At 42.8% G+C, this 144179-nt stretch overlaps 1 protein-coding gene across 4 annotated transcripts; it reads right to left on the minus strand.

The window, feature by feature from the left end:
• Window positions 1-16888: 16888 nt before the first annotated feature.
• ccdc71 (coiled-coil domain containing 71) lies at window positions 16889-107263 on the minus strand. Of its 4 annotated transcripts, XM_061940688.2 has the most exons (3): window positions 65140-65449; window positions 64881-65063; window positions 16889-18471 (listed from the first exon to the last, which is right to left on the minus strand). In XM_061940688.2, the coding sequence occupies exons 2-3, from the start codon at window positions 64985-64987 to the stop codon at window positions 17385-17387; spliced, it is 1194 nt and encodes a 397-aa protein (XP_061796672.2). In that variant the 5' UTR covers window positions 64988-65063; window positions 65140-65449; the 3' UTR covers window positions 16889-17384. The 4 variants fall into 4 exon arrangements, with proteins under 4 accessions (XP_061796672.2, XP_061796680.1, XP_061796664.1 ...); XM_061940696.2 differs by lacking the exons at window positions 64881-65063; window positions 65140-65449 and adding an exon at window positions 107220-107263; XM_061940680.2 differs by lacking the exons at window positions 64881-65063; window positions 65140-65449 and adding an exon at window positions 68797-69023.
• Between the last annotated feature and the right edge of the window lie 36916 nt (window positions 107264-144179).

Consider the following 144179-nt stretch of genomic DNA (forward strand, 5'->3'; position numbering starts at 1 on the left):
CTAATTTTGTGACACACGGAATTTTGGATTTTCATTTGTTGCCACTTCAAATCATCAAAATTAAATGAAATAAACATTTGAATGCATCAGTCTGTGTGCAATGAATAAATATAATGTACAAGTTACACCTTTTGAATGCAATTACTGAAATAAATCAAGTTTTTCAAAATATTCTAATTTACTGGCTTTTACCTGTATATATATTAGGGATGTCCCTAATATATATATATATATGTACCGTATTTTCCGCACTATAAGGCGCACCTAAAAACCACAAATTTTCTCAAAAGCTGACAGTGCGCCTTATAATCCGGTGCGCCTTATATATGGGTTAATATTAATATTAATTTTCATAAAGTTTAGGTCTCGCAACTACGGTAAACAGCCGCCATCTTTTTTCCCCGTAGAAGAAGAAGAAGCGCGCGGTGCATGCTGGGATATGTGACGTTTCATTTCCATTTGTGTGTTTATGTAAAGACCCCAAAATGGCTCCTATTAAGTGTGTTGTCTGTCTAATTATAAATAATGCAGACGAGGCGTGTTAACTGAGTTCTCAACGTTTACTCACAGCGTGCTCATAACCACATTCTAACTGCCAGCATACAACAACACTTCTCAGGGCTACCGCGCATGCTCGTCACTATCGTTGCATGCTGGGTAGTGTAGTTGTTATATTTGCTAGCTCATAACATCACATTAAGAGACACGCTTACGCGCTTAATTCAATACTCGCCGTCATTCCGGGTGGATTGACAAAAGACCTCCAGCCGCTAGATATTGGTGTCAACAGGGCATTCGAAGCTAGACTGCTAACTGCGTGGGAACAGTGGATGACCGAAGGCGAACACACCTTCACTAAGACAGGGAGACAGCGCCGGACGACATACGCCAACATCTGCCAGTGGATCGTAAATGCCTGGGCTGATTCAGTCTCATCTGTGGTCCGAGCTTTCAGGAAGGCAGGAATTGTCACTGAACTAATAAACGGCAACGACACTGACTCCATTAATGACGACTTCGACGAGACGGAGCCGGCCATGTTGGATGCCGTATTCGCTCAACTGTTTAATTCGGACACTGAAGAAGAAGAATTCGAGGGATTTGTGAATGAGCTATAACTTCATAAAGTGAGCTTTACATTTTTATTTAGTGTGTTGTGTTGTGTGACATTAACGTTTGAGCAACGTTGAGTTATTGATATATTGTTATTGCTCTGCACTATTTCACGTGTTACTATATTGTGATTGCATGTTTGATTTACGTAACACGAGTAAATCAGCTGTTTATTCATTTTGGGAGTGAACGGAGTTGTCAGAACGCTGGTTTGTTATCTATTAATAAAGTTTGACTGACCTATCTGACTGTTTTGTTGACATAGGTGCGCATTATAATCCGGTGCGCCTTATATATGAACAAAGTTTTTGAAATATGCCATTCATTGAGGGTGCGCCTTATAATCCGATGCGCCTTATAGTGCGGAAAATACGGTATATGTATATATATATTAGGGATGTCCCTAATATATATATATATGTATATATATATATATATATGTACCGTATTTTCCGCACCATAAGGCGCCCTGGGTTATAAGCCGCGCCTTCAATGAACGGCATATTTCAAAACTTTGTCCACCTATAAGCCGCCCCGTGTTGTAAGCCGCATCTAACTGCGCTAAAGGAATGTCAAAAAAACAGTCAGATAGGTCAGTCAAACTTTAATAATATATTAAAAACCAGCGTTCTACAACTCTGTTCACTCCCAAAATGTACGCAAATGTGCAATCACAAACATAGTAAAATGCAAAATAGTGCAGAGCAATAGCAACATAATGTTGCTCGAACGTTAACGTCACAACACACAAAATAAACATAACGCTCACTTTCTGAAGTTATTCTTCATTCATAAATCCCTCGAATTATTCTCCTTCGGTGTCCGAATTGAAAAGTTGGGCGAATGTGGGATCCAAAATGGCCGGCTCCGTCTCGTCGAAGTAATCGGAGTCAGTGTCGCTGTTGTCCAGCAGTTCTGTGAATCCTGCCTTCCGGAAAGCTCGGACCACAGTTGTGACCGAAATATCAGCCCAGGCATTTACGATCCACTGGCAGATGTTGGCGTATGTCGTCCGGCGCTGTCTCCCTGTCTTGGTGAACGTCACGTGTGTTCGCCTTCGGTCATCCATTGTTCCCACGCAGTTAGCACTCTAGCTTCGAATGCCCTGTTGACACCAATATCTAGCGGCTGGAGGTCTTTTGTCAATCCACCCGGAATGACGGCGAGTATTGAATTAAGCGCGTAAGCGTGTCTCTTAATGTGATGTTATGAGCTAGCAAATATAACAACTACACTACCCAGCATGCAACGATAGTGACGAGCATGCGCGGTAGCCCTGAGAAGTGTTGTTGTATGCTGGCAGTTAGAATGTGGTTATGAGCACGCTGTGAGTAAACGTTGAGAACTCAGTTAACACGCCTCGTCTGCATTATTTATAATTAGACAGACAACACACTTAATAGGAGCCATTTTGGGGTCTTTACATAAACACACAAATGAAACGTCACATATCCCAGCATGCACCGCGCGCTTCTTCTTCTTCTACGGGGAAAAAAGATGGCGGCTGTTTACCGTAGTTGCGAGACGAGAAACTTTATGAAAATTAATATTAATATTAACCCATATATAAGGCGCACCGGATTATAAGGCGCACTGTCAGCTTTTGAGAAAATTTGTGGTTTTTAGGTGCGCCTTATAGTGCGGAAAATACGGTATATATATGTATATATATGTATATATATTAGGGATGTCCGATAATGGCTTTTTGCCGATATTCCGATATTGTCCAACTCTTTAATTACCGATACCGACATCAACCGATGCCGATATCAACCGATATATACAGTCATGGAATTAACACATTATTATGCCTAATTTGGACAACCAGGTTGTTGAAGATAAGGTACTTTTAAATAAAATAAGATATATAAATTAAAAACATTTTCTTGAATAAAAAAGAAAGTAAAACAATATAAAAACAGTTACATAAAAAATAGTAATTAATGAAAATGAGTAAAATTAAGTGTTAAAGGTTAGTACTATTAGTGGACCAGCAACACGCACAATCATGTGTGCTTACGGACTGTATCCCTTGCAGACTGTATTGATATATATTGATATATAATGTAGGAACCACAATATTAATAACAGAAAGAAACAACCCTTTTGTGTGAATGAGTGTAAATGGGGGAGAGAGGTTTTTTGGGTTGGTGCACTAATTGTAAGTGTATCTTGAGTTTTTTATGTTGATTTAATTTAAAAAAAAATAAAAATAAAAAATCCGATACCGATAATAAAAAAAACGATACCGAGAATTTCCAATATTACATTTTAACGCATTTATCGGCCGATAAATGTGTGTGTGTGTGTGTGTGGGTGTATATATATATATATATATATATATATATATATATATCTCCTCTCTGAGCTGCCACCTTACCGTGGTAGAGGAGTTTGCGTGTCCCAATGATCATAGGAGCTATGTTGTCCGGGGGTTTCTATGCCCCCTGGTAGGGTCTCCCAAGGCAAACTGGTCCTAGGTGAGGGATCAGACAAAGAGCAGCTCGAAGACCTCGATGAAGAACACAAACCAAGGACCCAGATTTCCCTCGCCCGGACGCGGGTCACCGGGGCCCCCCTCTGGAGCCAGGCCCGGAGGTGGGGCACGATGGCGAGCGCCTGGTGGCCGGGCCTGTCCCCATGGGGCCCGGCCGGGCACAGCCCGAAGAGGCAACGTGGGTCCCCCCTCCAATGGGCTCACCACCCATAGCAGGGGCCATAGAGGTCGGGTGCAGTGTGAGCTGGGCGGCAGCCGAGGGCAGGGCACTTGGCGGTCCGATCCTCGGCTACATAAGCTGGCTCTTGGGACGTGGAACGTCACTTCGCTGGGGGAAAAGGAGCCTGAGCTAGTGCGCGAAGTGGAGAAGTTCCGGCTAGATATAGTCGGACTCACTTCGACGCACAGCAAGGGCTCTGGAACCACTTCTCTTGAGAGGGGCTGGACTCTCTTCCACTCTGGCGTTGCCGGCAGTGAGAGGCGACGGGCTGGGGTGGCAATTCTTGTTGCCCCTCGGCTCGGCTCGGTCCTGACTGTTGTTTGCGTTTACGCGCCAAACAGCAGCTCAGAGTACCCACCCTTTTTGGATTCACTCGAGGGAGTACTTGAGAGTGCTCCCCCGGGTGATTCCCTCGTTCTACTGGGGGACTTCAACGCTCATGTTTGCAGCGACAGTGAAACCTGGAGAGGTGTGATTGGGAAGAATGGCCGCCCGGACCTGAACCCGAGTGGTGTTCTGTTATTGGACTTTTGTGCTCGTCACAGATTGTCGATAACAAACACCATGTTCAAACATAAGGGTGTCCATATGTGCACTTGGCACCAGGACACCCTAGGCCGCAGTTCCATGATCGACTTTGTAGTTGTGTCATCGGATTTGCGGCCTCATGTTTTGGACACTCGGGTGAAGAGAGGGGCGGAGCTTTCTACCGATCACCACCTGGTGGTGAGTTGGCTGCGACGGTGGGGGAGGATGCCGGACAGACCTGGCAGGCCCAAACGCATTGTGAGGGTTTGCTGGGAACGTCTGGCAGAGTCTCCTGTCAGAGAGAGTTTCAATTCCCACCTCCGGAAGAACTTTGAACATGTTACGAGGGAGGTGCTGGACATTGAGTCTGAATGGACCATGTTCCGCGCCTCTATTGTAAGGCGGCTGATTGGAGCTGTGGCCGCAAGGTGGTTGGTGCCTGTCGTGGCGGTAATCCTAGAACCCGTTGGTGGACGCCGGCGGTGAGGGATGCCGTCAGGCTGAAGAAGGAGTCCTATCGGGTTCTTTTGGCTCATGGGACTCCTGAGGCAGCAGACAGGTACCGACAGGCCAAGCGGTGTGCGGCTTCAGCGGTCGCGGAGGCAAAAACTCGGACATGGGAGGAGTTCGGGGAGGCCATGGAAAAAGACTTCCGGACGGCTTCGAAGCAATTCTGGACCACCATCCGCCGCCTCAGGAAGGGGAAGCAGTGCAGTGTCAACACCGTGTATGGTGGGGATGGTGCTCTCCTGACCTCGACTGCGGATGTTGTGGATCGGTGGAGGGAATACTTCGAAGACCTCCTCAATCCTACCAGCACGTCTTCCTATAAGGAAGCAGGGCCTGGGGCATCTGTGGTGGGCTCTCCTATTTCTGGGGCTGAGGTTGCCGAGGTAGTTAAAAAGCTCCTCGGTGGCAAGGCCCCGGGGGTGGATGAGACCCGCCCGGAGTTCCTTAAGGCTCTGGATGTTGTGGGGCTGTCTTGGTTGACAAGACTCTGCAACATCGCGTGGACATCGGGGGCGGTACCTCTGGATTGGCAGACCGGGGTGGTGGTTCCTCTCTTTAAGAAGGGGAACCGGAGGGTGTGTTCCAACTATCGTGGGATCACACTCCTCAGCCTTCCCGGTAAGGTCTATTCAGGTGTACTGGAGAGGAGGCTACGCCGGATAGTCGAACCTCGGATTCAGGAGGAACAGTGTGGTTTTCGTCCTGGTCGTGGAACTGTGGACCAGCTCTATACTCTCGGCAGGGTCCTTGAGGGTGCATGGGAGTTTGCCCAACCAGTCTACATATGCTTTGTGGACTTGGAGAAGGCATTCGACCGTGTACCCCGGGAAGTCCTGTGGGGAGTGCTCAGAGAGTATGGGGTAACGGACTGTCTTATTGTGGCAGTTCGCTCCCTGTATAATCAGTGTCAGAGCTTGGTCCGCATTGCCGGCAGTAAGTCGGACACGTTTCCAGTGAGGGTTGGACTCCGCCAAGGCTGCCTTTTGTCACCGATTCTGTTCATAACCTTTATGGACAGAATTTCTAGGCGCAGTCAGGGCGTTGAGGGGATCTGGTTTGGTGGCTGCAGGATTAGGTCACTGCTATTTGCAGATGATGTGGTCCTGATGGCTTCCTCCGGCCAAGATCTTCAGCTCTCACTGGATCGGTTCGCAGCCGAGTGTGAAGCGACTGGGATGGGAATCAGCACCTCCAAGTCCGAGTCCATGGTTCTCTCCCGGAAAAGGGTGGAGTGCCATCTCAGGGTTGAGGAGGAGATCTTGCCCCAAGTGGAGGACTTCAAGTACCTCGGAGTCTTGTTCACGAGTGGGGGAAGAGTGGATCGTGAGATCGACAGGCGGATCGGTGCGGCGTCTTCAGTAATGCGGACGCTGTATCGATCCGTTGTGGTGAAGAAGGAGCTGAGCCGGAAGGCAAAGCTCTCGATTTACCGGTCGATCTACGTTCCCATCCTCACCTATGGTCATGAGCTTTGGGTCATGACCGAAAGGACAAGATCACGGGTACAAGCGGCTGAAATGAGTTTCCTCCGCCGAGTGGCGGGGCTCTCCCTTAGAGATAGGGTGAGAAGCTCTGTCATTCGGGGGGAGCTCAAAGTAAAGCCGCTGCTCCTCCACATCAAGAGGAGCCAGATGAGGTGGTTCGGGCATCTGGTCAGGATGCCACCCGAACGCCTCCCTAGGAAGGTGTTTCGGGCACGTCCGACCGGTAGGAGGCCACGGGGAAGACCCAGGACACGCTGGGAAGACTATCTCTCCCGGCTGGCCTGGGAACGCCTCGGGATCCCCCGGGAGGAGCTGGACGAAGTGGCTGGGGAGAGGGAAGTCTGGGCTTCCCTGCTTAAGCTGCTGCCCCCGCGACCCGACCTCGGATAAGCGGAAGAAGATGGATGAATGGATGGATGGATGGATGGATGGATGGATATATATATATATATATATATATATATACACACACACATAAATATATGTATATATATATATATGTATGTGTATATATATATATATATATATATATATATATATATATTATCGGACATCTCTTATATACATATACAGGTAAAAGCCAGTAAATTAGAATATTTTGAAAAACTTGATTTATTTCAGTAATTGCATTCAAAAGGTGTAACTTGTACATTATATTTATTCATTGCACACAGACTGATGCATTCAAATGTTTATTTCATTTAATTTTGATGATTTGAAGTGGCAACAAATGAAAATCCAAAATTCCGTGTGTCACAAAATTAGAATTTTGCTTAAGGCTAATACAAAAAACGGATTTTTAGAAATGTAGGCCAACTGAAAAGTATGAAAATGAAAAATATGAGCATGTACAATACTCAATACTTGGTTGGAGCTCCTTTTGCCTCAATTACTGCGCTAATGCGGCGTGGCATGGAGTCGATGAGTTTCTGGCACTGCTCAGGTGTTATGAGAGCCCAGGTTGCTCTGATAGTGGCCTTCAACTCTTCTGCGTTTTTGGGTCTGGCATTCTGCATCTTCCTTTTCACAATACCCCACAGATTTTCTATGGGGCTAAGGTCAGGGGAGTTGGCGGGCCAATTTAGAACAGAAATACCATGGTCCGTAAACCAGGCACGGGTAGATTTTGCGCTGTGTGCAGGCGCCAAGTCCTGTTGGAACTTGAAATCTCCATCTCCATAGAGCAGGTCAGCAGCAGGAAGCATGAAGTGCTCTAAAACTTGCTGGTAGACGGCTGCGTTGACCCTGGATCTCAGGAAACAGAGTGGACAGACACCAGCAGATGACATGGCACCCCAAACCATCACCCAACCATGCAAATTTTGCATTTCCTTTGGAAATCGAGGTCCCAGAGTCTGGAGGAAGACAGGAGAGGCACAGGATCCACGTTGCCTGAAGTCTAGTGTAAAGTTTCCACCATCAGTGATGGTTTGGGGTGCCATGTCATCTGCTGGTGTCGGTCCACTCTGTTTCCTGAGATCCAGGGTCAACGCAGCAGTCTACCAGCAAGTTTTAGAGCACTTCATGCTTCCTGCTGCTGACCTGCTCTATGGAGATGGAGATTTCAAGTTCCAACAGGACTTGGCACCTGCACACAGCGCAAAATCTACCCGTGCCTGGTTTACGAACCATGGTATTTCTGTTCTAAATTGGCCCGCCAACTCCCCTGACCTTAGCCCCATAGAAAATCTGTGGGGTATTGTGAAAAGGAAGATGCAGAATGCCAGACCCAAAAACGCAGAAGAGTTGAAGGCCACTATCAGAGCAACCTGGGCTCTCATAACACCTGAGCAGTGCCAGAAACTCATCGACTCCATGCCACGCCGTATTAACGCAGTAATTGAGGCAAAAGGAGCTCCAACCAAGTATTGAGTATTGTACATGCTCATATTTTTCATTTTCATACTTTTCAGTTGGCCAACATTTCTAAAAATCCCTTTTTTGTATTAGCCTTAAGTAATATTCTAATTTTGTGACACACGGAATTTTGGATTTTCATTTGTTGCCACTTCAAATCATCAAAATTAAATGAAATAAACATTTGAATGCATCAGTCTGTGTGCAATGAATACATATAATGTACAAGTTACACCTTTTGAATGCAATTACTGAAATAAATCAAGTTTTTCAAAATATTCTAATTTACTGGCTTTTACCTGTACATTGTACTAGTATTTCTTAATGCCTTTTCTTTATTTTCATGACTCTATATATATATATATATATATATATATATACATATATATATACACATGGATCTAACATGTATGTATGTATGTATATATACATACATACATACATGTGTGTATGTATGTATGTATATACATACATACGTACATACATGTGTGTATGTATATACATACTTACATACATGTGTGTATGTATGTATATACATACATATATACATACATACATGTGTGTATGTATGTATATACATACATACATACATACATGTGTGTATGTATGTATGTATATATACATACATGCACACATGTATGTATGTATGTATATACATACATGCATACATGTGTGTATGTATGTATATACATACATACATGTGTGTATGTATGTATATACATACATACATACATACGTGTATATGTATATACATACATACATACGTGTATATGTATATACATACATACATACATGTGTGTATATGCATATACATACATACATACATACATGTGTGTATGTATGTATATACATACATACATACATGTGTGTATGTATGTATATACATACATACATACATGTGTGTATATGTATATACATACATACATACATGTGTGTATATGTATATACATACATACATACATGTGTGTATATGTATATACATACATACATACATACATACATGTGTGTATATGTATATACATACATACATACATGTGTGTATATGTATATACATACAAACATACATACATGTGTGTATATGTATATACATACATACATACATACACGTGTGTATGTATGTATATACATACACACATGTATGTATGTATATACATACATACATACATACACACGTGTGTATGTATGTATATACATACATACACACGTGGGTATGTATGTATATACATACGTGTGTGTATGTATGTATATACATACATGTGTGTATGTATGTATATACATACATGTGTGTATGTATGTATATACATGTGTGTATGTATCTATATACATACATGTGTGTATGTATGTATATACATACATGTGTGTATGTATGTATATACATACATGTGTGTATGTATATACATACATACACGCATGTATGTATATACATACATACACACATGTATGTATATACATACATACACACATGTATGTATGTATGTATATACATACATGTATGTATGTATATACATACATGTGTGTATGTATATACATACATACATGTGTGTATGTATATACATACATGCATGTGTGTATGTATGTATGTATATATGTACATACATACATACATGCATGTGTGTATGTATATACATACATACATACATGTGTGTATGTATGTATGTATATATACATACATGCACACATGTATGTATGTATGTATATACATACATGCATACATGTGTGTATGTATGTATATACATACATACATACATACATGTGTGTATGTATATACATACATACATACGTGTATATGTATATACATACATACATGTGTATATGTATATACATACATACATACATACATGTGTGTATATGTATATACATACATACATGTGTGTATATGCATATACATACATACATACATACATGTGTGTATGTATGTATATACATACATACACACATGTGTGTATGTATGTATATACATACATACATGTGTGTATATGTATATACATACATACATGTGTGTATATGTATATACATACATACATACATATGTGTATATGTATATACATACATACATGTGTGTATATGTATATACATACATACATGTGTGTATATGCATATACATACATACATACATACATGTGTGTATGTATGTATATACATACATACACACATGTGTGTATGTATGTATATACATACATACATGTGTGTATATGTATATACATGCATACATGTGTGTATATGTATATACATACATACATACATGTGTGTATATGTATATACATACATACATTTGTGTATATGTATATACATACATACATGTGTGTATATGTATATACATACAAACATACATACATGTGTGTATATGTATATACATACATACATACATACATACATACATGTGTGTATGTATGTATATACATACACACATGTATGGATATACATACACACATGTATGTGTGTGTGTATATACATACATACATACATACACACGTGTGTATGTATGTATATACATGCATGTGTGTATGTATGTATATACATACATGTGTGTATGTATGTATATACATGTGTGTATGTATCTATATACATACATGTGTGTATGTATGTATATACATACATACACACATGTATGTATATACATACATGTGTGTATGTATGTATATACATACATACACACATGTATGTATATACATACATGTATGTATGTATATACATACATGTGTATGTATATACATACATACATGTGTGTATGTATATACATACATGCATGTGTGTATGTATGTATGTACATACATACATGCATGTGTGTACATACATACATGCATGTGTGTATGTATATACATACATACATACATGTGTGTATGTATGTATATACATACATACATGTGTGTATGTATGTATGTACATACATGTGTGTATGTATGTATATACATACATACATACATACGTGTATGTATGTATGTATGTATGTATATACATACATACATGTGTATGTATGTATATACATACATACATACATGTATGTATATACATACATGTATGTATATACATACACACACACGTGTATGTATATACATACACACACACGTATGTATATACATACACACACACATGTATGTATATATATACATACATACACACATGTATGTATATACATACATACTCAAATGTATATACATACACACACACACGTATGTATATACATACATACACACACGTATGTATATACATACATACACACACACACATGTATGTATATACATACATACACACACACACACGTATGTATATACATACATACACACACACACACAATGTATGTATATACATACACACACACACATGTATGTATATACACACACACACACACGTATGTATGTATATACATACATACACACATGTATGTATGTAAATACATGTATGTATATACATACATACATACACACGTTTGTCTGTATATACATACATACACACGTTTGTATGTATATACATACATACACACGTATGTATGTATATACATACATACACACGTATGTATGTATATACATACATACGTATGTTTTGTATATACATACATACACACGTATGTTTTGTATATACATACAAATGTATGTATGTATATACATACATACACACATGTATGTATATACAAACATACACACACACACACATGTATATACATGCATACATACACACGTTTGTATGTATATACATACATACACACGTATGTATATACATACATACACACGTATGTATATACATACATACAAACGTATGTATATACATACATACACACGTGTATGTATGTATATATATATATATATATATACACGTGTATGTATATACATACATACACACATGTATGTATGTATATACATACATACACACATGTATGTATGTATATACAAACATACACACATGTATGTATATACATACATACACACATGTATGTATATACATACATACATACATGTATGTATATACATACATACATACATGTATGTATATACATACATACATACACACATGTATGTATATATATACATACATACGTATGTATGTATATACATACATACGTATGTATGTATATACATACATACATACGTGTGTATGTATGTATATACATACGTACGTATGTATGTATATACATACATACGTGTGTATGTATGTATATACATACACACGTATGTATGTATGTATGTATATACATACATACATGTGTGTATGTATGTATATACATGAGTGTTGATGCACTCACTGGGAAGTCTACAAGAGCATCATAAGACTGAGTACCATATTTTTCGGAGTATAAGTCGCACCTGCCGAAAATGCATAATAAAGAAGGAAAAAAACATAAGTTGCACTGAAGCCCGGCCAAACTATGAAAAAAAACTGCGACTTATAGTCCGAAAAATACGGTACTTTCACACATCGGGACCAACCATTAAATGGTGGGGACCAAATGGTAAATGGGTTCTACTTGTATAGCGCTTTTCTACCTTCAAGGTACTCAAACGCTTTGACACTATTTCCACATTCACACACACATTCACACACTGATGGCGGGAGCTGCCATGCAAGGCCCTAACCAGCATCCATCAGGAGCAAGGGTGAAGTGTCTTGCTCAAGGACACAATGGACGTGACGAGGTTGGTAGAAGGTGGGGATCGAACCAGGAACCCTCAGGTTGCTGGCACGGCCACTCTCCCAACCGCGCCACACCGTCTCCAAATGGTTAACACGTGTGAGTCTAAAGAAAAGCACGTCTCTGGTCAGGAGCCTTGAGGGACACAACTTGGGGCACCAGACCGTAAACGTACCATTTTTTGTTGTTGAACCTTTGTAATATTTGTGATGAACTAGAACACATCAATAATTCTGGAATCTGACTCTTGCTCCTGCATGAAAACAATGTTTCTATTTTACCAGTGTAAAATAAATTTAAAAAACACTACTTTTCAGATCAGTTTATTGAACAAAAACTTTTTCAAAGCTCTTATAGGAAATTGTTACAAGTGTTTCACCAGTGAAATGAACAAGATATATAAAAATAAAAAAGGAAAACAGAATTTGGGGCGGCTTTGCGGTGCTAAAAGACAGGCACAGACTCAAGACTCTTACGGAACAAAACCTAACCAAAGCTTCGACAAAAACTCACAATTTGGGAAATGTTAAAGTCATACCAAATGTCATTGGTAATAAATTAGTGTTGGGGTTTCAAAACTTTGTTTTTGCTACTTGGATCTTCATAAAGTCACCAGCATGTTTAGAGCTTTCAGTAAATCAGCTTTCAATGAGACGTTGGCAAACACTAAATCAAGGAATTCTATGTGCATCATACAGTCCTGGTCAAAAGTTGACATCCACTTGTAAAGAACATAATGTCATGGCTGTCTTGAGTTTACAATCATTATTATTTTTTGCGATAGAGTGATTGGAGCACATACTTGTTGGTCACAAAAAACATTCATGAAGTTTGCTTCTTTTATGAATTTATTATGGGTCTACTGAAAATGTGAGGGTCAAAAGTATACATACAGCAATGTTAATATTTGCTTACATGTCCCTTGGCAAGTTTACCTGCAATAAGGCGCTTTTGGTAGCCATCCTCAAGCTTCTGCTTGAATTTTTGACCACTTCTCTTGAAAATTGTGATAGCTTGCGTTTTCTTCCTGATCGTGGCAGTGACAAAACTGTGCCATGCACTTTATACTTACGAACAATTGTCTGCACAGTTGCTCTTGGGACCTTAAGCTGCTTTGAAATGGCTCCAAGTGACTTTCCTGACTTGTTCGAGTCATCCATCCATCCATCCATCCATCTTCTTCCGCTTTTCCGAGGTCGGGTCGCGGGGGCAGCAGCTTAAGCAGGGAAGCCCAGACTTCCCTCTCCCCAGCCACTTCGTCCAGCTCCTCCCGGGGGATCCCGAGGCGTTCCCAGTCCAGCCGGGAGAGATAGTCTTCCCAGCGTGTCCTGGGTCTTCCCCGTGGCCTCCTACCGGTCGGACGTGCCCGAAACACCTTCCTAGGGAGGCGTTCGGGTGGCATCCTGACCAGATGCCCGAACCACCTCATCTGGCTCCTCTCGATGTGGAGGAGCAGCGGCTTTACTTTGAGCTCCCCCCGAATGACAGAGCTTCTCACCCTATCTCTAAGGGAGAGCCCCGCCACTCGGCGGAGGAAACTCATTTCAGCCGCTTGTACCCGTGATCTTGTCCTTTCGGTCATGACCCAAAACTCATGACCATAGGTGAGGATGGGAACGTAGATCGACCGGTAAATCGAGAGCTTTGCCTTCCGGCTCAGCTCCTTCTTCACCACAACGAATCGATGCAGTGTCCGCATTACTGAAGACGCCGCACTGATCCGCCTGTCGATCTCACGATCCACTCTTCCCCCACTCGTGAACAAGACTCCGAGGTACTTGAACTCCTCCACTTGGGACAAGATCTCCTCCCCAACCCGGAGATGGCACTCCACCCTTTTCCGGGAGAGAACCATGGACTCGGACTTGGGAGGTGCTGATTCCCATCCCAGTCGCTTCACACTCGGCTGCGAACCGATCCAGTGAGAGCTGAAGATCTTGGCCGGAGGAAGCCATCAGGACCACATCATCTGCAAATAGCAGAGACCTAATCCTGCAGCCACCAAACCAGATACCCTCAACGCCCTGACTGCACCTAGAAATTCTGTCCATAAAGGTTATGAACAGAATCGGTGACAAAGGGCAGCCTTGGCGGAGTCCAACCCTCACTGGAAACGTGTCCGACTTACTGCCGGCAATGCGGACCAAGCTCTGACACTGATCATACAGGGAGCGAACTGCCACAATAAGACAGTCCGATACCCCATACTCTCTGAGCACTCCCCACAGGACTTCCCGGGGTACACGGTCGAATGCCTTCTCCAAGTCCACAAAGCACATGTAGACTGGTTGGGCAAACTCCCACTGTTCGAGTCAATGATTAGTTTTTTCAGATCTGTGCCGAGTAGGGTTGGGTATCGTTTGAATTCGAACGATTTCGATTCTTTGTTTCGATTCCGATTCCTGACGATTCTCGATTCCGATTCTTCTTGTACCATGCCGGGATCAATGTGTTTGACAGGTAGTCCCTGGAAGGTGGTATGTATTTTGGGTTGAGTGTTTTCACCATATCCCTGCAAACATAAACAAACATGTAATGTTGCTGTTACTGTTTAGCCCAGTATCAATTAGCTTAGCTCTAACGTTATTGCTTAACTAACCTAAATGTTGGAGATTCTACCTCTGAAAAGGGATGCAGTCTTTTGACTATGTGTGCAGTGACCTTTCTGCGGAGTACGCTGAGCACATCGCGGAGCCTGGCTAGCAGGTTGTAAATTGTCTATGAAAAAATACGCGGGCTAATTTGTTAGCTGCCTCAACGTTGGCGCAAAACACATTATTTATTGCATATATATTGTTTTACTTACCGGATTCGGACTGCAGTGCAGTCACCGAGGTGCCAGGCTGGGGTTCGGAGCCAGAGGAAGAGGCAGAGGAGGACGGTCAGCGCAGCACGAAACAGTCCTGTCGCACGTGTTACATTTCGCCGATATTTCATTTTTTTTTAGTAAAATAAAGCCACACTTTAGACCGCCGACGCCCGCTATCCATGCTTGACTGACTCGCTCGGCTACATAGGCTCGGCTAACACTTCCGGCGGTGGGCGCTTCTTCGTTGGTGTTCAGCGGCTTCGTCTTACGGTCTGCGAACTGGGTATCGAAACTAGGAATCGAAATTTAAACTTTTGAACGATTCCGGGAGAATCGGAAAGTTAGTCCCGGTTCCAATCGATACTCGATACCCAACCCTAGTGCCGAGTTCCTTTGACTTTCCCGTTGTCGCGTTTGCAACCCAGTCTAATGACTGCATCACATGAGCACTATTTAAATGACCTCAGAGAAGTCAATCACAATCACTCACATGAAGTTAAGAGGCCTTGCCTTGAAGCTCATTTGATTTGATTGTAACTTTTCTACATCACCAAAATTGATAATGTATGTTGCTGTATGTATACTTTTGACCCAGCACATTTTCAGTAGAGCCATAATAAATTCATAAAAGAAGCAAACTTCATGAATGTTTTTTGTGACCAACAAGTATGTGCTCCAATCACTCTATCACAAAAAAATAAGAGACAGCCATGACATGATGTTCTTTACAAGTGTATGTCAATTTTTGTACCAGTCTTGATTTCATCTTAGAATAACTTGGGAAGCAGACTTTCTAACGTTTGGTTTGCCATAAATATCGTTTTTCACTCTCGGATACTCCACACCACATTACTCCCAACCTGCGGGGGGCAGCGGCACTTTCTGTCCGACGGAGAGGCCAACAGGAAGTTTACAAATGTTTAATTTCTGAAGCCTTAGATTGAGCACCAAGTTTGAAAAGTAAGCACCTGCAGTTGAGTTCAAACAGATACACTGAACAGTTGAGTAGTCGTGCGTGGTAACAACGGGCAACTGGAAGATTTCAAACAAATTGAAGGAAGCCGTTAGCAAAACTTGAAAGAATTTAAGTCAGAATCTGACGGCACACTTTGGCCTTGCTCATCCACAGCTATCATCAGTCCAAAATACTACGTTTGCTTACAAGAACAAGGACTTAAGGACTATACACTTCCCCTGCCTTTTCTCACGGTGAAACCAAAAAAAGGAAGACAAACTCATTCTCTCCCACAATTTAGGATCTTTGTTTATTGGAGACCAAGTCTTTCGGAAGCACGCCGGCCTCACCGCTGCAAGACATTACACAAAAAATACTTTCATTCTTAAACCAAAATGGTGCTATTCTTCCATGGAATTTGAAATACTAATGAAATAACGGTGCTCCACGCAAAAATAATGGCATAACATTAAGACCATTCAAGTGAAAAACGGAAGAGGAAACATTGGCCGACATCTTAACTGAAAGCAGAATGCCGGATTTGTGTGGCGTAGAAAAGTACCAGCATTCTGTGGAAAATCATTTCCCAGCCAGCTAGGAAAATACATTTCCAACTTCTTAAGCCTTTCATGTGACCAACATGAAGAAAAAAAAACAAAAAACGTTCAGGACCTACCTGGGCTTCCTCTGCAGACATTTCAAAAACCATGAAAGAAGTCTGGTATCCAGGTAGAAACTCAAGGATGTAAGACACTAACTAATGAAAGAAGGTATGCTTGAAGGAGCATCAGTTCTTCTGGTATCTGAAGTCTCTGAGAACATGGTTGAGAGGATGGATCTGGATGACTGGAGACAGGTTAACCTGTAAAATGTTTTGAGCTTTCCATCGGGCTTCATCCACTGAGCGAGAGTCATCCACCTTTATGACTTTAGATCGTAAACGTCGCTTATCTTTCCAGCGGTTTCTTTGCCTGGTGGGGTTCGTCAGTTCTTTTGGGCCCAGTCCATTTTGGTGGAGGCCAATGCCCCTCCAGCCGTTGCTGCTCAGCTCCGTATGTGTCTGTGGGAAAGCTCGGCCGTTAGCATAGAACACTGGCGCAGAATCTCCGATGAGGGCCCCGTCCAGGCGGACGGGACAGGACAGGTTCTTCTGGCTGAACAAGGCCACGGCTCGAGTGGAGGCCCCACCACCATTCTGGGAAGGCTGCAAAGGTATTCCTGAAAGTGCTGGAGGGGGCTGCTTCTGCAAAAAGACAACCGGGGGTGTCTTACAGGGTAAGTCCCATGTAGTTTGGATCTGGAGCCTAGCCGTGTGACAGCCAGACAGACCTTTGATATTAGTTAGTCTGAGGCACGACTGCATGGGGGGCGGCTCGGAAATCTCTGACATCCGAACAGGCGGCCTGTTGTAGACAACAGCACGATGGTCCGTCAGTAGCTCAGGGGGTGGAATCCCCTGGATTCGGGGGTTACGTCTTTCAAAGATGTTCCATGAAGGGTGAACCTCTCTTTTCTTGACTCTAACCCTTCGCCTCTTTTTGGCTGTAGGTCTGACAATCCGGTTGGGTTGCTTAAGCATGTCTTCAGTCAGAAGCTGGTTAGTGGAGGAGCGGTAGCCGTACACATCCTTGCTCCGCAGCACAGTGGGCTTGTGGCCCTCCTCGCTCAGCTCTTGCAAGAAGGTGACTAATTCTTCGGTGCTTGAGAGGTCTCGTGACATGGGGCTGAGGATCTTCAGAGCATCCAGGACGACATTGTGACCGGCAGACGCAATCCTGGACCAGGAGTGAACCGCCCTCTGCTCTTCTTTGGCAAATTCCAACGGCCGGCCAATCGTAGGCCCTCGCGCTGCAGCAGCCATGTTAGCACTCCTCCTAAACAAAGATAAGGTGAAATTAAACAAAATACTTTGGTTTAAAGTAGGGCTGGGCGATATGGCCTTTTATTAATATCTCGATATTTTCAGGCCATGTCACGATACACCATATATATATAGCTCCATATTTTGCCTTAGCCTTGAATGAACACTTGATGCATATAATCACAGCAGTATGATGATTCTATGTGTCTACATTAAAACATTCTTCTTCATACTGCATTAATATATGTTACTTTTAAACTTTCATGCAAAGAGGGAAATCACAATTAAGTCAATTTAGCAAAAGTGTATTCATTAAACAGTTATTAAGCAGTGGCACAAACATTCATGCCATTTCAAAACAAAGTGCAAGATTGTCAGAGACTAGGGATGGCATTTATCGGCCGATAATATCGGCAGCCCGATAATATCGGCCGATAAATGCTTTAAAATGTAATATCGGAAATTATCGGTATCGGTTTCATAATTATCGGGATCTAAAAGTAAAATGTATGACATTTTAAAACGCCGCTGTGTACACGGACGTAGGGAGAGGTACGGAGTGCCAATAAACCTTAAAGGCATTGCCTTTGCGTGCCGGCCGTCTGAGTCACATAATATCTACCGGCTGTTCTCATCACGAATTAATGCAAGGCATACTTGATCAACAGCCATACAGGTCACACTGAGGGTGGCCGTGAAAATATGCGCCACACTGTGAACCCACACCAAACAAGAATGACAAACACATTTCGGGAGAACATCTGCACCGTAACACAACAGAACAAATACCCAGAATCCCTAGCAGTACTAACTCTTCCGTGACGCTACAATATAAACCCCCCCGCTTCATACGGTGTTTATCTAGAAATGGTTGCTTCGGCATTTTGTGGGTGTGGCACCGAACGGAGATGTTGACATGCAGAGTTTCAAGCACTCTTCCTTATCTAGCAGGTGACTTTTCAAATGATGCTATAAATTAGCGGTAACGCTACTTTTTGTAGCAACGCTTTTGCCCCACACTTGACAAATGACGGTTGTCTGTTCAACATCTTCCCGCTGTGCTGTTTTTCTTGGGAATTAATTCTTCCTTCATTTGTTACCAGATTTGCACCTTCTTTCTCTCGTATTACCACTCGCACCACAGCTACCGTTACTCATGCCGCTACCTCTCTGCTCCGCGAGGGCGTATGACGTTGCACGCGCGACAGTATGTGACGTATGTAAGGAGGTGCGCTTGTTTTACGTCTCTGTGAGAAGGAGAGACAAGAAAGAGTGGGAAGAGCCTGTAGTGTAATGCCCGCAGCTAAAAGCAACTGCGTGAGAACGTATACTCGAATATCACGATATAGTCATTTTCTATATCGCACAGAGACAAACCCGTGGTATATCGAGTATATTCCATATATCGCCCAGCCCTAATTTCAAATCAAATGTTCAATAAACTTCCTGTACATATTAGTCTTTGCGTGAGTCCGCCATTGTATTTAATGTTTGAGCTTTTGTAGTGCAAATGACAAAATGCCCATGGTACGACATGAAGACCAGAAATGCTCAGTTTTAACCAGCACAAGTCACTACACGAACTTTCCCCCTAATCTGATGTAAGAAAGTGCAGTCTCTCTTCGCAACGAGTCCTGCTTCAGCGACCAGCGCCAGTATGATGATGGATTTTCCGATAAACTACTCGGTTACTGCTACTTATGGCCACGGAGGAGACAATCAAACCAGCAGTAATAATTGTAAGTTAGAAATGTGTTAAATATACTGAAGCTATTTCAGCTGGATTTGTTCTGTAGCTAGCTTAGCCTTATAATGTAAGACAACTGCATCACAGTCTACCAGCAAAATAAAGAATGATTTTCCTAAAAACTACTTAATTGGATCAGTGCCTTCTGTGTTTGGCAATGGACGAGTAAATAATATGGAATCCTTTAATATGTTTGCGATGTCTAGCTAATATTCTAGTTTAGCGTCAGCGGCAACCCAGGCCTCAGAGCTATTATTGGTCAGCTTTTGCAGAGTACAGAAAAGCCGATGTGTTTGAAATGCACATATCATTGTATGAGAAGGAGCTAGCGCTTCCCCTTCTTGAAAGACCTCCAGCTGGCAATGCCCTATTGTAGTTCCACTTTGCACGTTTTGCAGATCACTGTCCGCGCGAGTCTATCTTGAATATGTTGCCTACATTCCAGACAGTCAGGTGCTTATTGCCAAAGTTATCACAACATCCTGTTTCGGTGATCAAAGTCTTTTGGCCGATACACAAGACTTTGCAAGTCTGAGCATGCGTCTGAGGAGCAAGCATTTCGCCTTCCCAACATCCTGGTTGTTGTTACAAGGATCACTTTTGACCGGGTTATGTTGCATCTTTAATGTGTGGACAGAATTTAATAGTTAAAGTAGTGTCGGTTTTAATTGTGTACAATTAAATCATTGCTACTTTTGGTAGTAATGCGGAAGTTAATTAGGGTTCCTATTTGGACTGGAGCCTGCAGTGCCTCAGACTGGAAGTCTCTGCAGAGTGGTGAGGACGGCAGAAAAGATCATCCTATCAAGGAGATCGCAAAAAGCCGCTGCCTGACCAGGGCTCAGAAAACCTGCGGAGACTCCTCCCACCCCCACCAAGCACTGTTTTCAGTGCTGGACTCTAGAAAGAGGTTCCGCAGCCTCCGTAGCAGAACCTCCAGGTTCTGTAACAGCTTCTTCCCTCAGGCCGTAAGACTCTTGAAACGCATCAAAATAATCCCCTCAATTCCTCCCAAAAATGGATTAACTAGCTGGAATATAAAGACAATATAACATACATCCATAAACGTGGATGCATATGCAAAAGTGCAATATATTTATCTGTACAGTAATCTATTTATTTATATCTGCACCTTATTGCTCTTTTATCCTGCACTACCATGAGCTACTGCAATGAAATTCCGTTCTTATCTGTACTGTAAAGTTCAAATTTGAATGACAATAAAAAGAAGTCTAAGTCTATTTGCTTCATGTAAACACACCATTCAGAATAATCTGACCCGATCACACACGTGTGTGACATAATTTAATTACAATCGAAACGGGTGGTTTATGCCGACAGTCATTCAAATTGGAGCGCATGAAAACACTTCTTCCGATTCGGGTAAAAAGTATCCTTACTGCGCATGCCTTTGACGTCAGTTATACTTAAAGGGGAACATTATCACCAGACCTATGCAAGCGTCAAAATATATACCTTGATGTTGCAGAAAAAAGACCATGTATTTTTTTAACCGATTTCCAAACTCTAAATGGGTGAATTTTGGCGAATTAAACACCTTTCTAATATTCGCTCTCGGAGCGATGACGTCACAAGAAGCAATCCGCCATTTTCTCAAACATCGAGTCAAATCAGCTCGGTTATTTTCCGTTTTTTCGACTGTTTTCCGTACCTCGTCGGTGTGTTGTCGGAGGGTGTAACAACACGAACAGGGACGGATTCAAGTTGCACCAGTGGCCCAAAGATGCGAAAGTGGCAAGAAATTGGACGTTTGTTCCGCACACTTTACCGACGAAAGCTATGCTACGACAGAGATGGCAAGAATGTGTGGATATCCTGTGAGACTCAAAGCAGATGCATTTCCAACGATAACGTCAAAGAAATCTGCCGCCAGACCCCCATTGAATCTGCCGGAGTGTGTGAGCAATTCAGGGACAAAGGCCCTCGGTAGCACGGCAAGCAATGGCGGCAGTTTGTTCCCGCAGACCAGCGAGCTAAACCCCCTGGATGTCTTGTCTTACACACCGTCTCTTATGCAACCGAAGATGATCAAGAGAAGAATATCGACCCTAACTTCCCTGGCCGGCTGACATGAGGGTATGTCTACAGAATATATTAATTGATGAAAATTGGGCTGTCTGCACTCTCAAAGTGCATGTTGTTGCCAAATGTATTTCATATGCTGTAAACCTAGTTCATAGTTGTTAGTTTCCTTTAATGCCAAACAAACACATACCAATCGTTGGTTAGAAGGCGATCGCCGAATTCGTCCTCGCTTTCTCCCGTGTCGCTGGCTGTCGTGTCGTTTTCGTCGGTTTCGCTTGCATACGGTTCAAACAGATATGGCTCAATAGCTTCAGTTTCTTCTTCAATTTCGTTTTCGCTACCTGCCTCCCCACTACAACCATCCGTTTCAATACATTCGTAATCTGTTGAATCGCTTAAGCCGCTGAAATCCGAGTCTGAATCCGAGCTAATGTCGCTATAGCTTGCTGTTCTTTCCGCCATGTTTGTTTGTATTCACTATGTGACGTCACAGGAAAATGGACGGGTGTTTATAACGATGGTTAAAATCAGGCACTTTGAAGCTTTTTTTAGGGAGATTGCGTGACGGGTAAAATTTTGAAAAAAACTTCGAAAAATATAATAAGCCACTGGGAACTGAATTTTAATGGTTTTAACCATTCTGAAATTGTGATAATGTTCCCCTTTAAGTGGTGGAGGGGTAACTCAATTTATCAGTCTAGAAATGAAGCGGTTTTCTTGTTGCTGTCGTCTCCCATTCAACGTGTACATAAATAGCGTTGTATAATGTTGAGTTTGTTGCTCTAAAACCAAGACTAGCAAAAACAGAAGTATGGTCTGGAGTGTCATACGTCGATGTAACAATAAAAGAAGGGATCAAGTTGTCTCAATGAGCGGTTTTATTCACGATCTTACAGCTCCCCTAAGTGCTAACTAGCCTCAGGCACATGCGCAGAATGTCGTAACATGAAGACGCCCAGCGACCCGTACATATCACAACATGGCATACTTGCCAACCTTGAGACCTCCGATTTGGGGAAGTGGGGGGTGGGGGCAGGGGCGTGGTTGGGGGCGTGGTTAAGATATATATATATAATATATATATATATATATATATATAAGAAATACTTGACTTTCAGTGAATTCTAGCTATATATATATATATATATATATATATATATATATATATATATATATATAAATAAAATAAATACTTGAATTTCAGTGTTCATTTACAAACTACAACTCACAAACACTTTAGAGTTAGGCTCCACCATCAGAATGTGTACTTGGATATTATTCAGTGAGTTGATTCACCAAAACTAACCTGTTATACAGGAGGAAAAAGCACACAGGACGTTTCAATTGTTCACAGACTGGTCGCGCTCATCAGAATGACAAGACACCTCCGGTCTGCAGGTGATAGCATTAAATTGGGAAGAAACGCCCTACTGCCGCCTACTGACCAATGTGAATACTGATAAATGTGTAATGACAGCTCCAAAAACGAATTCAAACCACAAAATAAAATAAATAAATCAACACAAAAATGTGACACATTATGGGTGGGTCACATATGCATGTACAGTAGATGGCAGTATTGTCCTGTTTAAAAGTGTCACAACATTGCTGTTTACGGCAGACGAACTGCTTTACGGTAGACACTGTTGTTGTGTGTTGTCAACACGTCACTCAGGTCCGCCTGAATTTCGGGAGTTTTTCGGGAGAAAATTTGTCCCGGGAGATTTTCGGGAGAGGCGCTGAATTTCGGGAGTCTCCCGGAAAATCTGGGAGGGTTGGCAAGTATGCAACATGGAGGGAGAACAGCTCCATTTCAAAAAGAGACACAAGACAAAAGTAGCGAAGGGAAAGAAAATTGATAATGTGACAACATCGGATCTTTTTTTTCCAGGGTCTGATTTGAATGATGGTCTGATTAAATACATTTTGCTTTACATGTGGCTCATGATGAAAAATATTTACTTTCTAGTATCAACACAAGAACGACAATCAATCAATTTTGGATGGTTTGACTTCAACTGCAAATGATATGCAATCAGTTGTGAAAAGTCTGCAATCAAACATAGAAATTCTGAAATCACAGAATGACACCCTGAAAAGGAAAATGTGTGTCAACATAAGGAATGAAATGAGGATGTTTAGAGAGGAAAACAAAGCACTGCACCAGGATGTGGAAGTCCTGCAAAAAAGACGTTGCTTAGAAGAATACCATCAAGAATACACAAAATATTAATGTAATTGTGACAGGGTTGCGTATTACTCCCAGATCTTATGCCAGAGCAGTTGACAACAAAGGAAAACCAGATGAAAAAAGTAGTTAACTTTCTGCGATTAAATGACGTTTGTTGATATTAACACCATTGACACGTTCATTCCACTGAATGGAATAAACAACAATACCACAACAGGGTTTCACCCAGGGTCGTGGCTGAGGTTGTGGTGAGGAAGTGGTTATCATGACGTTGGCGTATAACTTGCCTAATCTGCTATGGCTAAAAATAAGGTATATACACACATTTAAAAACAAATCTATTTCATTACTTAGTATTAACATATACCGTATTTTTCGGACTATAAGTCGCTCCGGAGTATAAGTCGCACCGACCGAAAATGCATATTAAAGAAGGGAAAACATATATAAGTCGCATTTTTGGGGGAAATGTATTTGATAAAAGCCTACAGCAAGAATAGACATTTGAAAGGCAATTTAAAAGAAATAAAGAATAGTGAACAACAGGCTGAATAAGTGTACGTTATATGAGGCATAAATAACCAACTGGTATGTTAACGTAACATATTATGGTAAGAGTCATTCAAATAACTATAACATATAGAACAGTGGTTCTTAACCTTGTTGGAGGTAGAGAACCCCAGCAGTTTCATATGCTCATTCACCGAACCCTTCTTTAGTGAAAAATAAAATGCTTGTTTTTATTTCAAATTCAAGACAAAGTTATATGCTTTTGGTAACACTTTAGTATGGGGAACATATTCTAAACAACAAAGACTTAATTTAGAGTGATTTGGTTAGGGTTAGGGCTATAATAAGGTCATGCAGAATAAGCATTAATAAGTACTTAATAATGACTAGTTAAGAGGCAATATGTTACTAATTTGCATGTTAATAAGCAACTATTTAATGGTGAATATGTTCCCCATACTATAGTGTTACCATGTTTTTTTTTACTGGTGCACAAAATGAAGCGTGCATGAACATCACCTTGTTCAAAGAACAAAACCAACACAGTGCATAAACTCTCAACAAATTACACACCTGCAAATCAGTCAGCTGTTGCCGTATCCGTAATACGCCGATAGAGAGAAGTTTGTATTTACACGATGAGTCGTGTGTTTTGACCTCCGCCAAACCCCTGAGGCCGACTCACCGAACCCCTAGGGTTCCATCGAACCCAGGTTAAAGGGGAACATTATCACAATTTCAGAATGGTTAAAACCAATAAAAATCAGTTCCCAGTGGCTTATTATATTTTTCAAAGTTTTTTTCAAAATTGTACCCATCACGCAATATCCCTAAAAAAAGCTTCAAAGTGCCTGATTTTAACCATCGTTATATACACCTGTCCATTTTCCTGTGACGTCACATAGTAAAGCCAATACAAACAAACATGGCGGAAAGAACAGCAAGCTATAGCGACATTATCTCGGATTCAGACTCGGATTTCAGCGGCTTAAGCGATTCAACAGATTACGCATGTATTGAAACGGATGGTTGTAGTGTGGAGGCAGGTAGCGAAAACGAAATTGAAGAAGAAACTGAAGCTATTGAGCCATATCGGTTTGAACCGTATGCAAGCGAAACCGACGAAAACGAGCGACACGGGAGAAAGCGAGGACGAATTCGGCGATCGCCTTCTAACCAACGATTGGTATGTGTTTGTTTGGCATTAAAGGAAACTAACAACTATGAACTAGGTTTACAGCATATGAAATACATTTGGCAACAACATGCACTTTGAGAGTGCAGACAGCCCAATTTTCATCAATTAATATATTCTGTAGACATACCCTCATGTCAGCAGGCCAGGGAAGCTAGGGTCGATATTCTTCTCTTGATCATCTTCGGTTGCATAAGGGACGGTGTGTAAGACAAGACATCCAGGGGGTTTAGCTCGCTCGTCTGCGGGAACAAACTGCCGCCATTGCTTGCCATGCTACCGAGGGCCTTTGTCCCTGAATTGCTCACACACTCCGGCAGATTCAATGGGGGTCTGGCGGCAGATTTCTTTGACTTTATCGTTGGAAATGCATCTGCTTTGAGTGTCGCAGGATATCCACACATTCTTGCCATCTCTGTCGTAGCATAGCTTTCGTCGGTAAAGTGTGCGGAACAAACGTCCAATTTCTTGCCACTTTCGCATCTTTGGGCCACTGGTGCAACTTGAATCCGCCCCTGTTCGTGTTGTTACACCCTCCGACAACACACCGACGAGGCATGATGTCTACAAACTACGGAAAACAGTCGAAAAAACGGAAAATAACAGAGCTGATTTGACTCGGTGTTTGAGAAAATGGCGGATTGCTTCCCGATGTGACGTCACGTTGTGACGTCATCGCTCCGAGAGCGAATAATAGAAAGGCGTTTAATTCGCCAAAATTCACCCATTTAGAGTTCGGAAATCTGTTAAAAAAATATATGGTCTTTTTTCTGCAACATCAAGGTATATATTGACGCTTACATAGGTCTGGTGATAATGTTCCCCTTTAAGAACCACTGATATAGAACATGCTATACGTTTACCAAACAATCTGTCACTCCTAATTGCTAAATCCCATGAAATCTTATACGTCTAGTCTCTTACGTGAATGAGATAAATAATAATTTTTGATATTTTACGATAATGTGTTAATAATTTCACACATAAGTCGCTCCCGAGTATAAGTCGCACCCCCGGCCAAACTATGAAAAAAAAAACTGCGACTTATAGTCCGAAAAACACGGTATATAATTTTACATTAAATCGTTTTGCTCTATTTTTCAAGTGTTGCTGTTAATTGTACAACGCACTTTGTCAAGTTTCTAGAGCCTTTTTTTTTTTATCCATTAATACTGTAACGACCTGTTGGGGTTAAATGTTTATACTTGGGTGTGATTGATGTGAAGTGAAGGGGGATTGGTAGAGAGAATTTTTTTGTGTCTAAGAGTGAAGGACAGAGAATATGTGTTGAACTTGTTAGCATAAGATTGGCAAGACAAGTTAAAAATAGCGTCAGACTTGGTGTGACTTCTTCTGGAGGTTACAATACACTATATTACTTTGTTTTCACCTAAAAAAAAACACTAATTTTTAAGATGTGGCGCTTCTCATTTTGCCGTGGCAATAACTGAAAATCCTGCACACTTGTGACCGTTGTGAGGATTGCCAACAGGAAATAAAAAAATTGCACTATTGAAACAAGGAAAGAAGCTGAACAGCACCAATGTGTACAGGAAGGAGCGCCTCACAAAACGCAAAGTTGACGTATCCAAAAGAGCACACAACTTGATGAGGCAGGGATCCGTTCAGGGTACTGGACGGCAACTGCAAAATCCACGTCATGCTGAATGGAGGACCAGCAGCAAGAGTACTTGTTGACAAAGACAAAAATCTGGACGAATATTAAAGTCCACAACACTTTGACAACAATGATAATGGAGTCTGAGGAAAAACATACATCTACATTCAACAACAGCACTACTATGTGTCAAGGGATTACTGAACAAGAAGTTCTGGATTTTGGAGCACATTAATCAACACTTACGGACAATCATAAAGCAACAAACCATTGCTGAACAGGAAGATATGTAACTGAAATCATTTTGCAGAAAAGACAAAGGTCTAGAATTGTATGGTATACTGTAGGGATGTCCCGATCCAGATTTTTGCACTTCCGAACCGATACCGATATTGTTTTTGCACTTCCGATCCGATACTGACCGATACCGATACTGGCCTATCCGAGCATGTATTAAAGTTTAAAGTTATTTAGCCTACTTAGTTGTCAGAATCATGTTGAAAAGGGTTTTAGTACTCTTGGTAACAACTAGCCAGCTGAATTAGGGGAGTTTGAATAATACACAATGGTTGGTAACAAGAAACTGACCTGTTTATTCAAGGATAAACACAAAATAGACAAAATTATACATGACAAACAGAAATGGCATCATTGAACTAGGGCTGGGCGATATGGCCTTTTTTTAATATTGCGATATTTTAAGGCCATATTGCGATACACAATATATATCTCCATATTTTGCCTTAGCCTTGAATGAACACTTGATGCATATAATCACAGCAGTATGATGATTCTATGTGTTTTGATTGATTGATTGAGACTTTTATTAGTACCGTATTTTCCGCACTATAAGGCGCACCTAAAAACCACAATTTTTCTCAAAAGCTGACAGTGCGCCTAATAACCCGGTGCGCTTTATTACGATTCATTTTCATAAAGTTTCGGTCTCGCAACTTCGGTAAACAGCCGCCATCTTTTTTCCCGGTAGAACAGGAAGCGCTTCTTCTTCTACGCAAGCAACCGCCAAGGAAAGCACCCGCCCCCATAGAACAGGAAGCGCTTCACCCGCCCCCGGAAGAAGAAGAAAAAACGCGCGGATATCACCGTACGTTTCATTTCCTGTTTACATCTGTAAAGACCACAAAATGGCTCCTACAAATGACAAGGATCCGGTTCATAAAAAGACGCAATCTCTCCATCCGCACACGGATTACTACCGTATTTCACAGCAACTGATATTCCTGTGAACTGCACTGTGGAACGGGAGCACGTACGGTGAATATTCGCACCACAGAGAATGAGAAGTCATCCTTCACTGTGGTTCTAGCTTGCCATGCTAACTTCCACCCATGGTGATATTCAAAAGGAAGACCTTGCCAAAAGAGACCTTTCCAGCCGGCGTCATCATAAAAGCTAACTCGAAGGGATGGATGGATGAAGAAAAGATGAGCGAGTGGTTAAGGGAAGTTTACGCGAAGAGGCCGGGTGGCTTTTTTCACACAGCTCCGAAGGCGAACACACCTTCACTAAGACGGGCAGATAGCGCCGGTCGACATACGCCAACATCTGCCAGTGGATCGTAAATGCCTGGGCAGATAGTTTCGGTCACAACTGTGGTCCGAGCTTTCCGGAAGGCAGGATTCACAGAACTGCTGCACAACAACAGCGACACTGAATCCGATGACTTCGACGAGGCGGAGCCGGCCATTTTTGGATCCCACGCTTGCGCAACTTTTCAATTCGGACACCGAAGACGAAGAATTCGAAGGATTTACGAATGAAGAATAACTTCAGAAGGTGAGCGCTATGTTTATTTTGTGTGTTGTGACATTAACGTTCGAGCAACATTATGTTGCTATTTATTGCTCTACACCATTTTGAATTTTACTATGTTTGTGATTGCACATTTGCGTACATTTTGGGACAGAGTTGTTAGAACGCTGGTTTTCAATATATTATTAAAGTTTGACTGAACTATCTGACTGTTTTTTTGACATTCACTTTAGCGCAGCGTTTTTTTGACATTCACTTTAGCGCAGCGTAGGCGCGGCTTATAGTCCGGGGCGGCTTATTGGTGGACAAAATTATGAAATATGTAATTCATAGAAGGTGCGGCTAATAATCCGGTGCGCCTTATAGTGCAGAAAATACGGTAGGTTGCACAGTGAAGTACATATTCCGTACAATTGACCACTAAATAGTAACACCCCAATAAGTTTTTCAACTTGTTTAAGTCGGGGTCCACTTAAATTGATTCATGATACAGATATATACAATCATCATAATACAGTCATCACACAAGATAATCACATTGAATTATTTACATTATTTATAATCCAGGGTGTGGAGGGGGGCGCCGGATGTAAGTGTCAAAAAAACAGCCAAAAGAGTTTGATATGAGAATAAATCTAAAGTTAAAATATAGGGTAGAAATGCACCCATTTGCAGGAAATGTAGTCTTGATTTTCAAAATTTTCTTTCAAGGCTTGCATGTCTACATTAAAACATTCTTCTTCATACTGCATTAATATGTGCTACTTTTAAACTTTCATGCAGAGCAGGAAATCACAACTAAAAAAATCACTAATTTTTTCATACGGTGTTGATGTGGAAATTTTTGCCTCGGCATTTTGATGGTGTGGATGTGTGGCACCGAACGGAGATAAGCGTCTCGACAGACGTCCCAATATTTGAACAATGATGACGAAAACTGTTTTCTCTGTCGTGTCCGTGTGTCGAAAATTGTTATGCGCTTATTTTTTTATTTGATTTTGTGCGTGGCATAGATTTTCTATGCGCAGAGGACGCTTAAACAGTGCGCAATTGCACAGGCGAGCACCTTAGAGGGAGCGTTGCTGCGCTAGCATCACAGCTAACGTTAGCCATGCTGCTACCTCTCTGCTCGGGGAGGACGTATACGTATGTGACGTATGACGTGACAGTACCGTATTTTCCGCACCTAAAAACCACAAATTTACTCAAAAGCTGACAGTGCGGCTTTTAACCCGGTGCGCTTCATATATGGATTAATATTACGATTCATTTTCATAAAGTTTCGATCTCGCAACTTCGGTAAACAGCCGCCATCTTTTTTCCCGGTAGAACAGGAAGCGCTTCTTCTTCTACGCAAGCAACCGCCAAGGTAAGCACCCGCCCCCATAGAACAGGAAGCGCTTCTTCTTCTACTGTAAGCAACCACCCGCCCGCGTAGAAGAAGAAAAAGCGCGCGGATATACCGTACGTTTCATTTCCTTTGTGTGTTTACATCTGTAAAGACCACAAAATGGCTCCTACTAAGCGTCAGGGATCCGGTTCATGAAAAGACGCAATCTCTCCATCCGCACACGGATTACTATTTCACAGCAACTGATATTCCTGTGAACCGCACTGTGGATATAACGGGAGCACGTACGGTGAATATTCGCACCACAGGGAATGAGAAGTCATCCTTCACTGTGGTTCTAGCTTGCCATGCTAATGGCCAGAAACTTCCACCCATGGTGATATTCAAAAGGAAGACCTTGCCAAAAGAGACCTTTCCAGCCGGCGTCATCATGAAAGCTAACTCGAAAGGATGGATGAAGAAAAGATGAGCGAGTGGTTAAGGTAAGTTTAAGTTTACGCGAAGAGGGCGGGTGGCTTTTTTCACGCAGCTCTGTCCATGTTGATATACGTATGTTTGTGATTGCACATTTGCGTACATTTTGGGAGTGAACAGAGTTGTTAGAACGCTGGTTTTTAATATATTATTAAAGTTTGACTGACCTATCTGACTGTTTTTTTGACATTCCTTTAGCGCAGTTAGATGCGGCTTACAACACCGGGCGGCTTATAGGTGGACAAAGTTTTGAAATATGCCGTTCATTGAAGGCGCGGCTTTTAACCCAGGGCGCCTTATGGTGCGGAAAATACGGTATGTGATGTATGACGTGACAGTATGTGACGTGTGTAAGAAGGTGCACTTGCTGTCTGTGAGAGGGAGACACAGGAAAGAGTGAGAAGAGCCTGTCGTGCAATGCCAGCAGCTAAAAGCAACTGCGTGAGAATTCAGACCTGTGGATGTGTTGAAGGTGTGCTGGAAAATGCTGAACGGAAATAAGGAGCAGCAGAAAAGTGGAATGTATTATTTAAATCGGTGCGTTGGAAAACACGGACCGGAGTTTTTTAAAAAACTGGATCTGGATCGGCATTTTCCCATGCCTTGCCGATACGCAATTTTTGGCAAATATCGGCAGCCGATCCGATCCAAATATCGGATCGGGACATCCCTAGTATACTGTAGAACCAAATAAATAAAAATCTCTCGCATCAGGAATAATTGTTTTTATTATAGAGAGAACAATACAATAGTGTCATTAAATCAGACAAACTGTCATTCATCTCAACAATGGAAGCTTGTATGCAAAATACAACAACATAAAGCATTTTTGGAACAATACAGCAAACCCTTCAAAGTGATCGCTATCTCAAAAACATGGATTGATGCCAAGAAAGGAATATATTTTGATATGGAAGGATACAAAAGTAATCACGTCAACAAGAGTGGAGGAGTAGCACTGTAGGTGGAGAAGGACCTGAACTACAACATTTTGAAAAACGGACATTTTAGAATGTATAACCGTTGAAATATGGCATGAAAAGAGCAAAATTATATTAATTAGTTGTATAGAGAACACTTGAATCAAGTATTGAAATGTTGAGGACTGGATTAAGGCAACTTTCAATGCTATCAGTCAAAAAGTTATTTTCTTATCAATGGATTATACTTGTACAGCGCTTTTCTACCTTCAAGGTACTCAAAGCGCTTTGACTATATTTTCACATTCACCCATTCACACACACACTGATGGCGGGAGCTGCCACGCAAGGCCCTAACCATGACCCATCAGGCGAAAGGGTGAAGTGTCTTGCCCAAGGAGACAACGGACGTAAGAAGGATGGCAGGAGCTGGGATCGAACCTTGAACCCTCAAGTTGCTGGCACGGCTACTCTACCAACCGAGTCACGCCGTCCCCGTTATGTGGAACATCAATATTGACATTTTCAACCTCTATGAGCAAAACACCATAGATGCATAGCATGAGTTTATAGCCTAGAAATACAAGACCAAGCAGAATTACAGGCCACCGTGCCACAGTCATTGACAGATTGCACAAATTCATAAATAAAAGTGGAAGGTTTGCGGAGAACCAATACAGATAGAGCCAACATCTCAACACAAATGGCATTAATCGAAATAAAAGAGCAAATTACTAATACCGTAGATAGTAAAAAGTGTGCAGCTGCGGTGTTTATGGAGTCAACATAAGCATACTTTTCAGAGGCTGTATAGTACTGGATAAGATTCATTAGTATTGCGGTTCTATACTAATACCGGTATACAACCTAATTGCAAATGGATTATCAACTTTTAAATATCCAAGTTAAATAAATCAAATAATAATAATTCAATGTTTAACAATCAATGTTTACTTATATAGCCCTAAATCACGAGTGTCTCAAAGGGCTGCACAAGCCGCAACGACATCCTCGGCTCAGATCCCACATCAGGGCAAGAAAAAACTCAACCCAAATGGGATAACAATGAGAAACCTTGGAGGGGACTGCAGATGTGGGGGGTGGGGGGGTGACCCTGCCTGCTGACAGCCAAGGACGGACATCGAGTACCTCAACGCAGACAAAGCAGAGACTGGGCGAAATCACGAGTGTCAGCACATTTCCATTCTGAATAACCATGTATTGTGTCTACTGGGGCTGCTTGCATTACCCCTCTCTTCAGAAGCAGCCTCAGTGATGTGAACTGGGGACCTCCCGAATAAATAGAGTCCAGTCCATAGTGGCTCTAACATAATAGTGAGAGTCCAGTCCATAGTGGATCTAACATAATAGTGTGAGAGTCCAGTCCATAGTGGATCTAACATAATAGTGTGAGAGTCCAGTCCATAGTGGATCAAATATAATAGTGTGAGTCCAGTCCATAGTGGATCTAACATAATAGTGTGAGAGTCTAGTCCATAGTGGATCTAACATAATGGTGTGAGAGTCCAGTCCATAGTGGATCTAACATAATAGTGTGAGAGTCCAGTCCATAGTGGATCTAACATAATAGTGTGAGAGTCCAGTCCATAGTGGAACTAACATAATAGTGTGAGAGTCCAGTCCATAGTGGATCTAACATAATAGTGTGAGAGTCCAGTCCATAGTGGATCTAACATAATAGTGAGAGTCCAGTCCATAGTGGATCTAACATAATAGTGTAAGAGTCCAGTCCATAGCGGATCTAACATAATAGTGTGAGAGTCCAGTCCATAGTGGATCTAACATAATAGTGAGAGTCCAGTCCATGGTGGATCTAACATAATAGTGAGAGTCCAGTTCATAGTGGATCAAACATAATAGTGTGAGAGTCCAGTCCATAGTGGATCTAACATAATAGTGTGAGAGTCCAGTCCATAGTGGATCTAACATAATAGTGTGAGAGTCCAGTCCATAGTGGATCTAACATAATGGTGTGAGAGTTCAGTCCATAGTGGATCTAACATAATAGTATGAGAGTCCAGTCCATAGTGGATCTAACATAATTGTGAGAGTCCAGTCCATAGTGGATCTAACATAATAGTGTGAGAGTCCAGTCCATAGTGGATCTAACATAATAGTGAGAGAGTCCAGTCCATAGTGGATCTAACATAATAGTGTGACAGTCCAGTCCATAGTGGATCTAACATAATAGTGTGAGAGTCCAGTCCATAGTGGATCTAACATAATAGTATGAGAGTCCAGTCCATAGTGGATCTAACATAATAGTGATTAAAACTTTTTTTTTTTAAATATATACTCTGTTTTTTTTGCACTTAAATAAAAATCACAACCAAAAGTAATAAATTCAGGTTGTCTCTCTATTAAGAAGGGGGGACAAAGGCCATATCGCTCAGCCCTAACGCCAATGTGTTACTACGATAGAAAAAGAGTTCCTCAGTGTTTGCTCTTACAATAACAATGTCGTTACAGATTAGTTATTATACAGGTTACGGAACATAAATGAAGTATTGTTGATGGTTTTTGAATGCATTTTTAAAAAAGTGATTTAGAGGTAGAATTGATTGGTCCCATTAGCTGCATTGCTAGCCACATAGAACGAGCCGATGTTTATATGTTAGAAAGCAAAAACAATAATTGTCTTCTTTCCTCATAATGATTGTGAACGAAAGGCAAAATTCCCCAAAAAAGTGCAGTTCCCCTTTAAAGTTGGTATTATTTGCAGACGATACGGCCACAATTTCCTCAGGAGAGAACACATAGGTGCTAATACAAAAAGAAGAAATAAATACATTCAATGGTTTGGCAAAAAAGGTTATCTTTGAATCTCAAAAAATTTAATTCGGTAACAAAAGCAAAGAAATTCAAACAAATACAAACAGATGAAGTAGACATTGACAGGCTAAAATTAATCAAATGTATAACTGTAACAATAAATGAAACTAACTTGAAATCTCGTAACAAAAACAACAGAAAGTAGCGAGCAGGGGACGGGTTGCAAAATTTCGGGAATATTCAAAGTTGGAAACTTTCCATGGGAATTAACGGGAATTAATGGGAAATTAATGGGAATAAACATTGAATGCAACATGCTAGATCTTGCAGCATGATTATTAGCTAAAACAACCTGATTTAATGCAAATTCAGTAGAATTTCAACCCTGCAGTGTGCATTCCTCCATCACATGTGAAGTGCATTCTTCCATCACATGCCCAGATAATTCCCAGCATGCTCCACACTACAGCAGGGCTATTGAGGCCACACTAGTATTTGAGCCCAAGGACTTCATCCAGTCAGGTAAGTGTTGATGATATTGCTGGGGTAAATATATTTGATCTATGGTATTTAAGTTGAATAGAGGTGTAATTGCTTGTGACTGTATGACTGTAGACTACTCCAGCAGACTTCCACTCAAGCTAGCTAGGTGTTCCTGTACTTGTTCAATGATTTTGAGGCCAATACCAAAGACTATAAAAATGGGAGCCGTTACCTCCCTGCTTGGCACTCAGCATCAAGTGTTGGAATTGGGGGTTAAATCACCAAAAATTATTCCCGGGCGCGGCACCGCTGCTGCTCACTGCTCCCCTCACCTTCCAGGGGGTGAACAAGGGGATGGGTCAAATGCAGAGGACAAATTTGTGTGTGACAATCATTGGTACTTTAACTTTAATATCTCTAGCTAGCTAGGTTTATGTACCACCAGTCTCATAATGAACCGAAAATATTTCTCCGTTAGCCGTGATGCTAATTTTCTCTGTTAAATCCCATTCATTTATGCCAACAGTGTTAGCGATCCAAATTTACCTTTTTTGTGATCTGTAAAGTTCAACTAGCAAATACTAAATCAAAACGTGTAGTTTCCTCTGTCTTCTGTTCTGCTAGCCATTCTGTTGTCATTAGGGGTGTAACGGTACACAAAAATTTCGGTTCGGTACGTACCTCGGTTTAGAGGTCACGGTTTGGTTAATTTTCGGTACAGTAAGAAAACAAAATATACATTTTTTGGTTATTTATTTACCAAATTTGTAAACAATGGCTTTATCCTTTTAACATTGGGAACACTATAATAATTCTGCCCACGTTAATCAACATTAAACTGCCTCAAGTTGTTGCTCAGATTAAATAAAATGACAAAACTTTTCTTCTACATATAAAAAGTGCAACATTAAACAGTTTCAAGTCAACTCATCATGCTTAATTTATTACAGCATTTGGGAAGCTTGTAGTTGATTTTTATTATGTAAATGTTATATTTTTACCAACATGTGATAGCAGGGACCCTGCCATTCAAAACTAGGCTGCTGCATTACTAATGATTAATGTAACTATAGCTGAAAAAAATAGTACAATAGCAATAGGAGAGACTATTCATTCCTGAACACCATGGAGTTCATGTAGGCTTTATGATGCACTTACATTATTATATCAACTATCAGACAGAAACTCTTCATTTAACATAGTCCTTTTTTGCTGCTTCAACACAGAAAAAAGTAAAGTGAAATAAGACAGGGCTTTGCTGTCCGTAACACACACACACGCACACGCACACACACACGCGCACACACACACACACACACACACACACACACACACACACACACCGCAAAATGAGCTAACGTTACACTAAAAGCTAATTAGCCTTCACCTCAAGCCAGGACTGCGAGCGAGCTGAGCTGCAGTTTAAGTTTCTAGAAGGTCAACGGGCTCATAGTGATGTTACTAGTAGTTGACTGGGAGGTGTTTATTATCATTTGGGGAGAGTCTGCTGCCTTATGCTCACCTGCTAAACACATATCTGCTCGACGCTGAAGCATTGACTACATGCGCTCTGAATACGCACTGCTGATTGGCTGTTACCGCTCTGTATGTAACCAATCAGATGGTTGTGTGGGTGGGACAATGCTGGGTGCTGAGACAGAGGCAGAAGAAGCAAAGCAGCTTGTTAAGACTTTAGCTTAGAAACTCGTTGGGTACACCCCCGTACCGAACCGGTTCAATACAAATACATATATCGTTACACCCCTAATATACACACATACATATATATATCAAGTTAAAGTTAAAGTCCTAATGATTGTCACACACACACTAGGTGTGGTGAAATTTGTCCTCTGCATTTGACCCATCCCCTTGATCACCCCCTGGGAGGTGAGGGGAGCAGTGGGCAGCAGCGGTGCTGCGCCCGGGAATCATTTTTGGTGATTTAACCCCCAATTCCAACCCTTGATGCTGAGTGCCAAGCAGGGACGTAATGGGTCCCATTTTTATAGTCTTTGGTATGACTCGGCCGGGGTTTGAACTCACAACCTACCGATCTCAGGGCGGACACTCTAACCACTAGGCCACTATATATATATATAAACACACACACACACACACACACACACACACACACATATGTGTGTGTATGGGAATATGTGTGTGTGTATATATATATATATATATATATATATATATATATATATATATATATACACACACACACACACACACACACACACACACACACACACACACACACACACACACACACACACACACACACACACACATATATATATATCAGTGTTTCCCACACATTCATTTATTTGTGGCGGCCCGCCACGAAAGAATTACGTCCGCCACAAATGGATTTTTCGGCTTTTGACTCGCTCGACCGCTCATAAAAGCAATGGGACTCTGTATGTGAATGGAGCTTGTAGTTACAACTCCGGTGCAGTAGGTGGCGGTAGCCTACTATGCATTGTAACTCCGCCAATAGCACTTAATTCACCTGGTGGGCCAGAAGAAGAAGAAGAAGAAGAAGACGACGGAGTAAAAGAACGGGCCGACCGGATCAAAATACGAGGGTAATATAGGTTATAGGTAGATAGGTTATAACTGCATCGCTCGCGGCTCGTCATATATTTAACGTTAATCCGCGATTTCACCGAGCGTTTCACTGGCGGTGAGCAGCCTGACGCTGCCTCATTAACACCGCCGCTGTTTGACTCGGGGGCCGGGGCAGACGCACGTAGTAACAGTCACCTGTTTTCATACCGACGAGCTAACGTGTCCAGGTTATAACCCTGTTGTCAATAAACACACGTGGAGACGGTGCTTCAGATACTGCATTAATAATTAAGCTAAATTGACCACTGTCTACTGCAGCATGTGAATGCAATGAAAAGAATAAAATCTGAGCCAACCAGCTGTTGAAATGTTGTCCAGGTTAATGTTTTGGCCATTAAAGGCCCTTCATTTCAAGATTTCAACTGTGATCGGGCTTTAAACAGGTGGCTGACCTGTTCAGATGGGTGTAACTCAGGGGTGCTCACACTTTTTCTGCAGGCGAGCTACTTTTCAATTGATCAAGTCGTGGGGCTCTACCTCATTCATATATATAATTTATATTTACTTATTTAAGAAATATATGTTTTTGTTAACAAGTTAAAGGTGTTTACTGATAAGGCAAGCATGTTTAACACATATAGTTAATATTGTTAATAAATTAAAGGTGTTTAAAGATAATACAAGCATGTTTAACACATATAGTTAATATTTTTAACAAGTTTAAGGTGTTTAAAGATAATACAAGCATGTTTAACACATATAGTTAATATTGTTAACAAGTTAAAGGTGTTTAAAGATAATACAAGCATGTTTAACACATATAGTTAATATTGTTAACAAGTTAAAGGTGTTTAAAGATAATACAAGCAGGTTTAACACATATAGATTCCTTTCTTTCATGAAGACAAGAATATAAGTTGGTGTATTACCTGATTCTGATGACTTGCATTGATTGGAATCAGACAGTGGTGCTGATAACGTCCGCATTTTCAAATGGAGGAGAAAAAAAGTCCTCCTTTCTGTCCAATACCACATGAAAGTGGTTGGTTTTTGGCATCTTATTTGTCCATCTTCTGTACTCCTTTGTATACACTTTACAAGAAATACATTGTCGGCAAACTCCGTAGCTTGCTAGCTTGTGCACGCCAGCTTTCTGAGACTCTTATTTTGGTAGCGCAACTGTGCAGTCGGTCTTTGGAGTTTTGACGACAGGTACGGCGCCAGAGTCTGTTGAAATAAAGTGTTTCTCGCCTTCCTGTCGGTAATTCTAATGAGCTAAATATGTACATAAAGTGTTGTACTTATATTCCAACTCCGCGTTCTTCTTGGTCATCGCCGCTGCCACCCCCCGCCCCCACCACCACAAATAGATGCCTGTCCTGTGGGAAACACTGTGTATATATATATATATATATATATATATATATATATATATATATGGGTGTGTGTGTGTGTGTGTGCCTATATTAGGGCTGCAACTAACAACTAATTTGATAATCGATTAATCTGTCGATTATTACTTCGATTAATAATCGGATAAAAGAGACGAACTACATTTCTATTCTTTCCAGTATTTTATTGAAAAAAACCAGCATACTGGCACCATACTTGTTTTGATTATTGTTTCTCAGCTGTTTGTGAATGTTGCAGTTTATAAATAAATTTATATAAAAAATAAAATAAAAAGTAGCCTCTGCGCATAGCATAGAACCAACGAATCAATGATTAAATTAATCGGCAACTATTTTTATAACCGATTTTAATCGATTTAATCGATTAGTTGTTGCAGCCCTAGTGTGTATATATATATATATATATATATATATATATATATACACACACACACACACACACACACCTATATATATATATATATATATATATATATATATATATATATATATATATATATATACACACAGGTAAAAGCAGTGGGTTAAGCTTCTCTGTTCATCCCCAGTGGCCTCGGTCAGGACAAATAATATTTAATCGCAATAGTTTTGCCTCTATAGTCCTACACCCTTGCTTCAAGTTGTTTCATATGTTTTTGGCGTTTCGCATGTACTTCCAAAGCCTTGAAACCTCGTGATCCATAGTCAATATTATCATGACACCACGTGCACAAAACCTTTCCGGGACGATCGATTTTCCGAATAAAATCACCAAACAAAGTCGTAACTTCCTTCTTCCCAACAGTATCAGTGATTTCCCTTACCATCCAGTCCCATCGAAACTTATTTTTGACATGTTTATCAATTTCTTTTACTCGTAAAGCGTCCTTTCATCGTTTACATATGGAAAATGGCAGTAATAACCATTATGAATGATGACGTTATTAACGTCATCATTCATAACAGATGTCCTGATTGGTCACAAGGAACATATCGACCAATCAACTACGGCGTAATATAAACTACGTCTCGAATCTTGATTTAGGGTCGGAAAAAAAAACGGAAAAACGGGAGATAATTTTTTTCCCCCCCGAGATTAAAAAAGACGGAATTCCGACTTTAGACGGAAAAATCACATGCCTGAAATATGGATATTGAAACAGGATGTTAGAGTAGAAGCAAGTTTGTGTGATTGAGAGCAATGGAAAAACTCAAACTAGTTTTATTGCAGGCACACACGAAGAGGATAGGCAATAGTGTATGCCACATAAGAGGCTGCAGAGAAGCAAAGCAGTTAGTCGTGCGAGATTTGTATCCCTGAAATACTTTGTATATGGCACAATATTTATGTGTGGGTGTGTGTGTGTATGTGTAGGCTGCCTAATAATGCATCAAACAAAATGCGAATTATGAACATGCCTTGATAAAGATGTTAGTAATAGGCCCTTTTTTACTGCATTAACTTTTTCAGGAACTTTCCCATTTACCCAGGTAAATAAAGTTCCCCCTGTTCCACCAAAAACAACAACCTGGAAATGTTAGTTCTTCAGGAACTATTTTTAGTTTCTGTCAGCTGAGCGAGACTTTTGGAATGTTCCTGGAACTTTCGAGGGGGAGAGCTGTGCTGTCACCTGCTGATTGGTTGAACACAAACTTATTTTTTGAACACACGACCTTCATTACAGAGTATGCAAGGACGACTTGTTTATTTCTAATTTCTTGTGTTTTTCTATTACAACAAACCTGACAACGAAAAGAAAGAACAACAAAAGGAACTTTTGATTTGCTCGAACTTTTGTGTGGCATCCGTGTGCTAAAGATCAAGGGAACTATCTTGCAGTGTTTTTACTCAGTCAAAAAATGTAAGCTATATGCAGTTGAATTTGTTTTATTTATTTTTTTACAAACATTTTAGAAGTGGACAGTATCTTTTAAAAGTATTTACAGAGGAGTATGAAGTATTCGGCCGGACTCGAATCGTAGACCTCAGCTGCTTACCATGAGACTTTGCTGAATAAATGTGAAAAAAATAAGGCAGTGGAACAAAGTTCAATCACACAAAACATTCACTTTATATTTTGTTACATGTTGTAAAAGTAGCTGAAAGCTAACGCTAAATTTGATGCATTTTTGATGTTGGCATCAGATGAACACTGACATTTATTATTTATATATTGTTATTTACAGCACAAATGGACTATAAGGAATCGCCTGACCCTCATGAATGCATCATTTACTAAGATGACGACTTTCTGACTGTTGGACACTGACTACAAAAGCCTGACTTTTTATGAACAATTCGGTACACTTTGTTTTTAAATCATAGTGTTTTGTATGTTGTTGCTTTGTATTTCATTTACTCACACTTTAGTAAAAGAAATATGACCTAATATTGTCTGTTTATTTACATGGTATTAATGTAGCAATATTAAGGCTGAAACGACGCGTCGACGTAGTCGACGTCATCGGTTACGTAAATATGTCGACGCCGTTTTTGTGCGTCGATGCGTCGCATATTTACGTCACACTACTGTCATGGCGGAGCGCAAAGCAGACGATGCGAGCGGTGCGAGCGAGGGGAAAAAAGCACGCCAAAAGTCGTCAAAAGTGTGGGAGTATTTCAATAAACGGCCTAATAACGTTGTTGTATGCACACTGTGTCGAGCGGAAATGGCCTATCATAGCAGCGCAACGGCTATGAACGAACATTTGAAAAGAAAACACCGACAGCGTTCTTGCCATCACCATCAACTAGTCAATCGTCCGCGTGAGTATACGTTGTCATCATTACACAAAAACATGACTGTGTCATTTGTATCTGCGTTGTAAATTCATAAACTAAAGCACCGTTTCGCTCTGAGAGGCGCGTTTGGCGTGCCTGTTCAGTGTTTACAAAGACGCGTTCCTCTTTAACGCTGTGGAGAGGCGGGGCCGGTGAGCGAGCGGCGAGGCGGGGCGCGCCGGGAGCGACGCCGCAATCATCCAATCTCCTCTCGCTGAAGAAAAGGGGAGCAGCAGAGAGAGAGGGAAGAGAGACTGGAAGGAGCCAAAGTGAAGCTGACGTGGAGCGAGAGAGGAGGAGAGCCAGAGACAGAGGACGACGAGCGAGCGAGGAAGAGGAGCCAAAAAGCGAGGAAAGAAAGAGAAAAGAGTTGGAAGAGAAAATACTTTGTGTAAAATTAAAAGATTGTAAACCTGGCAAAGCCGTCTGGCGTTCAGTCTGTCGGTCCTGAAAGAACCCCACGAAACAAGACGTGTCACAAACGCTAACGTTAATTAGTTGTGCAAATACCTTTTACAACATTAACAGTTACATATACTATGTACAAACCAACAATTAACTTTCACTTTAATCATACTATCATTGTTGTGTTATTAAGCAAAATAAGCAATACTTTTACTTTTGTTGAAATGTTTACTGTTACAGAATATTTCGTTTTGCACTTTTTTGTATTGGATGTTTATCTTTATTTTTGCACATTTTAGCAAATAAGCAACACTTTTACTTTTGTTGAAATGTTTACACTGTTGCTACAGAATATTTCCATTTTGCACTTTTTTGTATTGGATGTTTATCTTTATTTTTGCACATTTTAAAGCAAAATAAGCAATACTTTTACTTTTGAAATGCTTATACTATTGCAGAATATTAAAATTTGCACTGGATGTTTACTTTTATATTTGCACATTAAAAAGCAAATAAGCTACTTTTAATTTTGTTAAATGTTAAAAGTTTTAAATGTTTACATTGTTACAGAATATTTTGTCATGTTGTTGTCAATGTTGACTGAGTGGCCATACTTTTTTTTTTTGTAAAGAAAAGCCATGCCTTTTGAAAAAACTGGCCTACATGTATTTTTTTATCTTCATTTTAAATAAAAAAAATAATCGGTAAAAGGAAAAATATTCTATAGATTAATCGAAAAAATAATCTATAGATTAACCGGTTAATCGAAAAAATAATCGATAGAAAAATAATCGTTAGCTGCAGCCTTAAGCAATATACTAAACCACTCCACCATACGTATTCAGCCTCATGTGAAAAAAATACCCTGAACTGTGAAATGCGGTGGAAACACAAAGCAGACTTTTTTAAGAACCTTTAGCTCCAGGAACTAGAGGTTCCAGGAACTTAAGAGTTCTTGAACTTTTGGTGGAAAAAAGCCTAATGTAACCTATGATATTTCTAACTGAAATAATGCTTATGATGTACTTCACATCGCTACATGACAATGTCCTAAAGGGGAACATTATCACAATTTCAGAAGGGTTAAAACCATTAAAAATCAGTTCCCAGTGGCTTATTATATTTTTCGAAGTTTTTTTCAAAATTGTACCCATCACGCAATATCCCTAAAAAAAGCTTCAAAGTGCCTGATTTTAACCATCGTTAATATACACCCGTCCATTTTCCTGTGACGTCACACAGTGATGCCAACACAAACAAACATGGCGCATAGAACAGCAAGGTATAGCAACATTAGCTCGGATTCAGACTCGGATTTCAGCGGTTTAAGCGATTCAACAGATTACGCATGTATTGAAACGGATGGTTGTAGTGTGGAGGCAGGTAGCGAAAATGAAATTGAAGAAGAAACTGAAGCTATTGAGCCATATCGGTTTGAACTGTATGCAAGCGAAACCGACGAAAACGACACGACAGCCAGCGACACGGGAGAAAGCGAGGACAAATTCGGCGATCGCCTTCTAACCAACGATTGGTATGTTTGTTTGGCATTAAAGGAAACTAACAACTATGAACTAGGTTTACAGCATATAAAATACATTTGGCAACAACATGCACTTTGAGAGTGCAGACAGCCCAGTTTTCATCAATTAATATATTCTGTAGACATACCCTCATCCGCTCTCTTTTCTTGAAAGCTGATCTGTCAAGTCCAGTTGGAAATGCATCTGCTTTGAGTGTCGCAGGATATCCACACATTCTTGCCATCTCTGTTGTAGCATAGCTTTCGTCGGTAAAGTGTGCGGAACAAACGTCCAATTTCTTGCCACTTTCGCATCTTTGGGCCACTGGTGCAACTTGAATCCGTCCCTGTTCGTGTTGTTACACCCTCCGACAACACACCGACGAGGCATGATGTCTCCAAGGTACGGAAAACAGTCGAAAAAACGGATAATAACAGAGCTGATTTGACTCGGTGTTTGTAATGTGTTTGAGAAAATGGCGGATTGCTTCCCGATGTGACGTCACGAATAATAGAAAGGCGTTTAATTCGCCAAAATTCACCCATTTAGCGTTCAGAAATCGGTTAAAAAAATATATGGTCTTTTTTCTGCAACATCAAGGTATATATTGACGCTTACCGTATTTTCCGCACTATAAGGCGCACCTAAAAACCACAATTTTTCTCAAAAGCTGACAGTGCGCCTTATAACCCGGTGCGCTTTATTACGATTCATTTTCATAAAGTTTCGATCTCGCAACTTCGGTAAACAGCCGCCATCTTTTTTCCCGGTAGAACAGGAAGCGCTTCTTCTTCTACGCAAGCAACCACCAAGGAAAGCACCCGCCCCCATAGAACAGGAAGCGCTTCTTCTTCTACTGTAAGCAACCACCCGCCCCCGGAAGAAGAAGAAAAAACGCGCGGATATCACCGTACGTTTCATTTCCTGTTTACATCTGTAAAGACCACAAAATGGCTCCTACTAAGCGACAAGGATCCGGTTCATAAAAAGACGCAATCTCTCCATCCGCACACGGATTACTACCGTATTTCACAGCAACTGATATTCCTGTGAACCGCACTGTGGAACGGGAGCACGTACGGTGAATATTCGCACCACAGGGAATGAGAAGTCATCCTTCACTGTGGTTCTAGCTTGCCATGCTAACTTCCACCCATGGTGATATTCAAAAGGAAGACCTTGCCAAAAGAGACCTTTCCAGCCGGCGTCATCATAAAAGCTAACTCGAAGGGATGGATGGATGAAGAAAAGATGAGCGAGTGGTTAAGGGAAGTTTACGCGAAGAGGCCGGGTGGCTTTTTTCACACAGCTCCGAAGGCGAACACACCTTCACTAAGACGGGCAGACAGCGCCGGACGACATACGCCAACATTTGCCAGTGGATCGTAAATGCCTGGGCAGATATTTCGGTCACAACTGTGGTCCGAGCTTTCCGGAAGGCAGGATTCACAGAACTGCTACACAACAACAGCGACGCTGAATCCGATGACTTCGACGAGACGGAGCCGGCCATTTTTGGATCCCACGCTTGCGCAACTTTTCAATTCGGACACCGAAGACGAAGAATTCGAAGGATTTACGAATGAAGAATAACTTCAGAAGGTGAGCGCTATGTTTATTTTGTGTGTTGTGACACTAACGTTCGAGCAACATTATGTTGCTATTGCTCTACACCATTTTGAATTTTACTATGTTTGTGATTGCACATTTGCGTACATTTTGGGACAGAGTTGTTAGAACGCTGGTTTTCAATATATTATTAAAGTTTGACTGAACTATCTGACTGTTTTTTTGACATTCCCTTTAGCGCAGCGTAGGCGCGGCTTATAATCCGGGGCGGCTTATTGGTGGACAAAGTTATGAAATATGTAATTCATTGAAGGTGCGGCTAATAATCCGGTGCGCCTTATAGTGCGGAAAATACGGTACATAGGTCTGGTGATAATGTTCCCCTTTAATAAACATTTTCAATTTTGAAATAAAGTATAATATTTGTCATTATCAACACTTGTGAATTTGGAATCATTCCATCAATCACAGTTGACAAATGTAAGGGATTCAAATTATTTTTGCCTGTCTGTGTGACAGGGATACAAACTATTTCAAGTATACAATACTTCAGGAAGCTATTAATTTATTAAATTTTTTTTTTACTCTATAAGAGATTCTACTGTGCCAAAGAACTCTGCAGTTTTTGTTTGTTTTTAAATAAACATGCTTCAGATATCTAAACAAAGTGTTGGGAGTTTCTAATAATTTTATTCTAAATTTGTACACCAATTTGTCACTCTTACTGTAAGTTAATATCGGTTATCTGCCTAGGTCACTACTAATAATCGGCATCGGCTATGAAAAAAAACATATCAGTCCATCTCTAGTAAACACTTGAGAGTGTGCAATGACATGTGCACCTGTATTTAGTTGAAAGACCCATTCCGTTTACATTCCAAAATCTTTTGGTAAAGTGAATGACTACATAAAAACATCGGATTTAACAAATTTGTCTCACACAGGGATTTTAGATGAGCAAAAATAAAAAAAAATTCCCCAAAATACAATTTTCTTTTAACAAAAATTAATCAGGCTAAACATAATGTATCTTGCCAAATATATAGCACGGGTACTCGACAGTACATTCATGCACATGCAGACAAGTCAAAAGGAAAGTCAATCAATTATTGTCATCAATCCTCACACAAGCTGATGAATGATAGTCAGCGATTCAACGTGGAGAACCACTGCCTCTAACTCGCCTTTGTCGGCAAGGCTCGCCAAGAAGACAAAGGAGGAAGTGTCGACTGTTATGTGACAATGCAGCGCCACTCCTTAGTAGCACAGTGTGTTTCTGACACCGCTCGTTCGGCAAAATCTTAAAAAATCATTGTGATTTATAAATTAGATTGCATGTTGGTGTGAATCGAAATCGCAATTTGTGTCGTCGAGACTTGCATCAACAGATTAGATTGCTCTGCGTTTGCCATGCTGAAGCGCCATGAACAGATTTGCCATAAGCTGATAGCAAAGTAATCCTTGGATGGTAGGAACATATGCCACCTAGGGGTGGTAAGTAGTATAGACTGTTTTCAATCACATGACGTCATCCGGACACTCACAACAGCAGTCATACTGGATGGGTGTAGTTGTCGCACAGCAACAACAAATACGATTCAACATTGACAAATTATGGCTAATAAGTCTTTGTTAAAGGGGAACATTATCACCAGACCTATGTAAGCGTCAATATATATCTTGATGTTGCAGAAAAGAGACCATATATTTTTTTAACCGATTTCCGAACTCTAAATGGGTGAATTTTGGCGAATTAAACGCCTTTCTAATATTCGCTCTTGGAGCAATGACGTCACAACGTGGCGTCACATCGGGAAGCAATCCGCCATTTTCTCAATCACCGAGTCAAATCAGCTCTGTTATTTTCCGTTTTTTTCGACTGTTTTCCGTACCTTGGAGACATCATGCCTCGTCGGTGTGTTGTCGGAGGGTGTAACAACACGAACAGGGACGGATTCAAGTTGCACCAGTGGCCCAAAGATGCGAAAGTGGCAAGAAATTGGACGTTTGTTCCGCACACTTTACCGACGAAAGCTATGCTACGACAGAGATGGCAAGAATGTGTGGATATCCTGCGACACTCAAAGCAGATGCATTTCCAACGATAAAGTCAAAGAAATCTGCCGCCAGACCCCATTGAATCTGCCAGAGTGTGTGAGCAATTCAGGGACAAAGGACCTCGCTAGCACGGCAAGCAGTTTGTTCCCGCAGACGAGCGAGCTAAACCCCCTGGATGTCTTGGCTCACACCGTCCCTTATGCAACCGAAGATGATCAAGAGAAGAATATCGACCCTAGCTTCCCTGGCCTGCTGACATGAGGGTATGTCTACAGAATATATTAATTGATGAAAATTGGGCTGTCTGCACTCTCAAAGTGCATGTTGTTGCCAAATGTATTTCATATGCTGTAAACCTAGTTCATAGTTTTTAGTTTCCTTTAATGCCAAACAAACACATACCAATCGTTGGTTAGAAGGCGATCGCCGAATTCGTCCTCGCTTTCTCCCGTGTCGCTGGCTGTCGTGTCGTTTTCGCTTGCATACGGTTCAAACCGATATGGCTCAATAGCTTCAGTTTCTTCTTCAATTTCGTTTTCGCTACCTGCCTCCACACTACAACCATCCATTTCAATACATTCGTAATCTGTTGAATCGCTTAAGCCACTGAAATCCGAGTTTGAATCCGAGCTAATGTCGCTATAACTTGCTGTTCTTTCCGCCATGTTTGTTTGTGTTGGCTTCACATGTGACGTCACAGGAAAATGGACGGGTGTCAAAGCGCTTTGAGTACCTTGAAGGTAGAAAAGCGCTATACAAGTACAACCCATTTATCATTTATAACGATGGTTAAAATCAGGCACTTTGAAGCTTTTTTTAGGGATATTGCGTAATGGGTAACATTTTGAAAAAAACTTGGAAAAATAAAATAAGCCACTGGGAACTGATTTTTAATGGTTTTGACCCTTCTGAAATTGTGATAATGTTCCCCTTTAAGCAACTGGAGAAGATTCGATGCGATTTCGGTAAAGCGGTATGATGATAAATGTGGGATGAGTGACAATATAGACCCCTACGTCGGTCACAAAAAAGAAATAAAGCAACGAAATTTAAACTCTAGGCATCAGTTACCTACCCAGACATCATTACATATTTTCTCTCGTCGATCTTCCTGGCAATAATGGTAATGATAGTGGTCACTTGTACTGGAAGCTTACTAGAAATACCAAAATGAATTTCAGCCCATATTATATTAACAAGCATGGTATGTTGATACCTGCACCAACATCATACATGCAATAGGCCTTACAAATGACAAAAAACAAACAAAAACAAATTATGCCACATTTATATGCGCCCTAGCCAGCAAACAACGCTAAATGTCCCTTAAATAAAACACTCAACTTTAACCTATACCAGGGGTCGGCAACCTTTACCAGTCAAAGAGCCATTTTGACCAGTTTCACAAATTAAAGCAAACAATGGGAGCCACAAAAATCTTTTTGAAATTTAAAATGAAATAACACTGCATACAAAGTTTTTTTTTTGCTTTGTGCTATGTATAAACCAAGGGTCTCAGATACGCGGCCCACACCTTAATATGATAATTGAATGTTAGTGCGGCCTAATGTTGTGTCGTTCGCGAACGATTCGTTCGAACGAACGAACTGAACCGAATCACTTCATGAACTGATTCGTTCCTTTCTCAGTTCAGTTGAGCTCCGCCGCGACCATGCCGGTATGAGTGGAACTGGCGCATTCTGTGACTCACTGAACCCTCGACGTCGGCAAACGACGCAGCCAGCTACTCATCATGGGGGCGGGGGGAGGGACTGAGCGAACGATTCGTTCACCGCGGATTAACGACATGAATCACTCAGTGAACGACAGAATCAGGACTCGCGAACCTACTGACACAGAGAACTGACTGTGTCGCGGAGGAGGACGTCACATTGAGGCTCTCGTTCAGTCACTGTGCGCCCAATGCGACAAAAAACAAACAAAAACAAATTATGCCACATTTATATGCGCCCTAGCCAGCAAACAACGGGTGCTGAGGGCTTGAGTCGTTCGCGAACTGACACACACCGAGATCTGCCGCTGGGGAAGCTGTTACTGACTGACTCATGATTCGCCGACCTGCACACAGAACTGCTGCTGCAGAAGTGATTCAGGTTCACGTACTGAACTGTGCTGACTGTGGCGCTGTGTCAGTCACTCACTGCCTGGTGTACTGCATGCCCAGAGCTGTGTAGGGACCCGCGTTCACCCTATTTGCTGCTTCTCCCGCGAATGTCTGCACTGTACTGTACGACGCACGCCCCCCCCCCCTCCTATTTTTTTGGGGGGGGGGGGGGGGGGGGGGGTTCGGTGAAAAAAATTTTTAACGACTCAATTTAAGGAACTGATTCTAGTGATTCAGTACAGTCAAAAGAACTGCCGATCCCATCACTAATGTATATACCAAGGGTCTCAGACACACGGCCCACACCTTAGTATGAAAATGTAATGTTAGTGCGGCCCGCGGGTTTTAAATGAATGGCGCTTGGCAGCGTCATACTTTTCAATCCTCCCGATTTTTCCGGCAGACTACAAATTTCGGGGCAACTACTCTTTCGAACGTGCCGTGATGGTATAGCATTTAACGCCCACTACAATAAGCGTGCCGGCCCAACCACACGCTGTATGAGGCTTCTGCTTGCTCACGGAAGTGACAGCAAGGCATACTTGGTCAACAACCACACAGGTTACACTGACGGTGGCGGTATAAAACACTTTAACACTCTTACTAATAATGCACCACACAGTGAATCCACACCAAACAAGAATGACAAACACATTTCAGGAGAACATCTGCACCTTAACACAACATAAACACAACAGAACAAATACCCAGAATCCCATGCAGCCTTAACTCTTCCGGGCTACATTATACACCCCCGCTACCAAACCCCGCCCACCTCAACTGACGCACAGAGGGGGTGGGGCGTGGGGGTTGATGTGTGAGGGAGCAGGGTTGGGGTGGGGGCGAGGTTTGGTGGTTGCAGGGGTGTATAATGTAGCCCGGAAGCGTCAGGGCGGCATGGGATTCTGGGTATTTGTTCTGTAGTGTTTATGTTGTGTTAAGGTGCAGATGTTCTCCCAAAATGGGTTTGTCATTCTTGTTTGGTTTTGGTTCAAAGTGTGGCGCATAATTAGTAAGAGTGTTAAAGTTGTTTTATATGGCCACCGTCAGTGTAACCTGTGTGGCTGTTGAGCAAGTATGCCTTGCTGTCACTTGCGTGTGCAAGCAGAAGATGCATATAACAAGAGGCTGAACGGGCACGCTGTTCATACAGATTGTAGAGGGCGCTAAATGCTGTACCATCATGGCGCGCCCTTATTATTATTGTAAGGGTGAAAATCGGGAATAATGAAAATCGGATAATATTATTCCCGGAAGTTTTCGGCGAGAGGCACTGAAATCCGAAGTCTCCCGGGAAATTCAGGGGGGTCGGCAAGTATGCAGCTGAGCCGCATCAGAGTGATCAAAGAGCCGCATGCGGCTCCGGAGCCGCGGGTTGCCGACCCCTGACCTATACCTACTATTAACAAAATGCTCAAGAGCACATTCTGACAGAGGAATACATTTGCTATTAGATCGGCTCTACTGATACGAGACAGCCACAGTTTTAGTCAACAGTTGCTCCGTTTTCTCGCATTGGTTCTTGATGACAGCTTGAAGCCAAAAGAACAATGCCGTACACCGCCCACTTTCGTGGGATAAACCAACAATATGGGAGTGAATCCCCATTTGCCAATGGTTTTAAACTTAAATGCATATTTGTCACGCTGTTTACTTCACCCAAAATGTGGCAACCACCTTCAAAATCCAAAGTTCTATGACGTCACACGAACAGGGTCTGTTGGTTGGATACAAAAGGACGTCACGTCCGGCTGATTGAATACGCATGGTGGTCAAGCCAATCTGTTCTCAATAGGTACAAGGGACCATTTAGCCTTTCTTGAAGAACAATGCCCTATGCTTGCGTTGTTTTTCCCTGTACAAACAGTTTAAATCGCAAAAAGGATAAACCTTTATTCAGAGTTCCTTGAAAGGCAATCAAGAATGGCGGAAGAGTTATGAAAGACGACAACAAAAGTACAAGGGAACCGAAGAATACACAAGCTTGCAGTGATAACTTTGTTAAAGGTTTGTTTGATTTACAAACCCCCTTTCCATATGAGTTGGGAAATTGTGTTAGATGTAAATATAAACGGAATACAATGATTTGCAAATCATTTTCAACCCATATTCAATTGAATGCACTACAAAGACAAGATATTTGATGTTCAAACTCATAAACTTTATTTTTTTGTGCAAATAATAATTAACTTAGAATTTCATGGCTGCAACACGTGCCAAAGTATTTGGGAAAGGGCATGTTCACCACTGTGTTACATGGCCTTTCTTTTTAACAATACTCAGTAAACGTTTGGGAACTGAGAAGACACATATTTTAAGCTTCTCAGGTGGAATTCTTTCCCATTCTTGCTTGATGTACAGCTTAAGTTGTTCAACAGTCCGGGGGTCTCCGTTGTGGTATTTTAGGCTTCATAATGCGCCACACATTTTCAATGGGAGACAGGTCTGGACTACAGGCAGGCCAGTCTAGCACCCGCACTCTTTTACTATGAAGCCACGTTGATGTAACACGTGGCTTGGCATTGTCTTATAAATGATAAATGGGTTATACTTGTATAGCGCTTTTCTACCTTCAAGGTACTCAAAGCGCTTTGACAGTATTACCACATTCACCCATTCACACACACATTCACACACTGATGGCGGGAGCTGCCATGCAAGGCGCTAACCAGCAGCCATCAGGAGCAAGGGGTGAAGTGTCTTGCCCAATCTTGCTGAAATAAGCAGGGGCGTCCATGGTAACGTTGCTTGGATGGGAACATATGTTGCTCCAAAACCTGTATGTACCTTTCAGCATTAATGGTGCCTTCACAGATGTGTAAGTTACCCATGTCTTGGGCTCTAATACACCCACATACCATCACGGATGCTGGCTTTTCAACTTTGCGCCTATAACAATCCGGATGGTTCTTTTCCTCTTTGGTCCGGAGGACACGACGTCCACAGTTTCCAAAAACAATTTGAAATGTGGACTCGTCAGACCACAGAACACTTTTACACTTTGTATCAGTCCATCTTAGATGAGCTCAGGCCCAGCAAAGCCGACGGCGTTTCTGGGTGTTGTTGATAAACAGTTTTCGCCTTGCAAAGGAGTTTTAACTTGCACTTACAGATGTAGCGACCAACTGTAGTTACTGACAGTGGGTTTCTGAAGTGTTCCTGAGCCCATGTGGTGATATCCTTTACACACCGATGTCGTTTGTTGATGCAGTACAGCCTGAGGGATCAAAGGTCACGGGCTTAGCTGCTTACGTGCAGTGATTTCTCCAGATTCTCTGAACCCTTTGATGATATTACGGACCATAGATGGTGAAATCCCTAAATTCCTTGCAATAGCTGGTTGAGAAAGGTTTTTCTTAAACTGTTCAACAATTTGCTCACGCATTTGTTGACAAAGTGGTGACCCTCGCCTCATCCTTGTTTGTGAATGACTGAGCATTTCATGGAATCTACTTTTATACCCAATCATGGCACCCACCTGTTCCCAATGTGCCTGTTCACCTGTGGGATGTTCCAAATAAGTGTTTGATGAGCATTCCTCAACTTTATCAGTATTTATTGCCACCTTTCCCAACTTCTTCAACTTCTTTGTCATGTGTTGCTGGCATCAAATTCTAAAGTTAATGATTATTTGCAAAAAAAAATGTTTATCAGTTTGAACATCAAATATGTTGTCTTTGTAGCATATTCAACTGAATATGGGTTGAAAAGGATTTGCAAATCATTGTATTCCGTTTATATTTACATCTAACACAATTTCCCAACTCATATGGAAACGGGGTTTGTACTTTTAACGTTTAGTGTTTCTCATTTAAGTATTAACTCGATATTATTTGTATTTCTTAAAACGCATTTTTGCTACAAGAGTTCCGTAAAGCACCACCTTGGCCTGTCTAAATAAAAGAATGGCAAAGGCAACGATCACAAATGAAGCTTTCAGCACATACAGGTAAAAGCCAGTAAATTAGAATATTTTGAAAAACTTGATTTATTTCAGTAATTGCATTCAAAAGGTGTAACTTGTACATTATATTTATTCATTGCACACAGACTGATGCATTCAAATGTTTATTTCATTTAATTTTGATGATTTGAAGTGGCAACAAATGAAAATCCAAAATTCCGTGTGTCACAAAATTAGAATATTACTTAAGGCTAATACAAAAAAGGGAGTTTTAGAAATGTTGGCCAACTGAAAAGTATGAAAATGAAAAATATGAGCATGTACAATACTCAATACTTGGTTGGAGCTCCTTTTGCCTCAATTACTGCGTTAATGCGGCGTGGCATGGAGTCGATGAGTTTCTGGCACTGCTCAGGTGTTATGAGAGCCCAGGTTGCTCTGATAGTGGCCTTCAACTCTTCTGCGTTTTTGGGTCTGGCATTCTGCATCTTCCTTTTCACAATACCCCACAGATTTTCTATGGGGCTAAGGTCAGGGGAGTTGGCGGGCCAATTTAGAACAGAAATACCATGGTCCGTAAACCAGGCACGGGTAGATTTTGCGCTGTGTGCAGGCGCCAAGTCCTGTTGGAACTTGAAATCTCCATCTCCATAGAGCAGGTCAGCAGCAGGAAGCATGAAGTGCTCTAAAACTTGCTGGTAGACGGCTGCGTTGACCCTGGATCACAGGAAACAGAGTGGACCGACACCAGCAGATGACATGGCACCCCAAACCATCACCCAACCATGCAAATTTTGCATTTCCTTTGGAAATCGAGGTCCCAGAGTCTGGAGGAAGACAGGAGAGGCACAGGATCCACGTTGCCTGAAGTCTAGTGTAAAGTTTCCACCATCAGTGATGGTTTGGGGTGCCATGTCATCTGCTGGTGTCGGTCCACTCTGTTTCCTGAGATCCAGGGTCAAACTCATCGACTCCATGCCACGCCGCATTAACGCAGTAATTGAGGCAAAAGGAGCTTCAACCAAGTATTGAGTATTGTACATGCTCATATTTTTCATTTTCATACTTTTCAGTTGGAAACATTTCTAAAAATCCCTTTTTTGTATTAGCCTTAAGTAATACCGTATTTTCCGCACTATAAGGCGCACCTAAAAACCACAAATTTTCTCAAAAGCTAACAGTGCGCCTTATAACCCGGTGCGCTTTATTACGATTAATTTTCATAAAGTTTCGATCTCGCAACTTCGGTAAACAGCCGCCATCTTTTTTCCCGGTAGAACAGGAAGCGCTTCTTCTTCTACGCAAGCAACCGCCAAGGAAAGCACCCGCCCCCATAGAACAGGAAGCGCTTCACCCGCCCCCATAGAACAGGAAGCGCTTCACCCGCCCCCGGAAGAAGAAGAAAAAACGCGCGGATATCACCGTACGTTTCATTTCCTGTTTACATCTGTAAAGACCACAAAATGGCTCCTACTAAACGATCCGGTTCATAAAAAGACGCAATCTCTCCATCCGCACACGGATTACTACCGTATTTCACAGCAACTGAACCGCACTGTGGAACGGGAGCACGTACGGTGAATATTCGCTCCACAGGGAATGAGAAGTCATCCTTCACTGTGGTTCTAGCTTGCCATGCTAACTTCCACTCATGGTGATATTCAAAAGGAAGACCTTGCCAAAAGAGACCTTTCCAGCCGGCGTCATCATAAAAGCTAACTCGAAGGGATGGATGGATGAAGAAAAGATGAGCGAGTGGTTAAGGGAAGTTTACGCGAAGAGGCCGGGTGGCTTTTTTCACACAGCTCCGAAGGCGAACACACCTTCACTAAGACGGGCAGACAGCCTCGGACGACATACGCCAACATTTGCCAGTGGATCGTAAATGCTTGGGCAGATATTTCGGTCACAACTGTGGTCCGAGCTTTCCGGAAGGCAGGATTCACAGAACAACAGCGACACTGACTCCCGATGACTTCTACGAGACGGAACCGGCCATTTTGGATACCACGCTTGCGCAACTTTTCAATTCGGACACCGAAGACGAAGAATTCGAAGGATTTACGAATGAAGAATAACTTCAGAAGGTGAGCGCTATGTTTATTTTGTGTGTTGTGACATTAACGTTCGAGCAACATTATGTTACTATTGCTCTACACCATTTTGAATTTTACTATGTTTGTGATTGCACATTTGCGTACATTTTGGGACAGAGTTGTTAGAACGCTGGTTTTCAATATATTATTAAAGTTTGACTGAACTATCTGACTGTTTTTTTGACATTCACTTTAGCGCAGCGTTTTTTTGACATTCACTTTAGCGCAGCGTAGGCGCGGCTTATAGTCCGGGGCGGCTTATTGGTGGACAAAATTATGAAATATGTAATTCATAGAAGGTGCGGCTAATAATCCGGTGCGCCTTATAGTGCGGAAAATACGGTATTCTAATTTTGTGACACACGGAATTTTGGATTTTCATTTGTTGCCACTTCAAATCATCAAAATTAAATGAAATAAACATTTGAATGCATCAGTCTGTGTGCAATGAATAAATATAATGTACAAGTTACACCTTTTGAATGCAATTACTGAAATAAATCAAGTTTTTCAAAATATTCTAATTTACAGGCTTTTACCTGTACACAATGTTGACATCTATAGTAAAACACGCCTACTCGTGAATGGTGCATGCAACAGCAGTGCAGGCAACAAAACATGGTAGTAGACACAAAGGTAAATCATGAAATGCAACCTTACCCAAGCAAAAACAATGCCTATTAATCCGGGAGTCTTGATACCAATGCCCTTGATCGAGCCACACAAAAAGAAGTCGTAGACCTCTATGGTTTTACAAGTTTTCATCTGTTTTGTCGTGTAGTACGATGTCTAGAGCAGTGTTTTTCAACCTTTTTTGAGCCAAGGCCCTTTTTTTGCGTTGAAAAAATCCGGAGGCACACCACCAGCAGAAATCGTTAAAAAACGACAACAAAGTTGTTGTCGCAATTGTCGGATATGAATTCAAACCATAACCATAACCAAGCATGCATCAATATAGCACTAGTCTCAAAGTAGGTGTACTGTCACCACCTGTCACATCACGCCGTGACTTATTTTGAGTTGTTCTGTGTTTTCCTGTGTGTGGTGTTTTAGTTCTTGTCTTGCGCTCCTATTTTGGTGTTGATTGTCATGTCATGTACAGATGTACTTTGTGAACGCCATCTGCTCCACACGCTGTAAGTCTTTGCTGTCGTCCAGCATTCTGTTTTTGTTTACTTTGTAGCCAGTTCAGTTTTAGTTTCGCTCTGCATAGTTTTCCCTAAGCTTCAATGCCTTTTCTTAGGGGCACTCACCTTTTGTTTATTTTTGGTTTAAGCATTAGACACCTTTTTACCTGCACGCTGCCTCCCGCTGTTTCCGACATCTACAAAGCAATTAGCTACCGGCTGCCACCTACTGATATGGAAGAGTATTACACGGTTACTCCGCTGAGCTCTAGACAGCACCGACACTCAACAACAACACATCGTTTGCAGACTATAATTACTGGTTTGCAAAAAAAATTTTTAACCCAAATAGGTGAAATGAGATAATCTCCCACGGCACACCAGACTGTATCTCACGGCACACTAGTGTGCCGTGGCACAGTGGTTGAAAAACACTGGTCTAGAGTACACGATAGTTCGCTAAGTTTGGGCACTCCACCAACGAATAATCCTTTATCACTCGACAAATCTTTTTTTTAGGATTTTATTCCATTGCATAGTTGGATTTTTAGCTCACATCTGCTTTTAGCAGGAATATATAGGCCCAGATAGTGCGCACGCTGCTTGCTGGACAACAGCCATCTTGGCTTGGTTGTGTGCGACAGCCATCTTGGTTGGCTTGGTTGACCACCACTGGTTTTCACTTCCGGGAAGAAATCCCTTGTCGGAATACACGCAATAGAGATGACATCAAAACAATCTGATTGGACGATTCCATCAACCATTTTTCTTACAGAAAAACAACAATTACATGTTCATGTTAAAGTACCAATGATTGTCACACACACACACACACTAGGTGTGGAGAAATTATTCTCTGCATTTGACCCATCACCCTTGATCACCACCTGGTAGGTGAAGGGAGCAGTGAGCAGCAGAGGTGGCTGCACCCGGGAATGATTTTTGGTGATTTAACCCCCAATTCCAAGCCTTGATGCTGAGTGCCAAGCAGGGAGGTAATGGCTCCCATTTTTATAGTCTTTGGTATGAACTCACAACCTACCCATCTCAGGGCGGACACTCTAACCACTAGGCCACTGAGTAGGTGGCCTAGTTGTCCTGTGACTGACTCCATCAGTTAAAGGGGTCATATCATGATTTTTTTTTTCAACATTTAAAATACCTCCTTGCAACATGCAATAGTGGTTCTTAGGTGGAAAAATCTGCAAAGATTTTGTTTTTCGGATTTATTTTCTAACCACTTTTTTCTCTCTTTCAAAACAGCTCGTTTTGAGAGGCGGAGTTATTATATGCAAATTAACTTCTCCTCACCCTGAGTTGGGCAACATAACCAATAACAGCATGTTTTTCTTTGAGTCGTAACCTGGCCATTTTGTCGTCTAAACCAGTGTTTTTCAACCTTTTTTGAGCCAAGGCACATTTTTTGCGTTGAAAAAATGCGGACGCACACCACCAGCAGAAATCATTAAAATACGTAACTCAGTTTAAAGTGAAGAGTAGTTGTCGCAATTGTTGGATATGACTTTAAAGCATGCATCACTATAGCTCTTGTCTCAAAGTAGGTGTACTGTCACCACCTGTCACATCACGCCGTGACTTATTTTGAGTTTTTTGCTGTTTTCCTGTGTGTAGTGTTTTAGTTCTTGTCTTGCGCTCCTATTTTGGTTGCTTTTTCTCTTTTTTTGGTATTTTCCTGTAGCAGTTTCATGTCTTCCTTTGAGCGATATTTCCCGCATCTACTTTGTTTTAGCAATCTAGAATATTTCAGTTGTTTTTATCCTTCTTAGTGGGGACATTGTTGATTGTCATGTCATGTTCGGATGTGCATTGTGTTTGCTCCACAGTAAGTCTTTGCTGTCGTCCAGCATTCTGTTTTTGTTTACTTTGTAGCCAGTTCAGCTTTAGTTTTGTTCTGCATAGCCTTTCCTAAGCTTCAATGTCTTTTCTTAGGGGCAATCACCTTTTGTTTATTTTTAGTTTAAGCATTAGACACCTTTTTTACCTGCACGCTGCCTCCCGCTGTTTCCAACATCTACAAAGCAATTAGCTACCGGCTGCGACCTACTGATATGGAAGAGTATTACACGGTTACTCTGCCGAGCTCTAGACAGCACCGACACTCAACAACAACACATCATTTTCAGACTATAATTACTGGTTTACAAAAAATACTTTTAACCCAAATAGGTGAAAAGTAGCAGACACACACTCCAGGCCAAGAAGACTGAGTCAAAGAACGCAGAAGTTTGCAGTGATCACTTTGCTAAAGGTTTGTTTGATATACTTTTTAACGTTTAGTATTTCCCATTTAAGTATTATACTGACATTATTTGTATTTTATCTTGTTTTGGAGTTCCTAAAAGCGGAACTGCATTTTGGGGGGAATTTTGCCTATCATTCACAATCATTACCGTATTTTGACGATTTTAATCACAGACTTTTTCAGCACATTGATTTCCATAGCAGCGCACTTCCAACTTCTGGCAACAACTGTGTGTCTTACTTCCATAAACCAAGGTGTGTGTGTGTCTTCTAACCATGACAGATTCAGTAACAAACAACAAAGACAACTATTTTTGGACAAATGAGGATTCACAACCATATATTTTTGAAGCTAAATATACTGAGGATGAACTACTGCTTCTAGAAGCCAGCACAAAGTAAGAGTGAAGTGAAAGGGACCTCAAAATTGCAAAATGTGGAACTTGAAGCCATGCTTTTTCCGACATAAATGGAGCGCTTACCCAAATAAACCGGAAAAAACATACATAAGGCTGAAACGACGCGTCGACTTAGTCGACGTCATCGGTTACGTAAATACGTCGACGCCGTTTTTGTGCGTCGGCGCGTCGCATATTTACGTCACACTACTTTACTGTCATGGCAGAGCGCAAAGCAGACAATGCGAGCGAGGGGAAAAAAGCACGCCAAAAGTCGTCAAAAGTGTGGGAGTATTTCAATAAATGGCCTAATAATGTTGTTGTATGCACACTGTGTCGAGCGGAAATGGCCTATCATAGCAGCACAACGGCTATGAACGAACATTTGAAAAGAAAACCCCCGACAGCGTTCTTGCCATCACCATCAACAAGTCAATCGTCTGCGTGCGTATACGTTGTCATTATTACACAAAAACATGAATGTGTCATTTGTATCTGCGTTGTAAATTCATAAACTAAAGCACTCTGAGAGGCGCGTTTGGCGTGCCTGTTCAGTGTTTACAAAGACGCGCTCCTCTTTAACGCTGTGGAGAGGCGGCGGCGAGCGAGTGGCGAGGCGGGGCGCGCCGGGAGCGACGCCGCAATCGTGCCCAGGTGCGCGATCCGCGCAGTTGGAAGAGAAAAGACTTTGTGTAAAATTAAAAGATTGTAAACCTGGCAAAGCCGTCTGGCGTTCAGTCTGTCGGTCCTGAAAGAACCCCACGGCACAAGACGTGTCACAAACGCTAACGTTAATTAGTTGTGCAAATACCTTTTACAACATTAACAGTTACATATACTATGTACAAACGAACAATTAACTTTCACTTTAATCATACTATCATTGTTGTGTTATTAAGCAAAATAAGCAATACTTTTACTTTTGTTGAAATGTTTACACTGTACACTTTTTTGTATTGAATGTTTAGCTTTATTTTTGCACATTTTAGCAAATAAGCAATACTTTTACTTTTGTTGAAATGTTTACACTTGTTACAGAATATTTCCGTTTTGCACTTTTTTGTATTGGATGTTTATCTTTATTTTTGCACATTTTAAAGCAAAATAAGCAATACTTTTACTTTTGAAATGCTTATACTATTCCAGAATATTAAGATTTGCACTGGATGTTTACTTTTATATTTGCACATTAAAAATCAAATAAGCTACTTTTAATTTTGTTAAATGTTAAAAGTTTTAAATGTTTACATTGTTAAAGAATATTTTGTCATGTTGTTGTCAATGTTGACTGACTAGTGGCCATACTTTTTTTTTTGTAAATAAAAGCCATGCCTTTTGAAAAAACTGGCCTACATTTATTTTTTCCTCTTCATTTTAAATAAAATAAAAAATCGGTAAAAGGAAAAATAATCTATAGATTAATCGAAAAAATAATCTATAGATTAACCGATTAACCGAAAAAATAATCTATAGATAAAAAAATAATCGTTAGCTGCAGCCCTATACATAACCCAGCTGGACCAAACGCACAACTGTCCATTGAGTGAGTCACACTTTATATTGATTATGATACACGCAGCACGCCATGCGTGTATCATGAAAGACATATGGCTAGCTGTGTACAAACAAAACACAAAATGTGGACTAATACTTAACAGATACTGTAATATGATTGTTCATGTTTGTCTTTCAGTACAGATTGGTGTCTTATCGCATTGTGTTGTGCATTACAAACTCAAACCTGTTTCGTGTTGACGTAGAAGCTAGCTTATCTCTTTCTGGCTAATGCCAAAGCATGCCGATTGATTGAAACTTTTATTAGTAGATTGCACAGTACAGTACATATTCCGTACAATTGACCACTAAATGGTAACACCCCAATAAGTTTTTCAACTTGTGTAGGTCGGGGTCCACGTAAATCATTTCATGGTACAAATATATACTACCAGCATAATACTGTCATCACACAAGTTAATCATCAGAGTAAATACATTGAATTATTTACATTATTTACAATACGGGGGATGGGATGAGGAGGGTTTGGTTGATATCAGCACTTCAGTCAACAACAATTGCATCATCAGAGAAATGGACATTGAAACAGTGTAGGTCTGACTTGGTAGGATATGTACAGCGAGCAGAGAACAGTGAGTTCAGAAAGCATAAGAACACGTATATACCGTATTTTTCGGACTATAAGTCGCAGTTTTTTTTAATAGTTTGGCCGGGGGTGCGACTTATACTCAGGAGCAACTTATGTGTGAAATGATTAACACATTAGCGTAAAATATCAAATAATATTATTTATCTCATTCACGTAAGAGTCTAGACGTATAAGATTTCATGGGATTTAGCGATTAGGAGTGACAGATTGTTTGGTAAACGTATAGCATGTTCTATATGTTATAGTTATTTGAATGACTCTTACCATAATATGTTACGTTAACATACCAGTTGGTTATTTATGCCTCATATAACGTACACTTATTCAGCCTGTTGTTCACTATTCTTTATTTATTTTAAATTGCCTTTCAAATGTCTATTCTTGCTGTTGGCTTTTATCAAATACATTTCCCAAAAAAATGCGACTTGTACTCCGGAGCGACTTATAGTCCGAAAAATATGGTAGATTTGATTATTTACCATCAGGGGAGGTGGGATGTGGTGGGGGGAGGGTGTTAGTCAAGGGTTGAAGGTGACTGGAGGTGTTTTTTTAGTGCGGTTTTGAAGGAGGATAGAGATGCCCTTTCTTTTACACCTGTTGGGAGTGCATTCCATATTGATGTGGCATAGAAGGAGAATGAGTTAAGACCTTTGTTAGATCGGAATCTGGGTTTAACGTGGTTAGTGGAGCTCCCCCTGGTGTTGTGGTTATGGCGGTCATTTACGTTAAGGAAGTAGTTTGACGTGTACTTCGGTATCAGGGAGGTGTAGCGGATTTTATAGACTAGGCTCAGTGCAAGTTGTTTTACTCTGTCCTCCACCCTGAGCCAGCCCACTTTGGAGAAGTGGGTAGGAGTGAGGTGTGATCTGGGGTGGAGGTCCACAAGTAATCTGACTAGCTTGTTCTGGGATGTTTGGAGTCTAGATTCGAGGGTTTTGGAGGTGCTGGGGTACCAGGAGGTGCCAGCGTAATCGAAAAAGGGTTGAACAAGAGTTCCCGCTAGAATCTTCAAGGTGCTTTTGTTGACCAGAGAGGAGATTCTGTAGAGAAATCTCGTTCGTTGGTTGACCTGATTACCTTGGTTGCCATTTTATCACAGGAAAGATTAGCCTCTAGAATGGAACCTAGGTAGGTGACGTCATCTTTTCTGGTGATAACAATGTCACCCACTTTTATATTGAAGTTACTGCCTTTTTTTAGATTGATTTGGGACCCAAATAGGATGGATTCCGTTTTACCTAAGTGTATGGATAGTTTATTGTCAGCGAGCTGGTATGTACGTACGCTAGAAAGAGTTCCTCAGTGTTCGCTTTTACAATTACAATGTCGCCACAGCTTGGTTATTATACTGGTTGCAGAACGTAAATGAAGTATTGACAATTTTTTGAATGCATTTTAAAGTGATTTAGAGGTAGAATTAATTGCTCCCATTAGCTGCACCGCTAGACACCCAGAGCAAGACTATTTTTGTTTGTTAGAATGCAAAAACAACTTTTGTCTTCTTGTCTCTCATAATAGATGTGGAAGATAGGCAAAATGTTTTTGAAAAAGTGCAGTTCCACATTTAAAGGGGAACATTATCACAATTTCAGAAGGGTTAAAACCATTAAAAATCAGTTCCCAGTGGCTTATTATATTTTTCGAAGTTTTTTTCAAAATTTTACCCATCACGCAATATCCCTAAAAAAAGCTTCAAAGTGCCTGATTTTAACCATCGTTATATACACCCGTCCATTTTCCTGTGACGTCACACAGTGAAGCTAATACAAACAAACATGGCGGATAGAACAGCAAGATATAGCGACATAAGCTCGGATTCAGACTCGGATTTCAGCGGCTTAAGCGATTCAACAGATTACGCGTGTATTGAAACGGATGGTTGTAGTGTGGAGGCAGGTAGCGAAAACGAAATTGAAGAAGAAACTGAAGCTATTGAGCCATATCGATTTGAACCGTATGCAAGCGAAACCGACGAAAACGACACGACAGCCAGCGACACGGGAGAAAGCGAGGACGAATTCGCCGATCGCCTTCTAACCAACGATTGGTATGTGTTTGTTTGGCATTAAAGGAAACTAACAACTATGAACTAGGTTTACAGCATATGAAATACATTTGGCAACAACATGCACTTTGAGAGTGCAGACAGCCCAGTTTTCATCAATTAATATATTCTGTAGACATACCCTCATCCGCTCTCTTTTCCTGAAAGCTGATCTGTCCAGTCCAGTTGGAAATGCATCTGCTTTGAGTGCCGCGGGATATCCACACATTCTTGCCATCTCTGTCGTAGCATAGCTTTCGTCGGTAAAGTGTGCGGAACAAACGTCCAATTTCTTGCCACTTTCGCATCTTTGGGCCACTGGTGCAACTTGAATCCGTCCCTGTTCGTGTTGTTACACCCTCCGACAACACACCGACGAGGCATGATGTCTCCAAGGTACGGAAAACAGTCGAAAAAACGGAAAATAACAGAGCTGATTTGACTCGGTGTTTGTAATGTGTTTGAGAAAATGGCGGATTGCTTCCCGTTGTGACGTCATCGCTTCGAGAGCGAATAATAGAAAGGCGTTTAATTCGCCAAAATTCACCCATTTAGAGTTCGGAAATCGGTTAAAAAAATATATGGTCTTTTTTCTGCAACATCAAGGTATATATTGACGCTTACATAGGTCTGGTAATAATGTTCCCCTTTAAACACAATTTTGCTACAAGTATTTAACCAAATCGGCGAGTTAAAATAAAGTCAAATGTGAGCAAAACCTAAAAGAGTCAAGCTTTTACCAAAAGCAGCAATCATAAATGAAGCTTTTAGCAAATACACAACGTTGAGATCTACGGTTGTATTTTGATAAAGACGGGGGAAAACATGGCGCGTGCAATAACAATAAGGCAACAAACATGGCTGTAGACGCAAAGTTAAATCATGAAATGCAAACTTACCCGAGCAAAAACGATGCATATTTATCCGGGAGAATCTCGATATCAATTTCCTTGATCCAGCCACGCACAAAGAAGTTGTAGACCTGTGTGCTTTTCCATGTTTTCATCTGTTTTGTCGTGTAAAATGATGTCTGGATCACCAGATAGTTCCAACATGTCTGGGAATGCGGCCAACGGATAATCCTTGAGATCACGCGACAAATATTTTTGATAACATACGGGGGTAGATTCCATTGCAGTTTGCATTTTTTGCTCCTACCTGATTTTAGTGGTCAGATCTAGGCCCCTTGCTGCACAGTAGCCATGTTGGTTTGGTGGCCCAAACACTCCGTTCACTTCCGTTCAAAAGTCACGTGACTGAATACAACCTATTGTTGACGTCACCAATTGTGCCCATTCCATACGGACAGTTTGGAGGAAGTAGATGAGAAGGTATAATTATTTTATAAATATCTCCACGTTTTGATTTTAAATGTTCGGGACTAATGCAGATCCCAAATGCACAACAGCAGGTACAAATAGGTAAGAGAAGTTGGTTTTATTCATGATAGGGCTCCTTTAAGTGGATAGTGTAGCGCAGACCTGGGCAAAATACGGCCCGCGGGCCACATGCGGCCCATTAAGATTTTCAATCCGGCCCGCCAGACGTTCTATGTACTTTTGTTACACCTTTAACATCAAAACTGTAGCCGCCATTATGGTGTGCAGTGCTGTTTTTAAATGACCGTAAATCTTGAACTAAGTACTTCAATGGTTGAAATTTGCGCTTTTTGAGTGTTACACAAGTTATTACGCTAATCTACATCACAGCAGCTCAGACGAGGAACAAAGCGGGGTTGTTTTCAGAGCAGCCAGCCCCAAACGCATGTGTCAGGAACAGATTCGGAAGCAAAGTTTTACTACAACATTTCTGCATAAAAGTGATAAAATAGTTTGCTGTTTGTTACATTTTTGTTGTGTTTAGCTTGATTGTAAAATATGTCAATCGAGGAGCTGGTCTGCGAAAAAAAAGAGGAGCGATTTCCATACGTTGATATTCAGTGTTTTACTGCTCATAGTTAATATGGTAAATCCCACTTTCTTTATTTTAATGGACATGTTGGGTGTCCCGTTCAGTAAAAAAACTTTTTTTAGGTAGTCTGTCATAACTTTTTTCGAATTCTACCGGACATTGTGACTTTTGGTGTTAAAAAAGGGACCCAAACAAACATACTGTACAGCAGGTTTTTACAGCTAAATGTGTATATATATCATTTAAACACACATACACATTGGGCCCCCTACAGACATTTTTTCTCTCAATTTGGCCCCCGGAGTCAAAATATTTGGTATAGCATAATAAAAAAACAGCTTTGAAACACAGAGAGTATTAATTCAACTAGAGTATTGATGTGTTTTTTATATCCAATAACTGCAGTGTGCGCTTTTCAAACAAACAAACACCAAGGCTAGCTAGTTGCTATTTAAAGTGCTCTCGGGGAGAGCTTTCGCTATTTTTTTATACATATCTCTGCGTTTTAATTTTAAATGTTCGGGACTAATGCAGATCCCAAATGCACAACATCAGGTACAAATAGGTAAGAGAAGTTGGTTATACATGATAGGGCCCCTTTAAGTGGATAGTGTAGCGCAGACCTGAGCAAAATACGGCCCGCGGGCCACATGTGGCCCATTAAGATTTTCAATCCGGCCCGCCAGACGTTCTACGTACTTTTTTTACACCTTTAACATCAAAATCGTAGCCGCCATTATGATGTGCAGTGCTGTTTTTAAATGACCGTAAATCTTGAACTAAGTACTTCAATGGTTGAAATTTGCGCTTTTTGAGTGTTACACAAGTTATTACGCTAATCTACATCACAGCAGCTCAGACGAGGTACAAAGCGGGTTTGTGTTCAGAGCAGCCAGCCCCAAACGCATGTGCCAGGAACAGATTCGGAAGCACATTTTTACAACAAAATTTCTGCATAAAAGTGATAAAATATTTTGCTGTTTGTTACATTTTTGTTGTGTTTTGCTTGATTGTAAAATATGTCAATCGAGGAGCTGGTCTGAGAAGTAAAAGAGGAGCGATGTTCATATGTTGTTGATATTCAGTGTTTTACTGCTCATAGTTAATATGGTAAATCCCACTTTCTTTATGTTAATGGACATGTTGGGTGTCCCGTTCAGTAAAAAAAAACTTTTTTTAGGTAGTCTGTCATAACTGTTTTCGAATTCTTACGGACATTGTGACTTTTGGTATTAAAAAAGGGACCCAAACATACTGTACAGCAGGTTTTTACAGCTAAATGTGTATATATCATATATACACACATACACATTGGGCCCCTTACACACTTTTTTTCTGTCAATTTGGCCCCCGGAGTCAAAATATTTGGTATAGCATAATAAAAAAACAGCTTTGAAACACAAAGAGTATTTAATTCAACTAGAATATTGATGTTTTTTTATATCCAATAACTGCAGTGTGCGCTTTCCAAAAAACAAACACAAAGGCTAGCTAGTTGCTATTTAAAGTGCTCTCAGGGAGAGCCTTCGCTATTTTTTTATACATATCTCTGCGTTTTAATTTTAAATGTTCGGGACTAATGCAGATCCCAAATGCACAACAGCAGGTACAAATAGGTAAGAGAAGTTGGTTATACATGATAGGGCCCCTTTAAGTGGATAGTGTAGCGCAGACCTGAGCAAAATACGGCCCGCGGGCCACATGTGGCCCATTAAGATTTTCAATCCGGCCCGCCAGACGTTCTACGTACTTTTTTTACACCTTTAACATCAAAACCGTAGCCGCCATTATGATGTGCAGTGCTGTTTTTAAATGACCGTAAATCTTGAACTAAGTACTTCAATGGTTGAAATTTGCGCTTTTTGAGTGTTACACAAGTTATTACGCTAATCTACATCACAGCAGCTCAGACGAGGTACAAAGCGGGTTTGTTTTCAGAGCAGCCAGCCCCAAACGCATGTGCCAGGAACAGATTCGGAAGCACATTTTTACAACAAAATTTCTGCATAAAAGTGATAAAATATTTTGCTGTTTGTTACATTTTTGTTGTGTTTTGCTTGATTGTAAAATATGTCAATCGAGGAGCTGGTCTGAGAAGTAAAAGAGGAGCGATGTTCATATGTTGTTGATATTCAGTGTTTTACTGCTCATAGTTAATATGGTAAATCCCACTTTCTTTATGTTAATGGAGATGTTGGGTGTCCCGTTCAGTAAAAAAACCTTTTTTTAGGTAGTCTGTCATAACTGTTTTCGAATTCTAACGGACATTGTGACTTTTGGTATTAAAAAAGGGACCCAAACAAACATACTGTACAGCAGGTTTTTACAGCTAAATGTGTATATATATATCATTTAAACACACATACATATTGGGCCCCCTACACACATTTTTTCTCTCAATTTGGCCCCCGAGTCAAAACATTTGGTATAGCATAATAAAAAAAAACAGCTTTGAAACACAGAGTATTAATTCAACTAGAGTATTAATGTTGTTTTATATCCAATAACTGCAGTGTGCGCTTTACAATAAACAAACACAAAGGCTAGCTAGTTGCTATTTAAAGTGCTCTCGGGGGCCCCCTTTCGGGGGCGCCAACGAGCCTTCACTATTATTTTTCAAGGTCCGCCATTAAAGTAGAGAATAATATAAACGCAGACACGCCACTGTGACATCCCCAATTCCAACTTTGAACGACTTGCCGATGGGCGTCGCGTTTCTCCGGACTTGTACGCTGGCTCGGTAATATTTGCTCCGTCTGAGCGGTCAATGTTAGCCGAGACGGCCGCTGTAGCTCCGGCCAGCCCGTCCTTCCGCTCGCCGCTCCTCGTACCGCCGAGGCGGCGGACGGGCGGCGCGTCGGGTCGACCGAACAAGCAAAAGCAGACGGCCGGTGGCACAATTACCTCTTAAGTGCTGTCTCGGCGTCCTCCGGCGCGCAGACGTTCCTCGGTAAAATGGCTGCGACGAGAGCCGAGTGGCTGACTGAACGGGCGGGAGAGGCGGAGCCAGCCGGGGAGAAAGGAGAAGGGGCGGGGCATGAGGCGGCCAAGGGGTGGGGGTGGGGAGCCGGCGCGAGAGCGAAAATATACGTGGAAATGCTACCAAATCCTCCCATGGAACCATAAAAGCAAATACTGTGGAAAAAACCTAGCAAACTTAGGTGAACGTTAACCATGAAAAAGCTACAAAAATAACAACAAAGTTAGAAACCTGACACCAAAGTCGGCGTGACTAACGTGTGGTGGGCGGGGCTTATGACTATTTTCGTACGAAGCTAACATCCTTCCTGACAACCACCATTAAAATATTTTATTTACTTTTTACTCTAATGCAGGCCTGGGCAATTATTTTGACTCGGGGCCACATTTAGAGAAAAAAATGTTTCTGGGGGCCGGTATATCTATTTTTAGGAACACTAATACAAAACCTCACGATTATTAAATGCTAAAAACTAGAGATGTCCGATAATATCGGCCCGATAAATGCGTTAAAATGTAATATCGGAAAATATCGGTATCGGTTTTTTTTTTTTATCGGTATTTTTTTTATATTTTTATTTTTTAATTAAATCAACATAAAAAAAACACAAGATACACTTACAATTAGTGCACCAACCCAAAAAAAACTCCCTCCCCCATTCACACTCATTCACACAAAAGGGTTGTTTCTTTCTGTTATTAATATTCTGGTTCCTACATTATATATCAATATATATCAATACAGCCTGCAAGGGATACAGTCCGTAAGCACACATGATTGTGCGTGCTGCTGGTCCACTAATAGTACTAACCTTAAACACTTAATTTTACTCATTTTCAATAATTACTAGTTTCTATGTAACTGTTTTTATATTGTTTTACTTTCTTTTTTATTCAAGAAAATGTTTTAAATTTATTTATCTTATTTTATTTTATTAATTTTTTTTTTTTTAAGTACCTTATCTTCACCATACCTGGTTGTCCAAATTATGCATAATAATGTTTCAATACCACGACTATATATATCGGTTGATATCGGTACGGTAATTAAAGAGTTGGACAATATCGGAATATCGGATATCGGCAAAAAGCCATTATCGGACATCCCTACTAAAAACGTTATGACAGACCGCCTTAAAAAACGTAATGGAATTTTACATTTTTCTATGAAGGATAAAACACTGAATATTAGGGGTGTGGGGAAAAAATTTATTCGAATTCGAATCGCGATTCTCACATTGTGCGATTCAGAATCGATTCTCATTTTTTAAAAATCGAGTTTTATTTTTAATTAATTTATTTCATTTTTTTTAAATTTTTTTTTTATTAATCAATCCAACAAAACAATACACAGCAATACCATAACATCCATCCATCCATTTTCTACCGCTTATTCCCTTTGGGGTCACGGGGGGGCGCTGGAGCCTATCTCAGCTACAATCGGGCGGAAGGCGGGGTACACCCTGGACAAGTCGCCACCTCATTGCAGGGCCAACACAGATAAACAGACAATGCAATCCAATTCCAAAACCAAACCCGACCCAGCAACACTCAGAACTGCAATAAACAGAGCAATTGAGAGGAGACACAAACACGACACAGAACAAACCAAAAGTAGTGAAACAAAAATGAATAATATCAACAACAGTATCAATGTTAGTTACAATTTCAACATAGCAGTGATTAAAAATCCCTCATTGACATTATCATTAGGCATTTATAAAAAAAAAAAAAAGAACAATAGTGTCACAGTGGCTAACACTTGCATCACATCTCATAAGCTTGACAACACACTGTGTCCAATATTTTCACAAAGATAAAATAAGTCATATTTTTGGTTCATTTAATAGTTAAAACAAATTTACATTATTGCAAACAGTTGATAAAACATTGTCCTTTACAATTATAAAAGCCTTTTACAAAAATCTACTACTCTGCTTGCATGTCAGCAGACTGGGGTAGATCCTGCTGAAATCCTATGTATTGAATGAATAGACAATCCTTTTGAATCGGGAATATATCGTTTTTGAATCGAGAATGGCGTTGAATCGAAAAAAATCGATTTTGAATCAAATCGTGACCCCAAAAATCGATATTGAATCGAATCGACGGGACACCCAAAGATTCACAGCCCTACTGAATATTGACAAAATATGAACATCACACCCCCTTTCAATCGACATATTTTACAATCAAGTGAAACGCAACAAAAATGCAACAAACAGTGAAAGATGAACGCGAAGGGTACAAAATAAACCCACCTACAATCTGATATATCTGATATATCACTAAGCTTTAGAACTTTGTTGTGAAAATCTCCTTCCGCGTCTGTGGAAACGCTTCTCGCTGTCATGACTTGGTCCTTGGTGTTTGCTTTTCCGGAAGGCAACGGAAAGTTGGCTCGGCCGACACGGTAATGTGAGTACATATTTTATTTTTACAATAACAAAAGGAACAAACTAAAGGTGCGCACAATGGCGGAGAACAAACTATGAAACCAAAAAGACTATAGCACAAAGGCAATTAACTAAGAACACGAAACAAAACACTTACTGTGGCATGGGACTGTGAACATGGCTTGAAAAGATAAAGAGTGTGCAGAGCATAAATGCGATGTCGCCAGGCTGACCAACAGAAAAAGAAAAGCTTAAATAACACAGACATGATTAACGAAAACAGGTGCGTGACTCAAAACGTGAAACAGGTGCGTGATGTTACAGGTGAAAACTAATGGGTTGCTATGGAAACAAAACAAGGGAGTGAACAACCAAAAACTAAAGAGTCCAATAACTAAACAAAACAAAACATGACTAAAACAAAACATGATTACACAGACATGACACTCGCCCACACTGCTTGGTGCCTCGTCTGAGCTGCTGTGACTTAGATGACCATAGTAACTAATTAGATGACCATAGTAACTAATTAGATGACCATAGTAACTAATTAGATTACCATAGTAACAAATTAGATGACCATAGTAACAAATTAGATGACCATAGTAACTGGTATATCATCCATAAGCGCAGATTCCAACCATTGAAAGACTTAGTATAGTTCAAGACTTGCGGTCATTAGAAAATGGCAGCTAGTTTCCATCTTAAAGATCTAAAAAAATTTGGGGGGAATGTCCAGCGGGCCAGATTGAAAAGCTTAACGGGCCGCATGTGGCCCCCGGGCCTTAATTTGCCCAGGTCTGCTCTAATAGTTGACTTAGAGTGCATCTCTAGCCTCCTTCAAAACCGCACTAAAAGAACACCTCCGGGCAACTTCAACCCTTGACTAACACCCTCCCCCCTCCACATCCCACCTCCCCGGATTGTAAATAACCAAATGTAAATAATCAAATGTATTTCTAATGTATATACTTGTTCTTATGCTATCTGAACTCACTATGTTCTCTGCTCGCTGTACATATCCTACCAAGTCAGACCTACACTGTTTCAATGTCCATTTCTCTGATGATGCAATTGTTGATGACTGAAGTGCTGATATCAACCAAACCCTCCTCATCCCACACCCCGGATTGTAAATAATGTAAATAATTCAATGTATATACTCTGATGATTAACTTGTGTGATGACTGTATTATGATGATAGTATATATTTGTACCATGAATTGATTAACGTGGACCCCGACTTAAACAAGTTGAAAAAATTATTGGGGTGTTACCATTTAGTGGTCAATTGTACGGAATATGTACTGTACTGTGCAATCTACTAATAAAAGTTTCAACCAATCAATCAAAGCCTCTCCAGGATATTTACGTACCTCCACATTTGTTGTCGTTTTTAGCGCTTCCACAGCAAGTCAACTGACAGATATAAGGCTATGTCTACACTAACAATAATTATTTAGCCTAAGCCCCGTTTCAGCCACACTAAACCAACGTTTAAGGTTCCACTCTTTGGATAATTTTTTACACGGGTAAGTGCGCCGTCTATTTCTTGAATCTCCAGCTCTTAGATTTGTATGGACTCATCGATCGTTTACAAACTGAGTTGGGAGAGGAAGTGACGCCAGAAAGACCGCGCCCCACACAGGATGTGACGCCAGAAAGAACGCGCCACAGCCAGCTTCATAATAAAGCGGTTTCGTAACTCGGAGCTAACCACTGGAAAGATGGAGGCGAGTCATCCAGTTTCTCCTTCTTCTACATGTACAGACGCTTATGGAAATCACACATGAATTCCTTAAGAGAAAGCCATTGCAGCTATTTGGGATACAACACTTCTCAGACGGTAAGAGAACTTTCCAATGTCCAGGTCAGCTGTGATGCTACTTACCAAAAAACTGTGTCCATTTGTCGAAGGAGACACAACGAGAATGCGGGCTCCCGTATATGTGATAAAAAAGGTAGCTTGTTACCTGGCCGCCGAGGGAAGACTAACTACAGAAAACGGGGAATGCTTTTGGACTGGCAAAGCAGACTGTATCAGTTATTGTCCGCCATGTATGTCGCAGACTCAACGTCTAGGTCCAGAGTATATAAAGTCACTAAAAAGGAATGAACAATGAAGGTGTAGGCAAAAGAGTGAGGAGTGTCCTGACCAGATATCTAGATCCCTAGATTGATTGATGTAAAATGTTCTTTATCACACTGTGTACTTGTCTAATAAAGATTTGATTAATTTATAATGGCTCAGGTGTGATTCACTACAACAGTGTCAGGTTCAAACACCAAATTATCTATTAAACAAGACAAGAAGCAAGGAATCAAGCAGAGACAGAGTTCAATTTAGCTCATGTGGCGAAACGTTTGGGGCTGCACACTCAGGTACAGCCCCACGCGCTCCTCTATTTATTCAGGAGTTCCCTAGTTAAAGGGGAACATTATCACCAGACCTATGTAAGCGTCAATATATACCTTGATGTTGCAGAAAAAAGACCATATATTTTTTTAACCGATTTCCGAACTCTAAATGAGTGAATTTTGGCGAATTAAACGCCTTTCTATTATTCGCTCTCGGAGCGATGACGTCACAACGTGACGTCACATCGGGAAGCAATCCGCCATTTTCTCAAACACAGAGTCAAATCAGCTCTGTTATTTTCCGTTTTTTCGACTTTTTTCCGTACCTTGGAGACATCATGCCTCGTCGGTGTGTTGTCGGAGGGTGTAACAACACGAACAGGGACGGATTCAAGTTGCACCAGTGGCCCAAAGATGCGAAAGTGGCAAGAAATTGGACGAATGTTGTTCAAAATACGAGGGTGTGGGGAAAGCCAACGAAAATGGTCAGTCGTTTGTTGCGCACACTTTACCGACGAAAGCTATGCTACGACAGAGATGGCAAGAATGTGTGGATATCCTGCGACACTCAAAGCAGATGCATTTCCAACGATAAAGTCAAAGAAATCTGCCGCCAGACCCCCATTGAATCTGCCGGAGCGTGTATGCTATTCAGGGACAAAGGACCTCGGTAGCACGGCAAGCAATGGCGGCAGTTTGTTCCCGCAGACGAGCGAGCTAAACCCCCTGGATGTCTTGGCTCACACCATCCCTTATGCCACCGAAGATGATCAAGAAAAGAATATCGACCCTAGCGTCCCTGGCCTGCGGACATCAACTCCAAAACTGGACAGATCAGCTTTCTGGAAAAGAGAGCGGATGAGGGTATGTCTACAGAATATATTAATTGATGAAAACTTTATTCAATACTCACGGTTTTACGTAAATTATTATACATAAGCTGTGTTTACCAATAATTTAGCTTAAAACATTACAACACTTAAAAACAAACACATACCAATCGTTGGTTACTAGGCGATTGCCGAATTCGTCCTCGCTTTCTCCCGTGTCGCTGGCTGTCGTGTCGTTTTCGTCGGTTTCGCTTGCATACGATTCAAACCGATATGGCTCAATAGCTTCAGTTTCTTCTTCAATTTCGTTTAAGCCGCTGAAATCCGAGTCTGAATCCGAGCTAATGTCGCTATAACTTGCTGTTCTATCCGCCATGTTTGTTTGTATTGGCATCACTATGTGACGTCACAGGAAAATGGACGGGTGTATATAACGATGGTTAAAATCAGGCACTTGGAAGCTTTTTTTAGGGATATTGCGTGATGGGTAAAATTTTGAAAAAAACTTTGAAAAATAAAATAAGCCACTGGGAACTGATTTTTAATGGTTTTAACCCTTCTGAAATTGTGATAATGTTCCCCTTTAACATCACTGAGGCTGCCTCTAAAGCAGTGGTTCTTAACCTTGTTGGAGGTACCGAAAGTGAAAATCTTTCAATCCACACAATACCCCATTTGTGGACAATAACATAAGCCAGCCATGGAAGCACGTTCAGTCTCTTTATTAAGCAGAGGTAACACAATCCGGTGAAAATATTCAAAACAGCTTGGCGTCAGAGCCGATAAACTGCCGCTGCTAACTGCTAAAGCTAACACAAATATTGCTCAGCTGAAATCCTTGCTGACGTCACGCGCCACTCGGCAACCCACACCGCCTTTTAAAGGCACACGCACGCATGCACACCCTGCTCTCATATGAAACTTCTCTCAACAGTTTCTTGGGGCAACTCAGTCATACTCAACCGGTTTTCTAAGATGGCTCATTTTATTTCCTTGTCCAAACTACCTACTTCCCTCAAGACTGCACAACTCCTGGTTAAGCATGTTTTCTGCCTACATAGTATCCCTCAGACCTGGTCTCGGACAGGGGGCCTCAATTCGCTTCCCATGTTTTCTGCCTACATAGTATCCCTCAGACCTGGTCTCGGACAGGGGGCCTCAATTCGCTTCCCAGGTTTGGAAGGATTTTTTCAAGGCATTGGGGGCCACCCGGAGCATCCGTTAATCATCCCCAGACCAACGGCCAGACGGAGCTGGTTAACCAGGACCTTGAGGCGGCTCTCCACTGTGTGTGCCACTGACACCCTTCGTCCTGGTCCTCCCACTTCCCTTGGGTGGAGTATGCTTATCATTCTCTTACCTCCTTGACCACACGTATGTCTCCTTTTAAAGTCGCCTACGGTTATGAGCCGCCTCCCTTCCCTTCTCAGGAGTCGGAGATCTCTATCCCATCCATCCAGTAGCATATCGACTAAGAATGTGGCGGGATACTACAGATGACTGGCCGGAACTGTACGATGGCAGATTGCCAGAGAATTCTATCACCCACTTATCAATCTGGACAAGAGGTATGGCTTTCGTCTCGGGACTTACCATTCACCGGCTCCTCCTGGAAGCGTTCTCCCAGGTTCAAGGAGCCCTTCAAGATCACCAGGATCAACAGCCCTGCGGCGGTTTGCTGTACCCTCGGTCAACATCTCCTCCTCTTCCGCGCATGATAGCTGGTCACCCAGCGTACACTGTGAAGGTCATCTTAGACTACAGAAAGCGAGGTAGGGGTGTTCAGTATCTGGTCGACTGTGAGGGCTACAGTCTTGATGAATGCTCATGGGTCTCTAGCTCTTGTATTCTCGATCAATCCCTCCTGCGTGACTTCTACTCTCTCCATCCTGTGAAACCAGGTACGCAACCAGGGGGTCACCTTATAGAGGGATGGGGGGGGGGGGGGGGGGGGGGTCATGAGGGGAGGGGAGTACTGTCATGATTATCTTCTTTTTGTTGCAGTGCCTGGTTTCTGGGTCACAGGGCGTGGCCACCTGCGTGCACACCTGATATTTCCTGATGTTTCACCCTTCCAGTCATGTACATCTGCTCTGCTTTGGCTGCACTCACGCTTCTCGTTTCCTGAGGCTCAGTCTCGGAGTTGTGATTGTAGTATTAATTGTTATTCTCTACATCTTCTGTGTGCTATTTCTGTTTCTTACACCTTATGTGTGCATCCTTAGTTACACTTTCCTCATTCCTTTTTAAGTGTTCTTTTCTTATTATTCTTATTTATTTTTCTGCTCTGTGTTGGGGTCCTGCTCCAGCTAAAAAGATTGTGACAGTGGGTCTGTTTGTATACTATTTTTTTCTAAACTAAAGTTGATGCTAATCAACTTATTTACTATTCTTTTACTCAAATGAGAATCGATAAAGAACCGAACTGTTAAGTGGAATCGGAATCGGAATCGCAAAAATCTTATGAATTCCCATCTCAACATGATTAGTTGATATGAAACTATGTGTCACAAAGATTATTATTAAGACTTAGGTCAGGCTGATTACAAAAATAAATACTAATCAAATATACTACACTCATAAAATACATTTACAAATAATTACACAGTACAATTAAAGAGCATGATTAACTTTGAAACAGGTAGAAACACTCATCACTAACTGGAGACAGGTGTGGGGAACAGCATTCGGGACGTGATTAGGTCACAGCAAGATGACACATACAGAAAGGAAGGAGAAACCAAAATAGGAGCGCAAGAATATAACCTAACACAACATAGGGAGAAATAATAACCAAAATGCGAAACTAGACACAGCCTGTCGTAAGAGGCCATGACAGTAGCCCCCTACCCCCTCAAGAGATGGATTCCAGACAACCCAGAAAACAAAAGTAGAAGTCTAAAGTCACAGGAAGGTGGAGGGAGAAGTTGGCGGTGGGTCGCCAGGCCAAATGTCCCGTTGCCATCGAGAACAAGTCAGCTGGCGGAAACGTTTGGAACACCTCTGCAGCTAACGAGGAGGTCGTCCACAAACTGGCCACACTTGTGGCAAACAAGGAGACAAATAAGGACCAAAACGGAGCTTCAGCAGCTGCGGAGCTCCACGTCCAGGTCCTGGGCATTGCTGCTGATGGTGCGGAGGGCGTCCATGAACTGGCCAGATTTTTGGCCAACAAGGAGGCAGGCTGCGAGCGCCTGACGGATGCTTCCACGCCAGGCGAGCAGGCTGCTGGGCTGGAGGTTGAGCTGGAGCAGGCTGCTGGGCTGGTGGCGTCGTCGGAAGACCCACTAGAGGCAAAGCTAAAGACGTCGTCAGAAGACCCACTGGAGGCGGAGGTGGAGGTGTCTGCCGAGCCACTGAAGTAGCTAGAGGCGGGGTAGAAAGCGCCGGTGTCGGATGACCCATTAAAGGTATAGCAGGAAGCGGTATCGTTGGAGGACTCGCTGGAGGTGATGCAGTAAGTGTCGACGTCGGAGGAACCGCTTGGCGAGGCAGGAAGCGCCATCGTTGGAGGACCCACTGGAGGAAAGGATTGTGGCGTCGGACCCACCTGACATGAGGCCGGTGGTGTCAGACCTACTTGAGAGGATGGTGACGTTGAACCCACTTGAAAGGCTGGTGGCGTCGGACCCACATGAGAGGTTGATGGCGTCGGACCCACTTGAGAGGCTGGTGGCGTCGGATCCACTTGAGTGGCTGGTGGCGTCGGATCCACTTGAGTGGCTGGTGGCGTCTCACCCACTTGAGTAGCTGGAGCGAGCTTAGCTTGAACGAACTTGGCTTGAACAGGTGTCAAAGCTGGAGCGGGCTTGGCTTGAGCGGGCATCAAAACTGGAGCAGGCTTAGCTTAAGCGGGTGTCAGAGCTGGAGCAGGCTTGGCTTGAGCAGGATTTGACGCTGGAGCGGGCTTGGTCTGAGCAAGATTCGACGCTGGAGCAGGTGTGACCTGAGCGGGATTCAACGCTGGATCGAGCTTGGCTGCTGGTGGTGTCGTCACAAGAAGCTGACTCTCCATTTACAGCTCAATCAACACCTTCCTGTACCACTTGTTCATCCACGCCGCACTGTACTTAGCGGCGCTGAAGCAAGAAGTGGATACCAAAGCTTGGGCCGATAGCGCCACCGCTGGTGAAGAGGGTGCTGGTGAAGAGGCAGATGGTGACCTCAGGTGAAGTAGCTGTGCTTCCCCAGCTGCGCCGCTACCAGCACTAGCCCCCCCCCCCCCCACAAGAAGCGGATTTAAGACCTTATCAATAGATGGAGGGAGGAACATTTGACTCATGACCTCAGCGTGGGCAGAAGTCAAAGGTGGGTGGGCTTTGTGACACCAGGCTGCTGAAACAAGACGTGCCGGAACTTGAGTCTCAACAAACATGGCGGGTGAGGTGGGCGAAGCTTGAGTCTTTGGGAATGGAGTTTGAGCCTTAGGGGCTGGGGTTACAGCATTAGGGGGTGGAGCCGGAGTCTTGGGGGGGGCGGAGGCTGACTGAGTTCCTTAACACTGGAAATGTCCAAATGTCCTCAGCCTTTGATTTAATGTCTTTCAGTGCACCGCCAACACCTTAGCATGTGCGCCCTCACACGTGATTGTGACGTCACCGACCAGCGACAGAACCCAGCTCTGACTGCTCTGGACGAAAATCCAAGCAGAGTGAACAGATGCCAGGTCTGTGTCCATCATACCATGCTTTGGCTGAAGTGGTGACTGAGAAGCAGCCGTCCATGTCTGAGGGGAAGAGATTCTGCACGGGAACAGCGCAGGGGACGACTTCTTTGTGCATAAAGTCTGGGCTTTTTCCACAACATCTGAGGCGAGGTGCACACAAGCCCACAATGGATCCGCGCCTGTTAACAGGCGAGGCGGGTATAATTAAGGAGCATGATTAACTCAGAAACAGGTGGGAACACTAATCACTAACTGGAGACAGGCGTGGGGAACAGCGCTGGGGACGTGATTACATTACAGCTGGATGAAACATACACAAGGAAAGGAAAAACCAAATTCGGAGCGCAAGAATATAACCAAAGACGACATAGGGAGAAATAATAACCAACAAACAAAACTAGACATGACCTGTGGGAACTGGTCATGACAGCTTCCCCTCTTATGGTTAGCTTCTGTTGATGAGAACGTGGAAGAGTTGACTTATCTGTTAGCAATCAGAGGGACCGTCAACATAAAAACATACAAAGCATTTATTATTTTTATTTCAGCGCTTCACACTCAAGCTAGCTTCGCGTAGCTTTGCTAGCTCCGGCTACCCAACTACTTCAAAGCCGGCAAGACTACCTTAGGATGTGGGTTTGGATCTGGGAATGTCGTTTTGACTTTAGAGGACCTCTGAGACACTTGTGATGAAGGGCTATATAAATACATTTTGATTGATTAGACCTTAAATGAGACATAATCTATCTGTAATATATAAGGGAAATTTTGTGAACCACGACTTATTATTTATCTATTCATATAAAACTAATAAAGTTTACATGATTTCGAGGAATAGTTCATTGCTAGATCACCAGCACGGTCTTAAGATAAGCACCCTGTTGTAATTGTCTCTTGGAAGATGAATTTTAATTGGAAAAACACCTCCAGTTGTTAGTATGAATTAGGGCTGAAACGACGCGTCGACGTAGTCGACGTCATCGGTTACGTAAATACGTCGAGGACGTTTTTGTTCGTCGACGCGTCGCATATTTACGTCACACTACCGTCATGGCGGAGCGCAAAGCAGACGATGCGAGCGGTGCGAGCGAGGGGAAAAAGCACGCCAAAAGTCGTCAAAAGTGTGGGAGTATTTCAATAAACGGCCTAAGAAGAAACGCTACTTTTACTCCGCTACTTTTATCTACATTCAGCTCGCTACTAATTTTTATCGATCTGTTAATGCACGCTTTGTTTGTTTTGGTCTGTCAGACAGACCTTCAAAGTGCTTGCCTTACTGGTGACGTTTCACTTCGTTCCACCAATCAGATGCAGTCACTGGTGACGTTGGACCAATCAAACAGAGCCAGGGGTCACATGACCTGTCTGGCTCCGAGCTAACTTCGGGTGTTACCATTTAGTGGTCAATTGTACGGAATATGCACTGTACTGTGCAATCTACTAATAAAAGTTCCAATCAATCAATCAAAAGTGTGAAGGAAAAAAGACCCTTTTTTATTTCAACCGTAAAGACTGACTGCACAGTTCCTGTCTTCACAATAAAAGTCCCGCTCCATCGCGCCTGCGCTTTCAAAATAAGAGTCTCCGAAAGCCAGCGCAAACAAGCTAGCAAGCTACGGAGTTTGCCGCCAATGTATTTCTTGTAAAGGGTATAAAAACGAATATGGAAGGTGGACAAATAAGATGCCAAATAACAACCACTTTCATGTGGTATTAGACAGAAAGGAGGAACTTTTTTTCTCCTCCATTTGAAAACGTGGACGTTACCAGCACTACTTCCTGATTACAATCAATGCAAGTCATCAGAATCAGGTAATACACCAACTTATATTCTTGTCTTCGTGAAAGAAAGGAATCTATATGTTAAACATGCATGTATAATTATTAAAACACATTTAACATGTAAACAAAAACGGCAAAATAAATAAATATAAATTATATACTGTATATATCAATGTATGTATATATATATATATATATATATGTATGTGTGGGGGGAAAAAATCACAACACTATTTCATCTCTACAGGCCTGTTTCATGAGGGGGGGTTCCCTCAATCATCAGGAGATTTTAATGGGAGCATTCACATACCATGGTTTATATAGGGCACAGAGTGGGTGGGTGCAGGCTGGCGTAGGGGCGTGGTGATTGGCTCATGTGTTACCTAGGAGGTGTTTCCATCTGTGGCGGCATGCTGTTACAATTTCGCTGCGCTTGTTGAGGGATGACAGGTCTGGACGGTAAATGATAAACAGTTTCTCTTTCAAGCATAGGTTGCATCTTTTATTACCACTATTGTAAGGTGTGCTGGATGCAAGAATTTGCCATGTTATTGAATATTCAACATTATTGTCTTTGAGGTCCCAAATGTGCTTGCTGAGTTCTGTGGTATTTCGCAGGTTTTGGTTCCTGAAAGAAGCCTTGTGATTGTTCCATCTGGTTTTGAATTCTCCTTCGGTTAATCCTACATATGTGTCGGATGTGTTAATGTCCTTGCGTGTTACCTTAGATTGGTAGACAACTGATGTTTGTAAGCACCCCCCGTTGAGAGGGCAATCAGGTTTCTTTCGACAGTTGCAGCCTTTGTTGGTTTTGGAGTCGCTCTGTCCGGGGGCCGACGGCTCATTTGCAATTGTTTTGTTGTGGTTTGAGATAATTTGTCGTATATTGTTCATACAGCTGTAGCTCAATTTAATGTTGTTCTTGTTGAATACTTTTCTTAGGGTGTTGTCTTTGGGAAAGTCTTTGTCAATCAGATTGAGGAATTTGTGTCCAATGTTAGTTGAGACGTTTTTGCTGTATGGGGGGTTGTACCAGATGATGTCGTTTCGTTTTCTGTTCTTTTTTGGCTGGTTTCCTGGCGTGGGTTCATAGGTGAGGGTGAAATTGTATCCGCTTTCATCAAGGACTTTTTGGTACGGGGGGGTTGCTTGGTCAAATTCAGCTTTGCTAGATGACAGCATCGATAGCCTTTTATTAATTCCGGTAGGTATTCTTTTCGTGGTGGTGGGTGGGTGGTTGCTGTCATGGTGCACGTATTGGAGTGTTGTGTTGGGTTTCGTGAATGGTTGGTAGCTGTTATTTCTCAGGTTGAAAGTGACGTCAAGGAAGTTGACGGTTTGCTTGTTGGCTTCAATCGTGATCCGTAGGCCGTTCTCTTTGAAAATTTGGCATATGCGCTTCTTGGTATTCTCGCTGCTCCTTGGCGAGGCGCGACACACTGCCAGTCCGTCATCACGGTAAATACCAAGGTTCAGATTGAGGCTAGCGAGCTGGGAGAGGAGGAAACTCCCAACGAGTTCACACGTTCACAGTTTCCTCCTCTCCCAGCTCGCTAGCCTCAATGTGTGTGTGTGTATATATATATATATATATATATATATATATATATATATATATATATATATATATATATATATATATATATGATATGTGTGTGTATGTTACTCAGTACTTGAGTAGTTTTTTCACAACATACTTTTTACTTTTACTCAAGTAAATATTTGGGTGACTACTCCTTACTTTTACTTGAGTAATAAATCTCTAAAGTAACAGTACTCTTACTTGAGTACAATTTCTGGCTACTCTACCCACCTCTGCTAATAATGTTGTTGTATGCACACTGTGTCGAGCGGAAATGGCCTATCATAGCAGCACAACGGCAGCGTTCTTGACATCACCATCAACTAGTCAAATCGTCCGCGTGAGTATACGTTGTCATCATTACACAAAAACATGAATGTGTCATTTGTATCTGCGTTGTAAATTCATAAACTAAAGCACCGTTTCGCTCTGAGAGGAGCGTTTGGCGTGCCTGTTCAGTGTTTACAAAGACGCGCTCCTCTTTAACGCTAACGTTAATTAGTTGTGCAAATACCTTTTACAACATTAACAATTACGTATACTATGTAAAAACCAACAATTAACTTCCACTTTAATCATACTATCATTGTTGTGTTATTAAGCAAAATAAGCAAAAGTTTTACTTTTGTTGAAATGTTTACACTGTTGTTACAGAATATTTCGTTTTGCACTTTTTTGTATTGGATTTTTATCTTTATTTTTGCACATTTTAGCAAATAAGCAATACTTTTACTTTTGTTGAAATGTTTACACTGTTGTTACAGAATATTTCCGTTTTGCACTTTTTTGAATTGGATGTTTATCTTTATTTTTGCACATTTTAAAGCAAAATAAGCAATACTTTTACTTTTGAAATGCTTATACTATTGCAGAATATTAAGATTTGCACTGGATGTTTACTTTTATATTTGCACATTAAAAGCAAATAAGCTACTTTTAATTTTGTTAAATGTTTACATTGTTACAGAATATTTTGTCATGTTGTTGTCAATGTTGAGTGGCCATACTTTTTTTTTTGTAAATAAAAGCCATGCCTTTTGAAAAAACTGGCCTACATTTATTTTTTCATCTTCATTTTAAATAAAAAAAATAATCGGCAAAAGGAAAAATAATCTATAGATTAATCGAAAAAATAATCTATAGATTAACCGATTAATCGAAAAAATAATCTATAGATTAATCGATAGAAAAATAATCGTTAGCTGCAGCCTTAGTATGAATGCACTTGAGGTTTTTGGACTTCGGACCAGACTTTGGCATGTTGAACTGGTTTTATGAGCACTTAACGGTCCCTCTTTACTCAGAGCATACTGTATATTTGGTAGTGGTACTAATTCCATCTGTCGGAATGCCTTTGTTGTTTGTCTTGTCTGGTTTGGTGGCTGCAGGATTAGGTCACTGCTATTTGCAGATGATGTGGTCCTGATGGCTTCCTCCGGCCAAGATCTTCAGCTCTCACTGGATCGGTTCGCAGCCGAGTGTGAAGCGACTGGGATGGGAATCAGCACCTCCAAGTCCGAGTCCATGGTTCTCTCCCGGAAAAGGGTGGAGTGCCATCTCCGGGTTGGGGAGGAGATCTTGCCCCAAGTGGAGGAGTTCAAGTACCTCGGAGTCTTGTTGAGGAGTGGGGGAAGAGTGGATCGTGAGATTGACAGGCGGATCGGTGCGGCGTCTTCAGTAATGCGGACGCTGTATCGATCCGTTGTGGTGAAGAAAGAGCTGAGCCGGAAGGCAAAGCTCTCGATTTACCGGTCGATCTATGTTCCCATCCTCACCTATGGTCATGAGCTTTGGGTCATGACCGAAAGGACAAGATCACGGGTACAAGCGGCCGAAATGAGTTTCCTCCGCCGGGTGGCGGGGCTCTCCCTTAGAGATAGGGTGAGAAGCTCTGTCATTCGGGGGGAGCTCAAAGTAAAGCCGCTGCTCCTCCACATCGAGAGGAGCCAGATGAGGTGGTTCGGAAATCTGGTCAGGATGCCACCCGAACGCCTCCCTAGGAAGGTGTTTCGGGCACGTCCGACCGGTAGGAGGCCACGGGGAAGACCCAGGACACGCTGGGAAGACTATCTCTCCCGGCTGGCCTGGGAACGCCTCGGGATCCCCCGGGAGGAGCTGGACGAAGTGGCTGGGGAGAGGGAAGTCTGGGCTTCCCTGCTTAAGCTGCTGCCCCCGCGACCCGGCCTCGGATAAGCGGAAGAAGATGGATGGATGGATGGAATGCCTTTGTACTTCTGCAGAGCTTGCAGCGCAATTTTTGATGCCGTGTCCATGATCGACTTTCCTTTCCTGTTTGGTATGCTTCGGGAAGCTAGGCATTTACTGAAGGTGGTGTTGTAGATGCCTCTGCCTCCAACTTTTATGGGGAAGTAGAACACAGTCCGTCCTCTGTTGTCACATTCGGCTACTTGGTCTTGGTATTTACACTTCTTCCTGGCATATGAGTTGGTCAGGTTATGGGACGGTCAGCTCAATTAAGACAACGTTCTTGGTTGACCTTGAGTAGATTATGATATAAGGCCGCTTGGCAGGCTCTACTATTTCTGGAAGAAACCCTATTTGGCTGTGGTCCTTATCCATCAGGAATATCCAATCACTTGCTTTGGTCAGAATATCGTTGACTTCATGTTTTGGTCATGTCTCCAATTGTATCTTCCATTCAGTAACGAGTATTTGCAAACGTGTGGAGCACAGTGCAGTTTTGGTAGTTGCACGGTTGGTACAGTCCTAAATTGGTTTTAGCCTGTAGTCTTGAGTTTGAAGGTGATGGAAGCTGGTAGTACGTTTGTAGATGGCATTGATCTAGAATGACAGAATTTAAGCCGTCCGCACATAGAGAAGAGTCTTCCATGTTGTATCCGCTTGTAGGCAGACTCCCATCTTAGCCATTGTCCTTGTTTTGCACAGCCATGATGGTAGACCTGCATGTCATCTTCATCCACTTCTCTGGCAAGATTCTCTTTCTGGCTCATTTCACAGCGGAAGAGAAGACAACCTCTCGTTACCATGAATTGATTAACGTGGACTCCGACTTAAACAAGTTGAAAAACGTATTCGGGTCTTACCATTCAGTGGTCAATTGTACGGAATATGTACTGTACTGTGCAATCTACTAATAAAAGATTCAATCAATCAAAACAAAAGTTCAGCAGCACCTCTTCCAAGAGCACACACCACCCACTGTCTTTGCCCCTCTGTCTGCTCCTTTGCCAAATGACCATTGTTAATGTGAATGAACTGAAGTGGATTTCATTTTTTTAAATGTTTATTATTGTAGCAATATGGTTGGTAAATTGAAGGATTTTTGTGATTTCTGATCCTTTGTGAGGGCACCAAAGGGACCTGTGTGTGTGCGCGCATGTTGACAGAGCAGCGCATACAGCACAGTTCAGCCTGCCATTGTTGTTTTGTCTTCTTATTAAATAGGAAGTAGATTAATCACCTCCTTGTTATGTGTGTGTGGTATAGCACTTTATATTGTCTTTACAGTCTATAAACCGGAATTAAAATGTCGGGTTATTCACATTTACATTGTTTCACATGGAGGACTTTACTTCCCTATACAAGTTCGTACATCGAGGTTCTACTGTACTTTAAAAATATGGATTTATTTCAGTTTCTATAGCTTTAATTGGTATGCATGTTGTTGATGTAGAAGGTAAATTGTGGATAATGTTAAGAAAAAAATGTCCACCTGCGGGCAAATCGGAATACCTCAGAACAGTAGTGTCCAATTTCAATAAGCGACTTGGCCGCGGGGTGTTGTCATAATAATTTTAGATAATGGATCTGTTAGATGGGACTGTGTTGCCATACTGTTGACAATGTGACAAACTCAGGTCAGAGACCAGAAGCACAGCATTCACTTATATGACCCAATCCAAACAACCTTTCCTAGTCATGAGGCAGACAAAAAAAAATTAAACTAGCACAAAAAGTCAACAAACATGGTCAGACACAACACAACCTGCTCACTGAACTTTGTGGATATTATAAAAATAAAACGTTCTATCACCATAAAATTCGAAATGACACCCATTTAATACCGTTGCAAGGTATGATGGGAAAAATGCAAAACACTGTCTCCACACTGCTTGATATATCTGACTGATGACAAAGCTTTAAAGAGGTTGTCACGGAAGTAAACAAGGTAGGAGTCGAATTTTCACACATTCTTAATATTCAATTATAATAATTATTAATTATATATCCATAACATTATTATTATTATAATATGTAAACTCACACACACACACACACACACACACATATGGTTACTTTGCAATTTTTTTAGCCCAAGGTGGGCCCCCCAGTCAAAAAGGTAGGACACCCCTGCCTTAGAAGTTACTCTCTTTGGCCTTTGTCCGCCCTGAGATGGGTAGGTTGTGAGTTCAAAACCCCGGCCGAGTCATACAAAGACTATAAAAATGGGAGCCATTACCTCCCTGCTTGGCACTCAGCATCAAAGGTTGAAATTGGGGGTTAAATCACCAAAAAATGATTCCCGGGTGTGGTCACCGCTGCTGCTCACTGCTCCCCTCACCTCCCACGGGGTTTTGATTGATTGATTGAAACTTTTATTAGTAGATTGCACAGTACAGTACATATTCCGTACAATTGACCTGTTAGAATAATTGTTTGTAAGTTATCACAAAAAACTTTGTGTTGAAATGAGTTCCAGGCAAAAAGACAAAAGGCTGTCTTTGAAAACAACCAAGAAGAAGGCTCGTAAAACTCCACTGGGACTTCAAAGCGGAGAGATGACGGGATCTGCCCAATTTCCAGACAAACTCTTTTTGAACTATTTTACGACCGCTTCTTTTGAACTGTTCGGTAACCAAAGGCAACGCTGTTTACGACCCACTTCCCTCTAGAAGCAGCTGTGGTCAGGTGGGGGGAGAAAGTCAAATAAAGAAGGAGGAGTGCAATCTTTTGGCAGAGCGTGCTGAGACACTGTAAGAGGTTACAGGTCGACGGCGACTCTCCTCAATATATTGAGTCCAAATTGAATTCTGTCTCTATTTGATTCTTTGCCTCTTGTCTTGTTTAATAGATGTCATCAGTGTTTGAACCTGACATGACCACTAAATGGTAACACCCGAATAAGTTTTTCAACTTGTTTAAGTCGGGGTCCACGTAAATCAATTCATGGTAACAAGAGGATGGGTCAAATGCAGAGAATAATTTCGCCACACCTAGTGTGTGTGTGTGTGTGTGACAATCATTGGTACTTTAACTTTAACTTAACTTAAACACAATGATCTAACCCTGGTTTCTATCTGTACGCACACACACTTATTTTTCGTTCCAGTTTTAATGATGTTCGGACGTACTAAATGCAGACGGAGTGAGAGTGGACAAATGGTAAAAGGTCTATTTCAGGGGTCGGCAACCTTTACCAGTCAAAGAGCCATTTTGACCAGTTTCGCAAATTATAGAAAACAATGGGAGCCGCAAAAATTTTTTGAAATTTTAAATGAATTAACACTGCATACACAGTTTTCTTTTTACTTTGTGCTATGTATAAACCAGGGGTCTCAGACACGCTGCCCACACCTTTACATGGAATTTGAAAGATGGTGCGGCACGCGGGTTTTGAATGATTGACGCTTGTCAGCGTAATGCGTGCCGTGATGATACAGCATATAGCACCCACTACAACCAGCGTGCCTGATCAGCCACATGTGGTGTGATGTTAACGCTTGCTCACGTAGGTGAAAGCAAGACATACTTGGTCAACAACCACACAGGTTACACTGACGGTGGCGGTATAAAAAAAACTATAATACTCTTACTAATAATGCGCCACACTGTGAACCCACACCAAACAAGAATGACAAACACATTTCGGGAGAACATCTGCACAGTAACACAACATAAACACAACAGGACAAATACCCAGAATCCCATGCAGCCCTAACTCTTCCGGGATACATTATACACCCCCGCTACCAAACCCCGCCCACCTCAACCGACGCACAGAGGGGGGGGGGGGGTTGGTGGTAGCAGGGGTGTATAATGTAGCCCGGAAGAGTCAGGGCTGCATGGGATTCTGGGTGTTTGTTCTGTTGGTGCATTATTAGTAAGAGTGTTAAAGTTGTTTTATATGGTCACCGTCAGTGTAACCTGTGTGGCTGTTGAGCAAGTATGCCTGGCTGTCACGTACGTGTGTAAGCAGAAGATGTATATTGTATAAAAAGTGTTGGGCTGGCACGCTGTTAATACAGATTGTAGAGAGCACCAAATGTTGTACCATCATGGCACGACCTTATTATAGCTGTAAGGGTGAAAATCGGTGTATATTAATCCTGGGAGTTTTCTGCGAGAGGCACTGAAATCCGGAAGTCTCATGGGAAAATTGGGGGGTTCAGCAAGTAAGCTGCTGAGCCGCATCAGAGTGATCAAAGAGCCGCATGCGGCTCCGGAGCCGCGGGTTGCCGAACCCTGGACTATTTTATAGAGCGCTTTACTATACCTGGAATGATACCCTTTACATTATACGTCACATTCACCCATTCACACACTGATGGCAGAAGCTGCCATGCAAGGCGCTAACCACGACCCGTCAGGACAGGAGCAGGTGGCAGTGCCTTGCCCAAGGACACGACGGCCGCGACTGGGATGGAACCGCTCCACAAATTGAGGTGAAATACCTTTTTCTTTTTTGAGTGATTGTTCAATTGAATATACTTTGGGCTGTGAGTTGTGGCTCTCTGGCATGGGAGTTATGCTAAGTATTGTTGCGTGGGTGTAAACAATGTAAAGAATGTTTGTGGAGTGAGTGCGAACATAGGGACATAGGGGACAGAGTGAATAAGTGACTAATAAAGGTGAAATACCAATCGACTTCAATAAAACTTAAAGTAGCAGTAGAGTGGAAAAACATGTGCCTCTATATTGAAGCTATTATCATATATATCTGATTTATGACGCCAAAAGACTTCCAAAGTTTGTGAATAAATAGATATGATCAAAATACTATCAATCTCACAGAGATTTGTGAGCCATTTTGAGAGCTAATGAGCGAGCTAGTCACGTAAGGAGAGGAGAAACTACAGATCCCTTCCCCATCAACAACAATGCTAATCAGTCAGACTTAGTGCGAGCCAACAATGAGAACTTTGAAAAATTATGATCCAGAAGCTTATATTTTTGAGCCCGTACACAAAGAGGATGAGTAATACGTTTTAGAAGCTGAGTGCTAAACCATACTTGCCAACCTTCCCAGATTTTCCGGGAGACTCCCGAAATTCAGCGCCTCTCCCGAAAACCTCCCGGGACAAATTATCTCCCGAAAATCTCTCAAAATTCAGGCGGACTCAGGTCCATGCGGACCTGAGTCCGCTTTCCCACAATATAAACGGTGTGCCTGCCCAATGACGTTATAACTGTAGAATGATGGAGGGCGAGTTCTTGGTTCCTTATGTGGGTTTATTGTTAGGCAGTTTCATTAACGTCCTCCCAGCGCGGCAACAACACACAACAACAGCAGTCACGTTTTGGTCTACCGTAAAGCAGTTTGTCTGCCGTAAACAGCAATGTTGTGACACTCTTAAACAGGACAATACTGCCATCTAGTGCATATGATGAAAGCACTTTTGTGCGTGCCACACAGCAATGCATCATCAGAGAGGGTGTTCAGCATGGTTAGAAAAATAGTGACAGAGAATAGAACAAGGATGGACAATTCAACCCTTAACTCAACAAGTATATGTGTAAATAAATGAACACTGAAATTCAAGTATTTCTTTTATATATATATATATATATATATATATATATATATATATATATATATACACACACACACAATAAAATAAATATATATTTATAGCTAGAATTCACTGAAAGTCTAGCTAGAATTCACTGAAAGTCAAGTATTTCTTATATATATGTATATATATATATGAAATACTTGACTTGGTGAATTCTAGCTGTAAATATACTCCTCCCCTCTTAGCCACGCCCCCAACCACGCCCCTACACCACGCCCCCCCCACCCCCACCCCCCGAAATCGGAGGTCTCAAGGTTAGCAAGTATGTGCTAAACAAATGTAGCTTTATTGTGACACTATAGCATTAGCAGCATTTCTAGGTGCTAAATATACAAACTAACCATAATAAACCATAATAAAACAACTCTCGCTGGGATGCTCACATAATCCCGTTTAGATGAAGAATCAATCGCAATCCTCACGAAGGGGTGATGGAAGGATGGGCAGCGCCTGAGAGCTGCAGCCTGCCTCCATGGCCCCCCCACTCCCTCCCCTCTGTTGCTAGATATCTCGAGATCTACGTTGTAATATGTATATGTGCTTTGCTATGGAGGTTTTTTCCCACTCCAGACTGGGCCCCCTTAGGAGCCCAGTCGAGATTGTATTTTTTTACTCATCCTTCCCCAGTGTTTACCTTTTTCCCGTCTTTTATGGGGCGCCTTGTGGCGACCCATCAGCATCCCTGTTGTGTAACCCTGTACACTGTTTGTTTGTCTAATCTTGAACGGCTTTGTGCTGAAAACAAAGTTTCGGTGTGCTGAAAACAAAGTTTTGTTGTACTTGTGCAATGACAATAAAGACCTATCCTATAAAGACCTAGCCTATCCTAAAAAGTTGCTGCGACGAGCGTCTTTTTATGTCTATTTCGTCATCTCGGGGGATGTGTAAGTGGACCAGCCTGTCGGTCCATGGCCACATTTGTCTGCCAGCAGGTGAGAGGTGCATGAATTAAAATCTAGAATTTACTTTTAGCAAGTTTGAGACGAAGCAGAAGCAGCCGCCGGCTTATAGTGTGTCAACAATAGCAGCGTAAGCTAGCATTAGCTCACTGCTATCAGTGCGCCGCTAAAATAGTCCTTCTGCGTTAGCACTTATAAAAACAATATCACTCATATTTGGTTCATTTTCAGGACACGACATGTAAATGGAGTATTGTTGGTGCTTTCTGGATTTTTTTTAGGGTTTTATGGGCTAATAGAGGACCCTCTGTCATGATCTGTGGTGTAGATCATGTTTTGTTTGGTTATGTTCTGTTGGTTTTTGGACTCCATAGTTCCTGTTTTTGTGCACTCTTGTTTGTTTTGGTTTCCATGACTACTCATTAGTTTCACCTGCCTTATGCACGCACCTGTTCTAATCAGGAGATTATTATTTAAGCCTGTTTTGCCGGTTAGTCGTCCTGGCGACATACTCTGTATTTGCTCTGTCCATGCCACAGTACTTGATGATCGTTCCATGCCTTGCCAAGTAGGTTTTTTTGTTTATTCATGTCACAGTTAGCAAGTTTTTGTTTCATGTCCATAGTTTACGGTAACTGTAAGTTTTGTGTTCCTTAGCCTCTCGTGCGACCGGCACGCTTTTCTTTTGTTTTAGGTCCCGTCTTTTTTCCCTGTGTAGTTGGATTAATATTAAAAATGTTCCTACCTTCAAGCCATGTCTGGTCTAGTCCGATTGCATCCTGGGAGAACAAATATCGCAGCAAGCTGCGTAAAAATCCACGCCCTGACACCTTCCATCTGTTGAGTCAATTGTTAGCTATTTATTTACGATTTTGAATGCATTAGAAAAAGCCAAGCATATGTGTTCTTGTCTTACATAAGCATTGTGAATGATACACAGCACATCTCTTTACAATGTTTGCAGATTTCCAGTATGACTGACCTAATAATATGGTCAGAGTGCAGAAGCATTGCTACCGTGACGTAGAATCTACGGAAATTGCCAAAGATATTCGGAACAGAATATTCAAAATGGCCGACTGAATTTGTGGCATTTTGTGATGTTTAGACCTTTCATTTACTTTGTCGATTGTAACTACAATTGGATATAGTTTAATGCAGGGGTGCTCATTACGTCGATCGCGAGCTACCGGTCGATCTCGGAGGGTGTGGCAGTCGATCACCAGCCAGGCATTAAATAAATAGTCCTAAAAATTAGCGATCATAAATCTTGACTATGACGTCACTTTCGTCACTTGATTGACATTCACGGCACCCGAGGGTCTTCTGAGATGACACTGGCTGCTGCCAGCTCATTAAAATTACCGACTCGAAGGTGAGAAACACTTTATTTCAACAGACTCTGGCGCCGTACCTGTCGTCAAAACTCCAAAGACCGACTGCACAGTTGCGCTAACAAAATAAGAGTCTCAGAAAGCTGGCGTGCACAAGCTAGCAAGCTACGGAGTTTGCCGACAATGTATTTCTTGTAAAGTGTATACAAAGGAGTACGGAAGCTGGACAAATAATATGCCAAAAACCAACCACTTTCATGCGGTATTGGACAGAAAGGAGGACTTTTTTTCTCCTCCATTCGAAAATGCGGACGTTATCATCACCACTGTCCAATCAAAGCAAGTCATCAGAATCAGGTAATACACCAACTTATATTCTTGTCTTCATGAAAGAAAGGAATCTATGTGTTAAACATGCTTGTATTATCATTAAACACCTTTAAGTTGTTAACAATATTAACTATATGTGTTAAACATGCTTGTATTATCATTAAACACCTTTAACTTGTTAACAATATTAACTATATGTGTTAAACATGCTTGCATTATCTTTAAACACCTTTAAGTTGTTAACAATATTAACTATATGTGTTAAACATGATTGTATTATCATTAAACACCTTTAACTTGTTAACAATATTAATATATTGGTGACACAGAGGAGGAACATTTGGACTTATTACAAGCAGTGATCAGAAGAGCCTTAGAGGTGGGGACTCAAACTTAACCTAAAGAAGTATCACCTGGCAAGAAGACTTGGGATTAGGGTTAGGGTTAGGCTATAGGCTATAGGCATACAATCAAACAAATCCTGCCTCCCACGTCTGAAAATGAGTTGCAGAAGACACTGGGATTGTGTAACTATGTCAGAGAGTATAGAAACACACATCCAAGGAAGGGACAGATTAGAATTGGCCTTGGTCAGCACAAGTTCCCGTTCCGGCCCTGGGGTAGCCCCAAACCGAGTCAACATCTCATCTAGTTCCTGTTCCTGCTGCGCGGCAGCCCAAGGCTTCGTAATTATCTCCTCCAGTTCCAGTTGGGCAGATGGCGTCCTCGCATACGCCGAGCAGGGCTATGTGTTACCTGCAGCGGCCCAACTCCAGCCCATTGTTGACTCACACTCTGGGCGAGGTCTACTCCGCTGGCCCTGCCCACCTGGCCGGCCCCCAGATAGCTCAAGTCGATTCCTCCTGTCCTACCCCCCAATGTCTTCCATTGATTCTGCTGGCCTAACCATCCTAGCAGGTCTCCTGACCTTTTCTGAAGGACCTCAGCCTGCCTCCACCCACCCTCTTTTTGTATAGTGTTGGACATTTCCTTGTTTTTGGGCTTTGGGACGTCGGGGATACGTTCCTTGGGGGGGGAGGTGTTACGTTCCACGTAGTGGTGGTTTGTTTGTGTTTCTTCGCCTATTATTTCTACAAGTCCCACTCATTCACTGCCTCTGCTGCCAATCAACCGGTTCCTGTCCTCAGATGTTCCAAACCCCCAGTTTATATTACAATCCCAGATGGCTCTGGTTCTAGGGATCGTAGGAGAACAAAACATAAAAGCATATAAACTAAATGAGGTGTATATTAAAGACAACGAAGCCAAGGTTTTTGGTTTATGTTAATTAAATAGCTTTAGTTAGTAAGCTTACCTTTCTTTGTCAGAGTTGTCTTTTGGTATGTTTTGTTCATTCCTTTGACACATACTTGCCAACCTTGAGACCTCCAATTTCGGGAGGTGGGGGGTGGGGGCGGGGGCGTGGTCAGGGGTGGGGCGGGGGGCGTGGTTGGGGGCGTGGTTAAGATATATATCTATATAAGAAATACTTTACTTTCAGTGAATTCTAGCTATATATATATATATATATATATATATATATATATATATATATATATATATATATATATATATATATATATATATATATATATATATATATATATATATATATGTATGTGTGGGGAAAAAAATCACAAGACTATTTCATCTCTACAGGCCTGTTTCATGAGGGGGGGTTCCCTCAATCATCAGGAGATTTTAATGGGAGCATTCACATACCATGGTTTATATAGGGCACAGAGTGGGTGGGTACAGGCTGGCGTAGGGGCGTGGTGATTGGCTCATGTGTTACCTAGGAGGTGTTTCCGTCTGTGGCGGCATGCTGTTACAATTTCGCTGCGCTTGTTGAGGGATGACAGGTCTGGACGGTAAATAATAAACAGTTTCTCTTTCAAGCATAGGTTGCATCTTTTATTACCACTATTGTAAGGTGTGCTGGATGCAAGAATTTGCCATGTTATTGAATATTCAACATTATTGTCTTTGAGGTCCCAAATGTGTTTGCTGAGTTCTGTGGTATTCCGCAGGTTTTGGTTCCTGAAAGAAGCCTTGTGATTGTTCCATCTGGTTTTGAATTCTCCCTCGGTTAATCCTACATATGTGTCGGATGTGTTAATGTCCTTGCGTATTACCTTAGATTGGTAGACAACTGATGTTTGTAAGCACCCCCCGTTGAGAGGGCAATCAGGTTTCTTTCGACAGTTACAGCCTTTGTTGGTTTTGGAGTCGCTCTGTCCGGGGGCCGACGGCTCATTTGCAATTGTTTTGTTGTGGTTTGAGATGATTTGTCGTATATTGTTCATACAGCTGTAGCTCAATTTAATGTTGTTCTTGTTGAATACTTTTCTTAGGGTGTTGTCTTTGGGAAAGTGTTTGTCAATCAGATTGAGGAATTTGTGTCCAATGTTAGTTGAGACGTTTTTGCTGTATGGGGGGTTGTACCAGATGATGTCGTTTCGTTTTCTGTTCTTTTTTGGCTGGTTTCCTGGCGTGGGTTCATAGGTGAGGGTGAAATTGTATCCGCTTTCATCAAGGGCTTTTTGGTATGGGGGGGTTGCTTGGTCAAATTCAGCTTTGCTAGATGACAGCATCGATAGCCTTTTATTAATTCCGGTAGGTATTCTTTTCGTGGTGGTGGGTGGGTGGTTGCTGTCATGGTGCACGTATTGGAGTGTTGTGTTGGGTTTCGTGAATGGTTGGTAGCTGTTATTTCTCAGGTTGAAAGTGACGTCAAGGAAGTTGACGGTTTGCTTGTTGGCTTCAATCGTGATCCGTAGGCCGTTCTCTTTGAAAATTTGGCATATGCGCTTCTTGGTATTCTCGCTGCTCCTTGGCGAGGCGCGACACACTGCCAGCCCGTCATCACGGTAAATACCAAGGTTCAGATTGAGGCTAGCGAGCTGGGAGAGTTTCCTCCCATCGTCATCACGGTAAATACCAAGGTTCAGATTGAGGCTAGCGAGCTGGGAGAGTTTCCTCCTCTCCCAGCTCGCTAGCCTCAATCTGAACCTTGGTATTTACCGTGATGACGGACTGGCAGTGTGTCGCGCCTCGCCAAGGAGCAGCGAGAATACCAAGAAGCGCATATGCCAAATTTTCAAAGAGAACGGCCTACGGATCACGATTGAAGCCAACAAGCAAACCGTCAACTTCCTTGACGTCACTTTCAACCTGAGAAATAACAGCTACCAACCATTCACGAAACCCAACACAACACTCCAATACGTGCACCATGACAGCAACCACCCACCCACCACCACGAAAAGAATACCTACCGGAATTAATAAAAGGCTATCGATGCTGTCATCTAGCAAAGCTGAATTTGACCAAGCAACCCCCCCGTACCAAAAAGCCCTTGATGAAAGCGGATACAATTTCACCCTCACCTATGAACCCACGCCAGGAAACCAGCCAAAAAAGAACAGAAAACGAAACGACATCATCTGGTACAACCCCCCATACAGCAAAAACGTCTCAACTAACATTGGACACAAATTCCTCAATCTGATTGACAAACACTTTCCCAAAGACAACACCCTAAGAAAAGTATTCAACAAGAACAACATTAAATTGAGCTACAGCTGTATGAACAATATACGACAAATCATCTCAAACCACAACAAAACAATTGCAAATGAGCCGTCGGCCCCCGGACAGAGCGACTCCAAAACCAACAAAGGCTGTAACTGTCGAAAGAAACCTGATTGCCCTCTCAACGGGGGGTGCTTACAAACATCAGTTGTCTACCAATCTAAGGTAATACGCAAGGACATTAACACATCCGACACATATGTAGGATTAACCGAGGGAGAATTCAAAACCAGATGGAACAATCACAAGGCTTCTTTCAGGAACCAAAACCTGCGGAATACCACAGAACTCAGCAAACACATTTGGGACCTCAAAGACAATAATGTTGAATATTCAATAACATGGCAAATTCTTGCATCCAGCACACCTTACAATAGTGGTAATAAAAGATGCAACCTATGCTTGAAAGAGAAACTGTTTATTATTTACCGTCCAGACCTGTCATCCCTCAACAAGCGCAGCGAAATTGTAACAGCATGCCGCCACAGACGGAAACACCTCCTAGGTAACACATGAGCCAATCACCACGCCCCTACGCCAGCCTGTACCCACCCACTCTGTGCCCTATATAAACCATGGTATGTGAATGCTCCCATTAAAATCTCCTGATGATTGAGGGAACCCCCCCTCATGAAACAGGCCTGTAGAGATGAAATAGTCTTGTGATTTTTTTTCCCACACATACATACCGTATTTTCCGCACTATAAGGCGCACCTAAAAACCACAATTTTTCTCAAAAGCTGACAGTGCGCCTTATAACCCGGTGCGCTTTATTATGATTCATTTTCATAAAGTTTCGATCTCGCAACTTCGGTAAACAGCCGCCATCTTTTTTCCCGGTAGAACAGGAAGCGCTTCTTCTTCTACGCAAGCAACCGCCAAGGAAAGCACCCGCCCCCATAGAACAGGAAGCGCTTCTTCTTCTACTGTAAGCAACCACCCGCCCCCGGAAGAAGAAGAAAAAACGCGCGGATATCACCGTACGTTTCATTTCCTGTTTACATCTGTAAAGACCACAAAATGGCTCCTACTAAGCGATCCGGTTCATAAAAAGACGCAATCTCTCCATCCGCACACGGATTACTACCGTATTTCACAGCAACTGATATTCCTGTGAACCGCACTGTGGAACGGGAGCACGTACGGTGAATATTCGCACCACAGGGAATGAGAAGTCATCCTTCACTGTGGTTCTAGCTTGCCATGCTAACTTCCACCCATGGTGATATTCAAAAGGAAGACCTTGCCAAAAGAGACCTTTCCAGCCGGCGTCATCATAAAAGCTAACTCGAAGGGATGGATGGATGAAGAAAAGATGAGCGAGTGGTTAAGGGAAGTTTACGCGAAGAGGCCGGGTGGCTTTTTTCACACAGCTCCGAAGGCGAACACACCTTCACTAAGACGGGCAGACAGCGCCGGACGACATACGCCAACATTTGCCAGTGGATCGTAAATGCCTGGGCAGATATTTCGGTCACAACTGTGGTCCGAGCTTTCCGGAAGGCAGGATTCACAGAACTGCTGGACAACAGTGACACTGACTCCGGTGACTTCGACGAGACGGAACCGGCCATTTTGGATCCCGTATTCGCCCAACTTTTCAATTCGGACACCGAAGACGAAGAATTCGAAGGATTTACGAATGAAGAATAACTTCAGAAGGTGAGCGCTATGTTTATTTTGTGTGTTGTGACATTAACGTTCGAGCAACATTATGTTGCTATTGTTCTACACCATTTTGAATTTTACTATGTTTGTGATTGCACATTTGCGTACATTTTGGGACAGAGTTGTTAGAACGCTGGTTTTCAATATATTATTAAAGTTTGACTGAACTATCTGACTGTTTTTTTGACATTCCCTTTAGCGCAGCGTAGGCGCGGCTTATAATCCGGGGCGGCTTATTGGTGGACAAAGTTATGAAATATGTAATTCATTGAAGGTGCGGCTAATAATCCGGTGCGCCTTATAGTGCGGAAAATACGGTATATTGCGCTCTACTACGGTATCGAGCACTATTTTTTGGATAACCTTATTAAGACATATATATATATATATATATATATATATATATATATATATATATATATATATATATATATATATATATATATATAAATAAATAAATAAAATAAATACTTGAATTTCAGTGTTCATTTACAAACTACAACTCACAAACACTTTAGAGTTAGGCTCCACCATCAGAATGTGTACTTAAACTTATAAAGATCACATGGATATTATTCAGTGAGTTGATTCACCAAAACTAACCTGTTATACAGGAGGAAAAAGCACACAGGACGTTTCAATTGTTCACAGACCGGTCGCGCTCATCAGAATGACAAGACACTTCCGGTCTGCAGGTGATAGCATTCAATCGGGAAGAAACGCCCTACTGCTCCCTACTGACCAATGTGAATACTGATAAATGTGTAATGACAGCTCCAAAAACGAATTCAAACCACAAAATAAAATAAATAAATCAACACAAAAATGTGACACATTATGGGTGGGTCACATATGCATGTACAGTAGATGGCAGTATTGTCCTGTTTAAAAGTGTCACAACATTGCTGTTTACGGCAGACGAACTGCTTTACGGTAGACACTATTGTTGTGTGTTGTCAACACGTCACTCAGGTCCGCCTGAATTTCGGGAGTTTTTCGGGAGAAAATTTGTCCCGGGAGGTTTTCGGGAGAGGCGCTAAATTTCGGGAGTCTCCCGGAAAATCCGGGAGGGTTGGCAAGTATGCTTTGACAGAACCTGTATTCCCGAGCTAAGCTAGTGTTGTGTCTTGTCAACCCCCCCTATGGTTACCTTTCAATAACTCTAGTTTTGTTTAAAATTATTGGATTCGTTGTCTTTACTATACACCTCATTTAGTTTATACACTTTTATGTTGCGTTCTTGTCAGGACGTGTTGGTGACGAACCCCAAGATGCAGAGATGGCAGGAAAACATGACTTTTCATGTCAAAAATAAAATGCAGAAAAACAGGAACCAGGAAACAGGAAACAGGAATCAAGAAACAGGAAACAGGCAAAGTGGAAACAGCAAACAGGAACCAGGGAACAGCTCACAATACTCCAGCACTGACTGGAGGGCGAGGCGGGTAGAAACAGCAGCTGGCTGATTGACACCAGGTGTGGCCAGGGTGCCAATCAGCCGCAGGTGAGGGGAAACAGCGCTCAGGGAGACAAGCAGGAAACTGAACAAAAATAAGAGCGCTGACCGGAAATAAAACAAACACAGAGGAAAAAGTAAAACATAACCAAACTGTCAGTGACAAGCCTGACAGTTCTCCTACGATCCCTAGAACCAGAGCCATCTGTGACATGACCTGTTTCTGGTTGTCTTGTGTTTGGTTCCCTAAGTGCTCGTTTGTGTTATGATTACACCTGTGTCTTGCCCTGGCCCTTGTTTCATCCAATCAGCACTCTCCTTCCTCTTGTGTCTAGTTCAGGTGTATTCAGTTGTCACACTAGGTGTGGTGAAATTTGTCCTCTACATTAGACCCATCACCCTTGATCACCCCCTGGGAGGTGATCAAGGCAGTGAGCAGCAGCGCTGGCCGTGCCCGGGAATCATTTTTGGTGATTTAACCCCCAATTCCAACCCTTGATGCTGAGTGCCAAGTAGGGAGGTAATGGGTCCCATTTTTATAGTCTTTGGTATGACTCGGCCGGGGTTTGAACTCGCAACCTACCGATCTCAGGGCGGACATACTGATCAATTTGAATGTATTATAATTTATTAGGTTTATTTAATTATATTTTTTAGAATCAAATGGTTCAAATTCAGTCAGAAAATGTTTAGTTTTTGTCATTTCAGGCAAATTGATGCTTTTTAAATATTTTCTGTTAGAGACTAAACAACAATGTCAGTCAAGGTTTTCATTGTTTAAGTTCAACCAAATTTCTTTCTTTTTTTGTTTTGTTTTCCTTCATGTTAAAAATAATACAATATTTTGCAGATAATAATAATAATATTAAAATAAAATTAATATTTATTTATGTATTTTATGTTGTGCATTAGATCCATATGTAAAAACCTGAAAATAAAAGCTGAAATGACATACCTAATGTTTTCAGTCTACAACATAAATCAAATAACTTATTTTGGATAGGCACTCTATGTATATTCGATGTATTTCTTGTTCATTTGCATTAAAAAATAAGGTTTTTATTGTTACGTTCCTGGTTTGTCTTGCCCTGGCTCTGCTTTCTCTCTCGGCCCTCAGTTGCCATGACGCCGGGGGAATGCGAGAGCACAAAGCACACCTGTGGGCAATCATCTCTGGCTACTTAATCTGACTGCTCACACCTGCTTGTCGCCTTCCACGGCGTCCTTCACCGTGAACACTGAAGACCACGCCGATCTACCCCTCGCCAACAACCATTCTTTTGTTTTTGCTTACTTTGTATTGTCCTGTGCCCCGTCTTATTCAGTCTGCCTGAAGACTTTCCAACGCACTGCTCTGCCTCTCTGCTTCTGGGGTCCATTTTGATAGTCCATGTCAGATCACAAACAAGTTAAAGGAGGTCCGGAACAACTACAGTGCATCCAAAAAGTAGTCACAGCGCTTCACTTTTTCTACATTTTATGTTACAGCCTTATTTCAAAATGGAATACGTCTATTTTTTCCCTTAAACTTCTACACACAATACCCCGTAGGAAAAAAAACTACAAACCCTGTTTCCATATGAGTTGGGAAATTGTGTTAGATGTAAATATAAACGGAATACAATGATCATTTACAACCCATATTCAGTTGAATATGCTACAAAGACAACATATTTGATGTTCAAACTGATAAAGATTTTTTTTTTTTGCAAATACTCATTAACTTTAGAATTTGATGCCAGCAACACGTGACAAAGAAGTTGGGAAAGGTGGCAATAAATACTGATAAAGTTGAGGAATGCTCATCAAACACTTATTTGGAACATCCCACAGGTGAACAGGCAAATTGGGAACAGGTGGGTGCCATGATTGGGTATAAAAGTAGATTCCATGAAATGCTCAGACATTCACAAACAAGGATGTGGCGAGGGTCACCACTTTGTCAACAAATGTGTGAGCAAATTGTTGAACAGTTTAAGAAAAACCTTTCTCAGCCAGCTATTGCAAGGAATTTAGGGATTTCACCATCTACGGTTCGTAATATCATCAAAGGGTTCAGAGAATCTGGAGAAATCACTGCACGTAAGCAGCTCAGCCCGTGACCTTCGATCCCTCAGGCTGTACTGCATCAACAAGCGACATCAGCGTGTAAAGGATATCACCACATGGGCTCAGGAACACTTCAGAAACCCACTGTCAGTAACTACAGTTGGTCGCTACATCTGTAAGTGCAAGTTAAAACTCTCTACGCAAGGCGAAAAAACGTTTATCAACAACACCCAGAAACGCGGTCGGCTTTGCTGGGCCTGAGCTCATCTAAGATGGACTAAGTGGGAAAGTGTTCTGTGGTCTGACGAGTCCACATTTCAAATTGTTTTTGGAAACTGTGGACGTCGTGTCCTCCGGACCAAAGAGGAAAAGAACCATCCGGATTGTTATAGGCGCAAAGTTGAAAAGCCAGCATGTGTGATGGTATGGGGGTGTATTAGTGCCCAAGACATGGGTAACTTACACATCTGTGAAGGCACCATTAATGCTGAAAGGTACATACAGGTTTTGGAGCAACATATGTTGCCATTCAAGCAACGTTACCATGGACGCCCCTGCTTATTTCAGCAAGACAATGCCAAGCCACGTGTTACATCAACGTGGCTTCATAGTAAAAGAGTGCGGGTACTAGTCGGGCCTGCCTGTAGTCCAGACCTGTCTCCCATTGAAAATGTGTGGCGCATTATGAAGCCTAAAATAGCACAACGGAGACCCCCGGACTGTTGAACAACTTAAACTGTACATCAAGCAAGAATGGGAAAGAATTCCACCTGAGAAGCTTCAAAAATGTGTCTCCTCAGTTCCCAAACGTTTACTGAGTGTTGTTAAAAGGAAAGGCCATGTAACACAGTGGTGAACATGCCCTTGCCCAACTACTTTGGCACGTGTTGCAGCCATGAAATTCTAAGTTAATTATTATTTGCAAAAAAAAATAAAGTTTATGAGTTTGAACATCAAATATCTTGTCTTTGTAGTGCATTCAATTGAATATGGGTTGAAAAGGATTTGCAAATCATTGTATTCCGTTTATATTTACATCTAACACAGTTTCCCAACTCATATGGAAACGAGGTTTGTAAGAAATCACATGTACATAAGTATTCACAGCGTTTGGCATGAAGCTCGAAAGTGAAATCAGGTGCATCCTGTTTCAACTGATCATCCTTGAGATGTTCCAACAGCTTAATTGGAGTGCACCTGTGGTAAATTCAGTAAGTTGGACATGATTTGGAAAGGCACACACCTGTCTATATATATAAGGTCCCACACTTGAGCACAAACCAAGAATGAAGTCGAAGGAATTGTCTGAAGACCTACGAGACAGGATTGTCTGGAGGCACAAATCTGGGGAAGGGTACAGAAAGATATCTGCTGCCTTGAAGGTCCCAATGAGCACAGTGGCCTCCATCATCCGTAAATGAAAGACATTTGGAACCACCAGGACTCTTCCGAGAGCTGGCTGGCTATCTAGACCAGGGGTCGGCAACCCGCGGCTCTTTGATCACTCTGATGCGGCTCAGCAGCTTACTTGCTGAACCCCCCAATTTTCCCGTGAGACTTCCGGATTTCAGTGCCTCTTGCAGAAAACTCCCAGGATTAATATTCACTGATTTTCACCCTTACATCTATAATAAGGGCGTGCCATGATGGTACAACATATGGCGCTCTCTACAATCTGTATTAACAGCGTGCCAGCCCAACACTTGTTATACAATATACCGTATTTTCCGCACTATAAGGCGCACCTAAAAACCACAATTTTTCTCAAAAGCTGACAGTGCGCCTTATAACCCGGTGCGCTTTATTACGATTCATTTTCATAAAGTTTCGGTCTCGCAACTTCGGTAAACAGCCGCCATCTTTTTTCCCGGTAGAACAGGAAGCGCTTCTTCTTCTACGCAAGCAACCGCCAAGGAAAGCACCCGCCCCCATAGAACAGGAAGCGCTTCACCCGCCCCCGGAAGAAGAAGAAAAAACGTGCGGATATCACCGTACGTTTCATTTCCTGTTTACATCTGTAAAGACCACAAAATGGCTCCTACTACGCGACAAGGATCCGGTTCATAAAAAGACGCAATCTCTCCATCCGCACACGGATTACTACCGTATTTCACAGCAACTGATATTCCTGTGAACCGCACTGTGGAACGGGAGCACGTACGGTGAATATTCGCACCACAGGGAATGAGAAGTCATCCTTCACTGTGGTTCTAGCTTGCCATGCTAACTTCCACCCATGGTGATATTCAAAAGGAAGACCTTGCCAAAAGAGACCTTTCCAGCCGGCGTCATCATAAAAGCTAACTCGAAGGGATGGATGGATGAAGAAAAGATGAGCGAGTGGTTAAGGGAAGTTTACGCGAAGAGGCCGGGTGGCTTTTTTCACACAGCTCCGAAGGCGAACACACCTTCACTAAGACGGGCAGATAGCGCCGGTCGACATACGCCAACATCTGCCAGTGGATCGTAAATGCCTGGGCAGATAGTTTCGGTCACAACTGTGGTCCGAGCTTTCCGGAAGGCAGGATTCACAGAACTGCTGCACAACAACAGCGACACTGAATCCGATGACTTCGACGAGGCGGAGCCGGCCATTTTTGGATCCCACGCTTGCGCAACTTTTCAATTCGGACACCAAAGACGAAGAATTCGAAGGATTTACGAATGAAGAATAACTTCAGAAGGTGAGCGCTATGTTTATTTTGTGTGTTGTGACATTAACGTTCGAGCAACATTATGTTGCTATTTATTGCTCTACACCATTTTGAATTTTACTATGTTTGTGATTGCACATTTGCGTACATTTTGGGACAGAGTTGTTAGAACGCTGGTTTTCAATATATTATTAAAGTTTGACTGAACTATCTGACTGTTTTTTTGACATTCACTTTAGCGCAGCGTTTTTTTGACATTCACTTTAGCGCAGCGTAGGCGCGGCTTATAGTCCGGGGCGGCTTATTGGTGGACAAAATTATGAAATATGTAATTCATAGAAGGTGCGGCTAATAATCCGGTGCGCCTTATAGTGCGGAAAATACGGTACATCTTCTGCTTGCATACGTACGTGACAGCAAGGCATACTTGGTCAACAGCCACACAGGTTACACTGACGGTGACCAAATAAAACAACTTTAACACTCTTACTAATAATGCGCCACACTTTGAACCAAAACCAAACAAGAATGACAAACACATTTCGGGAGAACATCTGCACCTTAACACAACATAAACACAACATAACAAATACCCAGAATCCCATGCAGACCTGACTCTTCCGGGCTACATTATACACCCCTGCTACCACCAAATCCCGCCCCCACCCCAACCCTGCTCCCTAACACATCAACCCCACCCCCCCACCCTGGCGTGAATGCCAGACGTCATGTTTGGAGGAAACCAGGCACTGCTCATCACCAGGCCAGTACCATCCCTACAGTCAAGCTTGGTGGTGGCAGCATCATGTTGTGGGGATGTTTTTCAGGAGCAGAAACTGGGAGACTAGTCAGGATAGAGGGAAAGATGAATGCAGCAATGTACTTAGCAGGATGAGAACCTGCTCCAAAGTGACAGTTCATCTTTCAGCAGGACCACGACCCTAAGTACACAGCCAAGATATCGAAAGAAAGGCTTCAGGACAACTCTGTACATGTCCTTTCTTGGCTGTTGATTGGTTGTGCACAGAGGCTTCCCATCCAACCTGATGTAGCTTGAGAGGTGCTGCAAAGAGGAATGGGCGAAACTGCCCAAAGATAGGTGTGCCAAGCTCAAAAAGACTTGAGGCTGTAATCGCTGCCAACGGTGCATCAACAAAGTATTGAGCAATGGCTGGCAATACTTATGTACATTTTTTATTTTATTATTTTCAATACATTTGCAAAAATATTACGTCGATCGCGATCTACCGGTCGATCTCGGAGGGTGTGGCAGTCGATCACCAGCCAGGCAATAAAAAAAATAGTCCTAAAAATGAGCGATCATAAATCTTCACTATGACGTCACTTTCGTCACTTGATTGACATTCACGGCACCCGAGGGTCTTCTGAAATGACGCTGGCTGCTGCCAGATCATTAAAATTACCGACTGGAAGGCGAGAAACACTTTATTTCAACAGACTCTGGCGCCGTACCTGTCGTCTAAACTCCAAAGACCGACTGCACAGTTGCACTAACAAAATAAGAGTCTCAGAAAGCTGGCGTGCACAAGCTAGCAAGCTACGGCGTTTGCCGACAATGTATTTCTTGTAAAGTGTATACAAAGGAGTACGGAAGCTGGACAAATAAGATGTCAAAAACCAACCACTTTCATGTGGTATTGGACAGAAAGGAGGACTTTTTTTCTCCTCCATTCGAAAATGCGGACGTTATCATCACCACTGTCTGATTCCAATCAATGCAAGTCATCTCAATCAGGTAATACACCAACTTATAATCTTGTCTTCATGAAAGAAAGGAATCTATATGTGTTAAACATGCTTGTATTATCTTTAACCACCTTTAACTTGTTAACAATATTAACTATATGTGTTAAACATGCTTGTATTATCTTTAACCACCTTTAAGTTGTTAACAATATTAACTATATGTGTTAAACATGCTTGTTTTATCTTTAACCACCTTTAAGTTGTTAACAATATTAACTATTTGTGTTAAACATGCTTGTATTATTTTTAACCACCTTTAACTTGTTAACAATATTAACTATGTGTTAAACATGCTTTCATTATCTTTAAACACCTTTTACTTGTTAACAATATTAACTATATGTATTAAACATACTTGTATTATCATTAAACACCTTTAATTTTTTAACAATATTAACTATATGTGTTAAACATGCTTGCATTATCATTAAACACCTTTAACTTGTTAACAAAAACATATATTTCATAAATAAGTAAATATAAATTATATATATGAATGAGGTAGATCCCCACGACTTGATCAATTGAAAAGTAGCTCGCCTGCAGAAAAAGTGTGAGCACCCCTGTTGTAGATATATTAGTAATATTATTCATAAAATGTAATACATTTAGAGTATGTCATAATAATATGCAATATATTCACAATATATAGTTTAATAATAATATACAATATAATAATCATAGATGTATAAATAACTAAATCATTATCGAATCGTAGCCCCTGAATTATAATCGTAGTCAAATGGTGAGGTGCACAGAGATTGCCACCTCGACTTCCCACCTAACAACGTAACCGTGTGGACAGGATTGGAGTAGACTGAGCAATTTGTTGTGGATTTTATTTCCTATTTTTGGATGTATTATAGTTCTCACTTGATTTATATTATTAAAGTATTTAATTAACTAATCTGTTCAATTTGAGTGTTAAAAAAATCCTTAAAAATAAAAAGGCATCGGGTTTTTTTGTTTTGTTTTTTACAAAAATGTTTTAAATGTTTTTAAGTACCGGTTCAAGCACCTATTTTAATGTACGGAATTGTTATTAGTATCGGTCCAAACGGGGCTGGGTTGTGTTCGGCGACAGACTTCTAAGACCTTGACGCAGTCCAATCGTCGCATGTTCGTTTTGATTAGAGGGAGAAGAACTTTGTCAGACACTCTTTTTAATATTCCATCAGTTAGATTTATCACAAAGATTTATACTTACAGAGGCTCTGTGGGTTGTTGTCGACACATGTCACCAACACACGCTGGGTCGTGTGGATGCAAGAACTTCCATGGTCATATTCTGTTGAGGAAGAGGGGAGTTTCACAAAGCAGCTATTGTCAGCTTCTGATGACCTTATTTGTCTTTTTTATTGATCACTTCACAAGTCTCGTCTAAGCTTAGTGATTTGATCAAATTGATTTGGTCAGTGACTCAGCAAAGTCCATGACAACCAGTCCAATGAATCTCAGGGCGTTCAATCATTCACAACTGGACTGCTTGGTTTGTCTGCTTCGTTTCGCCGCTCATCAGAGTAGGCTTTATTAGTCCGTGCAGATCTAGTCCAAGATTTTGTTGGACTAGATCTAAGTCTATGAGCACGAACTGATGAAGCCTACTCGGATGAGCGGCGAAACCTCTTCCGAGACAAACCAAGCAGTCCAGTTGCTAATGATTGAACGCCCTGAGATGACAACGACCTGGATGAATGAGAACCTTTATAGGCAGTCTAATGAAGAACATACTTGCTTTAGTTCTTTCCCCCATTCACACCTAAATGTTGAACAACAAGATATTGTGCGTCGGACTAAAAGTTAGTCAAAGGTCTACACATCCGCTTAGTCATCATTAAAAACCAGGTCAGAATGCATGTCCTGTCTGGGAGAGATCAACCCATGCCAAGAAACTCGACCCAGCACTGAACAACACCTGCCGCTTGATCACTGGTTGCTTGAAGCGTACCAACCTGAACAACCTACATCTCCTCGCTGGTATCGCCCCTGCAGACGTGAGACGGGAAGTTGCCAGCCGAGTAGAGTTCACAAAAGCTACCAGTGATGAACGCCACCTCCTCTATGGACGTAAACCCTCAGCCCAACGTCTGAAGTCAAGGAGAAGCTTCCTCAGCAATGTCCAGCCCCTAACAACATCTCGGGAAGAAACCAGACTCCAGCTATAGACACAAAGATTAGAGAAAGACCCCCCTCCTATTGACATGGGAATCCCCCCTTTTGAAGATCTGCCCCCCGGGTCAGAAACACCATGGGTCCAGTGGAAGACACTAAACCGCCTGAGAACAGGAACAGGGCGATCAAAAGCTGCTATGGCCAGATGGGGCTACAAAATCGGCCCAACCACCTGCAAATGCGGAGAGGAGGACCACACGATGCAGCACTGCCTTGTCTGTCCTCTGCTACTCAACCAATGCAGCTTAAAAGATCTCGCAGAGTTCAACAACAATGCAAAAGACTGTGTAAAGAAATGGGAAACTGTCATATAACCACATGCTTCAAAGACACGAAAAGAAGAAGGTCAGAAGTTACAACATAAGTTAATCACTTACATACTATCTTCTATGCTAATCTTTATTGTGTATGAATATTATATAAGCAATCCTTAAAGGTAGTCTAAATCGTAACATTTGTCAGAGAAACTCAGACTGATTTATACCAAATCATGTCAAACCCAACTGATACACTTAGACAAAACCAGGTTGAGCCCAAGAAAAAAATCCCAAGAAGCAAACTGGTATGGTATGGTATGGAATAGTATAGTATGGTATGGTATGGTATGCTCTTTATTGTCGTTGCACAAATACAACGACATTTCAATTTCGCCACAAACCCGTTCAATATCAGACACACGTTGTACAGGGAACAGAACAGGAACGGTGATGGGTCGCCACTTACAGCGCCCCGTAAAAGGCGGGAAAACAGGTAGACGCCGGGGGAGGATGAGAATAAAAAAGTCAATTTCAGAGTGGGCTCAGTCTGGAGTGAGAGAAAAAAAACTCCATAGCAAAGCACATAGACATCTTACGACATACAACATGAGACTTGCAACGAGGGGTTAGGGGGCGGGCATCCGTCCTGAAGCTGCCAGCCACTTGGGGCGCTGATCCCTTTTCCGTCATACCACGTGGGGTGAAGCATCGATGGTGTGGGATAGGAGAGGAATGGGTCCGTGTGTGGCGTGTATTTTTCGCGTATGCATGTGTGTGTAAGCGTGCAGAGTGGCTCTGTTTCGCAAACATGATAGCACCAGTCAGTCCAACAAAAGTCAACAACAGGCGTGTGTCCATGAGAGACAAGGAAGGGAGTTTTTTTGAGTCTTCACTGCACTGTCCTCTGGGCGAATCTCAAAGCAATGACCTTGTCACGTCGCTTGCAGCCAGGGAACACAATCCAAATTAGAATGTTTATGTCTGAGTGAACGGAAATAAATTCAAACTTTTACACTTAACTGTTTGATCGTGGCAGTCCGCTCCCTGTATGATCAGTGCCAGAGCTTGGTCCGCATTGCCGGCAGTAAGTCGGACACGTTTCCAGTGAGGGTTGGACTCCGCCAAGGCTGCCCTTTGTCACCGATTCTGTTGATAACTTTTATGGACAGAATTTCTAGGCGCAGTCAAGGCGTTGAGGGGATCTGGTTTGGTGGCTGCAGGATTAGGTCTCTGCTTTTTGCAGATGATGTGGTCCTGATGGCTTCATCTGGCCAGGATCTTCAGCTCTCACTGGATCGGTTCGCAGCCGAGTGTGAAGCGACTGGGATGAGAATCAGCACCTCCAAGTCCGAGTCCATGGTTCTCGCCCGGAAAAGGGTGGAGTGCCATCTCCGGGTTGGGGAGGAGACCCTGCCCCAAGTGGAGGAGTTCAAGTACCTCGGAGTCTTGTTCACGAGTGAGGGAAGAGTGGATCGTGAAATCGACAGGCAGATCGGTGCGGCGTCTTCAGTAATGCGGACGCTGTATCGATCCGTTGTGGTGAAGAAGGAGCTGAGCCGGAAGGCAAAGCTCTCAATTTACCGGTCGATCTACGTTCCCATCCTCACCTATGGTCATGAGCTTTGGGTTATGACCGAAAGAACAAGATCACGGGTACAAGCGGCCGAAATGAGTTTCCTCCGCCGGGTGGCGGGGCTCTCCCTTAGAGATAGGGTGAGAAGCTCTGCCACCCGGGAGGAGCTCAAAGTAAAGCCGCTGCTCCTCCACATCGAGAGGTGCCAGATGAGATGGTTCGGGCATCTGGTCAGGATGCCACTCGAACGCCTCCCTAAGGAGGTGTTTAGGGCACGTCCGACCGGTAGGAGGCCGCGGGGAAGACCCAGGACACGTTGGGAAGACTATGTCTCCCGGCTGGCCTGGGAACGCCTCGGGGTCCCACAGGAAGAGCTGGACGAAGTGGCTGGGGAGAGGGAAGTCTGGGCTTCCCTGCTTAGGCTGCTGCCCCCGCGACCTGACCTCGGATAAGCGGAAGAAGATGGATGGATGGATGGACACTTAACTGTCTATTTCTGGTGCTCAAAGTTATCATACTTCACCACCAGAGCAGCCGGCGTCTCCAAGATGTCGCCAAAAATTGCAGTTTTTTCCAAAACCGCAAAAGTCTGAATGCCCACAGTTCTGCTCGCATCTTCCAATCAACAGTGGCAGCTTCAGGGTACCTTGAACGGCTGCCAGCATCTTCCAATTTGTCGATACCCAGAGCAACGCTTACTCCAATCAGCAGATGTCCTTTTATCATGCTTCCGAATATGTAGATATCCTCAACGTCCTCGACTGAAAGAGTCGGCAGGCCCGCACCACTCCTCTCCTCCCAAGAGTCCGTCGTGTGTCCAGCAACAACTGTTCTGTCAGGACAGGCAAGTTCCCCGAAACCCAAGATCTTATCAATTTCGTTGCGAGGCAAGTTGATTACCGTAATTTCCGGACTATAAGCCGCTACTTTTTCCCCTCGTTCTGGTCCCTGCGGCTTATACAACGGTGCGGCTTTTCTACGGCTTACGGTAACCAGGGGCGCGCACTACAGAGGATGCGCGAGACCGAGGCAGACATCTGGCGCCAGGTAACGAGAGCAAAACAAAGAGTAGGAGAGCATCAGTGACAGTTTGCGCGAAGGAAGTGTTCATGCAAACACCCTCAATATGGAAAACAAACGGAGAAGTGCATATGATGCTGCTTTTAAGTTAAAGGCAATCGATCTGGCTGTCAAAGAAGGAAATAGAGCTGCTGCACGTACCCTTGACATCAATGAATCAATGGTGAGACGTTGGAGACGGCAGCATGAAGAACTGATTCAATGCAAAAAGACAAAAAAATCCTTCAGAGGTAATGCAAGCAGATGGCCGGAACTTGAAAACTTTCTTGAGGACTGGGTGAACACACAGAGAGCAGACGGCCGGGGTGTTTCCACCGTGCAGATCCGACTGAAAGCCCAAACAACCGCCAAAGAAATGAATATTGAAGATTTTAGAGGTGGACCATCATGGTGTCTCAGATTTATGAGACGAAAAGGACTGTCCATTAGGGCACGGACGACTCTGAGTCAGCAACTCCCTCCCGACCACAAGGAGAAAATAACAAACTTCCGCGAATTCACACAAAGAAAGATAGACGAATATTCCATCGGACCGGACGAGATAATAAACATGGATGAAGTGCCTCTGTCCTTTGACTTGCCTCTCACAAGGACTCTGCACGAATGCTGTTCGCCATGTCAAAGATGTGAAAGTTTGATTGAATGATTGAAAGATTTATTGTTAATAAATGGGACACTTTGCGTTCCCAAACAGTCATCTCTGTCCCGACAATGCCCTCCGTGGTAGCAGGAACCCCTATATACTACGGTCATTACACATCAAAACGCCTGCGGCTTATAGTCGGGTGCGGCTTATATATGGAGCAATCTGTATTTTCCCCTAAATTTAGCTGGTGCGGCTTATAGTCAGGTGCGCCTTATAGTCCGGAAATTACGGTAATTCCATTGTTTAGATTTTTGAGAGCAGTGCAAATGCAAAAAGAGGCAACAAGAGATTCAAGGCAAGACAAAACAGAGAAGCAAGCAGGAGAGATAAGGGAGAGGGAAAAGGGAGCGTCCGCCTTCACTCAGTGCCAGTGAGAACTCGGCAAAGTACTTTATGACATGCAGTGTAGTCAGGAGTGCAATGACTTCTATGAAGAGACCAAGCAACTCTCGTACAAACACATAAGAGAGCAGTTTCCACAGGCCCAGAGTCAGCAGTCAATTTGCATTTTAAAAAGCAACATTCATTTCAGGACAACAAATGATAGAGGCCTTTCTAAACAGAGGAGGAGGTTTGCACCATCACCTCTGCTTACAACAATGTCCTGACATTCCCAAAGATTGTTTAATTCCACAGAAACAAGCTGTTTTTTCCAACAGGTAGGCAAATGATCTACTGGTATGCAGGATGGTCATTCAGCAGCAACAGCAACTCTCATGTGATCAGCCCCGGGGACACACCTGCCAGAGGCATAAATAAGGAGACTCCACACCTTAAAGGGGAACATTATCACCAGACCTATGTAAGCGTCAATATATACCTTGATGTTGCAGAAAAAAGACCATACATTTTTTTAACCGATTTCCGAACTCTAGATGGGTGAATTTTGGCGAATTAAACGCCTTTCTATTATTCGCTCTCGTAGCGATGACGTCACGTTGTGACGTCACATCGGGAAGCAATCCGCCATTTTCTCACTTTCATCGGTGTGTTGTCGGAGGGTGTAACAACACGAACAGGGACGGATTCAAGTTGCACCAGTGGCCCAAAGATGCGAAAGTGGCAAGAAATTGGACGAAATTTGTTCAAAATACGAGGCTGTGGAGAAAGCCGAACGAAATGGTCAGTCGTTTGTTCCGCACACTTTACCGACGAAAGCTATGCTACGACAGAGATGGCAAGAATGTGTGGATATCCTGCAACACTCAAAGCAGATGCATTTCCAACGATAAAGTCAAAGAAATCTGCCGCCAGACCCCCATTGAATCTGCCGGAGTGTGTGAGCAATTCAGGGACAAAGGACCTCGGTAGCACGGCAAGCAATGGCGGCAGTTTGTTCCCGCAGACGAGCGAGCTAAACCCCCTGGATGTCTTGGCTCACACCGTCCCTTATGCCACCGAAGATGATCAAGAGAACAATATCAACCCTAGCTTCCCTGGCCTGCTGACATCAACTCCAAAACTGGACAGATCAGCTTTCAGGAAAAGAGAGCGGATGAGGGTATGTCTACAGAATATATTAATTGATTAAAACTTTATTCATTACTCGCGGTTTTACGTAAATTATTATACATAAACTGTGTTTACCAATAATTTAGCTTAAAAACATTTATTTTTTTCAATCATTCGAGTACATTCGGGTAGTCTTGTGTAATGCAGTATTTTGTGTCTATTTCGGTATGGTTAACCTGAGTGCTGAAATCGTGGAAAAATATATGTTCTTAGCGTGCCTGAAATGGGCTGTCTGCACTCTCAAAGTGCATGTTGTTGCCAAATGTATTTCATATGCTGTAAACCTAGTTCATAGTTGTTAGTAATTATCTTATCAGACAGTGTTAAGCCACTGAAATCCAATCTGAATCCGAGCTAATGTCGCTATACCTTGCTGTTTGTTTGTATTGGCATCACTGTGAAAATGGACGGGTGTATATAACAATGGTTAAAATCAGGCACTTTGAAGCTTTTTTTAGGGATATTGCGTGATGGGTAAAATTTTGAAAAAAACTTCGAAAAATAAAATAAGCCACCGGGAACTGATTTTTAATGGTTTTAACCCTTCTGAAATTGTGATAATGTTCCCCTTTAAAACTGAAGGCTTTGTTTGGTCCACTGACAAAAATACAAGTGTGAACGCAAACCAGACACCACCAAGTATCTTTTTTTACAAATGCATAGTGTAAACGCGGCCCTAATGAAGACTCTGGCCTAGGCAAAATGTTCAGTTCTTGTAGTGTCATTGTCAAATTTGGAATGAGATCAGGTAAGTGATGACGACTGTGACCGATTCCGAGTACTTCAACTGCTTCCTGGTGTTACAGCGCTCTACTGCTTCCTCGTAGGCGTCAGTGGGGTATGGCAGCCGATGTTTTGGGTCTACCATGCGCCGGATCAGGGGCTCCATTTGATAGAAGACTGTTGTATTTCATCAATTTATCATGATGATAATTTGATTCACTGTTCCATTTAACAAGGAAGTTCCCTTGTTTCTGTTGGAATAAAAACAGAGGTGAAATAATTACGATACGATTGTTATATAGCAGGTTGGGTTAGATACGCAGGTAATGATGTGTTTGTGAGTCATGTGACTTGGGTTTTGAGTCTGCAGTTCTCACTGCCTACAAAATGTGCGTGTTTGCGGACATCGGCGAAACATACCAATGACTGGAAAAAGGTTGTACTGAGAGACAGCACAGTGGCACTAATTATGGCAGTATCAGTTAGAGATGCTACCTCAGTAGAAGCATTTAAGTCCCATCTTAAAACTCATTTGTATACTCTAGCCTTTAAATAGACCCCCCTTTTAGACCAGTTGATCTGCCGTTTCTTTTCTGCTCACAGATTCGGTGACCACAGATGACGCGCTACCTGTCCAAAGTCGGGACCCAGGGTGGACCACTTATCTGTGCATCAGTTTGTGTCAAGTTCAAACACCGAACTATCTATTACACAAGACAAGAAGAAGGAATCAAGCAGAGACAGAGTTGAATTTTAGTTGAATTTTACTCATGAGGAGAGACGTATTGGACTGTACACTCAGTTACAGTTCCCCCCTACGCTCTAAGGTAAAGTCCCACGTGCTCCTCTATTTATTCGGGAGGTCCCTAGTTAACATCACTGAGGCTGCAAGCAGCCCCAGTAGACACAATACATGATTATTCAGAATGGAAATTTGCTGACACTCGTGATCTCGCCCTGTCTCTGTCCTGTCCGCGCCAAGGGACTCAATGTCCGTCCTTGGTTGTCGGCAGGCAGGGTCTGGAAACAGACTGCTGACACGAGACAACTCGCAAAGCAAGATTACCCGTTGTGTGCCTTTGCACAGATAGAAAAGTACAACTTCAGCAAAATTGATAATAACTATAGCAACGGCCTTTAAGCAAAAGAGTTGTGTGATAACTTCTACATAATTATTTTAACATTTGGGGACGTCTCTGCGCTGCTGACCTGTCTCCTCTCAAGATGATCTCCTGCTGGTCCCACTATGGACTGGACTCTCACTATTATGTTAGATCCACTATGGACTGGACTCTCACACTATTATGTTAGATCCACTATGGACTGGACTCTCACACTATTATGTTAGATCCACTATGGACTGGACTGTCACACTATTATGTTAGATCCACTATGGACTGGACTCTCACACTATTATGTTAGATCCACTGTGGACTGGACTCTCACACTATTATGTTAGATTCACTATGGACTGGACTCTCACACTATTATGTTAGATCGACTATGGACTGGACTCTCACACTATTATGTTAGATCCACTATGGACTGGACTCTCACACTATTATGTTAGATCCACTATGGACTGGACTCTCACACTACTATGTCAGATACACTGTGGACTGGACTCTCACACTATTATGTTAGATCCACTATGGACTGGACTCTCACACTATTATGTTAGATCCACTATGGACTGGACTCTCACACTACTATGTCAGATACACTGTGGACTGGACTCTCACACTATTATGTTAGATCCACTATGGACTGGACTCTCACACTATTATGTTAGATCCACTATGGACTGGACTCTCACACTATTATGTTAGATCCACTAAGGACTGGACTCTCACACTATTATGTTAAATCCACTATGGACTGGACTCTCACACTATTATGTTAAATCCACTATGGACTGGACTCTCACACTATTATGTTAGATCCACTATGGACTGGACTCTCACACTATTATGTTAGATTCACTACGGACTGGACTCTCACACTATTATGTTAGATCCACTATGGACTGGACTCTCTCACTATTATGTTAGATCCACTATGGCCTGGACTCTCACACTATTATGTTAGATTCACTACGGACTGGACTCTCACACTATTATGTTAGATCCACTATGGACTGGACTCTCTCACTCTTATGTTAGATCCACTATGGACTGGACTCTCACACTATTATGTTAGATCCACTAAGGACTGGACTCTCACACCATTATGTTAAATCCACTATGGACTGGACTCTCACACTATTATGTTAAATCCACTATGGACTGGACTCTCACACTATTATGTTAGATCCACTATGGACTGGACTCTCACACTATTATGTTAGATTCACTACGGACTGGACTCTCACACTATTATGTTAGATCCACTATGGACTGGACTCTCTCACTATTATGTTAGATCCACTATGGCCTGGACTCTCACACTATTATGTTAGATTCACTACGAACTGGACTCTCACACTATTATGTTAGATCCACTATGGACTGGACTCTCTCACTCTTATGTTAGATCCACTATGGACTGAACTATCACACTATTATGTTAGATCCACTATGGACTGGACTCTCTCACTATTATGTTAGATCCATTATGGACTGGACTCACACTATCATGTTAGATCCACTATGGACTGGACTCTCACACTATTATGTTAGATCCACTATGGATTGGACTCATTGTAATCCCATTGGGTTGAGTTTTTTCTTGCCCTGATGTGGGATCTGAGCCGAGGATGTCGCCGTGGCTTGTGCAGCCCTTTGAGACACTCGTGATTTAGGGCTATATAAGTAAACTTTGATTGATTGATTGATGGCAGCACAAGAACAGAACCTAAACACAAAATCAATAGAGGCATCAGACAGAGCGCCAGGTGCAGGCTATGTATGCCAAGAGAGCCCTGGAAAAAGTGAAGACCGCGACATGAAAAGCTTGAGAAATGCCAAGGGCTGGAAAAAATGTGGAGTGGCCTGTAGTGATCAGAGCACGAGGGTCCATAAACTCCAATCAGGATGAATGCCTCCATTATCAGACATCTGCGTCCAGAACATCACAATACTGAGAACAGTACTGATAGGCGGACTGGACTAGTGACGTGGGCTAACTTTGATGCCAGGTGAGGCGTTGATGCCGATGCAGTTTAAATTCATAAGCTCTCATCATTGTAAATACAGGTTACTCATTAGGACAACAAGGAAACAAGTATAATCCACTTTCATAAAAATGTTATCAAATATTTATTGCTATTTACTCAGGGTCTTACCTCTTATTTATCTTTATGCTGCTCCAAGAAAACTTCCTTTGTTGTAAAAGTCTGATCACTTTCGGTTTTGTCTGAAGTTTGGAGATGTTTTTGATATAAGTCAGATAGATTAAAAAAATCGACCAATTATCAATCCTTTAATAATTTACCATTATTAATTAGGCTATCAAACCCTTAACCATCCATCCATCCATCTTCTTCCGCTTATCCGAGGTCGGGTCGCGGGGGCAGCATCCTGAGCAGGGAAGCCCAGACTTCCCTCTCCCCAGCCACTTCGTCCAGCTCCTCCCGGGGGATCCCGAGGCGTTCCCAGGCCAGCCGGGAGACATAGTCCTCCCAACGTGTCCTGGGTCTTCCCCGTGGCCTCCTACCGGTCGGACGTGCCCTAAACACCTCCCGAGGGAGGCGATCGGGTGGCATCCTGACCAGATGCCCAAACCACCTCATCTGGCTCCTCTCGATGTGGAGGAGCAGCGGCTTTACTTTGAGCTCCCCCCGGATGACAGAGCTTCTCGCCCTATCTCTAAGGGAGAGCCCCGCCACCCGGCGGAGGAAACTAATTTCGGCCGCTTGTACCCGTGATCTTGTCCTTTCGGTCATAACCCAAAGCTCATGACCATAGGTGAGGATGGGAACGTAGATCGACCGGTAAATTGAGAGCTTTGCCTTCCGGCTCAGCTCCTTCTTCACCACAATGGATCGATACAGCGTCCGCATTACTGAAGACGCCGCACCGATCCGCCTGTCGATCTCACGATCCACTCTTCCCTCACTCGTGAACAAGACTCCGAGGTACTTGAACTCCTCCATTTGGGGCAGGGTCTCCTCCCCAACCCGAAGATGGCATTCCACCCTTTTCCGGGCGAGAACCATGGACTCGGACTTGGAGGTGCTGATTCTCATCCCAGTCGCTTCACACTCGGCTGCGAACCGATCCAGCAAGAGCTGGAGATCCTGGCCAGATGAAGCCATCAGGACCACATAATCTGCAAAAAGCAGAGACCTAATCCTGTAGCCACCAAACCAGATCCCCTCAACGCCTTGACTGCGCCTAGAGATTCTGTCCATAAAAGTTATGAACAGAATCGGTGACAAAGGGCAGCCTTGGCGGAGTCCAACCCTCACTGGAAACGTGTCCGACTTACCCTTAACCATTAAACCATTTTCCCCCCTTTAAGTTAAAACAGATTTTAATTAAATTGTCTCAATATAAATGCACCAAGATATTTATAAAATATATTTAACCCCAAAAATACAATAGATTAATGCAACAGAAAACCCAATACGCAAATACATAAATACCTAATCAATTAACCACCTATTTTCCCCTGTTTTAGATACACATTTAAACACATATCCAGTATAGATGTATTATTACATTAGCAGTGAAACACTCAATCTTAAACGCTGTCTACCAGTAGAAAAATGCCCCGTTTATCCTATGACCTCACTAACAGCCAATGATCCATCCATCCATCCATTTTCTACCGCGTGTCCCTTTTGGGATCGCGGAGGGTGCTGGAGCCTATCTCAGCTGCATTCGGGCAGTAAGCGGGGTACACCCTGGACAAGTCACCACCTCATTGCAGGGCCAACACAGATAGACAGACAACATTCACACACTAGGGCCAATTTAGTGTTGCCAATCAACCTATCCCCAGGTGCATGTTTTTGGAGGTGGGACGAAGCCGGAGTACCCGGAGGGAACCCACGCAGTCACGGGGAGAACATGCAAACTCCACACAGACAGATCACAAGCCCGGGATTGAACTCAGGACCTTTCAGCACAGTTAAATCCAACACTTTAAATAGGGCGACTTCACCCTCCTGATGAAGCAAACTGCTACAACATTTATCAGACCAACTTACCAGCCAACAGTTACACAAAACACCGTTAGTAAATAGCCTCCAGACTAAGCACGCTACATGCACATAACTTCCCCCACATCTCACCAGCGCAACAGGTGCCTCGCACTCACAAAGAGAAAGAAAGCGAGATCTTACCGGCTGTCCGTTCAGCTTTTGGTTTTGGTACACAGGTCCGGTGGCCATGGATGAAGCGCTGGCTGTCCAGAGTCGGGACCAGGGGTGGACCGCTCGCCTGTGCATCGGTTGGGGACATCTCTGCGCTGCTGACCCGTCTCCGCTCGAGACGTTCCACAAGGAACTAAACTTTTTTCCGCTCTGCGCTGCCGTGGCGTCTTTCATTCTGCTTGATTTGACACAGCGGACTAACGGGTTCGCGCATCGGCAGATGAGACAGGAGCGCGCCAAGCTTGACCTGCGCATTGATTGGCTCTGATCATATAAGCCGACTGGCCGAACTAATCAAATCAAATCAAATCAACTTTATTTATAGAGCACATTTAAAATTTACCACAGGGGTAGCCAAAGTGCTGTACAATGAGCAGGTTAAAGATAAAACGAGTACCGAGCAAACACAACACAACACAAACAGAACACGATAAAAAATAAATAATTAAAATAGAATTAATAAAAACATAAAAACATAAAAACAGGATCACAGCAGGTGTATTATGGGGCGCCATTGCAGGATGGATATCACTCAGTGTTAAAAGCCATGGAATAAAAGTATGTTTTTAAGAGAGATTTAAAAACAGGAAGAGAGGAGGCTTGTCTAACACTCAGGGGTAGGTCGTTCCAGAGCTTGGGAGCAGCAACGGCGAAAGCTCTGTCACCTCTAAGCTTCAGCCTTGTGTCAGGGACCGTCAACAGCAGCTGATCGGCTGATCTTAAGGATCGGGTGGGGCAGTAAGGCTGAAGGAGGTCGGAGAGATAGGTTGGCGCGAGGTTGTTTAGACATTTAAAAACAAATAAAATGAGTTTAAAATGTATTCGGTAACGCACAGGGAGCCAGTGAAGGGACGCTAAAATAGGGGTGATGTGCTCACGTCTGCGGGTCTGTGTTAGCAGACGAGCAGCAGAGTTCTGCACGAGCTGCAGGCGGGCGAGGGAGGCCTGGCTAATGCCTACATACAGGGCATTACAATAATCAAGACGAGTCGAGATAAAAGCGTGGATTAATTTCTCAAGATCATGTCTTGATAGAAGCGGTTTCACTTTCGCTATTTGGCGTAATTGATAAAAGCTTTTTTGAACGACGCTGCTGATTTGTTTTTCGAATTTAAAATCTGAGTCAACCTTTACCCCCAGGTTTGTGACAGAGTCGCTGAGATACGGGGTCAGAGTGCCGAGGTCAACGTTGGGGGAGGGAGAGCGACTTGGACCGAACAACATAACTTCTGTTTTATCTTCATTTAGGCTCAGGAAGTTAGCTGAAATGCCAAATTCTAGACCTTACCTGTGGTCGCCTAGGTCAGGGGTCGGCAACCCGCGGCTCCGGAGCCGCATGCGGCTCTTTGATCACTCTGATGCTGCTCAGCTGCTTACTTGCTGACCCCCCCAATTTTCCCGTGAGACTTCCGGATTTCAGTACCTCTCGCAGAAAACTCCCGGGATTATTATTCACCGATTTTCACCCTTACAGCTATAATAAGGGCGTGCCATGATGGTACAACATTTGGCGCCCTCTAGAATCTGTATTAACAGCGTGCCAGCCCAACACTTCATTTACGATATACATCATCTGCTAGCACGCATACGTGACAGCAAGGCATACTTGGTCAACAGCCACACAGGTTACACTGACGGTGACCATATAAAACAACTTTAACACTCTTACTAATAATGCGCCACACTTTGAACCAAAACCAAACAAGAATGACAAACACATTTCGGGAGAACATCTGCACCTTAACACAACATAAACACAACAGAACAAACACCCAGAATCCCATGCAGCCCTGACTCTTCCGGGCTACATTATACACCCCTGCTACCACCAAACCCCGCCCCCACCCCAAGCCTGCTCCCTCACACATCAACCCCCTCCCTCTGTGCGTCGGTTGAGGTGGGCGGGGTTTGGTAGCGGGGGTGTATAATGTAGCCCGGAAGAGTTAGGGCTGCATGGGATTCTGGGTATTTGTCCTGTTGTGTTTATGTTGTGTTACGGTGCAGATGTTCTTCCGAAATGTGTTTGTCATTCTTGTTTGGTGTGGGTTCACAGTGTGGCGCATTATTAGTAAGAGTGTTAAAGTATTTTTTATAACGCCACCGTCAGTGTAACCTGTGTGGTTGTTGAGTAAGTATGCCTTGCTGTCACCCACGTGAGCAAGCGGAAGCCCCATTTAACATGTGGCTGATCAGGCACGCTGGCTCTAGTGGGCGCTATATGCTGTATCATCACGACACGCATGTCGCTGACAACCGCTATTCATAAAACCCGCGTGCCGCACCAGCTTAAAAATTCCATAAAAGGTGTGGGCAGCGTGTCTGAGACCCCTGGTTTATACATAGCACAAAGCAATAAAAAAACTTTGTATGCAGTGTTATTTCATTTAAAATTTCAAAAATTTTTGCGGCTCCCAATGTTTTCTATAATTTGTGAAACTGGTCAAAATGGCTCTTTGACTGGTAAAGGTTGCCGACCCCTGGCCTAGGTGAATAGGGGTGTGGATGTGCTCTACCAAGTGCTCTACAATAAAATACAATTTTATTAAGTGGGGTTTGGCTGGTTGCCAGGCCGTCACCGTTGCAAACTCACGCATCAGCTGACGAGACAGCTGTTCGCCGCTACATTCATTTTTAAGGAAACGTATTTAAAAACAAATTCCATTTTATAATTAGCCCATTGAGTCAGACTGCCGAGAAATATGATGAACATTTCCAAGCATTTACAAGCACTTCACCCAGAATTCAAGCATTTTTAAAACCTTGAAAACACAACATTAAAATCCAAGCATTTTCAAGGTTTTTAAGCGCCTGTACGAACCCTGATTATCAGATATTTTGGTCAAATGGTCAAAGGTGCCCTCGTCTTTGGTGGCGCTGTGAGACGACGACGTAGAAGAGGGAGGAGGACCGGAGTGCTTGTGCATCTCCACCTTCTTGGTAAACGCACCGCTCCACCAGGCATCTTTATCTCCAACGTGTGCTCACTGTGCAACAAACTGGACAAAGTTCAGCCACAGTTGGGGAGGAACAGGGAATTTCCTACATCCTGTGTTTTGTGTTTCATGGAGACGTAGCTGTGTGAATTGATACCGGACTCTGAGCTGCAGCTGGCAGGATTCCATCTCTTCAGAGCGGATCGAGACTATTGCCTTTCCGGGGGAGAAATCAGTTTTTGTATCAACGGTGGCTGGTGTTCGGATGCCACGGGGATCCAAAAGTACGGTTCCTCTGAGCTGGAATACTTTTTTCATTCATTATAAACCTTTTTTGTTCTATCCGCAAGTTTGCTTACTTCATTCTGTTTTGTGTTTACATTCCACTGCGGACCAACTTGCTTGGGTCACAGCACGCTCTCACCGACGAGATACTGTGCGTCGAGCGGACACACCCGGACTCAACGACTATCACGCTGCCCCCCGCGCTGCACTGGGCCACTACGACCATGCAATGGTTCACCCGATTCCTAAACACAAGTATAAATTAAAGCTGCAAGCAGCGATGGACGGGACCGACTTTGACGGAGCAGTAATTAAAACTCTTTGGTCAACTTTTAATCAGAAGGGTTCGATCCCTCTCCTGTGCTAGTTTGAAGCCAACACGACAAACGCGCTCAGAGGAGATCATGTTTGAAAAAAGGTGACCGGTTTTTACAAAACTTTTTTTTTGAAGGGGGAATTGCAAACTTCCTGTTGATTTTTGCTGGGAGTTGTCAATATATGAAATGTAGGTCTAAGTGAGACCTACATAGAGGTTTTTGTGTCATGTGTCTAAGACATTCCTACTGGAAGTTACAGGCAGTTTTGTCTGAGTTTTCTTCCTAGGAGCAATTGAAGTGAAGTGAAGTGAATTATATTTATATAGCGCTTTTCTCTAGTGACTCAAAGCGCTTTACATAGTGAAACCCAATATCTAAGTTACATTTAAACCAGTGTGGGTGGCACTGGGAGCAGGTGGGTAAAGTGTCTTGCCCAAGGACACAACGGCAGTAACTAGGATGGCGGATGCGGGGATCGAACCTGCAACCCTCAAGTTGCTGGCACGGCCGCTCTACCAACCGAGCTATACCGCCCCGGTTGTGTCTGTGTTTTCTTCCTAGGGGGCGCTAGAGCGCAATTTTGAGTTTTGGGGTTGGGTTTCTTTATTAGATCGCAATTTTTGCCAGTCCTGATGTATGTGTCCAGTTTGGTAAGTTTTGAAGCATGTTAAGAGGGTCAAATTACAGCTCAAAGAGGCAAAAGTGACTGTTTTTACAAACTTTTGTTTTGAAGGGGGAATTGCCAACTTCCTGTTGATTTTTGCTGGAAGGATGTCAGCGTATGAAATCTAGGTCAAAGTCAGACCTACATAGAGGTTTTTGTTTCATGTCTCTACGACATTCCTACCAGAAGTTACAAGCGGTTTTGTCTGTGTTTTTTCCTAGGGGGCGCGAGAGCACAATTTTGAGTTTTGGGGTTTGGTTTTTTTATTAGATGGCAATTTTCGCCAGTCCTGATGTGTGTGTCAAATATGGTGAGTTTTGAAGCATGTTAAAGGGGTCAAATTACAGCTCAAAGAGGCGGCGGAATAATAATAATAAAACCTTACAATTACAATAGGGTCCTCTGTCCCAAAGGGACATTGCGGTCCCTAATTAAAGCTCTAAGCTTGTTGTGGACCAGTGAAACTGTGGAAGAATCCAAGCCATGCTTGGACTGTGCTGACTGGGATGCTTTCAGAATCAAAATCAGAATCAGAATCAGCTTTATTGTCATTACGCAAGGTAACGAGATTCAGGCCATTCCATACAGTGCGATGTGTGCATGCTAGAAAAACAATGTGCAAATATATAAAAATATAAAAAAATGTAGAAGAAGAGAGGTCTGCCACAAACAGTCTGGATAAGTACAAAGAGGCTGTGACGTCAAATATTGACTTCTGCCAGGACTAATGTGTAACATATAAATGGGTTATACATGTATAGAGCTTTTCTACCTTCAAGGTACTCAAAGCGCTTTGACTCTATTTCCACATTCAACCATTCACACACACATTCACACACTGATGGCGGGAGCTGCCATGCAAGGCCCTAACCACAACCCATCAGGAGCAAGAGTGAAGTGTCTTGCTGAAGGACACAACGGACGTGACGAGGTTGGTAGAAGGTGGGGATTGAACCAGGAATCCTCAGGTTGCTGGCACGGCCAATCTCCCAACTGCACCACGCTGTTGTAACGCACTCAGGTGAGTTACAACAACGACAAGCCCTGGTTCACAGCTAAACTCAGATGGTTAAGGCAGGAAAAGGAGGTAGCTTTTAGGAGTGGGGACTGGGAACGTTATAAAAAGGCTAAATACACCTTTTACAGGGCGGTGAGCAAAGCCAAGCGTCTTTATTCTGAAGACCTCCAGCAACAGTTCTGGATGCTGGCTAAGTCTGGAAGGGTCTCAGCCAGCTCACCAGCTACAATCCTAAAACCCCCCGTTACAGTCTGGGGTGAGGGCTGTTAGGGCAGACAGTCGTTGAGAGACTTTTGTCCCTGCTGTGTTGGGTCGCTCCCTGTATGATCAGTGTCAGAGCTTGGTTCGCATTGCCGGCAGTAAGTCGGACACGTTTCCGGTGAGGGTTGGACTCCGCCAAGGCTGCCCTTTGTCACCGATTCTGTTCATAACTTTTATGGACAGAATTTCTAGGCGCAGTCAAGGCGTTGAGGGGATCCGGTTTGGTGGCTGCAGGATTAGGTCTCTGCTTTTTGCAGATGATTTGGTCCTGATGGCTTCATCTGGCCAGGATCTTCAGCTCTCACTGGATCGGTTCGCAGCTGAGTGTGAAGCGACTGGGATGAGAATCAGCACCTCCAAGTCCGAGTCCATGGTTCTCGCCCGGAAAAGGGTGGAGTGCCATCTCCGGGTTGGGGAGGAGATCTTGCCCCAAGTGGAGGAGTTCAAGTACCTCGGAGTCTTGTTCACGAGTGAGGGAAGAGTGGATCGTGAGATCGACAGGCGGATCGGTGCGGCGTCTTCAGTAATGCGGACGCTGTATCGATCCGTTGTGGTGAAGAAGGAGCTGAGCCGGAAGGCAAAGCTCTCAATTTACCGGTCGATCTACGTTCCCATCCTCACCTATGGTCATGAGCTTTGGGTTATGACCGAAAGGACAAGATCACGGGTACAAGCGGCCGAAATGAGTTTCCTCCGCCGGGTGGCGGGGCTCTCCCTTAGAGATAGGGTGAGAAGCGCTGTCATCCGGGGGGAGCTCAAAGTAAAGCCGCTGCTCCTCCGCATCGAGAGGAGCCAGATGAGGTGGTTCGGGCATCTGGTCAGGATGCCACCCGAGCGCCTCCCTAAGGAGGTGTTTAGGGCATGTCCGACCGGTAGGAGGCCACGAGGAAGACCCAGGACACGTTGGGAAGACTATGTCTCCCGGCTGGCCTGGGAACGCCTCGGGATCCCCCGGGAGGAGCTGGACGAAGTGGCTGGGGATAGGGAAGTCTGGGCTTCCCTGCTTAGGCTGCTGCCCCCGCGACCCGACCTCGGATAAGCGGAAGAAGATGGATGGATGGATGGATGGTGTTGGGGTATATGAGTTGTGAAGTGGAGTCGTTGGTTTACAGGCTGCCTGTACAAGTTCTTCTGTTATTTTAAAAGACATGAGGCAGCCTGTAAACCAACGACTCCACAACCCATATACCCCAACACAGCAGGGACAAAAGTCTCTCAACCACTGTCTGCCCTACCCCAACACAGCAGGGACAAAAGTCTCTCAACGACTGTCTGCCCTAACAGCCCTCACCCCAACAGTCCAGCGATACCTCTTTCAATCATTGAACAAGACCTTCAAAAGGCAGTACCCTCGCAAGGCAGCTGGTCCTGACCGTCTTTCCCTTCACTTTAAAGCACTTTGCGGATCAGCTGTCTGCAGTCTTTTCAGACATTTTTAACACCTCATTGGAGCCCTGCCATGTGCCAGCCTGCTACGAGTCCTCCACCATCATCCCCGTCCCAAGGACAAGGACCACGGGACTTAATGACTTCAGATCCATTGCCCTAACAGCGGTGATAAAGTATGTTAGCGCCTTGTGCTTTTACTTCCTGAAGACATCACAACCCCCCTACTGAACTCCCTACAGTGCGCCTACAGAGCCAAAAGGTCTATTGACGACGCTGTCAACCTGGACCTCCACTCCATCCTCAAGCATCTGGACTCAGCAGAAACCTACATCACAATCCTGTATGTGGATTTCAGCTTTGCTTTCAATACAATAATCCCGGCCTTGCTCCAGAACAAGCTCTTTCAGCTGAAGGTGACTGACTGCACTTGCAGGTGGATCACAATCTTCCTACCTAACAGGAGACAGCAGGAGAAGCTAGGGAAGAATGTCTCGGACAGCTGGACCATCAGCACTGGCTTTCCTCAAGGCTGAGTTTTTTCTCCTCTGCTCTTCCCCCTGTTCATCAAGAGCTGCCCCTCCCGCCACCAATCTGTTAAGGTCCTCAAGTTCGCAGAAAAACACCACCCATATTGGACTCCTTTCTGGTAGGAATGAGTCTGCTTACAGTTGGGAGGCTGACCATCAAGTGATCTGGTGCAGCAAAAAACAACTAACAGTCTGAAAACAGTGGGGATGGTTGTGGATTTAGAAAAAAAAGCAGCAGCCCCCAGCTCCATCATTATTGGTCAATCCACAGTTTGTAATGTGCAGTATTTCCGCTTTCTGCGAACCCCAATTACTCAGCTTAAAAGGGAGCTGAACATGACCTTTTTTATCAAGAAAGGACAGCAGAGGATGAACTTCAAGCTGTTAGAAAATTGGAACAAATACACACTAAAGTACACTATATGTTGGTTCACTCTCTTTTGTTTCAAACTTCCTCTTTTCCCTGCCTGCAGCACACAGTCTGTCACGATCGGCTTTGCCGGAGTTGGACCCACATGCAGAACAAAAAATACAAATAATAACAAAAAGAGCACTCAAAAAGGAGTGAGGGAAAAATATCTAAGGATGCACACCTGATGTGTGAATAACAAACATAGCACACAGAAGGTGTGGAAGTAACAGTTAACAGGGAACAAGAAGTGTGAGTGGAGCCAAAGGAGAGGAAATGTACACCACTGGAAGTGTAAACCATCAGGAAATCTACTGATACCGAGTGAAGGGACTGGAGAGCTTAACCAGTCAGGCGGAAATGACTATCAGGTGTGCCAGCAGAAACCAGGCACTGCAACCAAAAAAAAGACGATAGGCGGCAGCAGAGCTGCCAGAGCATGACACACTCCATGTGTGGCCCCTGCCTTCCAAATATCTGACTGTGGGGGTGAAGACATGATGTGTTGTGGCTATGTCTACTCACTGTAGTGAAGTGAAGTGAAGTGAATTATATTTATATAGCGCTTTTCTCTAGTGACTCAAAGCGCTTTACATTGTGAAACCCAATATCTAAGTTACATTTAAACCAGTGTGGGTGGCACTGGGAGCGGGTGGGTAAAGTGTCTTGCCCAAGGACACAACAGCAGTGACTAGGATGGCGGAAGCGGGGATCGAACCTGCAACCCTCAAGTTGCTGGCACGGCTGCTCTACCAACCGAGCTATACCGCCCCTACAAAACTGTGGGAGTCTGGACTATGTTCTAATCTGTAGCCCAAACTAATTTTAAGAATTTTAGTATACACAATTTCCTCTTATCAACCAAAGTAGACTCTGACGTCTCTCGAGGGTCTTGTTATGGCCCATCTTCCCATGTACTGTTATTACCCCCTCAGTTGGAAATACTTGCTTGACCATGAACATGTTCTTTGTATCATGGGCTATAAGAAGAACTAAGAATTATTGACTGAGGTTCACTTTTTTGCAGGAGTTGGCCCATAGAAGCTCCGCTCATGGAAGTTACATACACAGCCTATAAAGCTTCTACGAGAGTGAGACCAGCGTTTTAACATTTACCTGCGAACTTTGTAGAATAAAATGTGTTAAATCTTTTAGAAAGACCTGGCCTCTGACTGATCAGCTGAACAACACGGGTAAAGTCTAACACTGCGGAAGCTGAAGAAGTTTTAACCTGCCAAAGACCATGATGGTTCCCCCTTCTACACTGCCATCATCAAGTCCATCCTCTACTCCTCCATCATAGTCTGGTATGTGGGAGCCACAGCAAAAGACAAATTCAGGCTGGACCCTGTCATCACCTCTGCAGAGAAGGTGATTGGCTGCAATCTACCGTCACTCCATGACCTATATATACACCTCCAGAGGCATGCAGATGCAATTGGGGATAAACCCTCCCACCTTGCACATTGACTGTTTGAGACTCTACAAAAACCAGGATTAAAACCTCACGATACAAAACCAATTTCTTCCACTCTGTTGTCAGTTTAATCAATGTCCCTGGCCTTCCCCCCACCTTCCTAGGATATCGGGAGTCAACACCAGATATCGTTTTTTTAAGATTCCAGATGAAATAGTGAGACCACCGGATTCTCCGTGGATTGTTGTCAAGTCTAGGAGGAAGAAGGAGAGGAAGCAAAAGCGGGGTCGCAGTTCCGGCATTAAGCTAAGGCTAAGGAAACAACCACACAAGCCACTACTACCGAGCCTGTACCGCTCCAAAGCCAGATCCCTGCTGCAGAAAACGTATGACTTGGAATTACAACTCGCTGGAGACCGTTTTACCCGAACATCTACGATGTTGCGATGCAGCTAGCAGGCCGCACTCTGCTCCTTTGGGACAGGACTTAGGACGCCAGCAAGAGCAGAGGAGGGGGACTCTGCATTTATGTACATGAAATTTGGTGCAACAACGGGACAATTATAGACAGGCACTGTTCCCCAGATGTCAAGTACGTGTCTGTAAGATGTCAGCCCCTTTTTCTGCCAAGAGAGCTGACTGTTGTGATCATCACGGCTGTGTATATTCCACCCGACGCCAGTGTAAACACATCGCTCTCGCTCCTGCTGAACATCGTAAATGAAGAGCAGCGGGCCCACCCAAACGGTGTTCACATAAATGCAAGGGACTTTAATAAGGCCGATCTTAAGATTTTACTTCCGAAGTTCCACCAGCGTGTGAAGAAAATACTTTGTTTATGTTGTTTAATGTTAGGCATGCATACAGAGCCATACCCCTCTCCTGCCTCGGACAATCAGACCATCTCTCCCACCGCCTACAGCCCTAGGGGCATGTCCCCACAACAACGTTTGTGTTTCGGGTTAAAAAAAATAAAATGCGTCTCCACAGTGTCCGATCAATAGTGAGTCACACCGAGGCGGAAACGTTTCCTGGGTGAGAATGATACAATACAGTGCCTCACCATAAGTCATACTTGCCAACCCTCCCGGATTTTCCGGGAGACTCCCGAAATTCAGCGCCTCTCCCGAAAACCTCCCGGGACAAATTTTCTCCCGAAAATCTCCCGAAATTCAGGCGGAGCTGGAGGCCACGCCCCCTCCAGCTCCATGCGGACCTGAGTGACGTGTTGACAGCCTGTTCACACGTCCGCTTTCCCACAATATAAACAGCTAATGATCGAGGGCGAGTTCTTGGTTTCTTATGTGTGTTTATTGTTAGGCAGTTTCATTAACGTCCTCCCAGCGCGGTAACAACACACAACAACAGCAGTCAAGTTTTCGTCTACCGTAAAGCAGTTTATCTGCCGTAAACAGCAATGTTGTGACACTTTTAAACAGGACAATACTGCCATCTACTGTACATGCATATGTGACCCACCCATAATGTGTCACATTTTTGTGTTGATTTATTTATTTTATTTTGTGGTTTGAATTCGTTTTTGGAGCTGTCATTACACATTTATCAGTATTCACATTGGTCAGTAGGGGGCTTCTTCCCAATTGAATGCTATCACCTGCAGACCGGAAGTGTCTTGTCATTCTGATGAGCGCGACCAGTCTGTGAACAATTGAAACGTCCTGTGTGCTTTCCTCCTGTATAACAGGTTAGTTTTGGTGAATCAACTCACTGAATAATATCCATGTGATCTTTATAAGTTTAAGTACACATTCTGATGGTGGAGCCTAACTCTAAAGTGTTTGTGAGTTGTAGTTTGTATTTGTGAATGAATCCAGTGCACAGCTGCAGTAATCAATACAAAAAGGCGACGTGAGTGCGCAATGTTTATATAGGAACTTCTGATCCTAATTCAGACTCCCAAATTAGAGCTCCCGTTTTCTTATTGATTTTATAAGGTATATTTGTATAATGTGTGTGTTCTGAAATAGTGACAGAGAATAGAACAAGGATGGACAATTCAACCCTTAACTCAACAATGAGTAGATGAGTGTTATGTGTGTGTATATGTGTAAATAAATGAACACTGAAATTCAAGTATTTCTTTTATATATATATGTATATATATATATATATATATATATATATATATATATATATATATATATATATATATATGCAATAAAATCAAAGTCAAGTATTTCTTATATATATATATACATCTTAACCACGCCCCCCGCCCCACCCCCGACCACGCCCCCCACCCCCCACCTCCCGAAATCGGAGGTCTCAAGGTTGGCAAGTATGCCATAAGTGGTGCTGTAAGCAAACAAAAACTATGGAAGAAGAAACCGCGCACGCGCATAAAGTTCTGTTCTCCGGTCACATCAAAACAAAAACAAGTTATGATGGCAGAAGCGGGCAAAGAAAGTAACTCTTTTGTTTGGACAGACGACAAGGGGAAATTACTTCACATTTAGTTACACAACTGTAAAATATCCAGAGAATGTTGACCGGGAGTCCTGAGGATGTCGTTGTGGCTTGTGCAGCCCTTTGAGACACTCGTGATTTAGGGCTATATAAATGGTAAATGGGTTATACTCAGTGACGTGCGGTGAGGTTCATGGCTGGTGAGGCACTGACTTCATCACAGTCAGATCTACAAACATATGAACCCTAAAGAGTATCTTATTCACCATTTGATTGGCAGCAGTTAACGGGTTATGTTTAAAAGCTCATACCAACATTCTTCCCTGCTTGGCACTCAGCATCAAGGGTTGGAATTGGGGGTTAAATCACCAAAAATTATTACCGGGCGCGGCGCCGCTGCTGCCCACTGCTCCCCTCACCTCCCAGGGTGTGATCAAGGGATGGGTCAAATGCAGAGGACAAATTTCACCACACCTAGTGTGTGTGTGACAATCATTGGTACTTTAACTAAACTTTAACTTTACACATACAAACTGTAGCACACAAAAAAAGCACATTTAATTAAAAAAACGTTATTATGGTCTTACCTTTACTTATAAGTGCGGGAACAGTGGTGTTCGTGTTGGAGGAGTTGTGAATGAATGAAATATGAAATCCGTGCTGCAGTCTGCAGGTGTACCTAATGTTTTGTCCCTGCAGTCGTTCACGGCTCCTCCGGCGCGAGCATTGTTGTTTTTGCACTTTTTGGCTTCTTGTTAAGTGACTTTTTTTGGGTGAATTCAGGTCTTGCACATGGAGGGTTTGGGTGTAGGCTTTGGTTGGTGTGGCGCTCCCGTCGGGGGGTGCATTCTACGGCGGGGGTGCATTAACCGGCACCAGGAGGCGAGATTACTACGAGCCTCACACAGTGCGTCTTCGCAGCAGTTTTATGATTGCTCAGCACAAGAAATACTTTACACACATACAGTTGTTGACAAAATACACTGTACATTATATACCACAGCTAACTAAACTATGGAAATATATAATATAGTTCATATAGCAATACGGTCTCACTGCACAGCAGACCAGCAGTTAGCCGAGTCCGCAATCCATGGTGAGGCACAACCGAGTGACGTGCCTCAACTGGCTGCTGTTCACCGCACTGTCTCTTCTCAGTATTTGAACGGCAAATGTGAAAATTCAGCGATTTTGAATACAAATAATCTAAAACTGGTGAAGTTAAATGGAAAATAACTTTATAGTATAATCACTGAATACATATAACAATTTAATAAATTTTTTTTCTTTTTACATTTTTTTTCTTTCCATGATGGCAGGTGAGGCCCCGCCTCACCTGCCTCCAGTGACCGCACGTCACTGGTTATACTTGTATAGCGCCTTTCTACTTTCAAGGTACTCAAAGCGCTTTGACACTATTTCCACATTCACCCATTCACACACAGATTCACACACTGATGGCGGGAGCTGCCATGCAAGGCCCTAATCACGACCCATCAGGAGCAAGGGTGAAGTGTCTTGCTCAAGGACACAACGGACGTGACAAGGTTGGTAGAAGGTGGGGATTGAACCAGGAACCCTCAGGTTGCTGGCACGGCCACTCTCCAAAACAAACTACGCCGTCCCCCAATCAAAAAAACTTTGGTTGATTGAAGATTCTTCATCCACTGAAACACGCCTCATTCGAGGGCGTCCTTTGAATGCGCACAGTCACACCAGCGATAGTTTGCCTTTTGAACTCTTGGAGTGGACAACTAAGGCCCTAAGCCGGATAACACCTTAAACAAATATTTATTTAGCCTCAGCCCCTTGTCAGCCACCAAGATGGCGGCGCGCACAGACACAGCGGCTTACGGCTCTCCATTTCAGTGCTCTTTCTTTCTTCTTTTCTTCATGTTTTTTTTCCTTTTGTGCACCACCTGTACTGCAAACACCCGGTACACCCGCCAGTCACTCTTGGATATCGGTAACTCGCACCAGATATCTGTTTCGAGCGACTTTCACCACGAGCACAACATCCCAGATGACATAGCGAGAGCACAGGGCTCTCCGTGGTTTGTTGTCGGGTCTGGGAGACGGCGTAGACGGAGGAGGGAGAGGAAGCAGAAGCGTGGCCGCAGGTCCGGCGTCTTGCTCAGGCTTAGGAAACAACCCCACAAGCCACCTCTACCGAGCCTGTTCCTCTCTAATGCCAGATCCCTTGTACAGAAGATGGACGACCTGGAGTTACAACTTGCTGGAAACCGCTATGTTCGGGACTGTTGTGCTATGATTATCACCGAAACCTGGCTTCACCCGGAAATACCCGATGCTAGCATGCAGCTAGCCGGACGCACTCTACTCCGCCGGGACAGAACTAAGGACTCCGGTAAGAGCAGAGGAGGGGGGCTCTGTATCTACGTGCATGAGAACTGGTGCAACAACGGGACAATCACTGAACAGCACTGTTGCCCGGACGTGGAGTACATGTCTGTTAGATGTCGGCCTTTTTTTCTCCCGAGAGCGCTGTCTGTTGTTATCATCACGGCTGTGTATATTCCACCGGACGCCAAAGTAAACACAGCGCTCTCTCTTCTGCTGAACACCGTCAACGAACAGCAGCGGGCCCACCCCGACGGTGTTCATATCATAGCAGGGGATTTTAATAAGGCCAATCTGAAGACTGTACTCCCTAAGTTCTACCAGCACGTGAAGTGTTCTACAAGGGGCAAGAACACCCTGGACCACGTGTATACCAACATAAAGCACGCGTACAGAGCTACACCCCTCCCCCAGCTTGGACAGTCAGACCATCTTTCCCTCCTGCTCTCTCCTACCTACACCCCCATCAGACGCCAGGCCAGGCCTATCACAAAGACTGTTATGACCTGGCCTGACGATGCACTCCCCAAACTTCAGGACTGCTTCCAACACACAGACTGGGACCTCTTCCAACAACAGGAGCTGGAGACAGCCACAGGAACGGTGCTGGACTACATAAAGTTCTGCATCGGGAATGTGACTGTGGAAAAAAACCATCCGTGTTTACCCCAACAAGAAACCCTGGATGACCAGCCAGGTCCGCACACTCCTCAGGGCCCGCGACGCAGCCTTCAGGTCAGGGGACAGGGCATTGTACAGTGTTGCTAGAACCGACCTGAAGAGAGGGATTAAAAAAGCAAAGGCGGACCACAGGAGGTGCATAGAGTCCCATCTGTCCAGCAAAAACTCACGGGAGGTGTGGCGGGGCATTCATGACATCACGAACTTCAGAGGCTGCAATATGACAACTGCGGATCAGAGTGCGACACTGGCAGAGGAGCTTAACTGTTTCTTTGCCCGTTTCGAAACCCCCCAGCGACACTCATCTGCTCCAGCCCTGCCCCCGCCCCCACCGGGCTCCGGCGCCACTCCACTCACTGTACAGGAGCACAGTGTCAGACGAGTGCTCCTGGCTGTGAACCCCAGGAAGGCTACCGGACCAGACGGAGTACCTGGAAAGGTGCTCAGGACGTGCGCCCACCAGCTCGCTCCCTCCCTCACCAGGATCTTCAACCTCTCCCTGGCTCAGGCAGTCATCCCATCCTGCCTGAAGTCATCTACAATAATCCCGGTGCCGAAGAAGTCTCCCATCACCAGCCTGAATGATTACCGACCAGTGGCCCTCACTCCGGTAATCATGAAGTGCTTCGAGCGACTTGTTCTCCAGCACATCAAGGACCATATCCCTCCAGACTTCGACCCCCACCAGTTCGCATACCGGGCGAACAGGTCCACAGAGGACGCCATCGCTGTTGCTCTCCACTCTGCTCTGAACCACCTGGAGCAGCAGCAGAGCTACGTCCGGATGCTCTCTGTGGACTATAGCTCTGCCTTCAATACAATAATCCCGGACAGACTCTGCAATAAACTGGACACTCTTGGCCTCCCCCCTCTCACAAACGCCTGGATAAGGGACTTCCTAACGGACCAACCCCAGAATGTGAGACTTGGCCCGCACCTCTCATCCTCCCGCACGCTGAGCATCGGCTCCCCACAGGGCTGTGTGCTGAGCCCCCTCCTCTACTGCCTTTACACCCATGACTGCAGTCCGGCCCACAGTGACAACCTTACTGTCAAGTTCGCCGACGATACCACAGTGGTCGGGCTCATTTCCAGGGGTGACGAGGCTGCCTACAGAGAGGAGGTCCTGAAGCTGACGGCCTGGTCTTCGGAGAACAACCTCGCTCTCAACACCAGCAAGACCAGAGAGATCATCGTCGACTTCAGGAGGAGCAGCACCGACCCTTCCCCCCTCTACATCAACGGCGAGCGTGTAGAGAGGGTCCACACCTTCAGGTACCTTGGAGTCCACATCTCTAATGACTTCTCCTGGACAGTCAACACCACATCAATCATCAAGAAGGCTCAGCAGCGGCTACACTTCCTTAGAGTCCTCGGGAAGTACAACCTGAAGCCTGACCTGCTGCTGACCTTCTACCGCTCGTCCATCGAGAGCCTGCTGACCTACTGTATTACGGTATGGTACGGGAGCTGCACTGCAGCAGACAGGGAGAGGCTGCAAAGAGTGGTCAAGACGGCTCAGAAGATCATCGGCCCCCCTCTCCCCTCTCTGACGGACATCTACACCTCCCGCTGCCTCAACAGAGCCAGTGCCATCATCAAGATCAGCACCCACCCTGGCTCTGACCTGTTCCACCTGCTGCCCTCTGGGAAGCGCTACAGGTGCATTAAAACCAAAACAAACAGGCTAAAGAACAGCTTCTTCCCCAGGGCCATAACCATCCTGAACGGACTGCCCCATTGTCCCTCATAACTGCCTTCTCTTCGGTGCAATAACCCATTCCACCAACCACCCTGTTTTTGTTTTGTTTTTTTCATGTATATATTCATTTCACACCATATTCATTGCACTTCTACATTTTTTATATTTCTATATATTTGCACATTGTTTTTCTAGCATGCACACATCGCACTGTATGGAATGGCCTCAATCTCGTTACCTTGCGTAATGACAATAAAGCTGATTCTGATTCTGATTCTGATTCCAAACCATCGTTTAAGGTTCCCCTCCTTGGATAATTTTTTACACGAGAAAGTGCGCCGTCTATTTCTTGAATCTCCGGCTCTTAACTTTGTATGGACTCATCGATTGTTTACAAACCGAGTTCGCAGAGGAAGTGACTCCAGAAGGACCGCACCCCACACAGGAAGTGACGTCAGAAAGAACGCGCCACAGCCAGCTTCCTAACAAGCGGTTTCGTAGCTCATAGGTAACCACTAGAAAGATGGAAGCGAGTCATCCAGACCAGTACAAACGCTTGTGGAAATCACACATGAATACCTTAAGAGAAGGAAACGCGTGATTGCAGCTATTTGGGATACAACACATCTCGGACGGTTTTGGATAAGGCCTGGAAGAATGGCAGCCTGGTGGGATATGTTTGTCAACCAGTGTGTTGTGCCAGTGGAACGGCAAGAGAACTTTCGAATGTCCAGGTCAACTGTGATTCTACTTAACGAAAAACTTTGTCAATTTGTCAAAGGAGAGACAACAAGAATGCGGGCTCCCGTGGACGAGGGAAGACTACGAAAAACAGCGAATGCATTTTGGACTGGCAAAGCAGTCAGTTATTGTCCGCCATGTATGTCGAGCGATTACTCAACGTCTAGTTTTATACTCCATAACTATTGTGAAGCCATGAAGTGGTTGCAGCCGTCAAGTACGACCCCCAATTTCAGGCTACAAACACAGTGTCCTGACCAGATTGATTGTTGTAAAATGTTCTTTATCACATTGTTTACTTTCACACATCATTAAAGATGTGATTCATGTATGATGGCTCAGGTGTGATTCACTACAATAGTCTAACGGTGGTGATGGTGAGGCAAGCAAAGTTGACTGTTTAGAGAAATGTGGCAATAGTCTACATTGAAACACAAGGTAAGGATACACTTCCAGGTCAGAGGTGACTATTACGCATGCATTTTTTTTCGCTAGGTCGCGTTGCTCCGGCGGACGGAAGGGGTAGGGCATGGGTGTCGATATCAAATTGACACTAGAGCTGGCCCCCCGATTATATACAGCAGCGGTGCTGCGGTAACACCGCATTCACCGCTAATTCTCATACTTGCCAAACCTCCCGGGAGACTCCCAAATTTCAGTGCCCCTCCCTAAAAATCATCACGTCCGCTTTTCAATCAGTCCAACGAGTGCTGGCCCAGTCACATAACATGTGCGGCTTCTGCACGCACACACAAGTGAATGCAACGCATACTTGATCAACAGCGATACAGGTTACACTGAGGGTGGCCGTATAAGCAACTTTAACAATGTTAGAAATATACGCCACACTGTGAACCCACACCAAACAACAATAACAAACACATTTCAGGAGAACATCCGCACCGTAACACAACAGAACCCTTTGTAGCACTAACTCTTCCGGGACGCTACAAGGTGTGTGTGGGGAGGGGGTGGGGGTTTGGTGGTAGCGGGGGTGTATTTTGTAGCGTCTCGGAAGAGTTAGTGCTGCAAAGGGTTCTGGGTATTTGTTCTGTTGTGTTTATGTTGTGTCAGCAAAGGTTATACTGGTGAAAATAAGTAGAGCATGCTTTGCAGCCTAATGTACGCCCAAAACTAAAGAGGAGACATTTTACCAAGGTATGCCTATAGGCTACTGTTTCAAACGTTTCAGATTGCCATATAACTTGGTACATGTAGTCCACAATATGCAAACACGAATGATGAATTATTTTATCATGGGATTTTGCTGTCTCCATACCTGTCACATTGCCATGATGACAGCCGTGCTAATGTTGGAACAAGAGATGTCCGATAATGGCTTTTTTGCCGATATCCGAGGAATGTATATTGTAGAGTCCCGGAAGAGTTAGTGCTGCAAGGGGTTCTGGGTATTTGTTCTGTTGTGTTGTGTTTATGTTGTGTTACAGTGCGGCTGTTCTCCCGAAATGTGTTTGTCATTCTTGTTTGGTGTGGATTCACAGTGTGGCGTATATTTCTAACAGTGTTAAAGTTGTTTATACGGCCACCCTCAGTGTAACCTGTATCACATTTGATCAAGTATGCGTTGCACTCACGTGTGTGTGCGTACAGAAGCCGGACATATCTTGTGACTGGGCCGGCATGTTGTTAGAATAGATTTAACGTCTATAACGTTCTCGTAGAGGACGTTAAAGGCAGTGCCTTTAAGGCACGCCCCCAAGACTGTGGTCCGTGTGGACTATGAGATATAATGACTGATGAACACCTTCGTTCGATAATGAAGGTTGCCTCAGCTCAAAGCCTGAGTCCCGACATTAAAGAACTAGCATCCAAGAAAAGATGTCAGGTATCTGGCTTGGGCACATCAGATTAGATCAGTGTGTTGCAAACTGAGCAGTTTAAAGTCCTGAATGGTTGGTTTATTCATTGTTATTTTATTTTCGAATTTATTAGCCTGTGGAAAAAGTTAATGTTGATATTTACCTCAGAAGGCTGCAAGTAGAAAAGAGGCATTCAATTTTTATTTAAATTGTATTTGATATGCCATTGATATTTTTTAATTATTATTATTATTATTTGAAACTCGATTTTGTATGTCACTATAAAGTTATATAAGCCTTGCTTGTTCAATATTTAATGCAAAACTTGTTTGGGTCCCTAATAAAAGGTTAATTTGTTCAACCTTGGCCCGCGGCTTTGTTCAGTTTTAAATGTTGACCCACTCTGTATTTGAGTTTGACACCCCTGGGGTAGGGGTCTTAAACAGTGGCATTGTGTGTGTGTGTGTGTGTGTGTGTGTGTGTGTGTGTGGACAAGGGTAAGGTTATACCCTGGATATCCATAGCCGTCTTAGTGTAGGAGGGTCCTAAAGCGGAAATGCGCTTCTGGTAGGTTTAATCATACGTTGATCTTGACAAGCTAACTACTACGAGCTACTTGTTATGCTACATCAGAGCTAGTTTAGCTAGCATGTGTTAAGTTATGACGCATAATCGTTGTGTCGGCGTGTTCATATTTCCTAACATCGTGTTGGCAAGGAGATGATGAAAGATTCCAGATTGTTTACTTAGTCACACGACAGCCGCGGAGGAGACAGAATGAAGAAACGGTGTTCGAAGGATCCTTCGAGGTGCTCGCAACTGCTAAAATAAAGAATATGTTGGATATTGTTTGTATAAAATAATAAATGGAGTTGTTTAATCCTGTATGTGCACTATTTTTAAAAAGTAAATCTTATCCGTTAATCAAAAGTAATGAAATAGTTGTCATTGTTTACACCACACACACAATTATTTAATTGGCTCTAACAATTGAGTTAGTGCTGCGAAGGGTTCTGGGTATTTGTTCTGTTGTGTTTATGTTGTGTTACGGTGCGGATGTTCTCCCGAAACGTGTTTGTCATTCTTGTTTGGTGCGGATTCACAGTGTGGCGTATATTTCTAACAGTGTTAAAGTTGTTTATACGGCGACCCTCAGTGTAACCTGTATCGCTGTTGATGAAGTATGCGTTGCATTCACGTGTGTCATTCCACACTATTAATTGGAGCCATATGTAATAAATTCACGTCAAGTCATTATTAAATTGCCCTGATATGTCAAAAGGCATTATTAAAAATCACGTTATTTTCAAATACCTTTATAACTGGTAGATCAGCCGGGATATGCTCATTTCAAATTTAGTTTTACAGCCCCGAAATCTTGTTATTGTTTTCATTTCCATCCCCAGCCCTCCACCGTTTGACCAATTCAAAAATCTGTGAGTGTGTTACATCCAGGTCGCCACCTTCGTCTGGCTACTGCCACCGGTAAAGTTACTAAACATGTCAGACCTCAGTAAATCTAAAAAGCCTCATTACGATTCTCAACTTATTTTTGACAAAGCCAGGAACAAAATGAGGATTTGTACCGGGGATGCCTTTGAAAGATGGAGACGATTGAAGGCGGAGAAGTTTTTTTTCATCTGACGCCAAACTTCCTAATTTCCTCCTTGATATGTAAGTAAGGCATGTACGTTTTCTTATTACTTGTAATAAATGGAAATGGACATTTGATATGTAAACTATATTGTCCAATACAGTCTATGATCTTGTCTAACAAAGCTAGTATGTTCGTGCAACAAATGCTTAGCATGCTAGCCCAGTCAATGACACATGGACATATAGGACAACGGGGGAAATGTACAGTATGTCCATGTGTATTCCAATTGACAGGGCAAAATATATTTCAATCAATCAATCAATGTTTACTTAAATAGCCCTAAATCACGAGTGTCTCAAAAGGCTGCACAAGCCACAACGACATCCTCAGCTCAGATCCCACATCAGGGCAAGGAAAAACTCAACCCAAAGGGACAATGAGAAACCTTGGAGGGGACCGCAGATATTTTCGACAAATAAATGTGGATATGGGTAGTGTCAGTGCCTATTTCCTTCTCAATATGCTTATACGCTGAGGAAATGGGTTCCAACCAGAGATGTCCGATATTATCGGCCGATAAATGCTTTAAAATGTAATATCGGAAATTATCGGTATCGGTTTCAAAAAGTAAAATTTATGACTTATTAAAACGCCGCTGTGTACACATACCATACCATACCATACCAACTTTATTTATAAAGCCCTTTAAAAACAAGCACAGTTGAAAAACAAAGGGCTGTACACCACAAAGAAATAGAGGTAAAGGACAGACTAAAAAATAACATTTAAAACAGAAATAAAAATACACAATTAAAAAGCAAATATAAATTACCCTAAGAACAGTTTGTTAGATAAAAACAGTTTAAAAGTTAAAAACAGTTCAAAAAGTTAAAAGCTAAAAACAGTTCAAAGTCTCATGCTGGGTTAAAAGCCAGTGAATAAAAATGGGTTTTAAGAAGGGTCTTGAAAATAGCCAAAGAAGGGGCCTGTCTCACATGGAGAGGGAGATCGTTCCAGAGTTTGGGACCCGCAACAGAGAAAGCTCTGTCCCCTCTGAGCTTGCGCTTTGTTTTGGGTACCTCCAGGATCAGCTGATCAGCTGACCTGAGGGACCGGGTGGGGGCATACAGATGGAGCAGCTCAGAGAGGTAAGGTGGGGCAAGACCACGTAAGGATTTAAAAACGAGTAAGATAATCTTAAAATGGACTCTAAAAGACACAGGCAGCCAGTGGAGGGAGGCTAAAACAGGAGTAATGTGCTCTCTTTTTCTTGTGTTAGTTAAAAGTCGGGCAGCTGCATTTTGGACCAGCTGCAGACGTGAGAGGGAGGACTGACTAATTCCAAAATACAAAGAGTTACAGTAATCCAGCCGAGATGTGATAAAGGCATGGATTACTGTCTCTAACTGTTGCCTAGAAAGAAGGTTTTTAACCTTGGCCAGCTGACGTAAATAAAAAAAGCTGGCTTTCACCACTGTGCCAATCTGACGGTCCAATTTAAAATCACAGTCAATACGAAAGCCCAGGTTGGTGACCATGGGCTTAACGTGCAAAGCCAAAGGGCCAAAGTCAACAGGGGGGAGCTCACAGGTACCACTAGGTCCAAACACTATTACTTCTGTCTTCTTTTCATTAAAATTTAAGAAGTTTAGGGCCATCCAGGCCTTGATATCCTCAAGACAGGCAAGTAATGGCTGTATTGAAGAGGCATGATTTCTCTTTAATGGAAAATACATTTGTGTGTCATCGGCATAACAATGAAAAGAAATATGCTTTCTTAGGATTGAGCCCAGGGGAAGTAAATAAATAGAAAAGAGAAGTGGTCCCAAAACTGAGCCTTGTGGGACCCCACATGTCAAGGGAGCAACGGAGGATTCAGATCCAGCAACATTCACAGAGAAGGTCCTGTTAGTCAAATAGGACTTCAGCCAACTCAAAGCAGTACCACAGATGCCCACTTGATGCTGCAGGCGTCTAATTAAAATATTATGGTCCACCGTATCAAATGCTGCTGTTAAATCCAGTAAAACTAAAATTACATGATCACCTAAATCTGTTGCTCGAAGGATGTCATTAAAAACCCTTAATAAAGCTGACTCGGTACTATGGAGGGGTTTAAACCCAGACTGAAAGACTTCTAAAATATCACAGTCCTCTAAAAAAGTGTTTAACTGGGTAAAAACAATCTTCTCCAAAATCTTTGAGAGGAAAGGCAGCTTAGAAATAGGTCTAAAATGGGCTAAAACTGAACTGTCCAGACCAGGTTTCTTTAAAAGCGGTTGAACCACGGCGTGTTTAAAACTGGTAGGAACTACTCCAGAAAACAGACTGCTATTTAAAATATTAAGAACAGGCTGCCCTATGCAAGAAAACACTTCATTAAAAAAGGTAGGAGGGACAGCATCATGGGGGGAACCTGAGGGCTTCATATGATGAGTTAACTCTTGTAACTGCCGCAGAGTCACTTGCTCAAACTGATTAAAAACAGCAGAGTAGTTAAAGGGGACAGAAGGGTCAGAGGTCGGAACAGAAATGAGAGCCCTTGTTGTGGCAATCTTATCAATAAAATACTCTAAAAAGGCATTACACAATTCAGAGGAGGGTTCCAAACATGTAGGCTGAGGGGCATTAAGAACAGAGTCAATGGTTTTGAATAAAACACGAGGGTCAAGACTATTTGAGGCAATAATGTTTGCCAAATGTTCTCTTTTTGCCTCTTTTACTGTGCTCTGATATCCATGCCAACAGTCTTTTAAAATCTGGAGTGACACCTGAAGCTTGTCCTTCTTCCACCTGCGTTCAGCTTTGCGGCACTCACGTCTGATCGCACGTGTTCTCTCATTAAACCAGGGTTCTGATTTAGTTTTAGCCTTTTTGATTTTTAAAGGAGCCACTGAGTTCAAGGCAGTCTTACAGGTGGAGTCAAACAATGCATTGAGTTTCTCAGTGTCAGAAAAAACAGAGTCAGAGTGTAAAAAAACCTGGTTAAAAGCAATAATAAACTGACCAGCAGTGGAAGGATTAAAAACTCGACAGAGACGCGCAGGAGCGCGCGCTCCAGCTGTCAGGCGGTTAAAACTGGCCTCAAATATGACAGGCATATGGTCTGAAAGCACATTGTCACAAATGTCCAAGTTAGACACAGGCAGACCATATGAGAGGACAAGATCAAGCGTGTGACCACGTCCGTGTGTGGGGCCAGACACAAACTGTGTCAAATTAAAAGAGTCAATAAGGTTTAAAAAATCCTTCACCAGTGGTTTGTCGGGACAACATACATGGATATTAAAATCTCCAACAATGAGGACACGATCATAGCGGGGCATAATTCCTGCTAAAAAGTCCGAAAAGTCATTGATGAAGTCCTTATTGTATTTGGGCGGGCGGTAAATGACAGCGCACAGCACCGCATCAGCGCGACACACCTCAAATAAAGTCATTTCAAAGCTGGCGAAAAATGACGAAGGAAAGCATTGTTTACATTTAAAGTCATTTTTGTAAAGTGTCGCCGTTCCTCCTCCACGGCCTGAGGTACGAGGAGAGTTAAAATAGCAACAGTCTGCGGGGAGAAGTTCTGAGAAGACACTGGACTCACCGGCACCGAGCCACGTCTCAGTTAAGCACAGGAAGTCCAGACAGCGTGACTCGAAGAAATCCCTGAGTGGAAACGTTTTGTTCGCCACTGATCTGGCGTTTACCAGACCAACACGGACGTAGGGAGAAGTACAGAGCGCCAATAAACCTTAAAGGCACTGCCTTTGCGTGCCGGTCATCACATAATACCTACGGCTTTTCACACACACACAAGTGAATGCAATGCATACTTGGTCAACAGCCATACAGGTCCCACTGAGGGTGGCCGCATAAACAACATTAACACTGTTACAAATACAAACCCCGTTTCCATATGAGTTGGGAAATTGTGCTAGATATAAATATAAACGGAATACAATGATTTGCAAATCATTTTCAATCCATATTCAGTTGAATATGCTACAAGGACAACATATTTGATGTTCAAACTGATAAACATTTTTTTTTTTGCAAATAATCATTAACTTTAGAATTTGATGCCAGCAACACGTGACAAAGAAGTTGGGAAAGGTGGCAATAAATACTGATAAAGTTGAGGAATGCTCATCAAACACTTATTTGGAACATCCCACAGGTGAACATGCAAATCGAGAACAGGTGGGTGCCATGATTGGGTATAAAAGTAGATTCCATGAAATGCTCAGTCATTCACAAACAAGGATGGGGCGAGGGTCACCACTTTGTCAACAAATGCGTGAGCAAATTGTTGAACAGTTTAAGAAAAACCTTTCTCAACCAGCTATT

Source organism: Nerophis lumbriciformis, linkage group LG03 (assembly GCF_033978685.3).
Source record: "Nerophis lumbriciformis linkage group LG03, RoL_Nlum_v2.1, whole genome shotgun sequence".
Classification (NCBI taxonomy): Eukaryota; Metazoa; Chordata; class Actinopteri; order Syngnathiformes; family Syngnathidae; genus Nerophis; species Nerophis lumbriciformis.

Coding starts and splice junctions, on each gene's coding strand:
- ccdc71 (XM_061940680.2), bottom strand. CDS start 69,008: ATGGGAGGATTTGGTAGCATTTCCACGTATATTTTCGCTCTCGCGCCG. Junction 18,472..68,796: donor GCCGAGACAGCACTTAAGAG/GTAATTGTGCCA, acceptor ATCTTTGTTTAG/GAGGAGTGCTAACATGGCTG.